General features: G+C 38.3%; 5 protein-coding genes, 3 long non-coding RNA genes and 1 pseudogene across 15 annotated transcripts; 3 read left to right on the top strand and 6 right to left on the bottom strand.

The window, feature by feature from the left end:
* Nucleotides 1-45,159: 45,159 nt before the first annotated feature.
* On the bottom strand, nt 45,160-46,541 carry LOC142608872 (uncharacterized). Its single transcript, XM_075780531.1, has 2 exons — nt 46,141-46,541; nt 45,160-45,583 (listed from the first exon to the last, which is right to left on the bottom strand). The coding sequence occupies exons 1-2, from the start codon at nt 46,539-46,541 to the stop codon at nt 45,160-45,162; spliced, it is 825 nt and encodes a 274-aa protein (XP_075636646.1).
* A 4,034-nt stretch (nt 46,542-50,575) lies between these two features.
* LOC142610091 (receptor-like protein kinase FERONIA) lies at nt 50,576-53,442 on the bottom strand. Its single transcript, XM_075781805.1, has one exon. It carries the CDS (start codon nt 53,241-53,243, stop codon nt 50,709-50,711), a length of 2,535 nt encoding a protein of 844 aa, XP_075637920.1. The 5' UTR covers nt 53,244-53,442; the 3' UTR covers nt 50,576-50,708.
* Nucleotides 53,443-55,948: 2,506 nt separating this feature from the next.
* Nucleotides 55,949-60,284, top strand: LOC142610038 (uncharacterized). Of its 7 annotated transcripts, none has more exons than XR_012839747.1 (7): nt 55,962-56,065; nt 56,221-56,304; nt 56,395-56,494; nt 56,614-56,693; nt 57,588-57,693; nt 58,226-58,320; nt 60,048-60,284. It is a non-coding gene; the product is annotated as an uncharacterized LOC142610038 (long non-coding RNA). The 7 variants fall into 7 exon arrangements; XR_012839749.1 differs by lacking the exon at nt 60,048-60,284 and adding an exon at nt 57,312-57,395 and having other exon boundaries at nt 58,226-58,451; XR_012839748.1 differs by lacking the exon at nt 57,588-57,693 and having other exon boundaries at nt 60,048-60,283.
* A 1,425-nt stretch (nt 60,285-61,709) lies between these two features.
* On the bottom strand, nt 61,710-65,070 carry LOC142609851 (receptor-like protein kinase FERONIA). Its single transcript, XM_075781572.1, has one exon. The coding sequence runs from the start codon at nt 64,557-64,559 to the stop codon at nt 62,061-62,063; it is 2,499 nt and encodes an 832-aa protein (XP_075637687.1). The 5' UTR covers nt 64,560-65,070; the 3' UTR covers nt 61,710-62,060.
* Nucleotides 65,071-92,614: 27,544 nt separating this feature from the next.
* LOC142611086 (uncharacterized) lies at nt 92,615-94,680 on the top strand. Of its 2 annotated transcripts, none has more exons than XR_012839950.1 (3): nt 92,615-92,749; nt 92,890-92,981; nt 94,221-94,680. It is a non-coding gene; the product is annotated as an uncharacterized LOC142611086 (long non-coding RNA). The 2 variants fall into 2 exon arrangements; XR_012839949.1 differs by having other exon boundaries at nt 92,890-93,012.
* Nucleotides 94,681-94,781: 101 nt separating this feature from the next.
* Nucleotides 94,782-95,907, top strand: LOC142608871 (uncharacterized). The gene is made up of 2 exons (XM_075780530.1): nt 94,782-95,384; nt 95,488-95,907. The coding sequence occupies exons 1-2, from the start codon at nt 94,782-94,784 to the stop codon at nt 95,905-95,907; spliced, it is 1,023 nt and encodes a 340-aa protein (XP_075636645.1).
* A 984-nt stretch (nt 95,908-96,891) lies between these two features.
* On the bottom strand, nt 96,892-99,835 carry LOC142611207 (receptor-like protein kinase FERONIA; annotated as a pseudogene).
* A 10,694-nt stretch (nt 99,836-110,529) lies between these two features.
* Nucleotides 110,530-113,498, bottom strand: LOC142609382 (uncharacterized). The gene is made up of 3 exons (XR_012839591.1): nt 113,113-113,498; nt 111,144-111,339; nt 110,530-111,060 (listed from the first exon to the last, which is right to left on the bottom strand). It is a non-coding gene; the product is annotated as an uncharacterized LOC142609382 (long non-coding RNA).
* A 7,184-nt stretch (nt 113,499-120,682) lies between these two features.
* On the bottom strand, nt 120,683-124,008 carry LOC142609467 (receptor-like protein kinase FERONIA). The gene has a single exon (XM_075781053.1). The coding sequence runs from the start codon at nt 123,351-123,353 to the stop codon at nt 120,819-120,821; it is 2,535 nt and encodes an 844-aa protein (XP_075637168.1). The 5' UTR covers nt 123,354-124,008; the 3' UTR covers nt 120,683-120,818.
* Nucleotides 124,009-137,143: the final 13,135 nt, after the last annotated feature.

Raw genomic sequence — 137,143 nt, 5'->3', positions numbered from 1 at the left:
CACAGAAGGGAAACGCGTTAAAGAGGACAATGGGTTAACGTAGTTTTACGTGTTTCGGACAGCTGCCTTAAGTGCCCTTTGTTTTTATTATTTATTATTGTAGTTTGGTCTGAGACGTGAGTTGTTTTGGCCTTAATTTGTCTCTTTTTTCTTTTTTAGATGATCGCATCATATGGTGGGATTAGCTGTATCTGGGCCGTCTATTTGAGAAGGTTAAGGTGGGTCCTAGTGCTAGAGTGTAGTGATGGATACATCACAACTCCAATATATAAGGTTTAAGCATAGCTGTGCCATGAATTAAAGTGGTCGCCGTCTTTGTGGGGACCACCGGTGTAATGACATGTGTGCATGACAACCACAGCCAAGTGGTCTTAGCGCTAGTGATGAACAGTTGAACGGGACATTCATCACATGTATGACGGCATGTTAATACAGAAAAAAAAAAAAAACGTTAATACAAAAATTGTCACTACAAATATTGTTGAGGTGTTAGGAAGGGCTCGAGCTAAGAAAGTTACCTTTAGACTTTGGGACCTCACCAGTTTGGGCCCAAGCCCCATTTGAGATGTTGGATTGGGCTCACAACCTGATCTTCATCGAATAGGGCACGCTTGGGCAAGGATGCAGTGATTGCTAATAGATTTACTGTCAGTTTGAAAATGATTTATTTTTCTGAAACTAAATTTTTTTTACTGACTTAAACTAAATTTTATTTATTGAAAAATTGAAAATACTGTAGATAAATGTAAAAGTTAATTAAAATAGTACAGTTTAACTCATAAATAGTACAAAAAAATACAGTAGGACCCATAAATAGTAGCAAAAATAATAAAATAAGTTGGCGAAAATAATTTATACTAAACGCACACTTAATATATTTCGCCCATGTCAGCAACCCAACGGAGATGTTTGGCAATTACCACCATCATCGGAATATAAACTTAATTTTGATGCAGCACTATTCTCGGGTTTAGGCAGATCAGGATATGGTGCAATAATTTGAAATGAAAAGGGGGAGGTCATGGTTCCTATGACTGCTAGTAGACCGAAGGTGAGTGCAAGTGATGAAGGTGAAATGCTTGCATGCTGAAGAGCTATTGAAATTAATGTGGATGCTGGTTTCTCAAGGCTGATAATTGAGGGTGATAACATCAATGTTATTCAAGCTATTTCTTCCTCAGTGGAAAATACTTCACTCTTTGGTAATGTTGTTGATGATATTTGTCATTTGATTCGGAAATTGCAGTGGTCTAGTGTTTGCTGTATTAGGAGGGGTGGGAATAGAGTAGCACATGCTTTGGCTCAATATGCTAGGAATACATTTGATGGGGTATGATAAAATACGAACTTCAATATCGTCCATGGAGGTTGTCCATGACAAGACCAGGAAAGCAAAGGTTACAAGAACCTCATCCATAAGAAGCTCGTCCATGCCGGAAGGTCTTACACGAAACTTTGCATGGTCAAGTTTTACAAAACCACGTCGTGTCGTCCGAGGGAACCATCAACCTCGTCCATGAGAAGGTCGTCCATAAAGGAACGACCTCCCTTAGAAGCGAGATACGCTTGATTGGAGGACCCCTGAATGAGGACCCCTGGACGAGCCCTTGACACTTAGGAAAATTCCTGAGTGCGTACAACAACTCCTTATCACACGCATAACTTCTAGTGACCATTACGTAGGAAAAATGTAACTCCTAAACAGTTGTGGAAGTTATTCCTGAACCCTCACACCTCCTTAAATGCAGGGGAGGTTACAAGTCTGAAAACTGTTTCTAGAACACTATATAAACGCTTATTCAGATTAAACAAAGATACGCTATTGACATTTCCTAAAAAGTTAGAACTCCAAAATTTGAGAAAGAAAAAATAATTTTTCCATCGGAGGGTTCTTAGCCAGCGACCTTAGTCACCTTTGATCGCTTTTCTTTCTTTTTCAGGATGTCAAGACAGCTAGTAGTTCTTTCTAATCCAAAGCATCCACCCTACTGATTTTCATCACATCATTAGTTGGCGACGTCTATGGGAATCTCATTCTTTTTGTTTAATTGTTTTCGATTCGCCTTTCCTAGACAAAAGGCTGAATGGTTCGGACAAGATCAAGGGCTACCAGCCTAGGCCACCCAGAGAGTAGGGATGCTTCTAGTAATCCTCTCCGCGATTGTTAGTCAGCGCCTGTCATGCAACCGCCTTCCGTTCAACATATACAGTCCATGGCTGCCGTTATGACGGAATTAACCCATCAGAACCAAGAGTTGAATATGGAGATTAATTTAAGGAGGCAACATCATGAAAGGTATGTGGAAGGGCAAGCCTAGAGTCAAAAGGGTAGAGGAGAAAACGTTGAGTCTGAGAATCAGTTAAGGGGTACTGCTTCAAGAAGAGTGCCACACTTGGAGAGGGAGATGGACTAGATGAGAAAAGCCATGGATGAAATGAAGGAGAACATGAGACGGGCAAACCCAGTGGATGACTTAGTTCACTGAATAGACTCCCCTTTCACGCCTTCCATCAATAGTTACCCCCTACCTCCGAGATTCAAAATGCTTTCCTTGGATTCATATGATGGAAATCGTGACTCGTGTGATCACATCGCTACCTTCAAGACCACCATGCACCTTCAAGGGGTTTTGGACGAGATTATGTGCAAAGCATTCCCTACCACACTTAAGGGACTAGCGCAGGTGTAGTTCAGCAAAACACCCCTAAACTCTGTAGGCTCATTTGAGGAGTTGAGTAAGTTGTTCGCCAATAATTTTATTGGAGGGCAACGCCACAAACGTTCCTCTTCTAGTTTGCTAACAATAGAGCAAGGGAAAAATGAGAGTTTGCGGTCCTTCATTACCTTGTTTAATAAAGAAACCTTGATGGTAGACGAAATGGATGACAAGTTGTTACTGGTCGCCTTCCATAATGGAGTCAACTCTGACTTGTTCATCCATAAGCTCTACGAGCAAGAACCACGGACTATGGTCGAGCTCATCCATTCAGCACAGAATTTCATGAATGCTGAAGACGCGATCATAGTCAAGAAAGGGAAGAGGGCAGAGCGTTCGGAAGCAGGTCACCCATGTCAACCTGATCAAGGTTCTCGTCCCAAGAAGGCTCGGACAGAAGAGAAAAGGGATAGAGATAGTAAGAAGGCGAGTTCTTCAGTGAGAAACCAACAATACACTCCCTTGAATACGCTACTAGAGCAAGTGCTTATGCAAATCAAGGACGATCCATCCTTGAAGTGGCCAGAAAAAATGAAAGGAGATCTTAACAAGTGCAATAGGAACAAGTACTGCCGCTTTCACAGAGACCATGGGTATGACACGGATGACTGTTTTGATTTGAAGTAGCAGATAGAGAATCTTATCAAGTAAGGGAAGTTGAGTAATTACCTTGGATGAGACCAGAAAGACGAGAAGCTGAAGGCCAAGATGGAAGAGTCATCACGACCCCCACTTGGAGAAATAAGAGTTATTATAGGGAGAACCTCGGCAGCTCAGTCATCTAAATCAAGGAAGACATACTTGAAGGTGGTGCAAAATGTCCAACTGTCTGGACGATTTCCTAGGACGAGGGAAGCTAACAAGCAAGCCATCACATTCACGGATGAGGATGTTGAAAGAGTTCATCACCCCCATGACGACGCGATTGTCATTACCCTGCTCATTGCCAATTATACGACTAGAAGGGTGTTGGTAGACAATGGAAGTTCGGTGGACATTGGTGGGATTTGGAGGAATGAAGGTGTAGCCTGTGGGCACCATCACATTACTAGTGGTGGTTGGAACGTATCCGCAGCAGATAACCAAAGAGGTAAACTTCTTTATTGTTGATTGTTCATCATCATATAATGCTATTATTGAAAGACCAACTTTGAATAGTTGGAAGACGATAACCTCTACCTACCATTTGTTTGTCAAATTCTAGATCAAGCACGGAGTGGGCCAAGCACAAGGAGATTAGCTAGCCACCAGAGAATGCTACTTAGCCATGTTGGTAATGGACGAGCACGTGCAGACAATGAGCATAGACGAGAGGATTACAGCGGAACCCACTGAGGTGTTAGAAGATGTCCCTTTGGACAAAGGCAACCCTGAGAAGTTCACTAGAATTGGGGCGAGCATGGAAAAAGAGACAAAGCATACTTTGGTCCAGTTTTTGAAGGAAAGTCTTGATGTCTTTGCATGGAGTCACGAGGACATGCCGGGTATTGATCCAAGTGTCATTACACATCGTCTGAATGTGTGTCCCTACTCCAAACCAGTGCGTCCCTACTCCAAACCAGTGCGTTAGAAGAAGAGAGTTTTTGCTCCTAAGTGAGACAACGCCATCAAAGAAGAAGTTCATAAGTTAATTACTGCAAATTTCATCTGAGAAGTCTATTATCTAGACTGGTTGGTGAATGTAGTTATGGTAAAGAAGGCCAATGGTAAGTGGCAGATGTGCGTGAACTTTACGGACTTAAATAAGGCCTGCCCTAAGGATAGTTATCCATTGCCACGTATTGACCAATTAGTGGACTCGACGGCAGGTCACAGACTGCTGAGTTTCATGGATGTCTTTTCAAGTTACAACCAAATAAAGATGCACAAGACAGATCAAGAGAAGACTTCCTTCATTACTAGCCAAGGGTTATTTGCTACAAGGTAATGCCTTTTGGTTTAAAGAACGCAGGGGCGACTTACCAAAGACTGGTTAACCACATGTTCTATTCTCAAATCGGAGGAAATGTGGAGGTGTATGTAGATGACATATTGGTAAAGAGTTTGGACGAGGGGAAACATCTAGACGAACTTCAAGAAACCTTTGACACACTTCGGTAGTATAACATGAAATTAAATCCAAGCAAGTGTGCTTTTGGAGTTTCGTCAGGGAAGTTTTTGGGGTTCATGGTTTCACACAGAGGAATTGAAGCAAATCTAGACAAAATCTAGGCGATACTAAATATGGAACCACCGAAGAACATCAAAGAAGTCCAATCTCTTACCGGACGAGTTGCCGCCCTTAACAGGTTTGTTTCGAAAGCTATTGACAAGTGTTTGCCATTCTTTAAAGTCTTCAGGAAGGCATTTGAGTGGATGGACGAGTGTTAGAAAGCCTTCCAAGACCTGAAGGTTTACCTCACGACAGCACCATTGCTGAGCCCATCTGTACCTGAAGAGGAATTGTACTTGTATTTGGCAGTATCCTCGCATGCTGTGAGCTCGGCATTGGTTAGAGAAGAAGGACGGGTTCAGAAACCTTTTTACTATACGAGCCGAGCACTAAGAGGAGCGGAAGGACAATATTCGATGATGGAGAAGCTAGCCTTTGCTTTGATCACAGCTTCTAGAAAGCTGAGGCATTATTTTCAAGCTCATGTTATCAACATTCTAACGGATCAACCCTTAAAGAAGGCGATGAATAAGTTGGAGGCCGCAGGACAACTAATCCAATGGGTTGTGGAGCTCAGTGAATTTGATGTCAGATTCCAGCTGAGGAGCACGATAAGGCACAGGCGTTGGAAGATTTTATTGCGGAGTTTACCCTTATCCAGGATGAGCTGGACAAAAACGTAAGAACCGAGAAGTGGGTTATCAATGTAGACGGGTCATCCACACTATATGCAGGAGGGATTGGAGTCATATTAAAATCCTCAGAGGGTGACAAATTGGAGTACACAGCCTGTTTACAATACCAAACCACTAACAACGAAGAAGAGTACGATGCTCTACTTAAAGGGCTAGAATTGGCTAAGTCTTTAGGGGCGGAATCAATAATAGTCAAAGGAGATTCTTAGCTAGTCATCAACCAGGTGAATGGAATGTGTGATGCTAAAGAAGATTGGATGAAGAAATACCTCAACAAAGTGAAGCGGCTTGTTCAAAAGTTTAAAGAAGTGAGTTTTGTTCAGCTCCCGATAGAGGAAAATATGGAAGCAGATGCCTTGGCAAGAGCAGCTTTGGCAGGAGGAGTTATGGTGGAATATGACAGAATCCAATACATGCTGAGCATAGACCTTCCAGATGTACAACAAATAGGAGGACGAGAAAATTGGATGAGTCCAATAGTAATCTATCTTAAGGATGGAAGGCTTCCAGAAGATAAGGACGAGGCTAGGAAGCTGAGGGTCAGGGCTGCCAAGTACGTCCTCATAAATGAAGTGCTATATAAGTGAGGCTTTTCTTAGCCTTATCTAAGGTGCCTGGCTTCGGACGAGTCAAACTACGTGTTGAGGAAGGTCCATGAAGGAGCATATGGGAATCACTTGGGAGCAAGATCGCTAGTTCATAAGGTCGTCTGTGCAGGTTACTACTAGCCTACAATTCAAGAAGATGCTAAGGCTTATGTCAAGGTGTGTGACTAGTGTCAGCGCTATAGCAACGTCCCTAGATAGCCATCGGAGTACCGGACCCCAATGATGGCCCCATGCCCTTTGCACAGTGGGGACTGGATATCCTAGGTCATTTCCCCCTAGAAACTAGACAAATGAATTTTTTGGTAGTAGGAATTGACTACTTTACCAAGTGGGTGGAGGCTGAACCTCTTGCAAAAATCACTCAGCAAAATGTTAAGAATTTCGTTTAGAAAAATATCCTATGCAGGTTTGGAGTACCTAGGGTACTGGTATCTGACAACGAACGACAGTTTAACAATGCACCTTTCAGGGACTTTTGTGCACAGTTTGGAATCAAGAATAACTATTCCTCACCCTTCCACCCACAGGCAACGGACAAGCAGAAGTAGCAAATTGATCTCTACTGAAAATTATCAAGACTCGGCTCAAGGGGGCAAAGGGGATATGGCCAGATGAGTTGCCAGGTGTTCTTTGGGCCTACAGGACGACTGTGAGGGCACCGACAGGAGAAACCCCCTTCAAACTGGCCTACGGAAGTAAGGCAGTCAGACCTGTAGAAGTTCATATGGCTAACCATTGAGTGATGAAGTACCAAGAGGAAGAAAATGAAGAATAACTTCGTCTTGACTTCAATTTCATTGATGAGGTAAGGATGGATGCGGAGCAAAGGACAACAAGATACAAGAATCTTATGACTAGGCAGTATGATGCTATGGTAAAACCCAGACGTTTCAACATTGGGGATCTCGTTCTTAAAATGGTGTCCTTGGCAACTGGGAACCCAGCTTATGGAAAATTAGGACCTAATTGGGAAGGACCCTATAGGGTAATCAACTGCAAAAGGCAGGGATCGTACTACTTGGAGGTTTTGGATGGACGAAAGTTAGAGCATCTCTGGAACGTGGAGCATTTGAGGAGGTACTATCAGTGATGAGCTTGGACGAAATTTTACTAAGGATGAGGTTACAGCTATGGACGAAGTTACTGCTATGGTCTACCGGTTTACTCATGTTTACTATTATGTTTTTACTACTACTATTGTGTGTTTTTAAGAATGAAAAGTGCATTAGTTCTTAAACTTTTGCACCATCTACAGACAAGTTCGTGAAAGACGAGGTTATGTGTGTAAAAGTATTCTCCTAAGTATTTCCCTAAGGCACTAGCTTCAAAGCATGTGCCATATTTGTGGACGATGTTTATATAATAATATGGTGTGGATTTCTAGTGTATTTAATGCGTGAATCTAATTTCCATAATAGTATCCACAAAAAGGTAAAAGCCTAAGACGAATGAACATCTCTGGATGCAAGGATGTAACATTTACAAGCTTTCCTTGAAATGAGGATAAAGCAAATAAAAATAAGTTAAGGCATATTCGTCTAAATAAACAGACGAGAAAACCTATGCTCGTCCAAAGAAAAGTATAAAAGAACTATAAGCATAAACACCAAGTCCACAGATGAGCGTCTAGCCAAGACGCTCTTGTGTTCTGGACGAGTGAAGCGCTATAAACGTCTAGACAAATGGTGAATACCAATTTCAGTTCAAGGATGAGGAAAAAGACTGGCAAAATCATTATTGCTACTCTTAGGACGAATTATACTCGTAAAAATTTGAATGACAAATGAGTCGTCCTTACGCAAACAAGTCGTTTAGAAGAAAAGCACGTGGACGAAACTACAACATTGTCCATAGGAAAAGCATATGGACGACCCTATAATACTTGGGAGTATGCAAACCCCATAAAAGCCAGTAACATCAAGTGTATATATATATATATATAGGTGTGTGTGTGTGTGTGTGTATATATATATATAAACTCATCCATGCAACAATATGTTCAATAAATAGACATAATAAAAATAAACATTCATCAGAAGTTTAAAAAGGGTTGATGACCACCGTCCAAAAACCCTTACAAAGTGGGCCTTAAAAGGCAATTCTTAATAGGCTCGTCCAAAGCACTCTGGATGAGCGAAATGTACTCTAATAAATCTTAAAGATGGTCTTAAAACAATGGACCAAACAAACAAAAAATATTGGAATGAGTGAAATATTAAAAGTCTCGTCTTCAAGCAGGAGGGGCGTCAACTTTGGGGTTGTCCTGGCGTGGCTGTGTAGTGGCATCGTTCTCCACATCGATACCTTCTAAACTCGTTTGGAGGAGGGAGCTTGTAGCAGCCCCACCAAGGTTCAATTTGATGGGATTGAAGTCAATTGCGAGAAATTTCTCCATGGCATCCATCCCGAAATCTTCAAACCCAGTTGCATAGTTGGTATCCATTAAATCCGTAAATTGTTTGGATGACTTAAACTTTGCAACTGCGTCTCCCTTTGCTTTTTCAAGAAGGACACTTAACTCGTCATTCTTCTTCTGAAGGAGATCAAGACGAGCGTCCTTCTCTTTGACATCAGTCTTCAACTCCTCGACATTACTTTTCAACTTCTTTGCATCTTTCTTGGCCTTGGCAGCCACCTTAGTCCACCTTTTAGACTCGTCCTTCCCCTTTTGGACCGTCCTCTCCAACAAAATCCTCGTCTTGTCTAATTGAGTTGCCTGCCTAGACGCGACGATAAACTTAGACATTGCCTGCATAAATTAAAATCTTGTTACAATATATACAAGTATTACTGGCAAGACGAGGAGTGCATATATAAAGAGTACATACCTTAAAAAGGTCATGAACTCCGAAGTGCTCAAATTCCTTTAAAGACATGTCATAACATGCCGTTTCGTCCTCGTCCGTTACAACCTTCTTAAACCTTTCCCAAGCCAAATCCTCATTCGAAAGAAGGTTTTGAGGCACTTGTTGAGAAGGTTGAGATGAGGCAAGGGCATCAACCTTGGACGGGATTTGCATAGACGGGGGATCCTTAGGTTTAGAATCAACATCCAGAACCTGGATGGAATGACCCTGGGGGACGAGGAAAGGATTGGGCTGGTCGTCCTGAGTTTGGGCGTCTTGAGGCTTGGATGACCTACGTTTAGCTTTTTTCTCCTTGCGCCTGCTTGGAAGATTCTCCAAATTGACTCTAAGTTACAGGCTCTTCCTTTTATCACTAGGGGATAGACGAGGCTAGGATTCCACCCCCTGCCCAGCTGCTTCGTCTACCACTTCCTTGCCCTTATTCTCCTTCATTGTCGTCATTCCTAAAAAGAAAGACGCCAGTCACCCAAAAAAAAAAAGGGGGATAGAAAAAGAACTTACGTCTACAAGCAGTGAGTTCATGGGTAATAGTTTTAGCGGACGGCTCTGGACCTAACCCCCAAGTGGCAAGACATTGAAGGCTCACCAAAGAATGGAAAGTCCTGTCAGTGTAAAGACGTGCCTTCTGAACTCGTTCAAGATAAAACCTGCTCAAATGAGGCCATTTAGCACCTTAAAAAAAAAAGAGAAGGGGTGATTAGACGACTACAACCAAAAGTAACAAAAAGTAAAGTGACAGCCACAGATGTACCTTCAGGACAAAGGTTCCCTAACTCTCCTGTGTATAGAGGGAATGGATCCCTGTCAACCTTAATAGGGCGTCCAGCCCAAAAGCCAGAGACGAAGAAGAACTTCGTCTTCCATTTCCTATCTGAGGTAACTAAGGACTTTATTAGCCTATAATCTCTCGCTCTGGCTGTGAACTGATAGAAGCCAAGAGATTGGTTAATCTCGGAGGGCTTATAGCAGAAGAGGAACTCGTCCACAGTAAGAGGACGATCCCCCTCAAACACCTCCCTCCATAAAACTTGCATAGCAACAATTAGCCTCCATTCATTGGGGTTAAACTGACATATACCTAAACCCAACCTAGAAAGAAACTCCTTGGCAAAGGCATTAAGGGGTAACCTCAAACCCCCAAGAGGTAAGCCTCATAAATGCCAACGCCAAAATGAGGTTGACAACACCACTCATCATGCATAGGTACCCTGGGATTCAAATTTTCAGGAATTTGGTACCAAGTATTAAGGATGCCTGATTTTCTCTCGTCTGTCTTAGAGGCGATCCCAACAGCACAACTATAAACTACCTCTTCCTTGTCTTGAGTAGAAGACGAGGGAGCACTTGTACCAGCCCTTGACTCGGGCTCAGCCCTCGTCCTAAGGCTTTCTTGAAATACCTTTAAGGGAACCCCAAGAACACTAGACGTATACTCGTCTGTAGTGTTTCCCTCACTACTGCTATTGCGATCACGACTACTACTATCACTAGACCCACTAAAACTACTAAGGTCATGATACTCGTCTATGGCTTTGTCAACACTATTGTTGGACGAAGAAAGGACTACCTCAAACATTCTTTAAAAAAGCTTAAAACCTGAGGACAAGGATGGAGAAAATACTTGGGTCTAGACGAAGAAAGACTATGGACGCAGGAAACTTCTAGACGACGCGCTAAGACGAGAGATGTCAAAGAAGAAAATTTCAGAAATACGGAGGGTAGTAGAGGAATTCCACTATTTATAGGCAACAAGCCCTAGTACTCGAAGCGACGCAACCAGCCAAAATGTGACACATGGCACGCCCCTCGAAAAACGAGTTGACATGACCAATCACCAATTAAATCATGACACATGGCATACATGACAACTAACAAAAGACACGCGTCCAAATGATGACGTCAATTTATGTACTTCCTAGACGACCTATAGACAAGGGGGCAACTGATGGGGTATGATAAAATACGAACTTCAATATTGTCCATGGAGGTCATCCAGGACAAGACCAAGAAAGCAAAGGTTACAAGAACCTCGTCCATAAGAAGCTCATCCATAAGAGGCTCTTCCATGCTGGAAGGTGCTTAGGCGAAGCTTTGCATGGTCAAGTTTTACAAAACCACGCTGTGTCGTCTAAGGGAACCATCAACCTCGTCCATGAGAAGGTCGTCCATAAAGGAATGGCCTTTCTTAGAAGCGAGATACGCTCGACTGGAGGACCCCTGGACGAGCCCTTGACACTTAGGAAAATTCCTGAGTGCTTACAACAACTCCTTATCGCACGCATAACTTCCAGTGACCGTTACGTAGGAAAAATGTAACTCCTAAACAGTTGTGGAACTTATTCCTGAACCTTCGAACCTCCTTAAATGCAAGGGAGGTTACAAGTCTGATAATTGTTTCTAAGATACTATATAAATGCTTATTCAGACCAGACAAAGGTACGTTTTTTACATTTCCTAAAAAGTTGGAACTCCAAAATTTGAGAGAGAAAAACTAACTTTTCCATTTGAGGGTTCTTGGCCAGAGACCCCGGTCACATTTGATTGCTTTTCTTTCTTTTTCAAGCCTTCAAGACAGCCGGTAGTTCTTTCTAATCCGAAGCATCCAGCTTACTGATTTTTTTCGCATCATCAACATTAGATGAGGATTTGTATTGGATGGAGGATTCTCCCCTACCAACAATAGAAGCTTTGTATCATGATTCTTTATCAATTTAAATGAGTGACCACTTTCTCTCTCTAAAAAAAAAAAACTCCACCCATGTTTAATTGCATTAAATATAATTGAACTTGTCCCCGGCCCGAGGGCTGAGACAAATCACCTTGAAACACATCCTATAAACCAAACCAGTAAAACAGATCACCTTAAAACACATCCTATAAACCAAACCCGTAAAACAACCCCATGTGTATAGGAGAACTTGTTTTTTGGGGACATGATTTATACCCAAACAATTTTTTTTGACTTATCTCCCTTCCTTACAAATACTAGCCTTTTGTCACAACAGGGAAAGGTATGAAAAAAACTCCCCACAAAAAACAGTGGCCGCGCCACATATTTGGGGAGGTTATTAAACCCCTTGACTTGGAATATATATATATATATATTACCACCCTAAAATAAAAATTTAAACCCCTTAAAAGAATCTCAATAACAAATTTGTAGAAGCACCAAATCAAAGGAGGTTCGATTTGGGCTCATAATCACAATTTATTTATATTATGGGCTTGCTATAATCCGCAATGGGAGATTTAAATAAGAAGTAAACAACCTTTTCTTGATGAAATAGTATCTAAGATTTTATTTTGTCTCACTTTTTTTATTACATTCCTTACTAGGTATCTCTCTTCTCTCCTACAATCTCGAAAAATGCCATCCCTCTTCTTCTATCCATCATTTCCTTTTTATACTCCCCCTCCTTCCCTGTTTTCATCCTTATCCATTACTTTATTTTGCCTTATTTTCTTCTCCAACATGAGCTTTAGCACGTGCTATCCAAATTTAGTTAGGCAGTCTTCTCTCCCATTAGGCTCTCTCCTTTTCTCAAGGTTATGATGAACAAAGCCTTTTAGGGCCTTTTGTCTTATTCTAATAAGTTATCTATAGCATTAAATACAAGTATGTTAGGTGGGTTGTTGTAGATCTATCAAGAAGATCTAGAAAGCATCCTCAACTGTATGCGTACATGTCGAAACTACTCCCTAGATGCTTGGAACATGTACTGACATGGGCAATATGACTGAAGTTTTTCATCTCAGATGGTTTCTGTGGTTATTTAGGAACGAATCCAAGATGGGGGATTTCGTTGGGTCAGAGTCCAAGGGTCAGGTATTTTGGAGAGGTTTTCACTAACCCCTTGATTACCTTTGGTTTGTATTCTGAGGTATGTACCCTATGGAGAGATTTTTCGTCTTGAAAGGGTATGTTTTGGGCTTGTTTTAACCTTTGGCCCAATGCTTATTTGGGCCTTACAAGCCACTTCCCCACAAAACCAATTTAACACCAACCTTTATCTTGACATTTTTAAACAAAAAGAAAAAAACTCAATAACAAACTAATTTGATCTAAAATTTGAAGGGGGGAAAAAGTCCAACCACAAAAATTAGCAATATATTGATCTTAAATCTCAAAAATAGAAAATTAAGTGAGTAGTAAAGTGTAAACACTAAAACACAATTAAGTGTGAGGTAGTGGAAGTAAGGCATGGGGCAGTAGTGAGTGAAGACATTTTTTTAAAAATGATTTTATTGTTGTGTTGAATTTTTAATAGAGTAATGTAAAAGACACAAAAAAATTCTTCCAAGTGAATTAGAAAGACCAATAAGTTTTCAAAGTTGATTTGAATTGTTAAATAAAAGAATTGAAAAGAGTAAGCACAAAAAAAATAAATAATAAATTAAATTGTTCTAAGTAATAATAATTAATGTTCACTTAGCAATAATAATTAATAACTTTATTATAATAGGGATTTCTAAGATTTAACCTTAGCAACAATGATTAATATTTTTATTATACTACGAAACAACATGTCAATAAACTTATGGTTATCTTCTCAAAAAAAAAATAAAAATTTATTGTTTATTTTTTATTCTCTTATCAGTACTATGGATAAAATTTGTTATAAGGAAATCACGTGTTTTCACAAGATTCATTGGACTTAGTTTAGGATCATGGGTTATTGCTTATGAGAAAAGATCTATCTCATTATCTTAATGATCAAGATGAAATTTAAAAAAAAAAGGTTGTGCTTGGTAAGTTGTAAAATATTTTCCGAGTGTAAAATATTTTCGATTGAAAATATTTTACGAAAAGAAAAATATTTTTAGATGATTGTTTTGGGTTCTAGAAAATACACTAGAAAAATATTTCACCTTCATGATTTGTCCACATCAATTATTATTTGAGTAAACTTAAAGGTATGAAGATTTATCCTTCTATCGCTATAGTAGTCTTCCTTTTTATCCTACAAAAATATGTTTAGTTTTTTTCTTCTTCTTTTGTTTGGTTTTGCATTTATGAATTATTTGTACTCATCTTTTTTTTCTCTCTCATAGGCTTTATCTATTTATTATTTAAGAATTACCAAATTTTGTATTTCCTCCTACAACAAGGGTTTTATCTTTTTTATTTCTAGGTTGTATTTGAGTTATGCTTATATGTGCATTATAAGATTAAATAAATTTTCTTTAATAGTTAAATTTTTATTTTAATATTTCTATTTTTTTTGTTAGTAATATTATATGTGTGCGTTACAAAAATGTCATTATAAGACAACTAATAAGTTAGAAGATAATTATGTTTATTTTTTTAACAAATGAAATATCATTGGTTAAGTTTCCATATGTTTTTAATTATTAAATTTAGGAATTTTTTCATATAAATATGTTGTGTTATTGCTTGATACTTTTAAGAACAATAATTTATATGCAATTTTTATAATTTAGATTCAAGTGATTGTTAATTTATTATTTCTTAATCAAATTATATATTTTTTTGAAAGGTAATTAAATTATACTAAAAGTTTATAACTAAAACCGTGCAATGTGTAGGCATAATACTAATATTCATAACTATCCAGCAACTCATTCCATCCTAAATAATAGACAGTTGTTTGACACCAAACATGACCATTTCCAAACACACGTCACATAAAACAGGGGCCAGCAAGTCGAAAGCCAATATTACTTTCTCAACAACATAAGTTCGCATTTTATCTCCATGTATTCAACCAAAACAAACTGAATTTTAAATGACTGCCTCTATTGTGTTAAACGAACTCACGGAAGACAGACTACAGTCATATTTATGCCAACTTCCACATTCATATTCCCAAACAAGTGCAAGTGGATAAAAAAAAGTGGAGAGGTTCATAAAGCAGTCAAAATAAACATGTTTTATTTACGACATGGTCATCATCGGCTTAAAACAGATAACGCAATTATTATAATTCAACCAGCTCCGCAACTTTCACAATTTTCAATTAAAAAACAACTAAGAACAGGAATGAAACTAGGAAAAAAAAAAAGCCCAAACCACTACCACCACCACTGGCATTATTGACATAAACCACAAAGCTCATGGAAGTGGATCCCTCTTTTTAGCTTCTTGCAATAGCCCGGGCTCTCCTCCTCTCCTCTTTCTTCTCCAATCTCTCGCGCTAACACAAACACACACAACAAATTATGCTTAATTTAAGCTACAAATGCTTTTGAATTAGGACGAAGATTAAATTTCAGAGGGTGAATGATTATAAAATTGAATTAGATCTAATTTCAAGCTGTAGGTTTTCAATGAATTTGAACAGAATTCATTGAACAGAAAATTAGGGTTTAATGAAATCGGAGCTTGTAATTTGTGGAAATTGAAGTGGAAATGCAAGGAAGAAAGAGTTTTTATTTGAATTTGAAGTAACAAATACAATGTAGATTTTTTTTTTTAAAAAAAAAAAAAAATGAAAACCTCTTTATCTTGAAGGTCAGTGATCCAGAGGTGGAATTTTTCCATGTGGGATAAGCAATAATGGACTCCAAGTAGCATTGCGCAGAAGGTCACCAATCTCACCATTTTCTTCTTCTTCTTTCTTTCAATCTATCTATCTATCTATTATCTAATCTAATCCTATATATAAAACCAGAAACTTTTTTCTACAATTAAGGCTGTCCTGCCATGCTGCAGGAAAAGAGCCCACTTATCCTTGTGACACATATACAGTTTAAAAGGCTCACAAAGATTGAAAAAAACACTGCATATAACCAACCAAAATAAAACCGTTACACAAGGTTTAGAAAAAAGAAAAACCATACTCCAATTAAGAAAACTGGAGGTTTAAAAAAAGTAGTTCCTAAATTTTAGTATCTGTTTTATTTCAAAATGTATAAATTCACACTTTTTCGTAAGCGTGACTTTTTCATAGTTCCCTGCCGCTTTTCTTTCCCATACAAACTCTTCAGTTTTTCCTTCTAATCCAAACTCTCCGAGGTGTACACATATGACAAATCTGACATTGAGGTAACTCACATTGTTAATTTTTTTTTTTTGGGGATCAATATACATATATATATATATATATCTCTTAAATTACTCAAATTTATTATTGTTTTAAAAAAGAATTTGGATTATCTTTGAAATATATCCTTTAAATTTTGTAGATACATCACTATCTTCTTCTTGTCTAAGCGGATTTATAATCCTGTAGAAGTTCTATTTTGGATTTATAATGGAATTTTGTCAGAATTTTTAAAATAATTTTCGTCAGTTTAACCCTCGACATCTTGCATAGTTATATTTTCCAACGTAAACCTCACTTCATATAATATATATTCCCCTTTTGTCCCATTTCTTCTCTGGGAAAACAGTGAGAAAAGTTTCCAAAGTAAGGTTTGCTCTTCTTCTAGAAGAATTTACTCAGGAAAGAAAGTTGCTGGATTCATAGCAAGCAAAGTTACCAAAGCAAGTTAAAAGGTCAAGATAGACAAATTGTTTTCCTTCAATTTTGATTATTTATTTATAAAGTTTCAACTTATGGCTCTGATGATTGCCCTTTTTATCATCAAAGCAAAACACCAATTGGTTTTATTTACTAATGAAATGCCTTTCTCATTAGCTATTCTTTGTTAAGACAAAATAATTAACAAAAAAGAAGTCCAAAGCCTATATCAAAAGAGAAGACTACCTCATGCACGTATAGTTGCTTCAACTACATCCTGATGATAAACATCCAACACTAATAGAATATACTGGAGAATCTCACCATCGAAGAAATTTTTTTTTAGCTTATTTATCTTTGATTTTTTATCATATCATGTTTTATATTAATAGACTTTGATAATGGTAGGTTTTAATAATTAATGAAAATTGTAATATCATACTAATAAAATTTCTTTATAATTTTTAGATACTATACATAGCTCATATATTGTGCGGGTCATACGCTAGTATATCATAAAAGTTGAATTCTATCACTGGAGTATGCATGCAATAGTGACATATGTCCATTTCTCAAAGCATGTTACGATGATACATATCACATGTGATGACTTGGACAAACAATGCCACATGGCAAACACTAATTAATACGGGTATCAACTTTATTGACTACTTATTTGTTATGTGTCAATCAAATAGGTTATATGGTCTCAATTGCATAGTCAGATCCTCTGTATGTTCTGTGAAAAAGGAAAAAAGAAAGTTATAACACTGGTATTGGCAAGGGAACGTCATTCATTCAACTTTTAGTTTCTCTCTTGATTAAAATAAAATTCTTCTCTTCCTTCTCTAATCATTAAACCCATCATTCTCTTTGGTTCAGAGAATGTTGATAGTCTATTTCCACTAGATGTCTCTAATTTATACCATCCTCCCTTAAAGAGCAGGCGTAATATTTGTTACTTGTATCGGTACCAATTAGGTGGGTCATTTATACTAGTATAACTTCTTTAAGCTTCAATAGTACCTTTAGAACGTCCTAATATCCTTAAAAATAGTTAACAGTTACAGTTTATCTGTTCAAAGGCATTGCATGCATTGAGAGGATCATCTCTTTAATATATCTCTAGTCTTGAGTTAGCTGCTGTACACATAAGCATGCACCTGTGGTATTTGTTGAACCAACTGTGACATTTAATACATAAGATGTTTATATGATGCTAATTATCCTAATAGCACTATCTATATTCAGGACTTAATCCTGCATAGCTATGGGACTGATAGCCTATTTCCAACAGTTCTCTTTAACTAGAAATTAAATTCTGAGACTGCTTTCAATTTACTTTAGCCAAAGAGATGATCCCCAATTGTAAAAATTACGCTTTGTTTTTTACACTTTTCTTCATGTAAACTATTTTTCCATTTAAACTTCCATCATTACTCTATAGCATCCCTTGATATCATAGGCCAAGAGCCTTGTAGTTTATTAGATATTCTGATTCTTCAATGGAGAGAACCTGGGTTTTAATCACCCTCTTCCCGACTTGTTGTAAGGAAAAAAAACCCTTGATATCACAGACAACTTGAATGGTAGCTGTTGAATTGACAAAAGTATTTCCAATCAATTTGCCAATAAAATCCTTTGTATCATAGAAATATTGCCTAGTATATGAAGCACCAACAGACCAAAATACATCAGAAGCTTCCATGCATCTTAACTCACCAACTCATATATATGAGGTTCACAAGCTTAATATAATCGCCTCATTGATCATACTGTAGAGACATATTGTGATGAACATGCTTTAATTTTAGTTCTTCACTAGTAAGTAACTTCTTAAAGTACGCTTTAGGGGTCAGAACAACAGGATGGGAGGCCATTCTGATCTGATTCTGTCATGAAAGATGTATATATATTGGACTCTTTGTCAAGCACAACTGGGCAAGATATTCAAACAAAAATTGTGCAGACTGTGGTATTGTTTCTTTCTCTTTTTACTCAATAATAGTTTTGATATTTGATTTTGTTAAGTTTTGTAGTTAAGATTTGCGTTGAATTTCACTTTGCTCTAGGTAACAGGTATTGATAAGTTATTGAGTGTTTGGAGAAAGACAGCTATACTAATAGTATTACAATTTCCATTGAAATCACCCACCTCGAATCCTATGCAAAATAATGCTAGGGTACTAAATTTTACTAGTACATATGGATAACTGTCGAGTGAATTTTTGAAAATTTACAATTTTAACTGTTTTTTATTTGAAGTATGATTGCAGCATGTATGTTTTTAAACACATGTATACTCATATTTTCAACACCAATTTACACTTTTTGGTAATATATTTCTTGGAAGTAAATTTTACCGCATTCACATAATTTGTTTAAACCACTTCTTTATCAACAGTGTCTGATTTTTGCAGGAGAATTGATTAGAACATTTGTGATACAACTTGGCATCAAATCTAGTGCTTTCAATGGAAAATGAACAACGTTCCAAAATTATAGAAAATGCTAGAAAAATTCCACTACATGATTATTTTTGGTCACTCAAATGACGGTGAATTGTATTAAAGGATGAATGAGATTATTTATGATTTAGTAAATTGTCTTTTTTTATTGAGAGGGAGACTGAATTTTAATCATTCATGACAGAATCATGTGTTGTGTGAACGCATGCAATGTAGTTGACAATTAGATTTGTGAAGAATTGAAAAATTAATATTTTTGCGGCGGTTTATGTGACACCATTCAGAGCAGTGGCACTGCTTGCCGGCTTGTATTGCTTTATAAAGTTAATAATTTAGGCTTCAAATACAATTTTTTCTTTCTCTTAATCTATGGTATTAATTAGTTTTAATTTTTATACTTATAGATCTTGTTCAAAAGTATAATTTTTTATTATTTAAAAAATTTTCGTTTTATATGAAAAATTAAGTGCCAAGTTGTAAGTTTTCAAAATTGAAAATTCTATTGCGTTGTCATTCAAAAATAAATTATTATGTGAAAAGCATTAACTTTGGGTATGGTCATTATAAGTCATCTAGCTGGTTGCCACAGTTGCGTATCTGACCCCAATATTAGCATTATGCTTTACTGTCAGGGAAGCATTAACTTTGGGTTTGAGTGAACGCTTCTAAATAGGCACAAAAAAAAAAAAAAAAAAAAAACATTGAAAGAATCAAAGTTTTAGTGTTTTACCGAGACCACTATTTTGAGGCCTTTAAGAGTGAGACTATCATGTATAAGAATCCTTAAGAGTTTATAAAACATATCATGTATAAGAATCCTTAAGAATTTATAAAACAACTTCATCAAGAAATATTAGAGTAAGATATATCTAAATTGCTTCTTCTCAAGTGGTCATCCACCACATCATATTATTTATGATACTGATACATATATACTTATCTTTCAAAGGGTCGAGTTGTTTGTTTTTTGTAAAATTAGTTAATTGAGCTTAATTGTTTTAGCTTTACTATCGATAATTTTTGTTGTTGGGCTAATTTTTTTGGGATGGTGTATTTTGTTTTATATTTTAGATCTATACATTTTTTCTATGGCTTTTAAAAAGAGGAAAATGCTAGAATTATAAATTTTTTAACGAATTGCTAAGGGTTTTTCTGTCATTTTTTAGGTTCTATGGGTATTTCGGTCATTTTTTAGTTTCAGTGGTATTTTGGTCATTTTTTAGGCTTCAAATCTTTTGATCATCTTTTAGGTTCTAAGAGTATTTTGATCATTTGTCAAATGTTATATTGGTACTGCTGAATGTGACAATTGAACCATCAAATGTGAGAAAAAATAAGGAAACCACCAAATGTGACAAAAGAATAGTCACATGTGATGTTGAAACTGCATAATGTGAGAATGAAATCATCAAATGTGAGAAAAAAAATAAGAGAACCACCAAATGTGACAAAAGAACTATCATATGTAATATTGGAATTGTATAATATAAGGATGAAATCATCAAATGTGATATTTTGGTAACCTAATATAGCAAGTTGCCTACTAGTGGGCACAGTACCCCTCAAAAGAAGGAGTACGGTAGAATTACCCCAAATGTACACGTCACTTACTAAGATATTGAATACCCAAAGTAAAAGAACAAAGTTTCATAAAATGCAATGAAAGTATAGCTGTATAAGTGAGATTTCAGGGTAACTATAATTAAATTAGAGAAAAGTTAACAAATGCCTTAACAACATTGGTTTATGAAATATTTTTTAAAACTTTTTATGGAAAAAGAAAAAAGAAATTATTTTTTGAAAATTATTTTTTATATTTTTCATAAAAGTGGTATCAAAACTTTCCTAAAATGATCTATTAACAAATAATCTAAGGGCATTTGTTAACCAGACTCATTAATTTATCACCTTAAACATAATGCAGAAACTAGTCGCAAACCCATGCGATGCGTGAAAATAAATAATTATTTTGTATTGTAATATATTGTATAATTTTTTCTCTAAAATTTTTTGAAGATAATTTGTTTTCCCTAAAAATTAATCAAATTTTTATTCTATCCAATTAGGTTTATTTCGGTTCAATTTGGTCCACTCGGTCAATTTCGGTCTCCTTTTAGTCCATTTTTGACTAAGTGAGCCTTAAATTGATTCTTTTTGTAGTTTTTTTTAAAAAGTTTTTTTTAAGTTTAGCTCAAATACTCTTTTTTTTTCTTATAAGGTTTGGGTTGAAAAGTACAAAATTTTATTATAATTGGACTAAACTCTTTAGTTTTGAGTTAAAAAAAACAAAGAAAATACTAAAATAGACATAAAAATATGAATTACGAGCCCTAAAAATGCAATAAAAATGATAAATATTCAATAGTCTTATTCGGTCCACATTGGTTCTATTTAGTCAATTTTGTCTAATTTGGTCCTATTTAGTCCATTTTATCCACTAAAGTTATATTTGGTCCGATTCGGTCTTATTCAATCCACTTCCATCCAATTTGGTCCATTCAGCCCACATTTGTTCTATTTGGTCCACATTGGTCCTATTTTGTCTACTTCAATCCATTCTATCCACTCTAGTCCTATTCAGTCCATTTTATCTACTTGGTTTCTATTCGGTCATATTCGATTAATTCTATCCACTTTGAGCCACTTCAATTTTATTTGGTCCATTTTTGTCCTATTTGGTCCACATTGTCCACTTCGGTTCTATTCGGTCCATTTTGTCCACCTTTGTCCTACTTAGTCTACATTGGCCCTCTTCCATCTACTTTGGTTTAGTTTTTCCTTTTTGGTTCGATTTGGTCCCATTCGATCCATTCTGTCCACGTCAGTCCTATTTGGTCCATTCATTCTTATCTGGTCCATTCGGTCCTATTCGGCCCAACTTGTTCCTATTTGGTCTATTTGGTCCAATTTGGATTACTTTGGTTGATTTTGGTCCACTTCAATCTATTTTTGTGCACTTGCATAATGGGAGAAGACATATTTGGGTTGAAAACACCTACCTAAATCCAAATTTATTAAAAATATATATAAATTTCAAACTCATAATATCCAAAATTTTAAGCATAACATTTATTATTACTGCGCTTTTGTTGAGCCACATTAATATAGCATTTTAGACCATTTCGGTACAGCTAAATTTAAGTGAAAGTCTTTCTAAACATAAAGACTATAAATATACAAATGTAATCTTTAGGACAATTATACATTTGTTTTAACGTTGTAACTTTTAAATGAATTGCAAAAGATTGATAATACATTTAAGCAAAATAAATAAATATATACATATATGTATGTATGTATGTATAATTTTTATTTAAATAAGTTATTCATTCTCTTAAAAGAGATTGTAAGGACACAATTCAAATTCCCAAATCACGACTGGGAGGAAAATGGGCTTGAAAGGCCTTTCTTCACAATGAATTTGTAGAGGGTGGGTTTGTAATTTAGATTTCAAGGATGGCTTAGACAATTACAAAAAGAACGGGCTTTGGGCCCAATGGAACAAAACAAAGAATCGTTTGCAAAGAGTAAGACTGAGAATTCCTCCTCGGACTGTTTCCGAGGATAGTTTCTAATAGTATTTCTCAAGTTTGGATACAAATATTGATTGTCATACACTTTTTCTTTCCCAAAAAGCCTCCCCTTTCTTCGTATGCCTTCCCTCCTATTTATACTCCTCCTCTTCTCTTCATCATCTTCCACTTTATGGTTGCAACCCTGATTTTTGGATACTTGTCCCATCCATTCTTCCCTAAAGCCCGCTGGAATTTGGGACCAAGTTCCAAGCTCTATGCTCAGGTCCCATCCTTCCATCTATACTGTCAGCGTATCAATTACAGAGTTTTTAATGTATGGGCGGTGGTAGCAGCTTTACTTTAGACATTCCACCGCTCTTTCTACTGTCCTCCATGTATACTGTGTATCCTCGGCGTAACATTCCGAGGACAAATCTACTCCTCGGACGGTATGGGACACTTAAATACTCCACGATCATTTTGATGTTTTCGGATTTGGGTTTCTAGCCCAAAAGACCTCGTTGGACCGTCCTTCATAAATTACTGGGCCCAATACCCCTACAATAGCCCCTCGAGATTCTTTATTTTTCTTTCACCTCGGGAGGAAAATAGGATCTCGACTTAAAAGACCTTTTTACCCTGCAGAATCCTGGAATATTACTAACGGAAATAACTTCTGAATTACCCATCGCGTGTTCCCGATGCTTCGGTATGCGAAACGCCCCCGAATTTATTATGGGCGCTTCTATGTCCCCCACGTTTCATTGATATGACACATATCCAACAGTCGAGAGCGATTCCTGTGTTAAGGCGGGAATTCGCCCGCTTCAAAACACCTTTTGACATATAAATACTAATTTTCTTCAAAATTCTTCACACTACAGAAACCTCATAACGTACCTGCCACACTTTCCATCTCCCCGTACTCTCTCTTTCTATCAAGTACTCTGTCCGAGGTGACGTGCTTCCTTCTTCTTTTTTTTAAAAAGTAAGTTCTTCAATACTCTTTCCCCTCCTTATCAGCTTTTTGTTTCTTTTGTTTCTTTTCCTTCCCGTCTTCTCTTTTTCACTGTGTCTTTCATCCTCGGCGTAGTTAGTTTTCTTCACACCCCCCCCTTTTTTCAAAAAAAAAAGAATGGGTAGATTTGCGTCCCTGGTAGATTCAAACGAAAAAATAGAGCAGTTTAAGGTTAAGTACAAAATTCCCTCGGATGTATCTATTAGGTACTGTAACGAGGAAGAGTATTATACAAAAAGAAAAACGGGGGAAGTCGTAATCCCGATGATTGCGTTCATCGAAGGGGGAATGAAAATCCCCATGGGAACCGTGACTAGGGATTATCTTAGGGCTTTTAGATTAGCTCCCACCCAGTGCGCCCCAAATGTCTTTAGGATCCTAGGTTCCATAGATGCCTTAAATGAGAAGATGAATTTAGGGCTCACTCACCACGACGTGAACTGGGTTTACAACCTCCATTACCTAAGCAAAAAAGACGAGTATTACCTAAAATCTAGATACCCAGAAGTTAGGCTAATTCAATGTCTGCCTGAATCAAATAAGGGCCTAAAAAACGACTTCCTGATCATATTAGGAAATTGGCACGACGGCCTCCCCTGTCCGACAAGGGAAGGGACTCCAGGTGAAATTTCTTTTACATACTATTATCCTCTGTCTTTTTACTTATTCTTACCCTCTTTTACTTGGATAACTCTACAGATCCACACGCCGCGGATCGTCATCCCAATCTCATTGACTTCGGACGGTTGGATAGGATCCTACAAGCTGAGGTTTTTGTGCACACTGACGGCCAACTCCAAGCAGCTCATCTGATCCTCGGCTACACTCCAATATCCAAAGCTTTTCAGGCGCCGAAGTGCGTGATCAAAGCCCACGATCCTCGTCTTCCTCGGATCAGTGTTGCTGTTGAAGGTTTCTTGCTACCGGAGGGGACTACCATTCCTCAAGGCACCTTGGTCACCCAACCAATCCAACCACCACAATTCGTTCCGGTTGGGATTCCCACAGTTCCTTTCTCCACAAAATTAACCTTTGGTGAAGCCGCGTCTTCCCACTCCACTGTAAAGGAAGAAGAAGAAGAAATAGTTGAGGTATCAGATTCCGAGGACGAGTTTGAGGTTTTTAATCAACCCTACTCTCCTGAAGATTCAACTTCCATCCTCGGCACCTCTACCCATATCTCAAAGGCTACTACTGAAGAATTTGACAATATGGGCATTCAACGAAAGATTAAGCCCAGCCTAAAGGATGTCCTTGAGGCCGCTGATAAGGCCCCTCGAGTTCAAGAACCACCAAAAGAGGTGCGTCCTCGGACTCAAGAAAAGGGTGCTGACAAAGGCCCTGAAGCTAGGCTTCCTCTTCCTCCCCCATCCTCCCAAACTCAACGCACCAACATAGTTGATCTCAAAAGAAAAAGGGATCAGCCGAAAGGAAAGGAAGTGGTGGAGGTAGGAAAGGGCTCTGTTTCCAAGGAGCCCGAGGTGGAAAAGGGTGGAAAGCAGGCCCGCACTATGCAGACTAGGTCGGAAAGAAGAACTGACCAACAGGTGGCCGTGCGCGCCCCTGTATGGCTCCCTGACATGTCTATGGACGACGAGGTCATTACCGTGGATGCGTCCATTAGAAATTCCGATGAAGGGACAGCTGCATGCGTCGCGGATGCATTGGAGCAGGCGCTGTTACTCCCCGAGGATATGGTTGAGCTGAGAAAGAAAAGGGACCACACCGTCTTCATGACTTTGAAGAAGGAGCTTGCAATGGTAAGTTTTCTTTCTCTAAAACCTTGGCTTTTGTTTTTATTTCCTATATATATATATGTCTAATTTTTATATGTTTTTTTCGTAGGCCGTTCAATCTGCCCATAGGGCAGAGGAGATTGCCATCAACTCCTACAAATCTCTGAGGGCCGAGGAAGCCAGGCGTGAAACCGCCCAAAAGATCTCGGACCTTCACAAGAAGAAACTGCAGGAGGTCACAGCAAAGTTGGCCAAGGCAGAGAGTGATAAGGCAGGCTTGGAGGCTGATCTGAAGACAACGACTAATCAAGCCGAGGATCAGCGCCTAAAGCTCCGTGAAGCCGACAACAACCTCATAGCAGCACGAAGGCTCGTAGAGGATCTCAAGAGAGATCTGAACGAGTCTGAGAAGGCCAAAGAGGAAGCCATCAAGGGCAAAGAGGAAGCCATTGAGGAGAAGAAAAAGGCCGAGAAAGCAAAAGAAGAGGCCGAGATCTCAAGGGACCAAGCCGAACAAGACGGTTATGATATAGGCGTGAAGGAGGTCACCGAAACCTTCAAGGCTCAGGTTCTCGAGGTATGTAGGCATTACTGCCTCCAAGTGTGGAATGAGGCACTTTCCCAAGCTGGGGTTGATGCCTCTTCCACTCTTTGGAAAGCAGAGAGTGTCTACTATCCTCCTGCAATTCGCGCTTCTTCCATTCCTGAAGTTGCCCAAGAAGCTGCCCAGGGATCATCTGAGGATAAGGGGGTGATTTGGTTGAGGATTCAACTCTTCCTGAAGACGCTCCTAAGCAAGCTGATCCAGTACAAGAAAAGGCGCTTGAAGACGTACAGCCCTCAAGTGACCTTCAGGAATTTTCGAAGGAGGAGTTGGGTGATCAAGCTAATCCAATACCCTTGATAGATGATCCCAAAGGCAAAGGAATTGCCGTTGAGTCCTCGGTCCAGCTTCCATCTCCTAAAGACCCCAAAGGCCCTCTGAAGATCAAGCTAAAACAATGAATGCCTGCCGCCTTCCTCCCTTTTTTTTTTTTTAATTTTTTTTAATTTTATCTCTAAGTGTAATTTCTAAATGTGATTGAAAAAGTACTTTATTTTGAATTGAATATAAGTACGAATGTTGTTTTACTTGTTTAGATGATTCTTACTTTTTGCTCTGTTTTCATCATATCATTCCATAAATACCATCTCTTTGTCTTTTACCAAAGTTATTAGCAACAATTTGAATTGAAATTGATACCCCAGGAAGGTTTAATTATGCCGGGAACTGCATTAAGTGATGCATTTTAAGTATTTGATTCTTCATTTTGGATCTCTAGTTGAACTATGTAAAAATAAGGCATATGGTCTTTTGATTTAGACATGCAAATATCTGATGTTTTTGACAAAAAAGAAAAGAAGTGTTAATTTTTCCCAAGTAAATGATCCGAGGATCCAGGCATACCAAGCTTCAGCTTGGTACTTAGATAAATAAATTCGAAATGTTAATTTTCCCAAAGTAGATGATCCGAGGACCAGACGTAACTTAGGTTCTGTTTAACACTTAGTAAAGAATATCAATTTAGACGAGGTATGTGGTCCGAGGATCCAGGCATACCAAGGTTCAGCTTGATACTTAGACGAATAAATTTAAAATGTTAATTTTTCCAAAGTAGATGATCCGAGGACCAGACGTAACTTAGGTTCTGTTTAACACTTAGTAAAGAATATCAATTTAGACGAGGTATGTGGTCCGAGGATCCAGGCATACCAAGGTTCAGCTTGATACTTAGACGAATAAATTTAAAATGTTAATTTTCCCAAAGTAGATGATCCGAGGACCAGACGTAACTTAGGTTCTGTTTAACACTTAGTAAAGAATATCAATTTAGACGAGGTATGTGGTCCGAGGATCCAGGCATACCAAGCTTCAGTTTGATACTTAGACGAATGAATTTAAAATGCTAATTTTCCCAAAGTAGATGATCCGAGGACCAGACGTAACTTAGGTTCTGTTTAACACTTAGTAAAGAATATCAATTTAGACGAGGTATGTGGTTCGAGGATCCAGGCATACCAAGCTTCAGTTTGATACTTAGACGAATGAATTTAAAATGTTAATTTTTCCAAAGTAGATGATCCGAGGACCAGACATAACTTAGGTTCTGTTTAACACTTAGTAAAGAATATCAATTTAGACGAGGTATGTGGTCCGAGGATCCAGGCATACCATGCTTCAGCTTGATATTTAGACGAACGAATTTAAAATGTTAATTTTCCCAAAGTAGATGATCCGAGGACCAGACGTAACTTAGGTTCTGTTTAACACTTAGTAAAGAATATCAATTTAGACGAGGTATGTGGTCCGAGGATCCAGGCATACCAAGCTTCAGTTTGATACTTAGACGAATGAATTTAAAATGTTAATTTTCCCAAAGTAGATGATCTGAGGACCAGACGTAACTTAGGTTCTGTTTAACACTTAGTAAAGAATATCAATTTAGACGAGGTATGTGGTCCGAGGATCCAGGCATACCAAGCTTCAGTTTGATACTTAGACGAATGAATTTAAAATGTTAATTTTCCCAAAGTAGATGATCCGAGGACCAGACATAACTTAGGTTCTGTTTAACACTTAGTAAAGAATATCAATTTAGACGAGGTATGTGGTCCGAGGATCCAGGCATACCATACTTCAGCTTGATATTTAGACGAACGAAGATAATGAATATAATGTAGTTTACGATAAAAAACGGCCGAAGTGCCTTTTATTTAGTAATAGTACCTTCGTAGATTATTTACATTCCAGGGACGTTGTACAACATGTTCGTCCAAATCTTCCAGATTGTAGGCCCCTATTCCTGCGACCGAAGTAATACGATAAGGTCCTTCCCAGTTGGGCCCCAATTTTCCCCACGCAGGATTCTTCATCGTACCCAAAACTTTCCTTAACACTAAGTCACCAGGTCCAAGAGGTCGAAGTTTCACATGAGAATCATATCCCTGCTTGAGCTTATGTTGATAATAAGCTAATTGAACCATGGCGTTTTCTCGTCGTTCCTCAACTAAGTCTAAGTTTCTCATTAATAGATCATCATTGCTATCTGAAATGAAGGAGCTTTTCTTCAGGGTTGGGAACCCAGTTTCTAATGGTATTACTGCCTCGGCTCCATAAGTCATGGCGAAAGGTGTCTCACCGGTGGATCTTCGTGGCGTAGTTCGATACGTCCACAAGACATGTGGCAGTTCTTCCACCCACCTCTCCTTGGCGTCACCCAACCTCTTTTTGAGTCCGCTCACTATTACTTTGTTGACAGCCTCGGCCTGCCCATTTCCTTGGGGATAGGCAGGAGTGGAATATCTATTCGTAATGCCCAGATCACAGCAGTATTTCCGAAAGGCCTTGCTATCAAATTGTAAACTGTTATCTGAAATGAGAGTATGAGGGATGCCGAACCTGGTAACGATATTCTTCCATACAAACTTTTTTGCCTCCACGTCTCTGATATTTGACAATGGCTCAGCTTCAACCCATTTGGTGAAATAATCTGTTCCCACGAGAAGCCACCGTCTGTTTCCTGTTGCTTTGGGGAAGGGTCAAACAATGTCCAAGCCCCATTGAGCAAAAGGCCATGAGCTAGATAGAGGATTCAGGACTCCCCCTGGTTGATGTATATTTGGAGCGAACCTTTGACATTGGTCGCACTTCTTTACATAATCTTGCGCTTCTCTCTGCATATTTGGCCACCAATAGCCCTGAGTAAGGGCTCTGTGAGCTAAAGACCTTCCCCCTGTGTGACTTACACAAATCCCTTCGTGTAACTCTTCCAAAAGTAGCTCCGTTGCCTCGGGGTGTATACATAACAAATATGGTCCGGAAAATGAACGTTTGTACAATTTCTGGTCCTCGGATAACCAAAAACGAGTGGCTTTCCTGCGAACTTTATCTACTTCAGCCTTTTCTCCAGGCAGGATGTCATTTCTGAGAAATGTTACTATTTGATCCATCCAACTAGGCCCAGTCCGAATTTGGAGCATTTGAGTGGAGTTACCGTCCGCCCCAGTGGGTTTCAACAGATCTTCAACAAGGATTATTCGTGGTAGACTTTGTGCCGAGGACGTTGCGAGCGTGGCCAATGAGTCGGCATGGGTATTGCCACATCTGGATACATGAAATAGTAAAAAAGACACAAATTTAGACTGCATATACCTGACATGGGTTAGGTATTCTCGCATTCTGGAATCCCTTGCTTCTAGTTTCCCTTCCACTTGGCCTACCACCAACAGTGAATCTGAGAACATTTGCACCGTCTTTCCTCCCATTTTATGAACCATGTTCATCCCTGTGAGGACGGCCTCATACTCTGCTTCGTTGTTGGTGGCCGAGAACCCTAGTCTCAAAGATTTCTCAAAAGTAATTCCCTCTAGAGATATCAAGACTAGCCCTATACCCGATCCCTTCTGATTTGCTGCTCCATCAACATGGACTTTCCATAATGGAGGTCCTTCACACGAAATTGTGCCTACTGATTTTTTACCCATGCCTTCTTGATAGTCTTCTAACGAAGGCTCAGCAAATTCCGCCACAAGGTCCACGATGACCTGTCCCTTTATAGAGGTGCGAGGCATATACTTGATATCGAAAGCTCCTAGGACAGTTCCCCATTTGGCAATTCTTCCCATATAATCTGCACTTCGCAGAATTGATTTAAGAGGGAGTTGTGTAAGAACAACAACTGTATGAGACTGGAAGTAATGGGGAAGTCTTCGTGTAGCATGTACCACCGCCAAGATGGCTTTCTCCAGTGGCAAATAACTCAGCTCGGCCTCATGCAGAGATTTGCTTACATAATAAACCGGTCTCTGGATGTTATTGTCATCTCGGATAAGAACCAAACTAACTGCATGGTTAGCCACCGCAATATATGCAAACAGAATTTCATCAACTTCTGGTCGAGACATAACTGGCGGTCGCGAGAGATATTCCTTTAGCTGCTGGAAAGCCACTGGGCACTCCTCGGTCCATTCAAAATCCTTCCATTTATTCAATAATTGAAAGAAAGGTCTGCATCTGTCCGCGGACCGAGATATAAATCGGTTGAGAGCAGCAGTCATACCCGTTAGTCTTTGCACTTCTTTGGGATTCCGAGGTGGGTGTAAGCTGTTTATTGCCTTAACCTGAGCAGGATTCACTTCAATTCCCCGGTGAGTCACCATATATCCTAGAAACTTGCCTGATCCCACACCAAAAGAGCATTTAGAGGCATTGAGCCGCAATTTATACTCTCTTAGCCTCTGAAAAGTGTTGCTCAGATCCTCCAGATGTGCAGAAACTTCTTTACTCTTTACCACCATGTCATCCACGTATACCTCAATAGTTTTTCCTAGCTGGGCCTCAAACATTCTCGTCATCATCCTTTGGTAGGTAGCCCCTGCGTTTTTCAAACCAAAGGGCATTACCTTATAATGATAATTTCCTGTAGGAGTGACGAATGCAGTCTTCTCCTGGTCCTTAGCGGCTAAGGGTATCTGGTGGTAACCTTGGAAAGCATCGAGAAAACTCATCCGAGGATGCCCAACAGTAGCGTCAACTAACTGGTCAATCCGAGGCATTGGGAACGAGTCCTTCGGGCAAGCTTTGTTTAAATCTGTGAAGTCTACACAAACTCTCCACTTCCCATTCTTCTTTTTCACCACCACCGTATGGGCTAACCATTCAGGATAAAACACTTCTTTGATAGCCCCTGCCTCCTTGAGTTTGAGCACTTCCTCTTTTACGGCTTCGGAATGTTCTTTGGAGCACCTCCGAGGTGGTTGCCTCCTCGGGACTACAGTTGGATTGACCTTTAAATGATGACATATGAAGTTCGGATCAACCCCAGGGGCCTCATACGCGTTCCAAGCAAATACATCCATATTTTTCTTTAAAAATAAAATCAGTTCTGCCTTCTCTTCCTGCGGCAATTGAACTCCAACCTGGAAGAACTTCTCAGGATCATTGTCTATGAGAATTTTCTCCAATTCTTCACATACCGCTTCATCTACCCCGGCTGTGGGAAGAGACTTTGATTGCTATGCCTCTCCGTTAGCCGAGGCCGAGGAGTCTGGTTCTGGTCGACGCAGAATTACAGCCGTAATACACTGTCGAGCCACAGACTGACTCCCAAGTAACTCCACCACCTGGTCTCCAGAATGAAATTTGACTTTGACATGCAAGGTTGAGGAAACAGCCCCTAATGCATGCAGCCAAGGTCTTGCCACAATAGCCGTATAGGGAGAATAAGCATCGACCACGATGAAATCTACGTCTACCACCTCCGGACCTGATTGCACAGGCAGTCTAATTTGTCCCTTCGGAACGACAGCTCTCCCTTCAAAGCTTATCAAGGGTGAGTCATATGGCATAAGATCTTCAACTCTTAACTTCAAGCCTCTAAATAGGTCAGGGTACATGATATCTGCGCCACTGCCTTGATCAACCATTACCCTCTTTACATCATAGTTCCCTATTCTGAGGGTTACCACTAAGGCATCATCATGAGGCTGGATGGTCCCCATCTTGTCCTCTTCAGAGAAACTTAGGACTGGCAGGATATTTGCCTTAATCCTCTTCGGCTGATCCCGTGAATCCTCGGCTAATGTTCGAGCTACTGACATTACCCTGAAAGGAGCTGAGCCAGTCCTACCAGGTGCTGTAAAAATGACATTGATAGTACCTAGAGGAGGTCTGGATGAAGGACCGTCGTGGTTTGCCACTCCTGATTGGTTTCCTCGCCAGTTGGGTTGGTACAGAAACTGCTTCAGCTTTCCCTCCTTAACCAATTGTTCCAAATGATTCCACAAAGTGCGACAATCCTCGGTGGTATGACCTCGCTCCTGGTGATAATGGCAATGGAGATTTTGGTTGCGTCTCAAAGGGTCCCCTGCCATTTTATTTGGCCATTTGAAAAAAGGCTCATGCCTTATTCTCTCCAACAGCTGCTGCACCGGCTCCCTGAAGACGGTGTTGACCACTTGTGGGGGTATGTGACCAGCCTGCCTGGAAAAATCCCGCGCAGGCCTATTGTTGTTGTATCTGTCCGACCTGAAATCCCTCCTTTCTTGTGGGATAACCTTCGCCTTGCCTTTTCCCTGCTGCTGATCTTCCTCAACCCTTTTGTACTCGTCGATGCGATCCATCAGTCGACGTACGCTTCTTACAGGCTTCTTCATCAAGGATTTCCTCAAGTCATGCTCCGTTGGTAGGCCGACCTTGAAGGTCCTTATTGCTACATCGTCAAAGTCTCCGTCAATTTCGTTGAACATTTCCCAATATCTGTCCGAATACGTTTTCAGGGTTTCCCCTTCCCTCATGGCCATGGATAGTAAAGAATCCAATGGACGAGGAACTCTATTGCACGTGATAAAGCGAGAACCGAATGCTCTAGTAAGCTCTTTGAAAGAATCAATAGAGCCTGCCCTTAGGCCGTCAAACCATCTCATGGCTACGGGCCCTAGGCTAGAAGGAAAAATCTTTCATAACAAAGTTTCATTCCTGGAATGCACTGCCATTCTCTGACTGAAATGGCTTACGTGCTCCACAGGATCCGTCCGACCATTGTAAAGAGTGAAGGCCGGTTGTGTGAAGCACCGAGGCAACCTTCCTTCCTCCAATCTGCGCGCGAAGGGTGACCTGGAGATTTGGTGTAACGCTCTGCCCATTGCGTCATTTCCTAAGCCCCTAGGGGGGTAGTCTCTGCCACGCCTCCCATGCAGATTGTCCTCCTCGGAGGAGACATATTCACCTGGGGGAGTTCTGGATCTCTGCCCGTAATTGTCATCCTCGGATCCTTCCGAAGAGGGGTCAGAGACCGGAGGAGTTCTCCTTCTCCTTTCGTGACGCAGTCTCCTCTTTAGGCCGTCAATCTCCTTCTGCATGGCCCTGACATGTCTCTCATAAGGATCTCTACTTCCTCCTTGCGAATGACTAGCACTTCTGATGGTGTGTGTAGTATGTACACTTCCTTCTCGGTTCTCTCCATGATCAGGATGTAAGGAGTGATCCTCACGCTGGGAGCCCACGGACTCTGCACTGCGTGGTGGTTCTGATCCTACCATGATGTCCTAAACTTCCTTAAAAACTAAATCCCCACAGACGGCGCCAATTGTAAGGACACAATTCAAATTCCCAAACCACGACTGGGAGGAAAATGGGCTTGAAAGGCCTTTCTTCACAATGAATTTGTAGAGGGTGGGTTTGTAATTTATATTTCAAGGATGGCTTAGACAATTACAAAAAGAACGGGCTTTGGGCCCAATGGAACAAAACAAAGAATCGTTTGCAAAGAGTAAGACTGAGAATTCCTCCTCGGACTGTTTCCGAGGATAGTTTCTAATAGTATTTCTCAAGTTTGGATACAAATATTGATTGTCATACACTTTTTCTTTCCCAAAAAGCCTCCCCTTTCTTCGTATGCCTTCCCTCCTATTTATACTCCTCCTATTCTCTTCATCATCTTCCACTTTATGGTTGCAACCCTGATTTTTGGATACTTGTCCCATCCATTCTTCCCTAAAGCCCGCTGGGATTTGGGACCAAGTTCCAAGCTCTATGCTCAGGTCCCATCCTTCCATCTATACTGTCAGCGTATCAATTACAGAGTTTTTAATGTATGGGCGGTGGTAGCAGCTTTACTTTAGACATTCCACCGCTCTTTCTACTGTCCTCCACGTATACTGTGTATCCTCGGCGTAACATTCCGAGGACAAATTTACTCCTCGGACGGTATGGGACACTTAAATACTCCACGATCATTTTGATGTTTTCGAATTTGGGTATCTAGCCCAAAAGACCTCGTTGGGCCGTCCTTCATAAATTACTGGGCCCAATACCCCTACAGAGATTATCATAATAATCAAAACTCATATCAAACTTATATTGGATATGTATAATTTATTATCTAAATTTTATTGTAGAGAAAGAGAGACTACTTGTGATGGGGAACTAAAACATACAACACCAAAATGTATGAACCCAAAATAGAGTTTTAAAAATCACAATGATTCATTAATATAAAGTAGGGTTGCAAGAAAGAATAAAAAATCAAGAGAAAACGAATAACCATTTTTTCAAGAGAAAATGTGAGAGAGAATAATAAAAAATTTATAGAAAATAATAGGAGAAGAAAAAAAGTAAAAATAAAAAATATAGTAATAAACACCAAATTATCTAAGTCATGTTATGTATACATTATATATTTATATACTATCTTTATAATGCAATATAATAACATTTATGAAATCAAAGAGAATAAAAAATACAACAACTTAAAAATACAAAACTTAATCACATCAACCCCAAGTAGAGTTCCAAATAATACAAAAATTCATCAACCTAAAGTAGAAATGCAAGAAAAATATAATAAAAAATCCACCAAAAATGGAAAAAAAAAATGAGGAAGAGAAAAGGAGAGAAATAATTTTTTGTGTGTGAAAAAACTATAAATAGAATGGAAAAAAGAATTGTAAATTTATAGTAAGATGAGGAAATAAGAAAAGCACAAATAAAAGAAAATAAAAGGATAGATAGTAGTGGAGAGATGAAAAGGTAAAAAGGAGGGGAGAAGTTGGAGAAAATGTAAGTGCACAATTGCACCTGGCCCCAAGAACAGTTACGGGCTCAGGCCCAATGAGCCTTAAACAATATGAATTTGTAGAGTGTGGGCTTGAAACCCAGGTTAGAAGTGTCTGAGGATTAAATGACAAGCCAAAGATTGCAAACACTTGAAAACAACAAGGAATATTGTAAATCAACCTGCTCGGACGTAAGCCGAGAGCTGTTCTTATATTATCTCTTTCTCTTTTTTCTTTTTCTTTTAGATTACAAAAAAGGGAGCCCCTTATTCCTGTTCTAGGTTGCTTCTTAAATACTCCTCTTTTTGATACTTTGTACACGTGTTGCCCCAACTCCCCCTTAGCCTAGATATTTCTTTTCTCAGTGCCTTTGAATAGTAACCAGAAGTTTCTCTTCCACTGTTCAGGTGTCACTTCCCCATTAATGCGGCCAGGGTGGTAGGTGCAGGGTCTTTAATGTGGAGGTGGCAGCCTTTATCTTTGGTATTTCTCTAACATCGGTGCTTCTAGGACATTCAAGGGTTCGCCCCCTTTAACCATTGGTCTTGACCGTATCATTCCCTAACCTTTACAATGAAGTCCCGAGTTCTCCGGTGTCCGTCCGAAGGGAAATTCACCCTCGGCTGGATCCTCGGATCCTCGGCGTATGGGCCGACCCGTAGTACTAACAAGTTCTAAACCCAAGAGCAGGTCAGCCTTCCTTAGCATGGCCTAAAGGCCCACATCCCCATCAGGGTCTTTTTACTCCCCACAGAAAATATAATAATAAGTTTGGAAATTAATAAGAAAAAAAGAATTAAAATTAAGAGAGAAAATGTTGAAAATGGGTGGATGATGTGGCTGTTGATGTGGCTCAACTAGAGTGTAACAACATAAATGCTACATTTTAACTTATACATATATATATATATATATATATATATATATATTTGCACTTACATCAATGTAAATTTTTTGAATGGGAATAAATAGAAATTAAGGTGATTTTCTAAAGTTGTAAATTAACGTTATAATTTTTAACAAGACAATTGAGTTTGGACTCCTTTAATTTCTAAAATGATTGAGATATGATTGCTTTTTTTTTTTTTTTTGTTTGTTGAGAATTGAGGTATGATTACTTAATTCTCTAAAGAAACCCTAACAACTCAACAATGAACAATCTCATGCTATTGATATTTGAAAAATAAAAGGTAAAATCATAGAAGAAGATCAAGCATTTATATCATGTTTTAGAATATTAGGTCTCATATATATAATTTTGTCAATTAAAGTCAATTTGAAGACTATCAATCTTCATCATTCATTTTCGTTATTTTGGACAATAACAAAATAGAAAAAAAAGGTAATCATTGAAAAAAGTTTGTGTTTCACTTAGATAACTAGTTTCAATTTTCTAGCATAGAAGATTCATTCTCGCTTTCTCAAATTAAGGGGAGTTCTCTCTCTCTCTTCCTCTCATGGCCAGCTTCTTGTAATTGTCGAGGTCATCAAGGTTGTGTGACCACTTTCCTCGAGTTCTGTGATTAACGTCCAACGATTACTGGCAATCGAGAGGATTAGAAATGTGATCGCCAATGTTGGGCAACCACATTATTGGGTTTATTGGTACTACACATGTCAAAAATTGTCAATGACAAGATCATTGACTCTAGGAGTGGCTATGAACATCAGAGTGAGTTGAAAACCAATTGACAACAGATTGAGATCAGGTGCAATACCTAGGATATTGCACCTAATGAAATTCTTTTGAATGGTTGAGATTGATAGTTGCAAAAAGAAACTTTCAACTTCAACCATTGATTCAAAAAGTTAAGAAACAGGTTTAAAGAAGTAAAAAGTGAAAGTTAAAAAGGTGAAAAGTGAAAAATGAAAAAAATTTGTGAGTGGAAATGGTGAATTGCACCCGGTACAATACCCTGGGTATTGCACTGGATCCTTATCCATTGACAACCATGCTGGAGGTCAGGCAATAGTTGCATTGACAATAATTGAGATCAACTCAGATATCATGTTGAATTTCAAACTCTCTGCTTATGAAGGTTTTTGATTCCCTACTATTTATTTTATTACTCTTAAATAGTCATTGTAAGGGCCAAAAGCTCTGCCAGCCTAAGCTCACTTAGAATAGTGAGCTTGTGTAGTTCAACTTAGGCCTAAATCAATAAATTTGTAAGAGAGAGAATCAAACAACAAAAGAGAGCCAAGCCCGAGCGTGAGAATAAGGGAGGAAGGCTTTGTTTTATAAAATATGTAAGTCAATGTATTAATACAAGCTTGCCCGAGGAGGCCAAAGTTACATAAAAAAAATATATTGTTCATGTTCTTCTCTCAATGTTTTTCTCTTTCTGATATTTGTGTCAGCCTCCTTCTCTTTGGAAACTTTCTTTTCCTTATATAATCTCCCCTACTTCACATCTTAACCATCCATCCCTACCTAACCAGCCTCCTCTCATGACACTTGTCTCTTTCTATATTTGAAGAAGGTGGTGGAAGGAGTCTGTTTAGCTGTGACTTGCACTGTTCAGGTCACTTCCTCATCAATACAGTTGATAAAATTGTTGCCCACCATTTAATGTGGAGGCTACAGGCTACCATAAACTAGAAACTCCCCTATAATCTTTGATGCCCTCTTATCAAATTCCTCCTCCCACTTGGAATGCCCTAAAGTCATTTTGATTCATCTCTTCCTCCTCCCGAGCAACCTTCCTCCTCAGGCCCATAGCCCGTGGCCCGTGGCCCATATTGCAACTCTTTAACTTTAGCCTCGGTCTTCGGGCACCCACAATAGCCCCCTAAAACTTTTTTAATTAACACTGAGGTAAAAGCGAAGTTTTAGTTATACAAGCCAACTATATACTTGCCATACACATTCCCACGTGATAACGTCCTTTCACTTGTCCCCAGTATGCTCCTAACGCTTCGGAATCCACAATCTCATATTTATGGCGTCAGGCGATTGCTTGTCTCCCCACATTCTACTGCTCGATCAAGATAGTACGGTCCTTATTTTCCCTCATTTATGAGCGAAAAATTTACCGCCCAATTTTTACCCCTATAAAAGGAGGATTTGGGGCTGGCTGAAGTTCATTTACACATTCTGGCAATCTAAATTGAAGCAAGCTCTTGAGGAGAATCTTGCTCTTGAGGAGAATCTTTCCCTTTGCTCGTAGGTGTGTTCCTTCTCTCATTTCTATCTTTGCACAAATCCATTCTTTTACACCATAAAACTCCATAGGTGAGTAGATACTCTAACTTAGTGGATAATCCTAAGGCTAGGGTTGTCTTTAGGGCATAGTATAGGATTCCTGACAGTGTTAAAATCCGACACTGTGAAGATGGTGAATGGCTGGTCTTAAACAGGCCTCCTGAAGCTGTGGTCATTCCTATGATTGCCTTCATCGAAGGCGGGAGGGAACTCCCCATGGGAAGGGTCACTAGGGACTACCTAACAAACTATAGGTTGACACCCACTCAATGCTCCCCAAATGTCTTTAAAGTCCTCGAGTGTATAGATGTGCTAAATAGGAAAATAGGGATCAACCTTACCTGGAATGACGTAAACTGGGTATACAATTGCCAGAAAGGGGAAAAAACTAAATATTACATCAAATGTAGAGTCCCTTTTGTTAGGTTAATCTCCTGCCTACCTAACTCAAGCAAAGGTATGGACGAAGACTTTCTCATCATCTTGAGACAATGGTATGATGGACTGCATTGTCCCACCCAAGAAGGGGAACTAGGTAGGGTTCCTGAGGATCATAAATGTACATAGGATGTTACCTAATTTTATCAATGCAAAAATTTTCTTTTCTTCCTTTTTCTTTTACTCATAATTTTTATTGTTTTTCTCGGTAGACGAATACCACACTACCCCAGCCAAGCATCTAGTGAACTTCAAGGACTTGAACCGAATCCTCTGATTAGAGAACTTCCTACACAAGGACAGTTAACTCCGAGCTGCTCACATCATTCTCGGATACAAGCCTTCCACCAAACGCTTCCAAAGCCCAAGGAACGTCATTAAAGCCAAGGATCCCTGTTTGGCTTTAATTGACATAGCCATTCCAGGCTTCCTAGTGTCAGAACCTCCTCTAGAGGGGACTCAGGACGTCTAGCTTCCAGCCCCCTTAGCTGCTAGGCTCCTTTACTCCCAAGAGCCTCCCATTCCTTCTGACGATGATGACAAGATGCATATACCCAAACCTACCTAGCCAGAAGTCACAGATAAAGACTTCGAGGTCTTCTATCAACAAGAGGACCCCGAAGATGCTTTCAGTACTTCATGCCTACGTTTGCAGCTCGCACAAGTTAGCTCCAACCAAGAGGCCACCAAAGTCTGAAAAGGCATGGGAATTGAAGAGAAAAGCCTCGATCTGCTCGCCTTGCTTATAGCCCACACTGGGGGCTCTTCCATAGCCGTGGCGGTGGTGCCCCACCACCTACTCCTGCTGCAAGACGTACATCATCCATTGATGTCGTGGACAAGGAAAGAAAAAAGGATCCAAGGAAGCAAGGGCACGGAGAGTGCTGAGGAGGGGTAGGTTACTCAGTCTTCTTACCAGCCCCCAGCTAAAGAAGCCCAGATAGGGAAGGGGCAGTCGAAGGGGTCCACATGTACTGGGACTTATAAGGAGGTTAGGGGAGACCAATCAAAGAAGGCCTTAATCTGGAGGCCCATTTTCCCCCTTAGTTCGAGCAACCCAGTACTAGAAGACGCCAACCTAAGGGACCCCAAGTAGGGTAGCTCAAGTCTAGTGGTAGAATGCCTAGAGAAGGCACTATGCCTGCCTGAAGACATGGCGGAGCTGAGATCCTTTAGAAGCGTGAAGTCTTCCTCGCTTTGAAACAAGATTTGGCCAAGGTACATAACTACTCCCCTTGGCTTACAATGTTAGGTTACATATGCGCCATATGACACTTACATGTGTTTTTTTTCTTGTAGGCTGTCCAAGCTGCCTTCTTGGCCGAGGAATAGGTGGACTATTCCTTGGATGTGGCGGGAAAGACAGAAAATAAATTAGAGATTACTGAAAAATGCCATGTTGAGGCGGACAAGAAACTTAAAGAAACTCTTGCCCAACTGAACAAGGTGGAGAAGGCTCAGAGGAATGCTGAGTCAGCCCTCAAAAGTTTTGAAAAACAAGCTGCTGAAGCCTTGGAGGCCCAGAGAAAGGTCGAGAATAAGATTGCTTAGACTGTGATGGAGTTAAAGTAAACAAAAAAGCAGTTGGAGGCTAAGGAGGTGGAGATGTCCCAAGTTGAGCAGGCAGCCTATGACGCAGGTATGACTAAGGTTGCTGAAAGCCTTACCGCCCAACTTAGGGACATCGCTTAGGCCTTCTGTCTGGAAGTGTGGGGCCAAGCCTTGAGTGCTGCTAGGATTGGCACCGAATCAGAGCTTAGGGCTCCTGATAAGGTGTACTATCCCACAGCCTTACGCTTGGCGCCTACTCCTCCCTAGCCTTTAGCAGATCCCAGTTCCGCTCCCCCCTCTTCTTCCGACCGGCCTGCCTTTACTCCTTCTATTGCCCCCACTAAAAACCAAGAGCAAGAGCAGCCCTAAAAGGCCCAAGTGGTGGACGTAGAGAAGGAGGAAACAACAGAGGTGGCCTAACTGAAGAAGAAGAAAAAAGAGAAAGAGCAGGAAAAGAAAGGGGGAAAAGGGAAAGAAGATTCAGCATAACTCTACCTTGGACCAAGAGACAGATAGTCATTTTTGTAATTAGGCTCAAATGTAATAGGCCCCCTTTTATTTTTATTGTACTTAACTTCTCAAACATTAATGAAGAAGAATTCATGACTTATCTCATACTCCTTTACCTATGTAATCTATAATTTTCAGTTTATGTCTTACGCTCTTGTACTTCCTTTATAACAACTTCATCATACTAACCTATAATTTATTCATTGAACATTTGTTTATCTTCCTATATAATTTAGAATGACTTGCAATAAAATTAATAGACTGACTCATGGAACTTAGGAGAAATTCCAACCAACTCTGACTATAAATTGGACTTGGAATCTCACAGCAAATCCATTGGTGTTGACCCTGAAACCTTAGGAAACACTCAAGGCCCCCATTCTAGCCCATACTTAGAAATTTTTCAAGTAATGTTAATTTACCCTGGGCTTGTGACCCGAGGAGCCGAATAAGGCCTAGGTTCTGTTTAACACTTAGAATATTTCGTGCAAGGTTAATTTACCCTAGTCTTGTGACTCGAGGAGCTGAACAAGGCCTATGTTCTGTTTAACACTTAGAATATTTCATGCAATGTTAATTTACCATAGGCTTGTGGCCCAAGAAGCTGAACAAGGCCTAGGATTTGTTTAACACTTATAATTTTTCATGCAATGTTCAGGGCCTAAGTTCTGTTTAACACTTAGAATTTTTCACGCAATGTTAATTTACCCTAGGCTTATGGCCTGAAGAGCCGAAAAAGGCCTAGGTTCTGTTTAACACTTAGAATTTTTCATGCAATGTTAATTTACCCTAAGCTTGTGGCCTGAGGAGCTGAACAAGGCCTAAGTTATGTTTAACACTTAAAATTTTTCATGCAATGTTAATTTGCCCTAGGCTTGTGTTCTGAGGAGCCAAACAAGACCTAGGTTCTGTTTAACACTTAGAATATTTCATGTAATGTTAATTTACCCTAGGCTTATGGCCCGAGGAGCCGAACAAGGCCTAGGTTCTGTTTAACACTTAGAATTTTTCAAAGACTGATTGCTACAGCAAATATATCCACAATGAAACGCAACTAACCAAGATACGAGTGGCAAAAAAATTCATAACATTAATAATAATAATGTCGCAGATTGTTTACATTCCAAGGACGAGGAACTACATTTTTATCCAGATCTTCTAAGTAATAAACCCCAATGCTAGTAATGGAAGTGATCCTGTATGGCCCTTTCCAGTTAGGACCCAATTTTCCCTAGGTAGGGGTCTTTGCTGTCCCTACCACTTTCCTCAAGACCAGACCCCCCAGTGCCAGAGGCCTTGACTTAATCCCCTTATCATAGCCTTGCTTAAGTTTCTGTTGGTAATGTGTCATCTTTACCATTGCCACCTCTTTTCTTTCCTTGGCCATATCCAGGCTGTTCTAGAGTAAGTAATTGTTTCCTTCAACATTGAACTGATCCGTTTTTAAAGTTGGGAATCCAGACTCAAGGGGGATTATTGCCTCTGACTCATAAGTCATTGAAAAAGGAGTCTCCCCTATTGATCTTCGAGATGTGGTACAATAGGTCCAAAATACATGGGAAAATTCATCCATCCACTTTCCTTTGGCGTTGTCCAACCTTTTCTTCAGCCCAGAGACTATAACCTTATTGGTGGCCTCGGTTTGTCTATTCCTCCAAGGATAGGCAGGTGTAAAATATCTATTCCTAATACCTAACTCCCCACAATATCTTCGAAAGGCTTTACTATCAAATTAATGACCATTATCTGAGATCAGTGTGTAAGAGACTCCAAACCTTGTGACAATATTTTTCCAGATGAACCTCTTAGCATCCATGTCCTTGATATTAGCAAGTGGCTCAGCTTCCACCCACTTGGTGAAATAGTTCATGTCGACGAGGAGCCATCTTCAGTTTCCTATAGCTCGGGAAAATGGTCTCATTATGTCTAAGCCCCACTCAGTGAACGACCAAGGACTAAATATCTGATTCAGGATTCCCCCTAGCTGATGAATATTTTGGGCATACCTCTGACATTGGTCACACTTCTTCGCATAATCCTGGGAGGTTCTTTGCATGCTAGGCCACCAGTATCCCTAGGTGAGGGCCTTATGTGCCAAAGACCTACCCCCTGTGTAACTTCAACATATGCCTTCATATAACTCTTCCAACAAAGACTTCACTGCCTTTGGATGCACGCACAATAAATATGGCCCTAAGTAAGAGCGCTTATATAGCTTCTGGTGTCTAGATAGCCAATAACGAGGGGCACTTCTACGCACCTTCTCTGCTTCACACTTGTCCTCGAGCAACAATCCCTACTTCAAAAAGGCTACTATAGGGTTCATGCAGCTCGTCCCTACATGGAGGCCATAAACCCCGACCAAGGATACCCCTGTAAGACTTGAGCTATTCATCTCCTCGACAACCACAACTTGGGGAAGACTTGACCCTGAGAAGTTACCAGTATGACCCTAGAATCTGCAAGAGAGTTCTGCCCTCTAGGGATTTGCTTCAATGTAAAACTTTTAAACTGAGGCCGAACACGCTGTACCTTAGCAAGAAACCCCTACATTCTCTCATCCTGAGCTTTAAACTCTTCATTAACCTAGCCCACCACCAACCTAGAATCATAATACAACTCTACTACATCTCCACCTAATTACTTAACAATTGCTACTCTTGCTAACAGAGCCTCGTATTCGACCTCGTTGTTAGTAGTTAGGAAACCCAATTGTAACGATTTCTCCATTACCAGCTTCTCAGGAATGATTAACACAATCCCAATCCCTGCTCCCTTTCGGTTAGATGCCACATCCATATAAACCTCCCAAGGGAGGACAACGATGGCTGATGTGACCATCATCCCCTATCCTTTTTCTTCCTTCCCTATTGTACCCTCAGTGAACTCCGCCACAAAGTCTAGCAATATTTGCCATTTTATGGCAGTTTGAGGAATGTATTTGACATTATAGGCTCCAAGCATGGTTCTCCACTTAGCAATTTTGCTTATATAGTCTGATTTCCTTAGAAGATCTTGTAAAGGGAGCTGGGTGAGCACCACTACAGTGTGAGCCTGAAAATAATAGGGGTAGCTTCCTCGTGACATGAACTACGGCTAAAAGTGCCTTCTCCAATGGTAGATAGCATGTTTCAGCCTCCTGTAAGGACTTACTGATATAGAAGACAGACCTCTAGACCCCATCCACATTTCTGACTAAGACGAGAATAATAGCATAGTTTGTGACTGCTAGGTATGCATACAACACTTCTTCCTTCTCAGACCTGGAGAGTATTGGAGGGCTTGAAAAGTACTACTTAAGATCCTCAAAAGCTGTGATACACTCCTCCATCCATCGAAAGTCCTTCCACTTGTGACGAAGCTAAAAAAAGGGATGACACCTGTTTGCTAATTGAGAGATGAACCTATTTAAGGCAGCTGTCATTCCAATCAATCTCTGCACCTCTTTGAGATTTCGAGGAGGATGTAAATTGTTAATAGCCTTAATCTGTTCGGGGTTGACCTCAATCCCACGATGAGTAATCATGTAGTCCAAGAACTTACCCGAGCTGACCCCAAAAGAACACTTAGAGGCGATTAGGCGCAACTTATGCTTTCTCAAAATCGAGAATGTCTCCTCCAAAATGGCCAAATGTTCTCCTATATGCCTGCTCTTCACCACCATGTCATCAACGTATGCCTCCACGTTCCTTCCTAACTATGACTCAAACATTTGCGTCACTATTTTCTGATACGTGGATTTTGCATTCTTGAGGTCGAAGGGCATCGCCCAATAATGATAGTTCCCATTAGGAGCACGAAAGGCCGTCTTCTCCTGATCAAGTAATGATAGGGGTATCTAATGGTAACCTTGGAAGGCATCCAAGAAACTCATTTGAAGGTGTCCCACTGTGGCATCCACCAGCTGGTCAATCTAGGGATGGGGAAGGGGTCTTTTGGACAAACTTTATTCAAATCAGTGAAGTTCACACAAACTCACCACTTCCCACTCTTTTTCTTAACCACCACAATGTTGGCCAACCATTCGGGATAGAAGATCTCCTTAATGGCTCCAGCTTGCTTCAACTTGTTCACCTCTATCCTTTTTGCCTCGACGTGATCTTTGGATGATTGCTGAGGAGGCTATTTGCGAGGCATAGCCTCGGGATTAACATTTAGTTGATGACATATAAACCCAGGATCAATCACTAGGAGATCATAGGTACTCCATGCGAAGACATCAGCGTTGGCCTCTAGAAACTTCACCAACTCTGCTTTTTCCAAGGATGGCAACTAGGATCCCACCTTGAAATATTGTTCCTGATCCTGTCCTATTATCACTCTCTCTAGATCCTCGGATGACTCTCTAGATTTCCCCGTCTGTTGCCCCCTACAGGGCCCTTTAGTTGCTATGGGACTGGATCTTTAGCCACCTTAGCAGGATCTAAGGGCTACCGCGTCATTGCTAATACCAAGCACTGCCTAGTTGTGGCATGGCTACCCACCAATTCTCCCACTCTCCCCTTGAGTGGGATACTTAACCTTGAGATGTAAGGTTGAGGATACGACACCCATAGCGTGAAGCCAAGGTCTAGCTAGGATAGCTATGTAAGGGGAAAATGCCTCCACTACAATGAAGTTAACCTGCACCTCTTCATCCCCAGCTTGTACGGGTAACCTTATCATTCCTCGAGGGACCACCATCCTACCATCAAACCCACCAATGGTGAATCATACATCTCCAAGTCCTCGGGCTTCAAATTTAACCCTCGATACAAATCGGGGTACATGATCTCTGCTCCACTTCCCTGATCAACCAACACCCTTCTTACATCATAAGCCCCAATCCTAATAGTAACCACTAGTATGTCATCATGTGGCTGGAGAGTTCCCTCCTTATCCTTCTCAGAGAAATCCAGGATAAGGGTAACCATCCCTCTAGCTCTCTTAGGAGACTGAGCATTGTATTTCAGGTCATAACCTTCACCCACAAACATAACCCGAATACCCGGGCCCCCACTGTTCCCTGGCTTGGTAAAGATTGCATTGATAGTACCCAATGCTAGTCGAGGAGCGCTATCCCGGTTAAACTCAGCCCCTAAATGACTAAATTGCTCTGCAGGTTGATGCAAAAATCAATTGAGCTTCCTCGCCTACACCAACTGGCTCAGGTGATCTCGCAGGGTTCTGCAATCCTCGGTGGTATATCCCTAGTCCTTATGGTAGTGGCAATAAAGGCTTTAGTTTCTTCTGGATGAGTCCTCGCCCATCTTATTGGGCCACTTAAAATAAGGCTCATTCTTAATTTTCTCTAGTATTTGATACACAGGCTCCTTAAACACGAAGTTGACCAATTGAACTCCCACGGAAGACAGTTGATTAGAAAACTCCCTTCGGGGGCGATTACCCTGATATCCCTGCCCTCCCCCCCCCCTCGAGAGTCCCTCCTATCTGAGATCATTTTAGCCTTACCCTTTCCCTATATTTGGTCATTCTCCACCCGCTTATACTTATCTATACGCTTCATAAGTTAGCGCATGCTTAAGGCGGACTTCATCGTCAACGACTTCTTCAACTTGTGCTCGGCAGGGAGCCCAACCTTAAAAGTACTCATGGCCACATCCTCAAAGTCTCCATCAATCTCATTATATGTTTCTCAATACCTATTCGAGTAGGTCTTGAGGGTCTCTCCTTCCATCATCGCCATAAACAACAAAGAGTCTAATGGCTTAGGGACTCTGCTGCATGTTATGAACTTGACCCCAAATGCCCTCGTTAGCTCCTCAAAAGATCCTACTAATCCTTCCTCCAAGGCATCAAACCAACACATAGCCACAGGCCCAAGACTAGAGGGGAACACCTTACACATAAGGGCCTCATTGTTGGCATGGACCGCTATCTTCTGATTAAAGTGGCTGATGTGCTTCACGAGATTAGTTCTCCCATTGTAAACAACAAATGTTGGCTGAGAAAACCGGTGAGGAAGCTTGGCCCTGTTAATCCTCCTAACGAAGGGTGACTTAGAAATTTGCTGTAAGGCCTTACTCATTGCATCATTCCCCATGCCATGGTGAGAAGGCCTTCTCTCATGCTTATGACTACTCTTCTCCCTTCTATACTGGTGCAAAGAGGCTGAAAAGGACTCACTAGATGGAGTTCTAGACCTGCGATGATATGAACGGTCCCTGCTTCCCCTAAAACCATCGCTTGGTGGGAAGGATGGACTTCTCCTATCACGCTCCCTGTGCTTCAGCCTGGTACGCAAGCAATCTATTTCCTGCTGCAACTTTCGTGTCTCCTAATCACGTGAGACATGACTCCTAGTCCCTGAGTGACTCCGCTCAGTACACTCAATATGGTAAGACTCCACCATAATGCTTGGAGTATGTTGCCTATCCCTTCTTCACTCCAAGTTAACAAACTGGTTCTCCCTCTGTGAGCTAACCGATTCATCCTTATCTTGGCCCACGTTAGCCATAAACACTCAAGACAAATCCACAACACCTTGTTGTTCCCACAGATGGTGCCAATTGTAAGGATCAAAAGCTCTGCCAACCCAAGCCCACTTAGAATAGTGAGCTTGTGTAGTTCAACTTAGGCCTAAATCAATAAATTTGTAAGAGAGGGAATCAAACAACAAGAGAGAGCTAAGCCTGAGGATGAGAATAAGGGAGGAAGGCTTCATTTTATAAAATATGTAAGTCAATGTACTAATACAAGCTTGCCTGAGGAGGCCAAAGTTACATAGAAAAATATAATGTTCATGCGTCAGCCTCCTTCTCTTTGGAAACTTTCTTTTCCTCATATACTCTCCCCTACTTCACATCTTAACCATCCATCCCTACCTAACCAGCATCCTCTCATGACACTTGTCTCTTTCTACATTTGAAGAAGGTGGTGGAAGAAGTCTGTTTAGCTGTGACTTGCACTGTTCAGGTCACTTCCTTATCAATGCAGTTAATAAAGTTGTTGCCCACCATTTAGTGCGGAGGCTACAGGCTACCCTAAACTAGAAACTTCCCCTATGATCTCTGATGCCCTCTCATCAGATTCCTCCTCTCACTTGGAACGCCCTAGAGTCATTTTGATTCATCTCTTCCTCCAATTGTAAGGACCAAAAGCTCTACCAGCCTAAGCCCACTTAGAATAGTGAGCTTGTATAGTTCAACTTAGACCTAAATCAATAAATTTATAAGAGAGAGAATAAAAAAACAAGAGGGAGCTAAGCTCGAGGGTGAGAATAAAGGAGGAAGGCTTCGTTTTATAAAATATGTAAGTCAATGAATTAATACAAGCTTGCCCGAGGAGGCCAAAGTTACACAGAAAAATATATTGTTCATGTTCTTCTCTTAATGTTCTTCTTTTTCTGATATTTGTGTTAGCCTCCTTCTTTTTGGAAACTTTCTTTTCCTTATATATTCTCCCCTACTTCACATCTTAACCATCCATCCCTACCTAACCAACCTCTTCTCATGACACTTGTCTCTTTCTACATTTGAAGAAGGTGGTGGAAGGAGTCTGCTTAGCTATGACTTGCACTGTTCCGGTCACTTCCTCATCAATGCAGTTGATAAAGCTGTTGCCCACCATTTAATGCGGAGGCTATAGGCTACCCCAAGCTAGAAACTTCCCTTATGATCTCTGATGCCCTCTCATCAGATTCCTCCTCCTACTTGGAACGCCCTAGAGTCATTTTGATTCATCTCTTCCTCCTCCAGAGCAACCTTCCTCCTCGGGCCCATGGCTTGTATTGCAACTCTTCAACTTCAGCCTCAGTCCTCGAGCATTCACAATCATTAATAAAAATTACAAATATCCTTTATGAGTGACAAAATAATAAAATTAGACATTTAATCTAAACTATGCATTCCAACAAAAATCAAAATTTATACTTTTCTAGAAGATTTGGACCACAAAAGGTTCCCCCTTCCAATGACTGTCTAAACAATACATAGAAATTGGCTAAAATTTTTTTTTTTTAATAAAAAAACTCAATTGATTTTTTTATATAAAAAAACTCAATTTCATAAGTGTATATAGGCCATGTATATAGAAACATCTCAAGCTTGCATTGAGAGAGAAAAAAAAAATTTAAATGTTGAGTTGTTATCATTTGGAGCTAGGCACTTAACCTTATTAATCAATGCTAAAAGAATGATATAGACCCTGTTGGTTGATTTTAGCAAAATTAAATAAACTTAATCAACCAAATCTGATGTTCTATGAATGACATAGGCAATTTATTTATGAAGTGAAAAATCAGGATCCGGATCCTCTCCATTTCTCTTTGAAATGGAGAGTGTCCAGTTAAGGGCTGAGATTTAGCTAAAATCAATCAATGTCCTGAAATATGCCACATCATTTAAAGACATTAACCTAACATTTCAAGGAGACTTAACGGAGCCAAGGAAAACAAACGCGTTCTTTCATTTGACTCCTTGGGGGCTTTCTCATCTTATCTCAGTTTCTTTCTTCTTTCTCACTCCCAAAAAAGCCCAACCATGGCCGACTTCTCCTTGCACGCACAGCACCGCGACTGATAGTTCTTATGACCAGAATCACCCTGAAGATTTGATATCAGCTTTCTAAACCCCACCCAAAAAAAAAATCGTAGTTCAAATTTTAATATCTGATATATGGTTTTGCTCTTTCTTTTCTTGTTTTCTTTGTCAAAGAGCATCCTTTTCTTTCATTTATAGCACTAAAGATTATACCTTTCTTTGATTGAAAATTTTTCCTTTCCTTGCTTTAGATCTGTGGTAACTGTAGTAGGTGTATGAGTCTCTCTCATCTCAGTGTCTCTCTTTTTTCCCTTGGGTCTTATTTTCTTTCACTTTTGATCAGTTTGATAACTGTGTTTTCATGTTGGGTGTAAAGCTTGATAATTTTTCTTTGATTTGAAATTTGGGGTTTATGGGTATGACCCGCATGCCTGTGATTGAATAAGTGACCTGCTTATAGTTGGAGTGTGATGGGTCTCTAGGTTTTGGCATTAACTAAGAGTAAGTTCCAATTTAGTTGATTGAAACAATCATAAAATCTTCTTTTCCAAGGGGTTCGGTAAACAAAAATAAAAATTAAAGAAAAAATAAAAAAAACAGAAAGGGATGATCTTGGCAACGACAACAAGAAAAGAAAAGGAAGAAAAATACATAAATTTGATATCAAAATTTCCCCAAGAAACAGAGGTGGATGTTTGAAATACAGTTGATGCACAACTTTGTGTGAGTATGGAGAACTGGAGAAGCCGATCGGAAGGCAGTTCTGGGAAACCCAGATAGAAATCGCCGATTACGGCTACGGGCGCCGATCCTGCGACACAGACCCGAGATTCTCACTCGACGCGAATCGGATGTCGTTCGAAGCTAGTCGAATGTCTTTCGATGATTCTCGAATGTCTTTTGATGAGCCAAGAGCTTCTTGGGATGGCTATTTAATTGGTCGAACTTTTCCTAGAATGCCCACTATGGTTTCGGTTGTAGAGGATCCTCCTCTCCCTCCTCCTCCTCCAGTTCATGTTGTGAGGATCGATACTCATATTCCGGTTGAGGAACCGGGTGGTGAGGAGGAGATGATGGGGTTTTCTGTGGAGTCGGGTAGGTCAGCTCAGACGAGGACCAATGACCATCACTGGGTTTGATGGGAGGCAGAGAGAAACAGAGAGGAGAGAGTTAGAGAAGAAAACCTAGACTTTGAAACTAACGTGCCTTTTACTCAGTTAAGTTTCTATTAGTGCTTTTAAATGACATGGCAGATTTTAGGTCATAGATTTATTTTAAATCAATCTCAGCCATTAACTGGACCCTCTCCATTTCATTAGAAATGGAGAGGATCCGGATCTGAAAAATCAATGGATGAACTAGAGTTTCGAACACAAATTCCTAGAGCATCTTCATAAAAGATTAAAATATAAGCCTAGAGCATCAAAGAACTTATTTTACACTAATATCTATAAGTGAGCACAGGATCATGTTGTGTAGCTATTTTCTTACACACATTTACATCCATTATTTTACAAAAATATTTTCAATTAATGCTAAAATGTACTGTTTAAAAATAGATAATTAAAAAAAATGTCCACATTAAAACAAGAAAATGGATGTGAGAAATTAATTGCCTTTTTCTATATCCATAGGTCTAAAGTGCAATGATAACTACAAACAACAACGATTTGCCTAGAATTTCAGACTTGCTCACTTAAAAACCCAGTCCAAAGACGGCCACCATTAAGCTACAAAGACCTGTCTCCTTCAGATAACGGACCTCCACCTCCATTAAAAGTTAGAGATGCATCAAGATCTTTCTTCCATTTACAGGGTACATATGGCTCCTCCTCGATGTAGTTTCCACCAATACCTTCGTTGCTTTCCTCTGCACTCCTTTGTAGCTGCAGAGAAAACTCAAGGTTCCACAAAACTTCATCCATATATGGCCTGTCAATGCCTTGATCAGCCATGCACTTAATTGCAATACCAGTAAACTGCTTAAAGCTTTCAAGTGCAATCTTTCCCTTCAGATAAGGATCAATTATCTGATCTAGAAGACCTTTCTCATGGCACTGTGTAGCCCACTCTACCAAACTTACTTGCTCCTCTGGAAGTGTTGTGTCCAATACTGGCCGAGCACACAAGATCTCAAAAAGAACAACCCCAAATGAGTAAACATCAGATCTTTCAGTTAGTTGTTGTAGCAGGATGTACTCTGGATCCAAATATCCAAAACTACCTTTAACATCTGTGGTTGCATGTGTCTTATCCAAAGTAGGATACATTTTTGACAAGCCAAAATCAGAAACCTTGGCAACCCACTTCTCATCCAAGAGAATGTTAGTTGTCTTAACATCTCGGTGGATAATAGTGTGCTTGGCACCTGTATGGAGATAGTGTAAACCGCGAGCAGCTCCAATACATATCTCAAGCCTTTGCTTCCAAGACAATGGAGGTTTTTGGGTCTTGTATAGATGCTCACGCAGTGTACCATGAGCCATGTAGTCATAAACAAGAATCATTTCACAGTTTTCTTCAGAATAGCCAATCAAGGAAACAAGGTGGAGATGACGAAGTTTTGAAAGCATTTCAATCTCAGTTTGAAACTCATGTACTCCTTGCCCAGAGAGCAGGTTTCCACGTTTGATTGCTACTTTGGTTGCTCCATTGTCAATTTCTCCTTTGTAAACTTTACCAAAACCTCCAAACCCCAGGAGTAGAGCCTCGTCGAAGTTCTTGGTAGCAGCGTTGATCTCAGCAAAAGAGAAGTGACGACAAAGGATTCCTCGAAGTTCTGGGTGCCACGCAGAAGGAACTACCCTTGCACTTAAATCTTTTCCATGCCGATGACGAGAAACAACAATAAGAAAGTAACCAATAACAACGACTAAGACAATTCCACCACTAACACCGCCAATGATAATTGCTTTTTGATTCTTTAGTTTCCCATCACAAGAAGATGGTCTAGCGCTAGTTGGGTCAATTACATCAGGAATAGGATTCAGCCCAGCGAGATTACCATTGGAATCATTGACTTTGAATATTTCTACTCCATTCAGGATCACATCAGCAAAGGTTGGTTTTCCATCATTGTTTGGATGCAATGCAAGCCACACATCCTGTTGTGGGCTTCCATTTGGAATAAGAACCACATAATCCTTATACACTGGAACCCCATGTAGCTGACTTGCCCCCCCTGTTTCGACACTTGCCCAGGCAATAACATCCGCTCCTTTCTGAGCAGTTTGATTATATAGGAAGATATCAAACACTATTTGATTAGCCTTGGTTATACCTGTCTGAATTTCGCAGAAATGAAGCCTAACTAGGTAAGAGAACCCGGAGTCAACCGAGAAAATCCAAGTCAAATTGTAATTGAGATTGATTGGAGAATACGGCCCCATTGATCTAGCAGTGGCATAGACATCAACTGGTGCAATATAAGTAGGCATGCTTGTAGGATATTGGATTGTCATGTTTTCAGCGTAAGACGAAACCCCGTAGGTAGCCCCATAGAGGTATGGCGTGTCATCCTTCCAAGACCTATCAAGACCTGAATCATGGGAGGGCGGAATATGCTTTCCACCCACATTCAACCGATAAACATTCTCGAGTGCAGTGTTGTTACCAATGTAGAAAACAGAATTTTGACCCACAATCATTAGAGTTCCATCAATGGAACTATAAATATCAGGCGTTGGCACAATCTCAATCCCATTCACAAATGCATACTTCTTTGGAGCTTCGTCGGATGGAATGAAACTTATATCCAATGTTTGACCGTCAATATTGATCAAATACTCCTTAACAACAAATGCGAAATTCAGTGCTTCTGCGGTTTGTGCAGCACTAAAGTTGTTAAGGAGAGTATATGGCCCGACCGTGACAGAGAAAATGCCATCGAATACATTTAAGCCTTCGTAGGAAACAGGATAAAAGGAAAGACGGACAAATTTACGACCAGGAACAACGGGAATTTTATAGGTGAAATTTGTGTAGAAAACTCGAGCAGTCATGCAAGGGACTTGAGGGACCGAAGGTTCTTGAGTAGCAGCTTGAGATGTGGTTGATTTCCCAATAGCTGATATATACTTGGACCCAACATCTGTAGTCCACTTTCGACCATTGGTATCGCTGCTATTTGAAGCTCCCCCACAATTTAGGAGGATTTTCTCGGATTGCACATAATTATTGGCCAAATTTAAATGAATTGTAAAGGCCAAGTAAAGAATAATGGTTATAGGTATAGTCATACGACCAAATTTATGAGTGTTCCTCATCGACTCAAAAGGTCTACTTGGTTACAGTTTTCTCCTAATTTGGAAAGATCAGGAATCACCCACCAAATCAGTAAAGCCAAGAAAACGCATATGACTAAAGATATTGAGCTCCAAAGCTCAAGGTTTTACAACTATTAATACAAAGAATCGTGCTTCTTAACACCCGAATCAAGACCAGAACAAAGATATTGACGCAAGAAATTTTTGGCTTTTGGATGAAAAATCTCGAATCAAAGACCAAAAATGAGACAATAAGATTTTGCTACCAAAACCCCAAAAGCTTAAGATCAAGACACTAAAATAGCTAAAAAGGAAGATGCTTTTTGAGCGGAAGATCTAGCATAGATTGAACAAAATTCTAAGACTGCAGAAAATGCAGGAAATAGAATACAAATTAACTTAAGCACCAAGATTGTACTAAGTAGATTTCAAGCCATTTTTGCTGAAAACAAAGATTGTTTAAGGGAAAGAAAGTTGACCTTCTTGACCAGAAGCTCAGACTCACTGAGTTGAAATTGGGTTCTGGAGCTTTGGATTTCAGGGATGGTGAAAAATTAATAGCTTACATAAAACCCGGAAACGCAGAAACAGAAATAAAAGAGGGGCTTGGTTTCTATACTCCAAGACTTAAGCTTTCTTATATATACTACTTAAAGTGATGATTAAGTTTCTTAGATGTTTCAGATTGCGCCTGGCGCTTGGGCTGCAAAATATGACCATGGACGTGGGAGTGGCTGACAGCCAATGATATGGACACGGAATAGATAGCAACCACACCCAAAAAAGAAACAAACAAACAAACGTGTAAAAAAGTCAAATAAACTAGGGAAATCATGCAAGCCATGAAAGCTTAGCCTCAACTCCATTCATTTATCACATCTTTCACATGCAAGTAGCAACTCGTAAACCATTTACTTAATTTAACAAAAAATTACTCCCATATCCTAGAATTAAAATTTGTCACATACAACTAAAACTCTATTGTTAGAATTCTACTTCTTACAACAATCCTAATCTCTTAAAACATCACCATCAGGTATGTTAAATACCAAATATTTGACATTTGACAAACCAAACACCAAAAAATCTCTTGTATGAGATATTTCAAATCTCATAATTTTTTTATTCATTTCTCTTTCATCCTTTTTGACTTTCTCTCTTCTCTCTCTTTCTTTTTCTTTTTCTTCTTTCTTTCTCCGCCACTCCATCTCTATCACTCTCTTTTCCTCTTTTCTTCTTCTTTCTCCATAAGCTTCACTTCTCTTTTATTTCTTCTTTCTTTCTCCACCACTCCATCTCTATTAATGAAATTTCATTTGAGTTTGGCTATCAAAAAAAAAAAGTTGTATATATATATAAAATTAAATTTAAAAAAAAAAAAACATGACACATAACATACTACAATATATTAGCGAAGAATAAAGTAAGTGAGACGTATGATTGTGGTCTTTATTGTGAACAATTCAACACCCAAAAAAACAAAAGAAAAGTCATATCCTTCCAAATGCCTCTCTTACGTCTTAATTTCCACCACGCGGAAATCAAACTCGCCTAATTTTGCATGCATCCCAAAAACAAACCTGGCGCACTGGCCTAGAATCATCCCTCCCTCCTTATCCTTTTGTATTAGGTGTTTCTGGACCACACAAGATTTATTTCAAGTCAGCAAGCCTATAGCATCATATCATATCATGATTATCTAACTAATTCTCCATTTATTAACCCAATAATTTCTTCGTAGAAACAGCTTCCTCCTATGAGAGGTACCAAAATAAAAAGTAAATGCATGATGTGTAATTTCAGATTAATAGATGTTCTTAGAGCATTTGTTAATAAACTATTTTTAGAAAAGTTTTCATATCACTTTTATGAAAAATATAAAAAGTTATCAAGAAAATAGTTTTTTTTCTTTTTCTAAGAGTTTCTAAAATTAATTTCTGAACGACTAAATCAATGCCCTATAACATCCGTTAAGTTAAATATTAACTTTTTCATTATTATTCATAGAATTATAAACGCGGGCTTTAAACCAACAAAATGAATAGGGAAAGAGTGGATTGAAAAACCTAGTGCATCCACATTGGTGGAGCTGTAACTTTAGCAATATGGCTCCACCAATGTGGATGCTCTAACTTTAGCAATATGGTTCTAAGTTTTATAAAACACCCGATATCAGTCGTTTTATTTTAACTTTCAACACAATAAAATAATATAAACAATACAATAAAATAATATATTTTTTATTACATATGAGCTATAGTGTGAACACGTGAATGAGCTATAGTGCAGTGTGAACATGTGAATAATAATACAAAACAATATTGTGAACATGTGAATAATACAAAACAAAAGTAGTTGTACACTGTAAATGTGGCTCCACAAATTTAGACATAATTTTGTATTTGGTGGTGCTAAAATAACAATACCACTTTTTCTATTTTAGCACCACCAATAATAGCTAACTTTGGGCTTACATCATCTTTACCTAATGGGTCTCGCACCAAAATAACATGACTAAATATTAACCAATTGGGCCTACATCATCTATGCAGCCCAACCTTACCAGAAACTCGACCCCGACAACCAGACAAGACAAGAAGATAGAACAAAACGACTTGTCGTTGCTAATCAACCGTCAAAAACTCGCCGTTTATGCAAGTTTTACTTTTACTTTCACCTCAAAAACACCGAATTGCTAACCAACTTTACCATATCAAACTTCGAACTTCTAACCCCAAAGTGAGATAGTTCACAGTTAGACAGAAGCTCTGAAATTACAGTCAATCAAAACCAACAAGAAATTGAAGGATGATATATCAGATGTAAGTTTCTTTTTCTTGATTTCTAGATATTATTAATTTATTATTACTCATTTCCTTTGACCTTTGTGTTACTTTAAGCTTCAGCTACTTCTGGGTGGTAATAGATTACTACTTGCTGCTTAAAGTTATTGTCTTGTGCTAACCCTTGATTTCAGCAAAGAAGAAGAAAAAGAAAAAAGGTCTGGGTTTTGCCGATGATTCTGTGGATCAGTTGACTGAGAAAACTGAAAACTTGGGAGGTACACATGAACTCAGCAAAACAATTGGTATTTACCTTTTCCTCTTACGTTTAGCCTTAAAGGCTGTGCAAATACTTGTTACTTGTGTAGTTGTGTTGCTGTCATTTGGAGACTTTTTTGGCTTGTTCACTTGCAGTATCTGATGAAGAAGTTCTCAATAATGAAAATGACTCTTGGGAGGATATCGATGGTAATATTTTCCTTTCTTGTGTTTTTCCATTGGTTAAAAATGGTAATTACTTATATTGCAATGGAATAAGTATACTTGCATCTAGTTATACTTATATCATCATATTTCAAACCACATAGGCATGGATGAAGAAGGGGAAGGGATTGTCTTAATGCGGTATTCCTGGGAAAGAACTGATCGAGATTATGAATGTGAAGAGGTATGTACTACCGCTCATTCAATTTTTATGATTGATAGGGATGCTGTGCATTGAAATAGACGTTAAAATGGAAAATGAAGTATTATTGATTCTTTTATAACAGATTACCAGTGGTGGAGAAGCCTCTAACCACTCATTCCTTGTATCTAGGACACTATAGATAGCAGGGCCTTATGGCCTGTTTGGGAGTTTAAAGGGGGAGGAGAGTAGAGGAGGGTAGAGGGGAGGGGAGTAGTAGGGAGGAGAGTAGAGGAGAATGATTACCCTCTACCTTGTTTGGATGTTTTTATAATTAGTAAGGGGGAAGGGAGTAATTAGCCATTCCCCTTGTTTTTAACATTGTAATTTTATAAATATAATACAGGTAAATTAGGTAATTTACTTTATCAATAATTTTATGTGCTCTACTCTCCCTCCAAATCTCTCCAATTTGGGGGAATTAAAAATGAGGGGGTTGGAGGTAGTTGAAATCCCTTGAAACCCCTCCCCCTCATTCCTTAAAAAACTCCCAAACAAGGCAATTGAATTACTCCCCTTCCCTCTACTCTACTCCTCCTCCTTTTTTAAACATCCAAACAGGCCATTAGTCATTTCCGTCACTTGAAAATGTTTTGACAGTTGGAGCAGAAAACTGCCTTGATGCACAGACAACCTTCTAAGATGCCTTTAGGAAATTGGGTGGGTGCCTTCTAGTATATGCAGGTGAAGGTCTTGTGGTATAAGTTACAAAGCATAACTTCTCTTTTTATCATCTTTTGGGCATTTGGTTTTAGAAGTGCTTGAAAATCTAGCATAATGAGCTGTTAGTATGACTTCTATATGTAGCAAATTCTTTTGGACTTGTTTATATTGAGCTATATGTTCTAACACAACTCTCATTTTCTTTGCTTTTAGTGTATTGACATGTGACAAAAGATGATTAATGGGACTGCCATTGGGTCTTCGCATATTTTCACACTTCTGTTTTGTTTCCGTGGCTGAGTACCCTCTCTTGTCTCATGTGCGTATTATCAATAAAATAAGAAACCAATACCTTTTATGATTTTGGTGGATTATATGTTTCTTTTGTCATTTTGGGAGTCTTGTTGGCTGTGTTCCGTTTGTCTTCTCAAGAAAGCTTTTATGGATCTTTTTCTTTTTTTTTTTCTTTTTTTTCTTTTTTTGGGTAGGGGGGGGGGGTGGATATTCTTAATCTTGTTGTGATGGATTACAATGTCCATGCTTCTACGAGAATGCACAAAGAAGACTGATTGTAAATTTTATTGATCACTGCAAAACGTATGCTAATTTTTTGTGGGTTTGAACTTTTATAACCTTTCCTTACACATGTAGTATTGTAGACAACCAGTTTAAGACATGTGATATGCTGCCTTTTTTTTGTCTATGGCAATATGAATTAGGAAGTGTTTGCTTCAAGTTTTCAGAGGAATCAAATACTTATTACAACTTTGTTATTTTTGTCTTGTTAAGCTGTTAAATCAGAATATATGGTTACCTATTATGCCATATTGAGTGTAGTTGTAACATTTCAGGATGCATAGGCAGCAAGAGCATGTCATGACGTTCTTACTGGCTGAAAGGGGGACAAGTGGATCTTTGGATGGACAACAGCGGTTGGTCGTTAAGGGTATACTTGCTCCTAAAAACTTTGAAGGGATTCTGCAAAGATTCATAAGTACATTTATTTTAGTTTTGTGATATACCTACTTCTTACTTTAGTCTATCTCTAATATCATAGCAGATGACACGTCATAAGTAGTCATGAGTCTAAAGTTACCTATTTTCGTTAAGGACAAAACTTAGGTACAATACCTTAGGTGTTGTTCTTTAGATTCCCCTCTTAAGATTCATCTATGTAGCTACTTAACTTAAAAATACACTAGGTTCCCATGAGAAAAAATCCATATGCTAGAATCTTAAAAGGAGAACCTAGGGAACAACACCTAATTACTGTACCTAAGTTTTGTCTTTTCATTAATTAGCTTCTCCCATTTGTATTCTTTTTATACATCATCATCAAACGCTAAAACTCTGTTATCATCTTCAAACGCTAGAACTCTAGCTTTATTCAATTAATTCTCTTTATTGCAACTACTTTACAACTAAAGCTCGATAGTTAGAACTCTACCTCCTACAACAATCCTAATACCTTTAAACAATAGTGAACAATGAACTTCCTTTACCGCTGTTGTAGATGCATGACAATTATGGTGATTATAGTCTGAATAAAATCATATGTTATAATTTTAGTTTTCTATTTAATGTTCCATCATTCTCTCTCTTTCTCTCTCTCTCTAATAATAATAATAATATATAAAAAAAATTGACACATATCATATTACAATTTTTATTATGGGACATAACATGTTACAAGCAGTGAAGTCTAAGATACAATTCTTCTAATGGATAAACAATGTTTGTTCGTCTTAGTCCCAATGATGAACAATTGAACACCCTTTCTTTTCTGGTTGTCATAATTGTCTGTCCAATCCTTCTTTTTCTAAAAAATAAAAAATAAAAAGTCCAATACTTCCAAATGCCCATGTCATGTCTTCCCACCGACATTGAAATCAAAATTGCCTTATTCTGTATGCATCCCAAAAACAAACCATTGATAAAGTCTTTTGGGCCCGTTTGGCAAAAGACTTGTTTGGTAATGTTGTTCTAGTAACATTGTTTATATTTTTTGGAAATACGTGTATGTAAAAAAGTGTATGAAAATACGTATAATGTTGTTTAAAAACTAAAAACTATTATTTAAGTGCATATACCAAATGGGCCTGTACACCTACCCTTGACATGATTTTTTAAAGTTGGCAAGCCTTGGATATAGTAATTATCTAGGAAGTTCTCCATATATTAACCCATTAGGTACTTCTTTTTTCTGAATGATTAGATGCTTAATGCAAAACAGCTTCCTTCTTTTGAAAATAAAAATAAAAAGGGAATTTCCTAGTATGTTTTGACCAAATAAAAAGCAAATTCATGATGCGTAATTTGTTTCATTCAAAAAGACCAAAGAGAAAATGCACTTTACTTTTTGTTTTTACCGCCAAATAAAATCACGTCCAGGAGAGCCTTCTAAAACATATTGATGCCATGTTTGCTAGTCCCTGAACTTCTTGGAGCACCAGTTGAGGAGCAACTTGGATGTGAATATGCTTAATCATCTTTTTTAATGTCGCAATATCATCCATGATGGGGACGTTCTCCATGCTAGTCAAGTGATGTGTCTGAATTAGCTTCACTCCTTGATTTGATTTTAGAAAAAGGATTACCTCCCTGAAACCTTGCATCCACGCCTCATATAATGCTTATCTGGTTGTAGATAATAGGTTGTTCTCATCATTGCAGGAATGCCATGAATAACAACCTTTATGAACGGACTGGCCTAAACGATTTTTGATCACAAAGGCACCTCCATTCGAATTAGCTTTGCACGAACGGTTTTTTATGTCAACTATTATTATTGCTTGCTAATTCTGATTTTGGCATGGAATCTAGTTTCCAACTGTTACGGCAGTTGTTGAACCAATTTAGATACAATCATCTAAATCTATTTTCCATTTTGTCAGGAGGTTTCTAGTGCTTGAAATGGCTTGTTGAACATAAACAGTTTTATTTTCAAATATAACCTTATTTCTGTTGGTCCAAATCACCCAAAGAGTGACACTAATATCTGTAAGAATGTTATCTTCCTGTCCATTGACTCAAATCACCCAAAGGGAAAATGCACTCTACTGATGTACTTGAGGTTAGTTCACTTTATTTTCCTAAATATTTTTTAATGTCCATGGCTTGTGTCCAGTACAAATATTAGCCTTTCCATTAAAATTCATCGAATTTTTTATTTGGGTTTATACATGTGTACAACAGGTGTGACATAATTTGGGAATCCTAAGGCCTTAAAAGCAACAAAATAAATAGAGAAAGAGTGAATTAAACAAGTGCTAACTTTGGGCTTACATCTCTAATGGGCCTAGTACCAAAAGAAATGAATTGGGCCTCCTTATTTTTGCAGCCCAATACTAAGAGAAACAAACACCGTGGTTCCAGATCAAGATTGAGGGTCTGTCTGGATACTGCTTATTACTGAAAACACTGAACAAAATAATTTTTAAATGTATAAATAGTGCCATGAAACCCAGTTTTAAAGTTGTTTTTGTTGAAAAAAATAGTTTGCAGGTCCTATAAATAGTGCACGGGATCCACTAAAAAAAGCACCTCTAGAAAACGCAAAACGCGCTTCCCAAATGGAGGCTGAGTTTGGTAAGCAAGGATGCCAAGAAATTCAAGGTTGTTGCCAAGTTGGAATTGACATTGGCTTTTTAAGATGAAATAATATTTCAAACCAATGAAGTCCACTCTAAAATGATTACTTTTTATCATCAAGCAAAAACTCCAATTGATTTTTGGGGTACGTAGGGATTGAACTCAGATATTTTATTCGACAATAGTCAATAAAAAACTTTACTAGTTGAGTTAACATTCTTCCTAAGCAATTAAAGAAAACTAGAATCATTAACTCAACATTTCAAAAAATTCTGATTTATAATTAAAATTGGAAATTGGAAAACCACAAGGTGAATTCCTCTCTCAAGTTATACGAAAGTAAGGGTCATAAGTATGGTTATTAAGAAACTCAAAGGTAGATTTGTTTATTTATTTACATATTTAACTTAGTTGCTACTGTTTAGTTTAGTTTAGTTTCTTTTCTTTTTCTTTTTTCCTAAAAGAATACTACTGCAGGACCAATTAAACAATTCGATATTCGAATTGGAATTCTTAAGGTAATTCTAAGCTTGAAGACAATTGGACTATGAATTAATACAAAGACTAAGATATATAAAATTTTTTTTGTATTTATAAATGGAAAATTCTTAGTTAATATTGTACATGTAATCTTACATTTTAAACACGCAAAGTGGTAAACATTATACACATTTGCAAAAAGTATACAATATTTACCATTTTTGGCAAATGCGATAACATTTACTACTTTTTGTGTGTTTACAATATAAATTTAAGGTGTAAATACAATAAACATATAAAATTCATTTATAAATATACATTATTTTTGAAACAATATATTTATGTGCAATGGTAGCTACCAACAACGGACTTGAATATTACACCCTGTGCAATTCACCCCTCACCACACACAAATTTTTTTTACAAATCTTACTTTTTTACTCTTTTTACTTTTTTTTATTCAATGATTGAAATTGAAAATTGCTTCTTCTTTTTTTCAAATCTCAATCTCAAGTCTCTACCCTTAATAGCTATTGCTCATCCACTAACAACCACTACTTGCCTAGAGTTTCGAACCTGCTTGCTTAAAAAGACCCGGTCCAAAGACGACCACCATTAAGCTTTTTGAGACATGACTTCTTGAGAAAACAGACCTCCACAACCATCAAAACTTGGAGATGCATCAAGATTTTTCTTCCATTTATGGGGTACAAATGGCTCCTCCTCGATGTGTATTCTGCCAATGCCCTCATTGCTTTCCTCTGCACTCCTTTGTAGCTGCAAAGAAAACTCAAGGTTCCACATCACTTCTTCCATAGATGGCCTATCAATGCTCTGATCAGCCACACACTTCATTGCAATCTTAGTAAACTGCTTAAAGCATTCAGGTGCAATCTTCCCCTTCAGATAAGGATCAATTATTTGATCAAGAATACGTTTCTCATGGCAATGTGCAACCCACTCTACCAAGCTCACTTGCTCCTCTGGAAGTGTTCGGTTCAATACCGGCCGAGCACATAAGATCTCAAAAAGAACAACCCCAAATGAGTAAACATCAGACTTTTCAGTTAGTTGCTGCAACAATAAGTATTCTGGATCCAAATACCCATAACTACCCTTAACAACAGTGGTTACATGTGTTTTATCCATGGTAGGACCTATTTTTGACAACCCAAAATCAGAAACCTTGGCGACCCATTTCTCATCCAAGAGAATGTTTGTTGTCTTAACATCTCGATGGATAATAGTTTGCTTAGGACCGGTGTGGAGATAGTATAAACCGCAAGCAGCTCCAATGCATATCTCAAGCCTTTGCTTCCAAGGCAATGGTGATTTTTGGGTATTGTATAGATGCTCACGCAGTGTTCCATGAGCCATGTAGTCATAAACAAGAATCATTTCACAACTGTCTTCACAATAGCCAATCAATGAAACAAGGTGCTTATGATGAACTTTTGAAAGTATTTCAATCTCAGTTTGAAACTCATGCACTCCTTGACCAGAGAGTAGGTTTCCACGCTTGATTGCTACTTGGGTTGCTCCACCATCAATTTCTCCCTTGTAAACTTTACCAAAACCTCCAACTCCAAGGAGTAAAGCCTCATCAAAGTTCTTGGTGGCAACTGTGATCTCAGCAAATGAGAAGCGGCGACAAAGGTTCTTGGTAAATCCTTGTCCAAGATCTTGGTGGCACTTAGAAGGAACTTCCCTTACACTGGATTTTTTTCCATGTTGGCAATGAGAAGCAGCAATAAGAAAGAAACCAGTAACAATGGCTAAGATGATTCCACCACAAACACCTCCAATGATAATTGCTTTGCGAATCTTTGTTTTATAATCACCTGATGATGGTATATAACTTTTGCGATTAATTTTGAATATCTCTACTCCATTCAGGATTGCATCGTAATAGGTTGGATGGGTATTTAGGTCTGGATGCAGTTCGAGCCACAAATCCTGTTGTGGGCTTCCATTTGGAACTAAAACCACATAATCCATGTACACTGGAACCCCAGTTTGCTTATCTGCTCCATTTTCATGACGTGCCAAAGCAATAACATCCACCTCTTGCTCAGCAGTTTGATTATAAAGGAAGATATCAAACACTCTTTGATTAATCTTGGTAATATTTCCCTGAATTTCACAAAAATGAAGCCTAACAAGGTAAGAGAATCCAGAATCAACTGAGAAAATCCAAGTCAAATTGTAATTGAGATTGATTTCAGCATTCGGCCCCATTGATCTAGCAGTGCTGTAGACATCAACTGGTGCAACATAAGTAGGCATGCCCGTAGGATACTGGATAGTCATGTTATCGGCAGAATATGAAACACCAAAGGCAGCCCCATAGAGGTATGGTATGTCATCGGCCCAGGACCTATAAAGACCTGTATCATGGGAGGGTGAAATATGATTTCCACCCACATTCAACCGATAAACATTCTCAAGTGCAGTGGAGTTATCAATGTAGAAAGGAGCATTCTGACCCACAATCATCAGAGTTCCATCTGTGGAACTATAAATATCAGGCATTGACACAATCTCAATCCCATTCACAAATGCGTATGCCTTCGGAGCTTTGGCAGATGGGACGAAACTTATATCCAATGTTGCACCCTCAACATTGATTGAATACTCCTTGACAAGAAATGTCAAATTCAATGCTTCTGTAGTTTGTACAGCACTGAAGTTGTTAAGAAGAGTATAAGACCCAACAGTAGCAGAGAAAACAGCATTGGACGCATCTAGACTCGCATATGAAGCAGGATAAAAGTGAAGACGAACAAATTTTCTACCAGCAACAACAGGAATACGATAGGTGAAATTTGAGTAGAAAACTCGAGCATTCATGTAAGGGACTAGGGGGACCGAAGGTTCTTGAGTAGCAGCTTGGGATATGGTGAATTTGCCACTTGCCGACAGATACTTGGACCCAATATCTGTGGTCCGCTTCCGACCATCGTAATCAGTAGCATCCAAAGGACCCCCACAATTTAGTAGGATTTTCTCAATCGGCACATAATTGGCTGCCAGATTTACATGAATGGTAAAGGCCAAGTAAAGAATAACGGATATCGGTATGGACATAAGATCGAATTTATTAGTGTTCCTCATTGATTGAAGGTTCAACTTGGTTACGGTTTTTTACAACAATAAATATAAAGAACTGAGCTTCTTAACACCAGAATCAAGACCAGAACCAAGATATACAAGCAAGAAATTTTCGGCTTTTATATGAAGAATCTCGAATCAAAGAACAAAAATGAGACAACAAGATTTTGTTACCAAAACCCCAAAAGCTTAAGATCAAGATACTAAAATAGCTAGAAAGGAAGATGTTTTTTGGGCGGAAGATCTAGCATAGATTGAACGAAATTCTAAGACTGCAGAAAATGCAAGAAATAGAATACAAATTAACTTAAGCACCAAGGTTGTACTGAGCAAATTTCAAGCCAATTACGCTGAAAACAAAAATTGTTTAAGGGAAAGAAAGTTGAGCTTCTTGACCAGAAGCTCAGACTCACTAAGTTGAAACTGGGTTCTAGAGCTTTGGGTTTTAGGGATGGTGAAAAGTAAATAGCTTACATAAAACCTAGAAAGGCAGAAACAGAAATAAAAGAGGGGCTTGGTTTCTGTACTCCAATACTTAGCTTTCTTATATATACTACTCTTAAAGTTCTTATATATACTACTTTTAAAGTGATGATTAGTTTCTTAGATGTTTCGGATTGCGTCTGGTTTGGGCTGCAAAGTATCACCTTGGAGTAGGGAGTGGTTGACAGCCAATAATATGAACTCGGAATAAATAGCAACCATGCATGCCCAAAAAAAATAAATCAAACACGTGACACGGACCCACTAAAAAAGTCACCACAACCACAAAACGATTAAAAGATGCAAGACACTCCTCTGTAGATGTAATCTCAAAACGTGGCCACAAAACGCACTATCCAAACTAAGCTCTAATCTTTCAGGACCACAGGTATGATTTATTTCAAGTCGGCAAGCCTTGTGTCATATCATATGATTCACATCATGATTATCTAGCTAATTCTCCATTTATTATCCCATTAGTTTCTTAGAATAAACAGCTTCCTTCTTTTGAGAGAGGGACCAAAATAAAAGGTAAATCCATAATGTGTAATTTGTTTCATAAAAAAGGGAGAACAATATATATAAGGAAAATACACTTAATTCGTGTACTTGACAATTAGTTCACTACTTCAATTTACATTCTTAACTTTTTTAATTAAGAGTCAGGTTAACCCTTTGGGACATTTACTAATAAACTATTTTATAAAAGTTTTGATGCAACTTTTATGACAAATATAAATTAAAATATATATATATATATATATATATATAAATAATTATTTTTTTCATTTCTTATGAAAGTTTTCTAAAAATAATTTCTAAACTAATGTCTTTAATTTAGGGTATCCATTAAATTTTCCCTTTAATGTTTTATACTATAATAAAGGTAAAAATATATTCACCTTTCCATTATTATTCATAGAATTAGAATTATAAACGTGGGCTTTAAACCAGCAAAAAGAACAGAGAAAGAATAGATTGAGCAACTATAATTCCTTACTTTGGACTTACAGCATCTTTGCCTAATGGGTCTCTCACCAACCTTAAAAGAAATCATCTATGCAGCTCAACTATAATTCCTAACATCATCTATGCAGCCCAACCTTAAAAGAAATAAACGCGGCCATTTTTTATCTCCACTCGTATCCCTCATTTCAGTTTCGGTACATCTAGGGGGTGGCAAATGAGCGGGTTGGATCATAAATGGGTTGGGTGTATAATTACCCATTTATCCATTTATGACTCGTTTGTATATAAATTAATTATCCATTACTCACCCAACCTATTTAATTAGTAACCCGTCCATTTAACCTAATATGACTCAAATATCTCTAAAACTAGTTGAATACCCTATTGACTTCCAAAACTACCAAAATACCCTTAAATACCCAAAATGACCCAAATACCCTCTACACTTTCAAAATTACCAATATACCCTTGGACATCAAAAATTACCAAAATACCCCTAGAATTATAAATCTGAGCTTTTAGAAAAACCATTGGATTGATGACATTGCCCATACCTAGTAAGACACCTGAACCTATTCCAACTGAATTAAAGATTGAACCTTCATTACTTTTTTTATTTCTTGCCTTTTCACACCATGTATAGAACTGGGTCTTATCTTATTATGCTGTGCACATTGAATTATATTTCATGTGCCTTGTAGAGAGTACTTGTATTTAAAAATAAAAATAAAAAAGATGTTCTTTGTAGAGCAAATTGCAGTTCACTTCTAAAATTATTATTAATATTATTATTGTCTGATGATTTATACTTTGCTTCTTTGTTATGTAGTTTCTGTTGGTCAAAATCTTTGAACAAGTACCTATGTCTGGGAAATCTGCTTTGCAATTTTCATTTCAACTTCTGAGTCGCACGAGGGAGAGAAAAAAATGGCATTATCAAATGTGGCACATCTCCATCTTCAAATGCATACGCATATAGCATAGTTCAACAAGTTGATAAGAGAGCTTGACTTTGCATATATTGGCCATACACACATGACACAACACATACTGTAAGGAAGGGAAACAATTTCTGAGATAAAATCAAATATAGTTTTAGTACAAACACGGCAAATGGAAGAGAAACTAATCAGCAAAGAACATAATTATAGTTTAAATACAAGAAGGCAGATGAAAACAATTTCTGAGATGGGAAATGTTGTATATATGGTGAGGGATAAAATCAAGCTGTTCCCTTGAGTTTCTTTGAAATGCCAGCAATATACTTTCCCTGGTGGAAAGCTAAGTCCAACACTAGCTCAGAATGCTGTCTTGATCCATCCCCGGCATAAGTTCCTGCACCATATGGGGAGCCACCTCTCACCTTCTCCATCTCAAACATGCCAGCTCCATATTTGTCCTTTTGCTTATTTGTGTGGATAAAGTTTTGGAAATGAAGAGGCCATGGCTGTGAGTTTCACATATATTAATTTTTAAGTATTGCTAATATGTACCAATCACAATTGACGATATCAACAGTTGTGTAAAAATTTTGTAAAAATACCTCTTAACTAAGAAGTTAAAATATTGTTGTCCACTTGTCCTATTGCTTTTTTATTGGAAAACTATGCAGCTTGACAGCCATTACTTGTTCACCATATGGACGATATGCTCGTCAAGAGCAAAGAATATGTTTCTTTGAAATGCCAAGCTGTTCAAAGAATATGCTCGTCAAGCTGTTCAAAGAATATGTTTCTTTGAAATGCCAGCAATATACTTTCCCTGGTGGAAAGCTAAGTCCAACACTAGCTCAGAATGCTGTCTTGATCCATCCCCGGCATAAGTTCCTGCACCATATGGGGAGCCACCTCTCACCTTCTCCATCTCAAACATGCCAGCTCAAAATTTGTCCTTTTGCTTATTTGTGTGGATAAAGTTTTGGAAATGAAGAGGCCATGGCTGTGAGTTTCACATATATTAATTTTTAAGTATTGCTAATATGTACCAATCACAATTGACGATATCAACAGTTGTGTAAAAATTTTGTGAAAATACCTCTTAACTAAGAAGTTAAAATATTGTTGTCCACTTGTCCTATTGCTTTTTATTGGAAAACTATGCAGCTTGACAGCCATTACCTGTTCACCATATGGACGATATGCTCGTCAAGAGCAAAGAAGAGTTGACTCACCTGGACGACCTGGGAGAGACATTTGATACCCTCCGAAAATACCAGATGAAGCTGAATCCTAGTAAGTGTGTGTTCGGGGTGGCTTCAGGAAAGTTCTTAGGATTCATGGTATCCCGAAGGGGAATAGAAGCAAATCCGGAGAAGGTGCAAGCAATACTCAGCATGGCATCACCCAAGACCGTCAAAGAAGTCCAAAAGCTCACGAGAAGGATAGCTGCACTCAATAGGTTCGTCTCTAAAGCAACGGACAAATGTCTTCCATTTTTCAAAACGTTGAAGCAAGCTTTCTCCTGGACTGACGAATGTGAGGCAGCCTTTCAAGAGCTCAAGCGTTACCTCGGTAGCCCGCCCATCTTGAGTCCCTCAAAAGCAGGGGAAAACCTTTATTTATACCTGGCAGCATCAGCCATGGCCGTCAGTGCGGCCTTAGTTCGAGAGGAAGATAAGAAGCAGCTTCCAGTTTACTATGTCAGTCAAGCCTTCCAGGGAGCAGAGGCCAGGTATCCCAGGATTGAGAAGATCGTGTTCGCCCTAATAATGGCTTCATGAAAGTTACGACCGTACTTCGAAGCACACCCTATCCTTGTAAGGATGGACCAACCTATCAGAAAATCCATGAATAAGCCTGAAGCAGCTGGGAGAATGGTCCAGTGGGCAATCGAACTTAGCCAGTTCGACATCGAATACCATCCTAGAACGGCCATCAAGGCGCAAGCTCTAGCAGACTTCATCGCCGAGTTCACCCTTCCAGAAGATGATAACGGCAAAGAGGAGGTGGAACAGTGGACGATTCAAATTGACGGATCATCAGCCCAAAAGAGGGGAGGAGTAGAGGTCATTATAAACACACCCGATGGAGAAAAACTCCAATATGGAGTCTAATTTAAATTCCCGGCGACCAACAACGAGGCTGAGTACGAAGGCATACTGACGGGACTAAGACTCGGCAAAGCCCTTGGGATTAAGAACCTGCTTATTCAGAGCGACTCGAAGCTGGCAATAGGGCAGATCAGGGAAGAGTATGAGGCGAAAGAAGAGAGGATGCAGAAGTACCTCAAGCTGATTAAACATTTAGCCTGTGGGTTCGATAAGTTGGATTTCGTTTGGATCCCGAGAAACCATAATGCGGCGGCAGATGAGGTTGCCAAAATGGCCTCCTCTGAAGAAGAACCAACGAACAGTGAAATTCTCATGGAGATTCAGAAACACCCCAGCATCGAAGAAGTCCCGGTATTCTCCATCCAGAGCATAGGTGGTTGGATGGAATCGATCGTCTCATATCTTCAAGACGGGCATCTCCCTCGTGATTCAGTGGAAGCTAGGAAGATTAAAGCAAGAACAGCTAGGTTTACAATTTTGAATGATACCTTATACAAAAGAGGGTTCTCCCTGCCTTATCTGAAGTGTATCGACGAGGAAGAAGCCAAGTACGTCCTTCACGAAATCCACGAAGGGGTTTGTGGAGACCACGCCGGACCTAGATCCCTGGTAAGCAAAGTTGTTAGAGCAGGATATTTCTGGCCGACCATGCAGGCAAACGCTACGGAGCTCGTCAAGAGGTGCGATAAGTGCCAGAGGTCTGGGAATGTCCAGAGGCTGCCAGTAGAAAAGATGACGACGATTACCTCCCCGTGGCCATTCGCACAATGGGGGATTGATATTGTCGGCCCATTACCCCAAGGAAGAGGACATGTAAGGTTCCTGCTCATCGCTATCGACTACTTCACTAAATGGGTCGAAGCAGAAGCAATAGCAACAATCACAGAGGCGAGAATTCGTAGCTTCGTGTGGAGAAATATAATTTGCAGGTTCGGGATTCCGCGAACGATTATTTCAGATAATGGCCGACAGTTCGACAACTAGGGATTCAGAGACTTTTGCTTAGGGCTAGGTATCAGGAATAAGTTCTCGTCACCTGGACACCCACAGTCAAACGGACAAACAGAAGTAACTAATTGAACACTGCTCAGAATCATCAAAACCAGGCTAGACGAAGCTAAGGGCGCGTGGCCGGATGAATTGCCCAATGTCTTGTGGGCCTACAGAACAACAGCAAGAACCCCAACGGGAGAGACGCCTTTCAGGCTCACTTATGGCACTGAAGCGGTAATCCCAGTCGAGGTGGGTATGGCCAGCACCAGGCGAGAAGTGTTCCACAAGGAGAACAACGACGACCAACTTTGAATCAATCTGGATTGCTTAGACGAGGTAAGGGACAAGGCCTCGAACATGACGATGAAGTACCAACAAAAGATGATGGAATACTATAACAAAAGGGTCAAGCTTAGAAGACTAGGAATTGGGGACCTCGTCCTACGCAAGGTGACTACTGCAACTAAAAACTCTGCCCACGGGAAGCTCGGTCCCATGTGGGAAGGACCTTACAGAGTCGTGCACTACTCCTGGCAAGGTAGCTATCATTTGGAGACCCTAGACGGACAAAAGCTCCCGCGACCCTGGAACATAGAACACTTGAAGAAATACCACCAGCAGATGTAAATCAAGAATATACCAATTCCTCAAAATTAATGAAATAATGGTTCAAATAATGTGTTCAGACAGGTACCGTCAGTAGAAAGTCCCGGAGACCCGCTACCAAAAAAAAAAAAAAAATTTGCCTAAGTAATAAGATTCCGCATGGACGGATGTACATTACTGATGAAGGAAAAAACAAAAAAAAATTTCCTAAAAAATAAGATTCTGCATGGACGGATGTACATTACTGACGAAGGCAAAACAAAAAAAATTGCCTAAGTAATAAGATTTCGCATGGACGGATGTACATTACTGACAAAGGCAAAAACAAAAAAATTGCCTAAGTAATAAGATTCCGCATGGACGGATGTACATTACTGACGAAGGCAAAAATAAAAAAAAATTTCCTAAGTAATAAGATTCTGCATGGATGGATGTACATTACTGACAAAGGCAAAAACAAAAAAATTGCCTAAGTAATAAGATTCCGCATGGACGGATGTACATTACTGACGAAGGCAAAACAAAAAATGTTGCCTAAGTAATAAGATTCCGCATGGACGGATGTACATTACTGACAAAGGCAAAAAACAAAAAAATTGCCTAAGTAATAAGATTCCGCATGGACGGATGTACATTACTGACGAAGGCAAAACAAAAAATTTTGCCTAAGTAATAAGATTCCGCATGGACGGATGTACATTATTGACGAAGGCAAAACAAAAATTTTCCTAAGTAATAAGATTCCGCATGGACGGATGTGCATTACTGACGAAAGGCAAAAACAGAAGTAAAGGAAAATGCTTAAGTAATAACGTTCCAAACCAGATGAACATACATTACTGACGGAAACAAAGGAATCAACATACAGGAGAACATATGTAAGTAGATACAATAAAAACCAAAGGCCATTGTTTATACAAAAAAAAAAACCCATAAACACTGGGCTAAAAATACACATGAAAATTTTTAGATGTTCTGGAAATTGAGCCTCGAAACATATCAGGCACCTCCAAAAAAAAAAAAGAAGAGAATTTTGCTGATTAATGACAGGTTCAAACGTCCGAGGCGGCATCGTCTTCAACTGGGGCATCAAGGGCAGGGGCATCGACGATAGGAGCATCAGGAATGTCTTCAGGAGCTTCAGCTGCGGCGGCTTGGGTAGCCTCGTCAGCAGAGATCTCCCTGTCGACTTCCTCCATATCCAGCGCCTCCAAATCTACCCCGGAAGGATGCTTGATGCAATACCTCCTCAAGAGCTCGAACCCTTTAAAATACCAGCTGAAGAGCACGGAGTTGTACTCCTCGGTTTGCTGGAAGCCCTCGATGGCCCTAGAGGCAACGACCTTAATCTTTTCCTTCGCGGCTGTGAGCTGCTCGTCCTTTTCCAGAACCAGCTGCTGCTCAACCTTAAGGTCGTCACCCAGCTTCTTGATCTCTTCCTTGGATCGGTGAACATCCTCCATCGCGGCTATCAGATCCCTCTTCAGCTTCGAGTTCTCCATCTCCAGGACTTTGATCCAAGAAAGCGAGGACTCGACCTTGGCTTCCTGAGCCAGATACTCCGCCGAAAGATGAACAGTTTCCCCCAACACCTAAAAAAAAAAAAACACACGAAGGAATAAATAAAAAGGGGGGCATATATGTAGATGCGTCACGTAAAACAAACAGGTTACCTGGACGAGCTTATGGATGTGACGACCCATCAACTCATTTGGGGTCAAACCTGAGAACTCCTTTAGGTCGTCAGCAGTCACGACCCCATGAGCCCGAGCCGTCGCCAACTTCTCGTCATCCCAAATAGTGGACGAGCAAGCAGCTTCCTTCCCTTTGTTCGATGTACGAGGCCTTTTGGAAGTAGGTGTCGGGATCTCTTCAACCGAGGTGGCCGAAGAAGCCGTCCTCGTCGTCTCGGTGCCCGAAACCACGGGTGTGGCCGAAGCCGCCGGAGTAACAGAAGAGACTTTCCCTTTCACACGGACCACCTTCTTCTCGAGGTTGGATAAAGGTTCGTCTTTCTTAGACCTCATTTTCTCGTACATACCCTCGTTGAATTTCGTCGTCATCTCTGCGAAAGAGGAAAATTTTATAAGAAAAAGAGCAAGTCAAACAAGTACAGCTACAGGGTCGAGTCCAACGAGCTCAAAAGCTTACTCTTCTTCCCCTCGATATCAAGGCTCCGCAAGACGTAGGGAGACGGATTGGGGCTGAGGTTGTAAAAAGCAAGTGTCCGCGGGTCTACTAAGTCGTCCCAATTTTTGATGGTCTGGGAATACGTGATGGCCGCCTCAACGTGCTCCTTGTACCTACTTTTCAGCTTTGGCCTTCGTTTAACTGCACAAGAACGAAAGAAGTTAGTAACGATAACCTTGAGGACAACAAAAAAAAAAAAAAAAAAAAAAAAAAAAAAAAAAAAAAAGAGAAAGGAGAAAGGAGACTAACGCACCTAAGGTCGGGGTTCCCCACCGACGAAGCAACCTGGGGATCTCACCCCAGTCTTGGCTAGAGGGAGTCTCAAAGTCGTCCCCGGACACAAACACAAATCTAGACTTCCAGTACCTGAAGGACGAAGGTAAGCCCTTGACGATCCTGGTTCTTCTCTCCCAGGGTACTAGCTCATAATACCCGTACTCTTTGGACTCTTTTAGACGGTATAAATAGACGAGCTCGTTTACCTTCATCATATCCCCGTTAGCAGCCAACCATATTCACATACAGTTGACCACTATTCTCCACGAATTGGGCATAAGCTGCCCAGGGGCGATCCCCAAATATGCCAGGAGCTCCATCACAAACGGGTGGATAGGAAGCCTAAGTCCACAAGTAAAAGCGGCCTCATAGAAGCACACTTCACTTGGGAAAAACTGACAAGCCCTATCCTCGTCAGTAGGCCGACGAACACGAACCCGCTCTGGAAACTGAAACCTATCCCTAAATCGACCGACGGCATCAGAATCTAACCCGCACGGTTCCACGAGGGCATGAAAAGCCCTAACCTCTCTAAAGGTCAACACGGCTGTGTCTCCCTCCATAAGGTCGCCGCTAGACGACAACCCAGTGTTGAGGTCACTAGACCTAACTTCAGACATCGACTGCGACTCCCTCACCAAGCCTTCGAACCAATCGATCGACTCTCGGAGTAATGGAAATAAGTCACCTAAAACAACGCCTAAGCTGCTACCCTCAAAAACAAAACCCCTCAAATTGGGAAAAGCGCCTAAAGACCCCCCTAAGCGAGCAAAGAGAAAGGAAATCGAAGGACAAGCTTCCCTAACTTCTAAATTACTGACCATGAACTCCCAGGCTAACAGGAAAATACTAAAATTCCCACAAAAAAAGACGGGGAGAAACAAACAAAAACACAGAAGGAACCAGGAAACAAAAAACCAAAAATAAATCAGATATTTGCAAAAAGAAAAAAAAAAAAAAGAAGGAAGAAGAAGAAAGAGCTTACCTCAAAGAAGAGAAGCGAGAAACCCAACAGCCAAGCAAACACCAACTCAGAAAGAGGTGAAGAAATATACGAAGAGGGTGCTCAGAGGAGATGAACTGAAGTTTGAAAGAAAATGAAAGGTAAAGTACAAAGAAAGGAGTTTAAAAACTAAATGGAGGTGAAAACCGAAAATCGGCGGGAAACCCAAGGGTCAATCCCTTTCTAACCACATCACGCCACGTGGCCACAACCCACGTAACGCCGCCACCACGCATTCAATGCGGCACGGAATCCCAAAGGACAAAAAAAAAAACTGTTTGGCTTCCATGGTCGTCACTGACGACCATGAAACCCGGGGGGCATATGATGGGACTGACGAAGTTAAAACATAGACGAGGAAGCCTTCACGAACGAACATGACTAGTATCCGCGTCATCAGAGAAAGAGTTAATGCCATTCAATGCTGCCAATAAAGCCTCAACCGTTACAAGACCAGCTGGACGAACCGGTAGAAACGCATTGAAACCCATAACTCCACCAGAGACGTTATCAGGGGAGTCATTAACACCCCAACGGCTATAATCCCCAAGGGTATATAAAACCCTCGCAACACCAATACAAGGTACGGAGACAACATCGCTGCCTATACTAAGTTATTCTTGATATTTTGACTATCGCTTTCTTTCACACTGACTTTGCCATCGGAGGCGTTGTGGCAGGCACCACACCGGTGACCATTCGGATAAGTTCTTGCCCCTGTAGGTTCGTCAGAGTACTACCTAGAACCATCTGGACGAACTCCAGAGAGACAAACGAGATTCTGCTTCATCATATATAACTTGTTCAAAACTTAACGTTTTGGATTGTAGGCACTGATTCGGGATAACAATCTTATGGACCATGGTTACATATTGTTATATTTAAGGAATCACTCGAATCATCGTTATATATTGTAGACCAAATGGTCCGGTGGTTGATTTTCTTCAATAGGGGTTCTTTTGTTAAATTATTTGACAAGCCGAAAAGTGCCTGGATACTCGTGTAATACAATTGGCTAGTAAATCTTTGAGGATAATGATATTTGATAAATTTTTGGCATTTAACAGTTTGATTAAGAGATACAGTTTTTTGAAACTATTTCAGATTGTCATATATGTTGGTATATATAAATAAAGACATGCTTATTTTCATTTGGCCTTTGCTTACGAGATATTTCAATGATTATTTGCTAGATGAATTATTTATATTGATATCTAACCTTAAACTTTATAACGATGAACATGTTTGGTGGTGCTTGTTCAAAAAGATGTTCTTGGCCTTTTTATGTGCAATGGTGTATGGGCTAGATGAATAAAGGAAATTGGAAATTTTGATGGAGGCAAAATTTTTTGAATCCATTTAAATGCATTCAATTTTGGGAGTGGTTGCCATTTTTTAGTTTTTGGTTAGTCTTTACTAATTCATCAAGTGATCATCTATTTGATAATTAAAATAACATTATGAGAGCTATTATTAATAATTTCAAATGTGTGGATATAAGCCCAAGAATGAGACCAATTGCACAAGTGGAGCTGTAATTATGGGGTTTCACTCTAAGTTAGAGAGTGTACAATTCACCCCTTGGCCAAAGGTGTTATTTATTTATAAAATTTAAGATACAATTTTATGTATTGATATGGAGGACACATGATTATTGTATTTTAGCACGTATAATCTTATTTAATTACATACATGTACATATATTTTTTGGGCATGTGTGAACTTGATTGGATATTAATGTGTTTAATCCCAATATACGTTTTGTAATATCTGTTTGAATGAAATATATGTTACATGCCTTAGTTGACATATTTGAATTGTCAAAAATTTGGAATGCACAAGAGTCTGCTATGAGTGCTTGCTAAATAGCAAGGATGAGGCATTAGAGATGTTCATTCATTAAAAGAATGAAGTTGAGGAATAACTCAATGAATGCAATAAGTTCTTGATTACCATAGAACTTGTGGGGGGAAGCTATAATTTCCACCAACCATTTTTTTTTTCATTGAGATGCCTTAAAGAAAACCACTAATGCATTGTAAATTATGGAAAGAGTGATCACCTTTCTATAAATTCTTTAAATATGGGGGTGTTTGATGAAGGTGGTGATTCCTATTCCAAAAGGATAAAGAACCATTAATTGTGTTTTCATTGGGTTATGGTTATAACAGTAGTGCATTGTGTTTTCTAATTTATGAATATATTTCAAGTGTTAAACTTTCTTAAAAGAAAGTTTGAGTCTACGTTTAGTATTTCTCATGATCAAGAGTTGATGGAAGAGAGGTTGAGCCTAAGTGTAGTAAAAGGACAAATGTCATATTCGTTTGGTCTAAATTTTCTAACTTAAATGTTAGAAGATGAACTTAAAGCTTCAAAAAAGCAATATTTTGAGAGATACCTTTTTGAAAGAAAAAAAAAGATTGTCAATAGTGCAATAAATCCATCTTGGAAATCTATGCATAGTAGTTGGTAGATCTACCACTTGGGAATTTGAGACTATGCAAGACTTGTTTTAGAAGGCTACAAATAAAAGGAAGATGTGAGTTTTCTTGATACACAATAAACCAAAGGGGTTTATGGTTCTTGTACAAGGAAACAAAGTGCTTAAACTTGTTAAATCATTGTATAGATTGAAGTAAGTTTCAATCCAATGACATGAGAAATTTGACACTGAGATAATGTCAAATGAGTTTAGATTTAATGCGACTAGTGTGTGTTGTGAAATATATCACAAGAGGCTATGTCGTTGTGGGATATGCTCGTGTAAGTGTTGTAGATGTGATACAAGAAATGAAAATTTCTAATACATCTAATGGACTTGTCTTGTCTCAATCACATGAGAAATGTGACGGCAGTCTAGTGAGAACACCTTATGCAAAGAGCATATGTATTTTTGGGAAGTTAATAAATCTAAACAAAGTTATGGTAGGTCTCAACATATTTGTTAGAGACATAATACCATGAGGCAGTTGCTCTCAAATGAAAGTGATTCCAAATTATAAAACGGATTCATAATTAGTTGTTTGAGTGGAGAGCAAGTAAACTGCTCATCGAGGGGAATGGGGTTAAAGCCTATGACCTAAAGTTTCCATAACAGTAACCCCACCTAGCTGACTAGAGATCCCAAGATCTAGGTTTTCAAATGGACAACAAAATTGTGGAGACTAGTTTTTATCACTATGGAGATTACATCTCCCACCCATTCCTATGATGAAATAGTGATGCCTATAAGTGATGTTCAGGGTAAGCTTTGCTTTTAATAATTCTTATATCTTAGAAAACTAAGTGGGGTATAGCAGGATACCCTTAATAAGAGTCACCTATATGAGTGTGAAGTGGGCCGCTTCCATGAGAGTTTTTAAGGCTAAATTCTCTAAAGCACTTCATGAATTTACCAGGATATGTTCAGGGCCGAAATGAACACAACTATAAGAACGAAATATGTTCGAAAAGAAATTGTGTGAATTCTATTGTTTTGGTATACAAAAACGGCTGAACAGTTCAAGATATCATGTTCACTGGTTAGCTAGTATATCCGATAGTCTTTCACAAAGGAAAGTTCAAAGCTGCAAGCTACTTCTCCCGATACAATAACTTTTCTTCTACTCTTTGCTGTGTCTACATCATCATTTGCATTGTGTTTATCAATTTCTATTCATGTGGGGGATTGTTGGAAAAATAGCATGGAGTGAATAAGAAATTAATGTTTTCTATGTTCACTTGAAGATGTTATTAAAAGTGGTAAAAATCCTGAGTCCCACATAGAAAAGGAAAGAAATAATATATGAGTTTATATGCTCATGAGTTGGACAATGGGTTGGGCTTTTGGCATATGTGGACTGGGCCTACTTGTCCAAATAATAATATTTTATTATTTTAATTTTTTGAGTCAGTTAGTCTATGCACAACAGTTATTACTGAAACAAAGTATCTATTTAGTAACATATAATTTTTTCATAGTCCCTCATTTATAAAAACTAATTTTTGAAAAAACTTTCTTAGTGAGAATATTTTGTGCATTTCATTTTGTGTCAAAAAGAGAGAAAGAGATTGAGTAGTTCGCAAAGCACGGCCTTGTGTGCTTCATTTTCGTGCTGTAGATCATTTTATCCTAGGAGGCAGACATCCGTGAGTCTCAAAGCACTACAGTGATTGTGTAAGGAGATTGTGTCAAGCACAAGACTTGATCTGAATTATTCATCCTTCACGTATTTGGTCTGTGAGTTTTTAATTATTTGCAAATTTCTTCTTATATATATTCAGTGTTTGTTTATTGCTTTTGCCTATCACATCTATTTGTGTCATTGCTTATTCTTAGTTCTGTGTATTGTTCCTTTTGTTTTATCATAAAAGTAAATTGTTGAAATATATCCAACAATAATAAAGTGGATAGATGCCAATCACCAAACACCTAGAAAAGAAAAAGACATTAACTTAGAACTCAAAACCCAATTGAGAGAGGGGTCTTAATCTTACCTTGAAAATCTTAACAGGTCCAAAGCCACCTTCACCGAGCTTGTGAGTTGTGAAAATCTTTAGCAGCAACTAAGGTCTCTAAGGGAAATAGTTTATGTTCTTGTTGAGCTATCTTCTCCAAGTCTTTTTTATTGCTTCCCTCTAATCAAACCCAAAAAAAATCATGGCCAGCAACAATCACAGAACAATAAACCCGAAATTTCTTTTGTCTACGGAAACCCCAAACCCAAAATTTTTTTTGTCTCCAAAAACCCTAAACCCAAAATTCTCGAAAACTTTAACTTAGAAATCAACCCAAGAATTGAGTGACTTGCTTGAGAAATCTGATGCCTTCAACGACCCTCTACGCCACCATCGAAGCCCGACCTCAAATCGCTATTCAAGTACCTTCCATCTCTCTCTAGAATTTTCTTACGTTTTTTTGTTACTGAGAAAATCTGAGGGAAGTGTTTAAGGAGAGTGAGACTGAGGACCGAATGTTTTGGCTTAGAAATACTGAGGCTATATTGTTTATTTAAGTTTTAGATTTTAGAAGGGTTTATTGGGTATTTTATGGGTTTATTTAAATTTAAATTTTAGATATTTTCTTGGATTCCTTTCAGCCTTGCCACTAATCTCCTCTTCCTATGAAACAGATTCCCAAATTCAGTCTTGTTCCATGTATTGGCCTAAATAGTGAAATTAGACTGAGCTTGCATCAGAGAATCCTGGCTTGACCATGCATCACTTACCACACCCGGAAAAGAAGGGTGGGAGAGCCACATAGGTTGGAATCTAAAAGGCCTAGGGAAGTGGATGTTCTGGTTATTTTCCATACACAACTTGACCGGGCAGTGATCCAATTGAATCTTTTCTAGATGAAACATCGCAGCTTCAGGGTAAAGAGAATTCCACTCGGCATTGACAAACACCCTGTCTATTCTTTCTTGGATAAGCCAAGACAAAGGCCTACGGTTAGACCAGGTGTATCGAGGCCCCAAGAATCCAATATCAATCATCCTACAATGATCCAAACATTCTTGGAACCGCAAGGCTCTACGTAAATTAACTAATCTCCCACTAAATTTGTCTTCCCCCATTAGGACTTCATTAAAATCACCTGCGATGACCCAAGTCATGGAATGTGATTCAGCTATAGAGTTGAGGTTTTCCCATAGGAGACATCTTTCAACAAATCTGGGGTTGCCATAAACTGCTGATAGCAACCAATGGGGCTTGCTAGTGGAAGACACACTAACATGAATCTCTTATTCAGTCGAAGTTAACTCAACCACCTCCACCTAATTAGAGTCCCACAACAACCACAGACCACCCGATAAACCAATCGAGTTAGCAATGATCGCCCCATCCATATGGAGTCTATCAACAATCCTTTGGGCTCTGTCACCACATACTTTGGTTTCCATTATGATCATGATAGCAGGGGAGTGTACATGAATCATGTCATTAACAACATTACAAAAATTTGAGCTAAGAGCACCCTAACAATTCCAAATCAATGTATTCATGATTAACACAAATAAGAGAAGAAATAACCCAACAGCTTAATTGGAAGGGATAAGAAGCTCACCTCCCTGAACAGCATGCATGTCTGCCTCTGAAGGAAGCCCTTCTACTTCCATCGAAACATCCTCTTCCTCAAGATCAGTTCTATTTGACTGAGTTGACGGATTGATCCTTTTGAGACCCAACTTAGCTATACACAGAGCATCTGTCTCCATCAATGATTCTAACTGAGTTTCCTCCGGTGGTGGACAGTTGGATATATCAGCCAAATGTTTTCTTTTGAAAATTTTGTTGTGGAGAGCTTGACCCACTCCTTCATCTCGACCCATTTCAATCATCGCATCAAGCGCCATCTCTGATCCTTCGCTGCAACCACCTTCCCTTAGTTCATCAGCACCGGCTTGGAAATTCCACTCAATCGATGCTGAGTTGGCTTCCTTGGAGCTCCCAGCCTGAAACCCCCTTAAAATCCATTCCTATTGTGGAAATATCTACAAAGTTAGTGCCAAAATTCAGAGGCTTGCTTGGCCCAAATGGGTTCGAATTGACAACCTGACACTCAGCTGGTGCCTTTTGTCTCACAGCATTGTCCACCGGTCTCTGCCTGGTTCTTTCTGTATTGATGTCCGCGGCTAGGGGCCTTTCCCTTCTGAAATTTTGGCTTAAAAAAGGATTTTCACGGTTTGGGAAAAGGTTATTGTGATCTGCACGCTTATTATTTTCTTTTGTCACATCATAGCGAAGGTGAATTTCCTTGTTTAACCCCAGGTCGGACTGTGTAGGTTCATTAGTTGGGCTCAGCACGCAATTGGGTTGACTTGGGCTAGTAAAAGTTTTTCCTATTTGAGATAAGGCCCTAGTCTCTTTACTTGTATTTTTCCTAGGGTTCCTATTCCTTGCAACGAGAACCCAGGGCTCGAAATTACCACTGACAAGTTCCACATGGTCCTTCCCCAGCCCATGACTTCTTGAAGCTTCAAATTCCCCCATCGTCTTCTCCACTTGCTCCGACAGTTTAACTCTATACGGGCAACCTTCAGTTTTATGGCCAACACGTCCACACGAGAAACATAGTGCATTTATTCCTTCATACTGCACAGGCTGACATATACCACCTATCTTGATGAGTTTGATGATAGGTTTATCAAAGTTCACCTAAACACAGAGTCTCGCAAAACGTCCTCTCACCTCCGTTGCAGTTTGAGTGTCAATTCTGAGCACCGACCCTATGGCTAAGCCAATATCTCTCAAAACCGATGGTTCGTAGTACTTAATGGGCAACCCCGGAAGCATGATCCACACTGCCACAGCCGAGAGCTTTGCGGTCTCTACCCTGAAATTTGGTTCCCAGCATCTGATTGAGAGATAGTGGCCACCAATAAACCATGGACCACCTTTTAGCACTCTTGCTCGGTCTTCCGCAATGGAAAATCTAAAAAGAAAAAATTCGTTGCCAAGGTCAATGCACTCCATTTTGCCCATTGGTTTCCATAAGCTTACCAATCTTGAAATGAGAAAATGATAACCTACGGTTTTCCCAAAGACTTTAACTATTAGTGCATTAGTCCAGGCTACTCGGATTTTGCCTTTCCTATTTCTAGAAAGGTGCACCGTTGCCTCACCCGGAAGGTCTTCATTCGCTTCATCGTCTGACATTGTTTCCATCTCCATAACATTCTCGACGTCAAAAACTTTTTCAAAAACACCTGTGCACTCTCCCACTAGTTTATCTCTATAGGATCCCCCCTCCATCACCTAGATAGGGCTCTGGTTTTCTTGTCCCAAGTTGTCACGGTGATTTTCTTTTACTTTCTTAGTGCTTCTTTGCAGTACATCATCTTCTTCTTTAGACCTAACACTCGCCTCACTCATGTCTCTGGAAGAACTTTTGATTTATTTTGTATCTAGTTGTTAGGATCTCATTTTAAGGGAAAAATGTCCAAACACCCCCTGAACTTTGAATTAGTGGCCAAGACACCCCCTGCCAACAATATTTGTTGTGTGTTTGTTACAAGGTTTTAATTATGGTGTTATTGATGCAGTAGTGAATCAGTGTGAGTGTGTGGAGCTATAGAATAATATTCAGTTTTTACAAATCTCTCTCCAAAGCTCTCTGTTTATTTCTCAGTATTTTCCTTTAAACAGTTTCTCTCACTTTCTTTCACTTTCTTCATTGATCAATTATGAAATAGTGTTGCTTTGCTTCAATCTATATCTTTTCCAAAGATCAAAAGTTTACAATTTTTCCACCACAAGATTCACATGTAAATTAAAATAGAATAAATCGTTTTCACATTTCAGTGGAATATAATCCACTGACCTCTCTTTTCTAATTTCAGATGATCCTATGGAGTCTGGACTATTTGAATTGAGTAAATTAAGATGGAAACACCATGTTTTTTCACAACTTGTTAATGTGACAATTTTGACTAGTCTAACAAAACTCACGTAGACTATTATTTGGTGTCGACCTAAATTACTTTAATCGGGTCATCTCTATTAGAACCTCTAAGTGGGTCTTTGAAAATTTGGTGGTAGTGGTGTGGTCAGTGGTCTTTTAATTAGTTAATAATTCTAATAGCAAACATTATTTCCCAAAAGTTGCAGAAGCATGACAATTATGTTGGGTGCATGGAACCAGATGATGCCGAAAAAATCACCAGTAAGCTGCAAGCACTCCCGAATTGAAACAACACCTGCGAAAAGAAAAGAGAAGACCTAACAAAGAGCACCGGTGTAGTGCCGGCCAAAAACCCTCCAAAGGTCAAGTTAGAGTCTTTTCACAACCCTAGAATGCCAGAGTCGAGTTAATTATGCGTACCTTCATTTATGAGGGTTTTGGGGTATTTATATTGGTGTAGAGTATCATCCATGCCTTGGCCAAGAAACCCTTTCCTTTTAGGAATACACTTCCTCCAATTTTATATTCCTTATAGAGTTCTTTTCCATATAGGAGTCTTTTGATTATGGTTAAACGTGCAGCGCAAGAACTCCCTTCATTCACGCTTGTGTGGGGATCAAGCCAAGCCATATCAAACTTATCGCGAGACATAAGTTGATTCCGATTAGGAGTCCATGAAGCCTAATCAATACCAACGGAGACCAAATGCTACAACCGTCCACTACGCGTCGTTGTAGCTTTGACCCGTCGACCCTCCGTATGTCAACACCACTCCGTCGTGATTGATGAAGAAAGATCCATCTCATATTTGATCCTCTTCAGTTGCCCCTTCACTCCTTGGGTCTGTCGCTACAAACTAGACGGACTCATGGAGTGGCAGTCTTCCTTTCTCATGGCCACATATCGAGATAGACGGGCCAGAATGCTTTCCACAAACTCCTTCATGGACCTCCCTCATCACGTAGTCTGCTTCTGCGCGGCTGAGGCATCTTAAATATGGTCGAGAGAATCCTCTTTTGTATAGGACGTCTTTAATCAAGACGAACCGGGCAGCTTTAACCTTCAACTTCCTTGCGTCTTCTTTGTTATCGGGCAACTTGCCTTCCTTGAGATATGCCATTATGGGAGCCATCCAACAACACTCATTGCTTACCTCCTGCATGCTAATGTCATCTAATAATGATGAAAGCTGGACGAAGGACAATACCTGTTCAGGGATGATCATGGGTTCGGCCGAAGCCGCATTTGCGAGTCGGTCCGCTTCTTGGTTCTCCTCCCTTGGGATTTGAATCATTTTGAATTGGAGGTTATTCGTTCGACCCTTCACTTCCTCAAGATACCTTTTCATCCTTTCATTCTTGCAATCATAGCTCCCATTAATCTGATTGGCCACGATTTGAGAATCGAAGTAGACGACCGCACTCTTAGCTTCTGCCGCTATCGCAAGGTCCAGTCCCGCTACCAAGGCCTCGTATTTCGCTTCGTTGTTAGTAGTGGTGAAGCCCAGACGGATCATGCATTCGATCTTGTCTCCTTCCGGGGTGTGGAGTACAACTCCAATATCTCCAGCATGCTTATTGGAAGATCCGTCTATATGAACTCTCCATATGGGCGTCTCTTCTGCCCCTGCTCCTTTTCGGTAGTGAATTCAGCAATGAAATCTGCCAATATCTGTCCTTTCACTGCCGTTCACGGCTGATAGTGGATATCGAACTCGCTTAGCTCGATTTCCCATAGCGCCATCCGTCCAGCAGCTTCGGGACTGCTCATTGCTCTCTGTAAGGGTTTATTTGTTAGGACATTTATGGTATGCGCTTGCAAGTACGGTTTGAGCTTCTGAGCCGCGGTCACAAGAGCAAACGCGAGTTTTTCCATCTGAGGGTACCTCTCTTCTGCTCTCTTCAGTGCCCAACTTATAAAGTACACGGGCTTTTGTACCTTTCCTTCTTCTCTAATGAGAGCTGCACTGACTGTGGCTGAGGAGACGACAAGGTACAGGAACAATTCTTCCCCCAGCATAGATGGGCTAAGCAATGGCGGGGCAGAGAGATATATCTTCAACTCTTCAAATGACTTTTGGCACTCGTCTGTCCATTCGAATGACCTCTTCAGTGTGCGGAAGAATGGGAGACATTTGTCCGTCGCCCTTGATACGAACCTGTTCAAGGCTGCTATCTTCCCGGTCAAGCTTTGTACTTCCTTTACCGTCCTTGGAGGAGAGAGTTCCATAATCGCCTTTACTTTCTCTAGGTTGACTTCAATACCCCACTAGGATATCATAAATCCCAAGAATTTTCCTGCGGTTACTCCGAACGCGCATTTGTTTGGATTCAGCTTCATTTTGTACGTTTGAAGAGTATTGAAAGTCTCCTGGAGGTCCCTCAGGTGATCAAACACCTTTACGCTTTTTACCAACATATCATCTACGTAAACCTGCACGTTTCTGCCAATTTGGTGTGCGAACATCTTGTGCATCAATCTCTGATATGTGGCTCCTACGTTTTTAAGCCCGAAAGGCATTACCCTATAGCAAAAAAGCCCCTGACTCGTTACAAACGAGGTCTTCTCCTAATCAGTCTTATCCAATTTGATTTGGTTGTAGCCGGAAAAGGCATCCATGAAGCTCAAAAGTTCATGCCTTGCGGTGGAGTCTACCAGTGTGTCAATACGTGGGAATGGGTAACTATCCTTAGGGCAGGCCCTATTTAGATCTGTGAAGTCGACACACATTCTCCACTTCCCGTTGGCCTTCTTGACCATTACTACATTTGCCAACCAATCAGGGTAATACACCTCGCGTATGAAGTTTGCTTCTTGTGGCTTACGTACTTCTTCTGCTATGGCTCGGTCTCGTTCGGGGGCGAACACTCGTTTCTTCTGTCGGACAGGAGAGAAAGAGGGTGACACGTTCAACCTGTGGACTATGACTGTTGGATCTATTCCAGGCATATCCTCGTGACTCCATGCGAAAACATCTTGGTTTTCTTTGAGGAATAATGTGAGCGCCTGTCGGACTGTTTGGTTGGCCAGGGTGCCGATTCTGGTGGTTCGGCCGGGCCTAGAATCATCCAGTTGTACTTCTTCTAACTCCTCCACCGATTCTGCCACCGTCCTCTGTTCCTCGATGCTCATTGCTTGCAGGTGGTCATCTATTTCCATCATGGCGATGTAACATTCCCGTGCGACCACTTGATTTCCACGCAGCTCTCCAACTCCGTATTCGGTGGGGAATTTGAACATTAGATGGTAGGTAGAGGTGACAGCCTTCCATGCGTTGAGAGTGGGCCGTTCGAGAATGGCGTTATAAGCAGAAGAGCAATCAACCACAAGAAAAGCTACATCCTTGGTTATTTGCTGTGGGTAATCCCCCATCATCACAGACATCATGACAATGCCTAAAGGGTAGGCCATTTTCCCTCCGAAGCCAATAAGGGGTGCATTTGCTAGGATCAGTCGTTCTCTACCAATCCCCATTTGCTAGAACGCGGGGTAGTAGAGGATATCCGTTGAGCTTCCGTTGTCCACCAAAACTCGATGCATGTTATAGTCCCCTGCCCGTATGCTGACGACGAGCGCCTCGTCATGGGGTGGTGAAGGCGTTGCGCGTCTTCATCTGAAAACCCAATGTTGGGGCTATCTCGTCGTGTCACTTTTAGTGATGAACTTGTCGATTGGACGCTTTGAACTATCTGCAAGTAGGTCTTTCTGGCCTTTTTGGATGACCCTGCAGAAGTAGTGCCCCCTACAATCATCCGTATATCCCCTACAGGTGGTCTGGGTCGCTCGTTCTCCCGTCGGGGATTTTGTTCCTGGAGTTGATCCGTCCTCTCCTTCCTCACAAACCTCTGCAACCTTCCTTGCCTAATGAGGGCTTCAATTTGTTGCTTTAAGTCATAACAGTCCGTCATATCGTGGCCATGATCGCCATGAAAATGGCAGTATCTGTCTCTTGGCCTCTTGTTCGGATCTCTCTTTAGCTTGCTAGGAAACGTCAGGGTTTCTTCATCTTTGATCTGCATTAACACTTGGTCAATTGGGGCTGTGAGGGGGGTGAAGTTCGTGAATCTTCCCATAGGCGGTTTGGGTTGTCGATCTTCCCATTGTTCTCTAGTTCTAGCCATTTTTCGTCCCTTGTCTAGTTGTGTATCTTCCTGCCTTTCCCTCTTTCTGGGTTTCTCCTCTCGAGCCAGCAAGGCATCCTCTGCGTTCATATACTTCGTTGCCCTGTAAAACACTTCGGACATAGTCTTTGGGTCATTCTTGTACAGAGAAAACAGGAACTTACCCTTTCGCAGCCCGTTTGTGAACGCTGCTACGAGTATCTTGTCATCTGCCTCGTCTATTGAGAGGGCTTCCTTGTTAAAGCGGGCTATGTATGATCTTAAGGTCTCGTCTTCTCGTTGCCTAATGTTCAGCAGACACGCAGTAGACTTCTTATGCCGGTGACTCCCGATAAAATGTGATACAAACTGTGCGCCTAATTCCTTAAAAGTGCCGGTGGAATTAGGTGTCAGCCTACTGTACCAGTCCCTTGCAGGCCCTTTCAACATGGTGAGAAAAGCCCTACACATGATTTCATCCGGTACACCCTGAAGATGCATTAAGGTCTTGAAAGATTCCAAGTGATCCAATGGGTACTTGGATCCGTCGTAATTCTCCACCTGAGGCATGCGAAATTTTGGAGGAAGGGGGCATGAATTCACGAGCGCTATGAAAGGCGAATCTGTTCTATGGACTAGATCGTCCAGGTCGCTGGAGATTCATCCTCTGAGGGCGTTCATCATCACATCCATATGTTCCCTCATCTCCTGCATCTCGACTGCTATGTGAGTTGGTAAAGTGTCCATGATGGATGGTCGGTTGGTCTCCTGCCGCTCTGGTCTAGTCGGAGCGTCGCTACCCTCAGGCCCTTCTGCGTTCCTCTCCTCCGGACTAGCACCTTCCTGGTCTTCCTCTGGTGCGCTTGGGTGTGCATTCCTTTGCCACAGTTGTTCTTCCAAATCATGATTTTGCTTGGTTAGGCGCTCAACCGCCGCCACGAGTGTTTGGACTTGCCTCTCTAAAGCTGTGGTGTGCGGTTCGTCACCTTGATGGTTGGTTGTTTCCATCGATCGAGTGAGTACCATGCAACTTTTTGTCTCAGGAATAGAGCAAAGGCTAAATAATTCTTCCCTACAGACAGCGCCAACTGATGATGCCGAAAAAATCACCAGTAAGCTGTAAGCACTCCTGAATCGAAACAACACCTACAAAAAGAAAAGAGAAGACCTAGTAGAGAGCACCGGTGTGGTGCCAGCTAAAAACCCTCTGAAGGTCAAGTTAGAGTCTTTTCACAACCCTAGAATGCCAGAGTCGAGTTAATTATGCGTACCTTCATTTACGAGGGTTTTGGGGTATTTATATTGGTGTAGAGTATCATCCATGCCTTAGCCAAGAAACCCTTTCCTTTTAGGATAACACTTCCTCCGATTTTATATTCCTTATAGAGTTCTTTTCCATATATGAGTCTTTTGATTATGGTTAAACGTGTAGCGCAAGAACTCCCTTCATTCACGCTTGTGTGGGGATCAAGCCAAGCCATATCAAACTTATCGCGAGACACAAGTTGATTCCGATTAGGAGTCCATGAAGCCTAATCAATACCGACGGAGACCAAATGCTACAACCGACCACTACGCGTCCTTATAGCTTTGACCCGTCAACCCTCCGTATGTCAACACCGCTCCGTCGTGATTGATGAAGAAAGATCCGTCTCATATTTGATCCTCTTCAACGCCTAATATGGCCAGCCCACTTGCTTGCCACTCTTGTCAAAGCTCATTTATGAGTTTGTCTTCTCAAGCCCCACAAAATTTGCTTTTGGTTTAATGCAAAGTTGATGCAAGGCGTGTTGGACATGCTAAGGAGAAAAAGAAGAAAAGGAAGGGGTTGATGCTATTCGGCCTAAGGGAAGAAAGCTGAAGAAAGTTTTTGGTTGAAGCAAAGTCAAGGGAATAGAGCTGAAGAAAGATTTTGGTTAAAGCAAAGTCAAAGTAAGTAGGCTTGCATTTATGGTGATGTAATGTGAAGAGTGTGAAAGGAAGAAAAGAGGAAAAGATGAAGAAATATAAGGAAGGCCATTCGGCCATTTGAAGGTGTAGAGAAAAGAGAGAAGTCCTAGCAAGTGAGACTGAGGACTGCAGTCTTGAAGAACTGCGTGAGTGAGAGCAAGCAAAAGAGAGGAGAGAAATAGAGAGAGTAAGAGAAAATTGGAGAAATGCACAATGAGAAAGAGAGCAGTGAGTGAAAAGAAAAAGAGAGTTTCTTTTACACAAGTTGTATCTCTAAGTGTTGTAATCTCTATTTAATATAGTAAAATTATTCGGAGTTTGTCCCGTAGTTTTTTCCTGATGATGAACGAAAATCCACCAGTTGTCACGTGGTCCTCACCTTACTCGAAACAAAACCTGCACAACAACAGACAAGACCAACAAAGGGCACCGGTGTGGTGCCGGCCAAAAACCCTCCGAAGGTCAAGTTAGAGTCTGTTTACAACCCTAGAATACTAGAGTCGAGTTAATTATGCATACCTTGCTTTGTGAGGGTTTTGGGGTATTTATAGTAGCGTAGGGCCGAAATTCACGCCTTGGTCAAGAAGTTCTTTCCTTATAGGAGAGTAACTCGTGGATATTGCGTATCTCTTAGAGTTCTTTTCTTTATAGGAATCTTCTGGACTAAGACCAAACGTGTAGCGCAAGAACTTTTCTTATATGCACGTACATGGTGGACAAAACAAGCTATGGATGAAGGTTGGGTTACCCCTTCAGCTTTTGCTTCCTAAAGTCGTCAGCCTACTTATGTCTCCGGTAAGGTCGTCAGCCTACGCATATCTCCGGTAAGGTCGTCAGCTTAGGACATTCAGCTTTGACTCCGTCATCTTTTCTTCCTTCAGCCCAACGCCATTAGACATGAGGTGTAGCCACGGATGTCAAAATGAGACGTTTTATTGACCAGAGCTGACGAGCTTACTACTCCCGTCATCCTTCTTAAGGTATTGGTAACTTGTAAAATCACCCTCATCATTTCCCTTCAAGGAGAAAGGATTTCCACGTAAATCTTTGTGTTATTGTGTGGTTGTGCTTCCGCTGTACTTGTTGAAATTATTCACAGTTATATAAAATTTTTCCCAACAAATTATAGTGGTCGTAGTCCTAATACTAATAGTAATCAAATTGAAGTGAAGAGAAGACCCTTATTGCACGTTGTTGGACCCCAAGTCTCTCACACCATTCATTATGTCTTTTTTACTAGACTCATCCCTCCTGACTCCTTAGTTCAAACTTACTCGAGTTGTACTGAGCCTAAGTGTCATCCTACTTGTGTAACACGATATACAATGAAAATCCTAACCCTTTGTATTAAGTCATCCTTGACAGGCATGATTTATTTCAAGTCGGTGAGCCTCGGATAAAACGATAACTATCTAGGAAATTCTCCATTTATTTACGAGCTTAATACAATCTACTTCCTCCTTTTGAAAGGGGGAAAAAATAGCAATAAGCCAATAACATTTACACAGAGTGCCAAATGTACATGTGACTTATTGTAAGATTGAATACCCTAAGAAAATGAAAATAGATTGGGCAAATTGCTAGCACAAGGACCATATCCTCCTTTCGGTATCCAAGTCAATTGCCATTAGGGTCGGTTATTCTTTTTATTTTGGGTAGGAAACTTGACATAGAATAGTGGTTTGTCCTTTCACATTTATGGTAAAGTTCACTCATAAAATTCATAGTAAGAGGAGAAAACACTATTTTTTATTACGCTATAGTTTGAGAGTACTTACGAATTTTTCTCCAAAAAGTAAATAACTTTTTTTTATTTTTTGAGAAACAAAAGTAAAGAACTCTAAGGACTAACAACACTCCCTCACATCAACATTTATGGCATGTTTCAGGGGCGGAGCCAAGGGGGGGGCGAGAGGGGGCAGCTGCCCCCTGACCTGCCCCAGAATTTGTATATACTAGTTTTTTTTTTTTTTTTTTGAGAAGCTTATATAATAGTATAATAATAGAATTTGATGTTAGAAAGTTTAAATTGCCCCTACACATATCAGAAAACATGTTACTATAAGAGAAAAAAACAATCATCATACTAGTTTTCATCTTTTCTTAGTGGGCCATTTAAATAGTTAAATTCACTATTATAGAATTTATTTGCTTCTCACAAGGTCATAGTATATAATACAAATTACAAATTACAAACTGGTAATTTTTAGACATAAAAAAGGTCAATGATGAAAAAATTGAAATCACCTTCTTTTTGTGTATAGAGCATTAAAAAAATCTATTTTGTGTTCTTTCTATTCAGGATGTAAATCACAATATATGATTTAATTTTTTTTCTAATGGCCCACATGTATGAGATGATGTGCTAAGTTGAGGAATGTTGTGAAATTGCTGTGAATTTTTATTGTATCCTTGACATGACTTATATTTTCTTCTAATTTTTTACAGTTTCATACTCTTTCTATAAATCTTAATTTTAACTACTTAAACAAATAAAGAAACATATGCTTAATTCTACAAAAAAATTTTAAAAGAATGCAAGGCACTGAAACATTAATACAACTTTATAGGTATATTATTATATTCCTAACACTTCTACATTAATTTATTTTCTCAATTTATTTTAATTTCAACATTATGTATTTAGATTTTTTTTATTTACTATAATTTGATTATTTTTGTTTTCTTTATTTTAATGATACGAAATATATACACATGCATGTAGTTAATTGAGTTTATGAAGAAACATGATCATAATAATGAGTATCGAAGTGTCATTTAATCTTGCCCCCCCTAAGTTGAAATCCTGGCTCCGCCACTGGCATGTTTGGATGAAGGGAGGAATGAAGGGAAGTAGAAAAGAGTAGAATAGAGTTGACTAAAAATAAGCTAATTTGGTGCTAAATTTACTCTACTCCTCCTCCCTCTCTCCCAATTCAAACAGACCATTAATATACTTCACCCACCTTCAATTGCATTAAATATTATTGAACTTGTCCTTAGCCTGTACCAGATGCTAGTCACCTTGAAACACACATCCTATTAAAAAAAACTATAATCTACACTTTTTTAAGTGTCTTAAGCCAACCCACCCCCTTTACATTTTTTTTTTTTTTAAATTATTTCAAACTTGCCTTAAGGCTGAACGAACCAGATTGGTTCAACTTAAATTTGAACATTTAAATATTATCTAACTAAATTTTAAGTGTTAGCATGTATACTAAATTCAACAATAAATAATAAAACCTAAGCAATTTTTTTTAGAAGAATATACAATCTACACATAACCAAGCACGAAAACTAAATCATCATGAGAATTCATAATGTTCATTATTTTTCAATCCATTTAAAAAAGAAGAAATAAATAAATACGTTTTAAATTATTTCATGTCACCTTCCAAAAAATTGTTTAGAACCAAAATACCACCTCAATTGTCATTATTTTGTGTCAATAAAATTAATAATTTTGGATATTTTAGTAATTTAAATGCATAATTGAGTTAGATTTGAGTACTTAAAATATAAAATCCAACATTTGCAAAACCCTATTAGGTTTACAATTTTAAACCAAACCCTATTTAAAACATTTTAACAATATGGGTATTCTAGTTGGATTGGGTTAGAAACCCACTAAAGTTGAACGGTAAGTATATGGTAAAGAAAGAAGTTGAATGTTAGCCTTATAAGTGTATAGGCTACTTTAGGAGTTGGGCTTACACTTACAAAACTTTTATCTATTACTCTCGTTGTCCTTAATTACTTGACCAAAACACCCCCAAAAAAAAAAAAAAAAAAAATCCTCTAAAGGATTCCCTCCTTGGCTTTGTCTCACATGGCTAAACAGAGAGGTGTTGTTCTATAAGTGTCTAACCCATATTTTCCACAAAAAAAACAAAACAAAACAAAATTGGGAGTTGGGCTTACACTAATAAGGTTCTACTACTACTACGGATTGGGCCTATGACAACGTCATCTTTGCAGCCCAACTCAAAAAGAGAAGAATGCTATAGTCCAACGTCGCCGTTTTAGATATGTTTCAATTATCAAAGAAAGCCCGGTGAGTTCACTGCTCACACGTCCAAGGAACTTGAACTCCATGACCAGACAAGAAGAGAAATCGAATCAACGATATTGCTATTGTAGTGCATTACACAAGCACTGAAATGACAATCAATCACGACCCACAACAAGGTTTTCTCTTAACGCAAATGTTGTCTTAGCTGTATTAGTTTATGTTGTCCCAATTAAGATTTTCATATAAATAATTAATCCTTTAGATAACCCAATAAAAAAAAATTTCCTGTTTAATTTTTTTTTTTTTTTTTTTGCAGATTGCTTCGTTTGAAAGAAGAAAAGAAGAAGAGTCAGGATTTTCCTAATGATTCTGTGGATAAGTTGACTGAGAAAACAGAAATCTTGGGAGGTACACTTCAACTGAACACAACAATTGTTATGTACGTTTTCCCTTTATCTTAAACCTTTAAGCTGTATTCATTGTTTGTTCAATTGCTCTTTTACCTGCAAATGCAATGTAGGATGGGGTTCAGCAACATGATATCATCCAACATACCAAAATTAACTTTTGATTTGATTGATGATCATATAAAGTGGAAACTATTTTAGCCAGTTGCATCAAGCTTAAACTCCATTCTTGCATGCTTGCTCCTCCGAAAGCAGAGACACTAAAATAAGAGGGAAAAATTGATTGGTGGCATATTCGATCAAAACCAACAAAAAGAAAATCCTTTAAACTGTGTGAATTCTCGGCACTTGTGTTGTAGTCATTCGGAGACTTTTTTAGCTCATCTTGAGTAAAGAGAAGTAGAAACCTGTAAGTTCATATCTTCCTGCCTAAACAACAAACCAGACGCAAGTATACATTTTGTCCAGTAAGTTGGCATCATGCCTGTGTTGGTGCAAGCCGAAGTTCTCTCTTCCAGGTTGATTCTTGGGAGGATATTGATGGCAATATTTTCCTCTCTTCCGGGTTTCTTGTTGGTATATATAGTTGCAATTTTTATGATTGTTAATGATGCCTTGCATAAAGGTTGGATCTTGATGCGATGGTAAGTGCTCTCCACACAAGTGAAGTGCTGAAGGTTTGAGTGTGGGAATAAGGTTAGATCCAAAATTAGTAGTAAGGCTGCCTATCAACTACCTCCCCCAAATCAAACAATAAGGGCCTTGTGCGCTGAGTATGAACTTTTTGGGATGAAGTTTATTGAATTCCTTTATGACAGTTCTAGAATATAATTATGCTTTTCTACTTATTCGTTTGTTGAATACTACCAACGGTAGAAAAACCTCTAAATTTTCGTTTTGTGTTCGTTGGGCACTATGGATATCAGGGTTTCGGTCATTCCTGTCACTTGAAAATGCTTTGACACTTGGGAGTAGAAAACTTTCAGGATGCACAAACAACTTTCTGAGATGACATTATGAAATTGGGTCACTTTTAGTATATGCAGATGAAGTTCTCATGGTTTAGGATACAAAACATGACTTCTCTTTTTGTAATCTTTTGGGTGCTTGGTTTATCTATTCTTGAAAATTTAGTATAACGAACTGTTAGTAAGACTTCTATACATGGAAAATCATTTTGGAGTTGTTAGAATAAGTTGTTGTTGAAAAGAATTTTAAGCCAGATATATGCCTCCTGCAGCACCAAGCTTCCAAGTAGGAAACTAGCACCTAGTATCAGGGGAAGCTGCAGGTTAATGCAGCCCAGTGTGCCTCGCACCAGCAGGGTGCAGTCCAGCATGCACCACAGGAGCAGGGAAGGATGCAAGTGAATGCAGGACACAATGCATCACAGCATCACTGGAAGAACAGAGATGTAATCATGAGCAATGAAGACTTAGAAGACTTGATAGAGTCAATACCTTATCATGATCAGATTATACATTCTATTCAAGGGATGATGCTAAGTGGGCTGGAAGTTACAGGTTGATGTACACTTGTCATAATTAGGTGGATTTAGTTGTAACAGTTTTTTCCTGGAAATCAGGGGAGTTAGTTATTTGCTTTCTTTGCACACGATTGTATATAAAAGGATAGAGATAGTGAATTAGATGAGTCAGTTGTATTGTAATCTTTTCAATCAATAAATCCAGTTTCTATTTAGAGAGAGTCTTGAATTTTACATGGTATCAAAGCATAGATATTTTCTCTTCTAGAATCTTCCTATTACTTTAATTCTTTCTCTCAGCTTCAAGGTCCTTCAATGGCGTCCTCAGAGACTGATGCTCCCTCTAATTCTCACAACATGCAATCCACACACGCAAACACAAATTCCAATAGTGAATCCAATGCTCCTAATCCGTATTTTCTCAGTTCCAATGAGAATCCAGGAAATATTTTTGTCACCCAGCCACTGCTAGGGATGAGAAACTATCATTCTTGGTCCAGAGCAATGGTGCTTGCTCTCACTACCAAGAAGAAAATTGGCTTCATAAATGGAAAGCTTCCAATGCCAGATGTTGATTCACCTCTATATGAGGATTGGCAAAGCTGCAATACCATGGTTCTTTCATGGTTGATCAATTCTATGCATGTAGATGTCTCTAGCAGCATCATGTATTGTGAAACAGCAAAAGAGATGTGGCTTGACTTGAAGCACTTGTTTTCACAAGGAAATGGACCTAAGATCTACAACTTGCAGAGGGAAATTTCTCACATTTCTCATAATCAAATGACAGTGACTGAGTATTACACTAAGTTCAAGCGATTGTGGAATCAATTGCTGAATTTTGAGCCTTTTCTAGAATGTTCTTGCGGAGCAACGAAGATCTTGAGTGCTTCACATGATAAAGCTTATGTTATGATGGTTCTTGATAGGATTGAGTGAGAATTATGAGACTCTGAGAAGCCAAATCCTCATGTCAGATCCTTTTCCCTCAATGAGCAAAATCTATTCCTTGGTACTTCAGGAAAAATCTCACAAAAACATTGGTCATGGAGTTGCTGGATCTTCCCAATCTGATGCTATGGCTATGTTTACCAATTCTAAAGGAAATTCTAATTCCAATTGGAACAAAGGGAATGGTAAGAAAGAGAGAGCTTTTTGTACTCATTGCAACATGCAAGGGCATACAATTGAGAAGTGCTACAAGTTGCATGGGTATCCTCTTGGTTACAAGCCTAAAGGGAAGTCTGGTGCAAATGTTAGTGGAAATCAAGCATCTTGCAATTCTGTCAATGGTGCAAACAAAGCTTTGGTCACAGCAAGTCAGTGTTCTATCTCTAAGGCACAATGTGAGCAACTTCTAGCTTTTCTCAACTCAAGAAGTACCAATTTGGGAGCTGTTCTTGGAGATGCACTTCATGTTGCAAGTGTAAGTTCTTCTTGAACTTCTTCTTGTTGTTGTATATATCAAAAATTCAATGTGAAAGGGGAATGTGCTAAATTGTTTCAAATTCTCATTAATAAATAAAATTAGTAATCAAGGTTACAAAAAATCGGAGCTAGAAGGGGATATACCTTTAATCTTAGGGATATACTTTTAATTTTAAAATTATTATATCAAACTATGTTAAATTTCATTTTGCACCTTACAAATTTCAACTTATAAATTCATGATCTGACTAATCGCTTTTGTCTTCCGGTAATTACAAAGCCTACTACCTACCAAAATAATGTCATAAGTAAACATGATACTCAAGTTCTCTCTTTTCCTTAGTTTTGATGATTCCACTCATATCCTAAAGATAGGTCTCAAATGAATTGCATATGTTGGTCAATGCTTGATTTGAGTCATAATATCAGCTCTAAGTACTAAATTGTCTGGACCATGTTTTGTTGTGGTAGATGAATATGTCATATGTAATAGTTGCAATAGTCCAAATACCTCTAAAGAAAAAAAGAGAGAGAGAGAGAGAAAAAAAAAAAAAAAAAAAAAAAAAAACCCCTTATTCAGGAAATTTGTCTCAAAAAGCCTCCCCCCATGAAAAGTACGCTTTTTATAAGACAAAATTTGGGTATTCATGTTTTAATCAAATGGTCCAAGTAGACCCTAGATGTATTAGATAGTTAAGATCAAAATTTAAAATTTTCAATAGGTTTTAAATCACAATGCCCCCTCTCCCAATAAACTGGTTACACACACACACACACACGCACACACACAATTTTAGTTATTTTTTAAAACATTTTAGCTTGCAGTGGGAGAGATATGACAAATTAATTTTTTATTAGTTATAATAAGACTATTGGATCATGGGTGGATAACCAAGGGCTAAGATATTTATAATTGTTCTGCATTAACAAAATTTACATTATTTAATTATTTCAGAAATGTTACAGTGAAATGTGTGTTATTGAAATATTTTGTTCCACATAGGTAAACTAGAACGGTTATTAGGGAACAAATTTAAAACTTTGCTCACATTGCAGACATTTATTCTCATTTAGATAAAGGGTTTTACTGCTAAATGTTGATGCTCCTTTGTTTTGTTATTGGGTTTTTCTTATAGGCCTGGAGTGCAATGGTAGCTACTAACAACCACTAGTTGTCTAGAGTAAAGAGTTTCAAACTTGCTCGCTAAAAAAACCCGGTCTAAAAAGGGCCACCATTAGGCTGTTGACATGTGACTTCATGAGAAAATGGACCTCCATGACCATCAAATGCTAGGGAGGCATGGGGATCTGTCTTTGACTTATAAGGTACGAATGGTTCCTCATTGATGTGCACTTCACCAATACCCTCGTCACTCTCCTCTATATTCCCCTGTAGCGTTAAAGAAAACTCAAGGTTCGACAACACATCATCCATAAATGGCCTGTCGATGCGTTGATTAGCTACACACATCATTGCAATCTCAGCAAACCGCTTGAAGCATTCAGGTGCAATCTTCCCCTTTAGATAAGGATCAATTATCTGATCTAGAATACCTTTCTCATGGCACTGTGCAGCCTACTCTGCTAAACTCACTTGCTCCTCTGGAAGTGTTGTGTCCAATACTGGCCGAGCACACAAGATCTCAAAAAGAATGACCCCAAATGAGTAAACATCAAATTTTGTAGTTAGTTGTTGTAGCAAGAAGTACTCTAGATCCAAATATCCAAACTACCTTTAACAACTGCAGTTACTTGTGTCTTATGACTCTTATCCAAAGTAGGATACATTTTTGACAAGCCAAAATCAGAAAACTTGGCAACCCACTTCTCATCCAAGAGAATGTTAGTTGTCTTAACATCTCGGTGGATAATAGTGTGCTTGGTAATAGTGTGGAGATAGTGTAAACCGCAAGCAGCTCCAATGCATATCTTAAGCCTTCGCTTCCAGGGCAATGGCGGTTTTTGTGTCTTGTATAGATGCTCACGCAACGTTCCATGAGCCATGTAGACATAAACAAGAATCATTTCACACTTTTCTTCACAATAGCCAATAAATGAAACAAGGAGGAGATGACAAAGTTTTGAAAGCATTTCAATCTCAGTTTGAAACCCAAGTACTGCTTGCCCAGAGAGTGGGTTTCCACGCTTGATTGCTACTTTGGTTGCTCCATTGTCAATCTCTCCCTTGTAAACTTTACCAAAACCTCCAACCCCAAGGAGTTGAGCCTCTTCAAAGTTCTTAGGTAGAGTTTGGATAGTGCATCTAGCGTTCAACGTTGTGCGTCCAGCGTTTTTTGGTGGGTCCCGTGCACTGTTCATGGGACTCGAAAGTACTTTTTTTTTTCTTCAGAAAAATAACTTTAAAATTGGGTCCTACGGTACTATTTACAGATTTAAAAATTATTTTGCTACAATATTTTTAGTTTTCAGCAATGGGTATTCAAACACTCTTAGTAGCAGTGCTGATCTTAGTAAATGAGAAGTGGCGACAATGGTTCTTGGTAAATCCTCCTTGATGTTCTTTGTGCCACCAAGAAAGAACTACCCTTGCACTCAAATATTTTCCATGCCGGTGACAGGAAGAAACAATAAGAAAGAAACCCAGAACAAGTGCTAAGACAATTCCACCACCAACACATCCAATGATAATCGCTTTTTGATTCTTTGTTTTACTACCATCAGATGATGATCTAGCCCTTGTTAGATCAATCACATCTTGTTTAGGAGCAGGAATGGCCCAGCAAGATTACCATTTGTACCATTAACTTTTAATATCTCTACTCCACTCAAGGTCACATCGTAATAATCAGGCTTACCACATGGGCTTCCATTTGGAACAAGAACCATGTACTCCTTATACCCCGCAATCCCATCTTGCTCACCTGCCCAGGCAATAACATCTGCCCTTGGTCAGCAGTTTGATTGTAAAGGAAGATATCAAACACTCTTTAATTAATCTTGGTTATATTTTCCTGAATTTCACAGAAATGAAGCCTAACAAGGTAAGAGAATCTGAAATCAACTGAGAAAATTCAAGTCAAATTGTAATTGAGATTGATTTGAGGATTTGGCCCCATTGACCTAGCAGCGCCGTAGACATCAACTGGTGCAACAAAAGTAGGCATGCCCATAGGATACTGGATTGTCATGTTATCAGCAGAATATGCAACCCCAAAGGAAGCCCCATAGAGGTTTGGCAAGTTATCAGCCCAGGACCTATAAAGATCCGTATCATGGGAGGGTGGAATATCATTTCCACCCACTTTCAACCGATAAACATTCTCAAGTGCAGTGGAGTTATCAATGTAGAAAGGAGTATTTTGACCCACAATCATCAAAGTTCCAACTGCGGAACTATAAATATCAGGCATTGACACAATCTCAATGCCATTCACAAATGCATACGTCCTTGGAGCTTTATTGGATGGGATGAAACTTATATCCAATGTTGCACCCTCATCATTGATTGAATACTCCTTCACAAGAAATGCAAAATTCAATGCTTCCGGAGTTTGTGCAGCATTGAAGTTGTTAAATAGAGTATAAGGCCCAACTGTGACAGAGAAAACACCATTAGATGCATTTAAGCCCGCATAGGAAGCTGCATAAAAGTAAAGACAGACAAATTTATGACCAGCAACAACCAGAATACCATATGTGAAATTCGAGGGAAAAGCCCGAGCATTCATATAAGGGACTGAAGGGTACTGAATAGCAACTTGGGATGTGATGGATTTCTCATTTGCTGACAGATACTTAGACCCAATATACGTGGTCCATTGTCGACCATCAGTATCGGTACCTATAGGACCCCCACAACTTAGGAGGATTTTCTCAGTTGGTAAATAATTGGCAGCCAGAGTTGCATGAAATGTAAAGGCCAAGTAAAGAATAATGGGTATAGGTATAGACACAAAACCAAGATTATCAGTGTTCCTCATTGACTCAAAGTTCAAAATATTCACCAATTGGTTGAGGTTTTATAAACCAAAAAATGGATATTTAATGATTTGAAAAAATCTTGAAGCACTCACCAAATCACTCAGAGCCAAGAAAATGCAAATGATTAAAGACGTTGAGCTCCAAATGTCGGAGTTGAACAACTATTACTACAAAATCTGAGTTATAAAAACGAGAAGCCGAAACAAAGTAGAGCTTGCTTTTCTATAATCTACCTTATCTCTTTTATAGTCCAACTTAATTCTTACATTTACCGTCTACTTTGGATTAATGCAAAATGTGGTACTGTGTTTGCAACTTTGCCTACTTTCCATTGCTAGGAGCTGGCAGTGGACGACAAATTCAACGAGGAAGTGATTTGTTACAGAAATGCGTTAAAAGGAAAATCAGTCACATTTTTTCCCTCGGTTGCATTCTTTTTGGTTAGAGTCCACTGACCCCTCATGGATTCTCTTGCTAATTTCAGATGATTCTACGGACTATTTGAATTGAGTAAAGATAAATACACCAATTTTTTCACAACTTGTTAATGTGGCAATTGTGATTGGGCTAACATTTAACAAAACTCACATAGACCATTATTGTCGCCACATATATTATGCACTAATCACAACAAGATCATATAAATAGTAGTAAAAAAAATTTGGTGTCAGACCTAAATTACTTTAATTGGGTCATCTCTATTAGAACCTTAAGTGGGTCTCAGCTGATTTCTGAGATGAACACATTACATAGGTGAGTGTAGGCGTGTAGCTGTCCCTGAAAATTTGGTGGTATTGGTCTTAATTAGTTAATAATTCTAATAGTGAACATTATTTCCCAGAAGTTGCAGAAGCATGACAATTACAGTGGTCGAGTCCTAAACTCCTAATAGTAATCAAAGTGAAGTGAAGACCCTTTCCTTTCCTGGATGCCACTATAAACGCCTCTCTCACGTCTTTACACTCGTACGGAAATCAAAATGACCTTACTCTATATGCATTCCAAAAACAGACCAGTCAGATTGGTTACATTCAACAATTTTCCCAGGTACACTATTCACTAGCATGTTGTTGGACCCCAAGTCTCTCACACCAAGCATAATGTCTTTCTGACTAGACTCGTCCCTCCTCATCACTTTTGAATTCAAACTTACTTCACTTGTATTTATACTACCTGGATTTCATTGATTCTTAGTCCAGATTTACAATCACTAGGTGTTGCACTGTCATTTTGTTTGTGTAACACCTAATAGATCATGAAAATCCTAACCCTTTGTATTAATTCATCCTTGACAGGCATGCTTCTTTTTTACTAGTCGGTAAACCTTGGATAATAAGATACTAATATCTAGGAAATTCTCCATTTATTTACGAGCTTAATGAAATCAGCTTCCTCCTTTTTTTTTTTTTTTTTTTTGATAGTCAAACTCAAGAACATTTCATTAAATTGGGCAACTACCCAAACATTTTACATCAAATGCAGTTTGAAGCTCAATAACAGGGGGGTATCCTCCACCCAAATAATACATTCAGATATAAACTTGGCATTTATTGCCATCAAATGTGCGGCTTGGTTACAGTTTCTACGAACATGGGTTGATTTCCACGCAGAGAAACTTGAGGCCCAAAGTTGAGCACCTGCAATAATGTGTTGAATTGATCTTGGAGGAGAGGTATGGCCTGAAAGGGCTGCCATGACCGTCAGAGCATCTCCCTCAATAATGATGTGTCTGAGGCCGAGGTCTTTGGCCAACAATACCCCCTCTTCCACAGCCTTTGCTTCCACTTCTAATGCATCCAAGGGTTGGTCCAACTTTTTGCTCATAGCTCCCATGATCTGGCCCTTATCATTTCTGATCACAACACCAATGCCACAGCTGTTGAGCTCCTTAAAAACTGCTCCGTCGACATTAACCTTGTACCAACCAAATGTTGGGGGGGGTCCAGTAAGAACTCTTGGGAATGGTTTCCTGCCTTGTAGAGGAGTTTAAAGTACAGAATTCCTCTACAAGATTTTCTGCCTCCCTTGCAATAGCCTTTGATTCTTTGCACCTGCCCTCAAATTTGACTAAGTTCCTATTTTTCCAGATACACCAAGCCGTGGTAGCAAAACAATCCCAATCCAGCTCACTTCGGACATCCCTCAACCTCCATACCACATCAATAAAGTCACGCTGGGGGTTCTGAAATCTTGGGAGCTTGAGCCTAGTTTCCTTCCACACGTCCACCGCAAATTTGCAATCCCATAGAATATGATCCGAAGACTCAGATTTTCCACACAACGCACATTTATCCTCAATGGCCATTTTCCTAATTTTGAGGTTGTAGTTTGTAGGGAGGATGTTTTTACATGCCCTCCACAAAAAATGTTTGACTCTGTTTTGACACTGCATACCCCAAATGGACCTCCACAGCTCTCTCGACTTCCCACTGTTTGATGCACATCCCCTGTTAGCTTTGTGATTGCCTTCCATCAACCACTTGCGAGCAACATGATAAGCACTTCTCACCGTGAAGTGTCCGATCTGAGTCCAAGCCCAAATCTGCATGTCCTTCGGGAGGTAAGGGCTGATTGGGATGCTTAGAATCGCCTCTATGTCATGAGGGAGGAAAATTCTCTTCACCGTGGTGATGTCCCAGCCACCTATATTAGGGTTAATTAAGCTAGCAACCAACTCATAAGTAGTATTAGGGGGGCGAGGACTGACAATTTCGAAGGAATCGGGGGTTGGAGTCCACTTATCAGTCCAGATATTAACCTTTTTGCCATTTCCAATGTTCTAGCGCATACCTTTGCCTATCACCTCCCTTGCTGCCATCAGACTCCTCTAGGTGTATGACGGTTTGTGCCCCAGCTGAGCTTCCATAAAGTTGCTGTCTACAAAGTATTTAGCTCGAAGAACTTTATGGCTGAGAGAGTTTGGGTTTGTAATGATTCGCTAACCTTGTTTTGCTAACAATGCTAGATTAAAGGCCTTAAAGGTCCTTAAACCCCATTCCCCCCTCTGCTTTTGAAGTACACAACTTTTCCTAAGCAATCCATGCCATTTTTTTTTTCTTTATCTCTCTGACCCCACCAAAAACCACTTACCATGGCATTTATTTCTTTGCACAGAGAATCCGGAATCCAGAAACAACTCATGGTGTAAGTGGGAGTTGCTTGAGCAACAACCTTAATAAGGATTTCCCGCCTCGCTGTAGACAGGAGCTTTCCTTTCCACCCGCTATTTTTCGGCCCACTTGATCTTTTATTTTGTTAAAAGCTTTTCTTCGTCCTTTCCTTATCAAAGGAGTCAGCCCTAAGTACCTCTCGTGCTGCTGAATAATCTGTGCCCCAAACATTCCTTTTATTGCTTCCCTCGTTTCACTACCGGTGTTTTTATTGAAAAAGAGGGAAGTCTTATCTTTGTTGAGTTTCTGTCCTGAGTTCTTCTCATAATCCTCCAAAACTTGAATTACTTTAGCCCCCTCCTCCTCCGTAGCATTGCAGAAAATGATACAATCATCTACAAACAGTAGGTGAGAAATCCGAGGGGCCCTCCGACACACTAAAATACCCCGAATTCTGCCCTCACTCTCTTCCCTTCTAAACATCGCCGACAAAGCTTCTGCACAAAGAAGGAAAAGATAGGGGAAATCGAATCCCCTTGTCTAATGCCCCTTGAGGGTATTATTGTGCCCTGTGGCTCGCTGTTGATAAGGACTGAGTAGGACACTGTTGTCACGCACATCATCATCAAAGAAATCCATTTCTCATGGAAGCCCATTTTCCGCATCATCCCTTCTAAATAGGGCCATTCTACCCAGTCGTAAGCCTTGCTCATGTCCAGTTTAATGGCCATTAACCCCTTTTTTCCTTTCCTTTTCTAGTCAATGCAGTGCATAGTTTCGAATGCAACTAGGACATTGTCGGTAATCTGCCTGCCTGGCACAAAAGCACTCTGGGATTCGTTGATTACTTCCGAGAGGATCTTTTTCAACCTATTAGCCAGTACTTTTGAAACAATTTTATATACCACAATGCAGAGACTAATGAGTCTATACTCAGTTATTTTTTTAAGGCATTTCACTTTTGGGATCAGACAAATATAGGTGTCATTTTGGCCACTAGGCATGATGCCTGTTTTGAGGATCTAGATAACACAGTTAATTACACTAGGACCAACCACATCCCAATATTTCTGAAAAAAGATGGGAGACATACTGTCCGGGCCGGGTGATTTTGTGGGGTGCATTTTCTTTAGAGCGCTCCACACCTCATCCTCCTTGAACTCTTTGAGAAATAATTCATTCATCTCCTTGGATACTTGCTTGTTCACTGCACCTAGGCTGGCCTCAAAATCCTTAGGATGGTAAGAGCTAAAAATATTCGAAAAGTATGTTAGAATTATCCTTTCGACATCCTCTTGCTTATCCTTCCACCTATCCTCATCATCCCTCAACCCCCCAATCCTTTTTTTTTTTTTTTTTTGTCTCTGATTGGTCATTGCATGAAAAAATTTGTATTGCGGTCGCCGCTTTTAATCCAGAGTGCTCTCGACCTTTGCTTCCACATGATTTCCTCCCTGATGAGAGCCTCGTTAATTTCCCCCTTAAGTGCTTTGATTTCCTCTGCTATTTCATGGAGCTGATTTAAGGATTCCAATTGTTGGAGGCGCCTTTGTTTCAATTTCAGCTGACTATTAATATTACCAAAGACCCTTCAGTTCCAATTTTGGAGCTGATCTTGGCATTGCTTTATACGATCTTGAAGCTGAAACTCTGGATTCCCGTTCAACGGATCCCAAGCTGATTCTATCACCTCTTTACACCTCTCGTCCACATAGCCTCGAAGAAGAACATTTTTTTCATTGGTCTTGAAGGCTTCCTTTTCCTCAACACAAGGGACAACAAGCAATGGTCCGAAGTTGACATTGATCTGTGAAAGACCTTGGCATCGAGATATAACTCCCTCCACCTCTCATTAGCTACCATCCGATCAAGTCAAACAAGGGTTCGATGCTCCCCACCACAACCATTGCACCACGTGTACCGCTACCCCACAAAACCCAGATTGGTGAGCCCGCACTCATGGAGACAGTCCCTAAAACCATCTACTTGCCTAACATCACGCTCCAGCCAGCCTAATTTTTCATCCAAGTGGGTGATTTCATTGAAGTCCCCAAACACAATCCAAGGTAAATCACACTGCTTTCTGAGTGTGGCGAGAAGTTTCCAGGAAGTATGTCTCATACCTGTGTCGAGGTGGTCGTAGAATCCCATAGCTCACCAAGGATCTCTTTCTTCTCCCTCATAGACCACGACATCTATATGTGAGTGGGAGCAGATCTTAAACTCCACTTTCGTTCCTTCTCTCCACAGCAGAGCCAAGCTGCCGCTTCGACCATCGCATGGAACAATAATTCCTTGGGTCAGATCAAACTTACATTTGAGCCCTTTCATGTGACTTGTACTCGCCTTTGTCTCCGCTAGGAAGACAAGGGTCGGATCGGTTGCCTTCACCTCCTCGATGAGGGTACGAACCGCTGGGGTTGATCCCAATCCCTGGCAGTTCCAAGCGAGAACACTCATTAAGCTCAGCGGTGCTGCCTCGCAGCCACCACCTCTCTGCCATCCGATGAATTTTCCCTATTTGGGGTTTTTAAGACTTGAGTCTTCCCCTTTCTGCACTTCAGATCGATGATATTTGTATCTAGTTCATCAATCGGGGTTAGGCCTTTCCTTTTAAGATTAATCAGGCTCGCTTCTGCTACTATTCCCTTTTCTTTGCCTGGCCTTTCAATCCTCTTCCAGTGGCTGCTGCTTGGGATCAGCTTTACAGCAACCTAGCCCAATTCCTTGTCATAACACATTGCCATCGGGCCTACCTCATCACAGCCCATATTTTTACTTCCATTATTTTTCAGTTTTGGCACCAACTCAAAGTCAAACCTCGAACTTTCCTCCTGTTGGGTCACTTTCTCCCAAAGCATAGCATCACCTTTCTCATTCGAGCATTGCACCATGTCAGCTCCTTTCTTTCCCGAATCAATCATACTACTTTCTGGGACTTTCTTGTACAAATCAACCTTTCCATTCCCTTGATAATTCTCTAATTCACCTTCTAACTTGTCTGATTCCCCTGTCTTCTTCTTAGTGATGCTATCTCCCATGCGCTCTAGGTTTGACCTAGACTTCGCTCCAACTATCAAGGTCCTAGGCACCGCGTGGGCTACCTTCGTCGTCCACACCCCTCTGTTAGAATCCGTTGCCCTCTGTTTTCCAGCCCCTCCCGATCCCTCCGGTTTGTGGAGTCCCCGCCAGAGCTCCTTACTAGTTCAGCTTTAAGCCAAGGCCCGTATTGGAGGTCTTTAATGGCTGGGGTGACACCATCCTCCTTTTTCTCTGGACAATCCTTCAATCCATGGTCTAGCATGCCACAACAGTAGCAAAAGTTAGGCAGCCGATCATACTTGAAATTGACCCACCTTGTCGAGCCCTCCTCGATGGAGATTTTCTTTCCCCTAATGAACTTCCTTGTGACATCTATTTTTACTCAGACCCGGAGATATTTACTCCACTGAACACCGATTCCATGACATCCACGTCAAGGACCTCGCCAAGACATGCTCCAATAATCGCACCAGTCTTCCTTGTTCTGCTTTTGAGTGGCAAGTTATGAATCTGAACCCAAAATGGAGACCATTTCAATACCAATTCTTTAGGAACCTTGTCACCTTCGAATTCCTGGAAGAGCACCAAGTTTTTCTCGTAATTCCACGGACACATATCCAGAACTTTCCTTTTGTCCCTCTCATCTTCAAATTCCACTAGGAACAGCTCATCCTCTATCTTTGAGAACACCACCTTTCTATTTGGTTCCAGAGCATTCTCAAGTTCTTCCTTAGCTCGTCCAGAATAATGCATCTACAAGAAAGCACTCTCATGACCAGGTAGTATTTGCCTCTTTCTAATGTGCCTTAGTACAGCTATTTCCTAGATTTAGACTCTTATCTTCCTCCTCAGTGAACGTTAGCTTTTGCCATAAAGCTTCTAGTTCCTCTGCCATTGGTACTAGAACAAATAGGAAGAAAGGAGACAGCAAGCCCGGATAGGTCTCACCAAAGGGAGACTACGAAAACTCTCGCAAGTGAAAGACTGCGAGACTCAAACTGCTTCTACGTGCCCTTGGGCCCGAGAGCACTACCCACAACAGCTTCCTCCTTTTGAAAAGGGGTAAAAAATAGCAATAAGCCAATAACATTTACACCATGTGTCAAATGGACATGTTACTTACTAAAAGATTGAATACCCAAAGTAAAAGAACAAAGTTGCACAAAATGCAATGAAAGGATAAATGCATAAGTGACATTTCAAGGTAAGAGCATTCTCATCAAGAATGCTAAATATTTTAGCATTTACCCCTTCAAAATCCTATTTTATCAATTTTAACATACCATTTTACAATTCACCAAACATTAAACATTCTTTTTTTTTTTCAACTTCATTTAAATAATATTATTTTTATTTTACCACTTTCTCTCTCTTTCCACCACTTTCTTCTCAACGGCTAGCCACTGTTTACCACCACCACCATAAACCATCAACATTCAACAGAAAACCCAAACCCTATTGCCACCACAATCAGCATCCATCCAAAAATCAACCCCATAGCCAAAAAAAAAAAAAAAAAAAACAACAACAACAACAAAAACTAAACTAAACTAAACTTGAGAGAAAGAAGTCTCACCGTGAGAGGAAGAGAGGGAGGCGGAGGATAGAGCGGCAAACAAAACCCACAAACCCAAGACCCACGGCAGCCATGACAAGCAAAACCCATTAAACCCAAGACCCACGCCTTAGCCACAGCAATCCACCTCAATCACCACCCACCCACCTCGTTCTCAACCCCAACCAAAACCCACCACCCCGATTTCAACCCTAGCCAAAACCCACCACCTCGATCTTAACCCCAGTCAATTCAATGATCCACGAACGCAGACCCACGAACCCAAACCCATTAACCCAGACCCACAAACCCAGACCCATGAACTCAGACCCACAAACCCAGACCCACAAAATTGCCATAGCACAATTATCGACAAAGCACACTCATTGGTGAACCACATCGGCGAACCACATACAGAGAGGAGAGAAGAGAGAAGAAAGAAGTGGAGAGAGGAAAGATAAAGATATAAGAGAGAGAGCCTGAGGTGAATAAAAAAAAATTATTTTACAATTGTAGCTACAGTGCAGTCTTAAATATGAGATTGCATTGTAGCTTGAATCTTAAAAATTTAGGATTTAGCAGTTTTAATGGAGTGATGCTTTTATCTCGAAAATACTAAAAAAATAGCATTTCTAGCATTTGAGAGGTTTAATGTGAATGCACTAAACATAATTAAATTAGAGAAAATTTAACAATGCCTTAAGAACATTAGTTTATGAAATTTTTTTTTTTAAATTATAAGAAAAGAAATAAGCAATTTTTTTTTTTGAAGCTTTTTATATTTTCCTTAAAAGTTATATCAAATTTTTTCTAAAATGGTCCATTAACAAATGATCTAAGGGCATTTGTTAACCAGATTCATTAATTTATCATCTTAAACATAACGGAAAAATTAGTCACAGTCCCATATGTTGCATGGGAATAAATAATTATTTTGTATTGTAATATAATGTATAATTTTTTCTCTAAATTTTTTTGAAGATAATTTGTTTTCTCTAAAAATTAAACAATTTCTATTTGGTCCAATTAGGTCTACTTTTGTCCAATTTGGTCCACTTGGTCAATTTCGATCCCCTTTTAGTCCATTTTAGACTAATTGGGCCTTAAATTGATTCTTTTTGTTGGGTTTCTTTTTACGTTTAGCTCAAAAATTCTTTTTTTTTTTCTCTCTCTTAATTTTTGGGTTGAAAAGTATGAAATTTTATTATATTGTGGCTAAACTCTTTAGTTTTGAGTTAAAAAAATACAAGGAAAATAATCAAATAGACATTAGAAATTAAAAATATGAGCCCTAAAAATGCAATAAAAATGATAAATACTCAAAAGTCTTATTCGGTCCACATTGGTTCTATTTGGTCCATTCTGGCCTCTTTGGTCCAATTTGCTCTTACTCGGTCCTATTTAGTCCATTTTGTCCACTAAATTTCTATTTGGTCCAATTTGTTTCATTCGGTCTTATTCAGTCCACGTTGGTCCATTCGGTCCACATTGGTCCTATTCTGTCCTATTCGGTCCATTTAGTTCACTTTAGTCACATTCAGTCCATTTTGTCTACTTTGGTTCTATTTGGTTCATTCTATCTACTTTGATCCACTTAAGTCCTATTTGGGAAATTCAGTCCACTTTGGTTCACTTTCGTCCTATTTAATTCACATTGTTTTTATTCAGTCCACATTGGTCCTATTTGGTCTACTTCAGTCCAGTCTGTTCACTTTAATCTTATTCAGTCCATTTGTCCACATCAGTCCTATTTGGTCCATTTGGTACACCTTGTTCCTATTCGGTTCATTTGGTCCTATTGTACCATTTGGTCCACTTTGTTCCATTTGGTTCACTTCGGTTCATTTTTGTCCACTTCGATCTATTTTCGGGCACTTACATAATGAGAAAACAACATGTTTGGGTTGAAAGCACCTAATCTAAATCCAAATTTATTATATATATATATATATATATATATATATATATATATATATGTATATATAAATCTCAAACTTGTAACATCAAAAATCTTAAGCATAATATTTATTATTGCTATGCTTTTGTTAAGGCACATTAATATAACATTTCAATTCACTTCGATACGACTAAATTTAAGTGAAAATCTTTCTAAATGTAAAGACTAAAAATATACAAATGTAACATAGAGCTGCAAGAAAGAATAAAAAATCAAGAGAAAGAGAATAACCCATTTTTCAAGAGAGAATAATAAGAAATTTATAGAAAATAATATGAGAAGAAAAAGTGTAAAAATAAAAAATATAGTAATAAATATTAAATTAACCAAGTCATGTTATGTAATAATAAAATAACATTATATTATTATATAATATCTTTATAATGCAATATAATAACATCTATGAACACTACAAAAAAACTGGCCTACTGCGGCGAGCCAAAACCGCCACTAAAGCCCCAAAAACCGCCGCTATAGGTACATTTCACCTATTGCGGCGGGGGCTATTGCGGCGGTTCTACCCGCCAGCCTTGTCGCGACGCAGTATCTCTATTGCGTCGGTACAAAAACCCACCGCTGTAGATATGCCCTTTAGCGGCGGTTTTGGTCTATTGCGGCAAGCATAAAACCGCTGCCATACGACGTTCGAATTCGTGTCAAATGACTTTTAGTGGTGAACACACGGCGCCGCTATATGTGTGTACCTTTAGCAGCGGGCTATAAGCACTGCTATAGGGTTTCATTTAATACATAAATGTGCACCTATAGTGGTGGTCCCACCCACCGCTATATGTGCGTACCTTTAGCGGCGGGCTATAAGCGCCGCTATAGGATTTCATTTAATACATAAAATATGCACCTATTGCGGCGCTTTTTGACCGCTGCTATAGGTTTTTTTTTTTCAGTGCACTTTGCATCAGACCTGTTACAAAGAACCTATAATAATTTTAGCTCTACTATCACAATACCACAAATATATATATATATATATCTACAAAAAAAAAATTACTACAAATTATCACTAGAGAGTAGAGAGAGAAACAATAAGTCTACTTGCACAATAAAGTCCACAACTTTTTTCACAACAGTTGAGTTTGTAAGTTGTAATGTACAAATCATAATTTGCCACCTCAACCAATTGTGAATTTGGTTGTGTCTCTAGCCTTACTCGGAGCAAACTCAAGCCATATAACTATGCATGACAATAGTTGTCAATTTAAACACCATAAAAACAATAACCCAAGTAATGTTTTCAGTTGAACCATATGGAGGGTATATAACAACACAAATACATGATATTACACAATTGGAGTAAACCCAATCAAACATAATGATTCTCAACCAAACACCATAAAAACAAAGACCCAGACAACAAATCTTTCAACTGAGCCAATTTTTACAAATTGGGTGTCAACCTAATAGCCAAAAACACAAACACGCACACAGAGTAACAAAGAGAATCTAGTAAAAGACACACACCATTGCAGTACTAAGACAATTGAGAACCAAAGGCCTGTTCAGAATTGCTGTTCTAGACCAAGCTTTGCCCTCAACCCATACCTGCAGAGAGAGAAAGAGAGTTAGCGTGTGGGGGTTAAAGAAAGAGAATAGACAAAAGGGTATTCTTGAAAGTTGAAACTGACTTGGTTGTCAAGTTCATCGGTAATAGTAGTGTCCAAAAGAGAATAGAGAGATCTTGTGTGGTATTGGTTGAGGAAACGAAGATTGTGAATGTGAAGATTGTTGCGCCTCAACAACAAGGCAGCCTTAAACCTCTGCATCATTTAGCCCACCCACTCTTTCAAATGTTGCCCCAACACAACTCAAGCTCTCTACTCTCTAGTGATAATTGATAATAAAAAATTCAGAGGAAAAAATTAAAAAAATGAGAAGAAGAATAGGAGAAGAAGAAAAATGTTTATTGCTACAAAAAAACTAACACTACAAAAATTATTTGATAATTAAATATATAAGGGCAACGTGTCTCCTCATCCAAGCTCTTAGACAACCCTTAAATTCCTTACACCCACTCCCAATATACTCTTAGGTATCACAAATGAAGAATGATAAAAAAAATTAAAAAAGGAAAAGAAAGAAACCAAGCCCATAGATTTTTCACCTTCAATGAATGGTGTGTACATATAGAATATAGATTAAGTAAATATTACATACATTGGAACCTTTGGATCCTATTGTTACTGACGGAGAAAGAACTTGGTACACGTACAACTTCTACAAACTTCTACAAAAGGTCTTGACCAAACCTTAGAAAATTATTGTAATGTTTAAAGACCAAAAGGACTTTATCAAAGGAAAAGACCAAAAGGACTTTTAATTTTTTTTTTTTTTTGAAAAAAAAAAACAAAACGACTTTTATTTTAAAAAATATACTCAGAATCATAGCAAAACCCGAAACTTATACAAATAAATTCAATAAACACAGTTCAAAAACTATACAGAACCTTCTCAATCACTGCAGAAAATAATATTCAAATTCACTTTTCTGGGTTACCCAACTCAAATGCATGTCTTCATGGAATTCCATCACTCTCACGCATTAACAATCAATACAATTTAATAAAAAATTCACCCACTAATAAACAAGAAAAATAACATGGGGGTTATCTTTAGATATGAAAAAGAAAATTTTAAAAAAATAATAATAATAGCAACAACACCGAAAGTTCTCATATACGAAAAGGGTAAATCCAACCTAGTTACTAGAAATCCAAGCCAAATACTAGAAAGCCAAGCCAATCAAGTCTCAAGTGCCACATCCCTAAAGCAAAGCTAGAAAACCAAACCAGTAACGTCCCAAGTGGGACCTCCATAAATCCAAGCTAGTTTTTTTTTTTAATTAAATTGAGAAAAACCAACCTACTAGAAAGATATTCTTATGGCCAATTTCACATTTAAATAAAAAAAAAATCAAAACCCCACAATATTTCCTTCACGAACAGAAGAAGAAGGGAAAAAAACTATCTTTTGTCTAATCAATAAATAATGATCCACAATCAAACCACCACTCTCACTTGAAAACCCAAGCCCATGGATCTACAAACAATCACACCCAGTCCTTTCATCTTTCAAGACACAAAATCTCCAACCTTAACGGAAATTTAACCATAGAAACAAATTAAAGAGAAGGAACTCTTAGTCACAGATAAAATAAAATCAAATATAGAGAGAGGGAGGGAGCAAGGGGGAGAAGACTAGACTTGACGGAAAAGAAGATCGGAGTCGGTGTGCTGGGATGGTTGGTGGCTAAGGAAAAAGAAAATCCAATTACAGCTAGAGATAGGTTTATTCAATTAGGACAAGGCTTTCAACATATGGACATGTCCGTTTATGTTTCACTTTTTCAAGGCACAACCTAACCTTTTCTTTTTACAGTAAGGAAGAACCTAGTCATAGCACATATGTTATATATAAAAAAAAATCGGAATAACATAAACCAGATACAATATGAAATTCTGTAACTCCAAAAAAAAAAAAACTCCAATGCAGATAATCCGCAAAACTCTAGCCAAACCTTAAGCATCAGTGCATTACTACATTTTTTGTGAGAGTATCTTAAAAACAAAAAGAAGAAGAAGAAGACAAGTGACTGACCTGCACATCCTGAGCGTTGACGTCGAGATGATCGACAATGAGGAACCGAAACCTAGAGGAGTTGAGGTAGGTACCCGACCCAATAACCCGATTCAAAGGGAAGTCGGAGAGCTTCCACGCCAACGTGTTGAAGATCAAGCATCGGCGTCGGCTCTGGGCTTAGCTTGGCTCGTCGGCGACTGGTGGCTAGGTTGGGCGCCAGTGACTGGTGGTTGGTGGGTGGTGTGTGTGTGATTTTGCTAGTGTGTGTGATTAGAGTCTCATTGAGAAAAAAAAATGGTGAGGGCGACGGCTTTGGTGGAAGAGAAAAGAATTTGAGGAAGGGGGCGACTGGAAGAAAAGTAAAGAAATATTTATATGATGCTACTGCTAGGGTTTTAAAATCTGAAATAAGAGTTTTAAAATTTAAAATAAATTATAAACAAAGCCAAGCCTCGAACTAGTGACCAGTTGGGCCAAACACGTGCTGCACACCACTAAGCTAGTGATGCGAGTACACATTCAAGTTACATATATAAATATATATACATATATTTATTAATTATATATATAATAAATATATTTTACTATATTATAATAAATTATATTTTTTTTATTACTATTTAAATAGATATAATTAAAATATATAAATTATATCTATCTATATATATTAAGATGATTCAAAAAATTAGTTATTACTTTTTTTACCGTCAAAAATACCCCTAAATTAATTAACCAACAACTTAAAAATGGAGTTAAAATAGTAAATTGACAAAAGATAGTTAGTTATTACTTTTTTATAATAAAAAATACCCCTACCTAAAACTTAAAAATGAGGTTAAAATAGTAAATTGACAAAAATGATAAATTCCTACTTCTACGTTGAAATGTCTTCCTACTTTTAATAAATTCCTACTTCTACTCAATAGCTTAAAAAACTCCCAACGTATTTATCTTCTCCACATTTTCTAAATAGAATTTCTCATAAAAAAGAAACGTGTACAATAAAAATTTCTCACTTTTCTTCTAAAAAAAAGAACTTCCCACTACTCACGTTTGAAAGAAAATAACTACCCCTCCAATACAATAAGGAAAAACTATCCCACGTTTAAAAAAAAAAAAAATGTGTCAAACTAAACTAATTGAAAAATGAATCCTATTCTCTTTGGAAAAAAAATCCTATCTATTTTTTCAAATTGTGATGAAAGAAAAATTATAATACTAAATCCAAAACAAAAACAAAAAAAAAAGCCCCATCGCACGCGCAAAACGCGTGTGATGATGCTAGTATATTATAATAACTTATATATATTATAATAATTTATATAAATTACATTTTTTTAATTTATATAAAATATAATAATAAATTATAATAAATGATTATAGTAAATATAATTTAAAATGATTATAGTTTTGGTAATAAGGAGAGGAAAAAAAAAGCTCTTACTAGGGGTTGAACTTGGGCTGTCTGGTGGAAATGCGCGTGTCTTTGCCACTAGGAAACCAGGAACTTTCTTGAAATAATTTGTACAAATTAATATTTAATATATTTTGTGCCATTCTTAGATTTGAAATTTAACTGTTGGATTTGAAGAGTGTAATGAAAGGTTCACTCTGGTAAATTATAATCACAATTAAACGGCTGGATTTAGAGAAATGAGCAGTCAAAGTTTAGTTAAAGTTGGTCAAACCTGATCAAACTGAATAGATGGTCCCGATAACACTAGGCTTGGTGAAATTCATATTCAAATCTTGATCATTAGGATTGAAGAGTATGATGACATAATGGTGTTGGTAAAATTTGAGACCAATTGGATGGTCAGATTGAGAGAATATATATACCAATATAAGTACACAACACATGTCCATCATGTGCCATTATTAAATTTGAAATCTAATTATTGGATTTGAAGAGTGTAATGAAAGGTTCATTTTGGTAAATTATGGTCACAATCAAACGGTTGAATTTAGAAAAAGGCGCGGTCAATAACTTATTATTGAATGTTACACCAACCAATACCTTATTATTGAATTCTTATTTTGAAAATACAACCGTTAGATTACATGTTCTATATGTTTTTAACAGGCATGCCAATTTTCATGCCAATCGGATGTAATTTACCATTTGATTTCTAAACTCATCTTTTATACGTTATTGTAAACTACAAAAACTTGAATTTAAACAATTGATTGATGACATGGCTATTAATCTTTGATCACCTTGAAATTTTTTAAGCATGAAAAATATATGAAGATAATGTAATCCAATGGTAGATTTGTCAAAATTCACATCGAATTAAAAAATATAGGATTGGCTTCAAGTTACACTTGATGTAATGTTACACCAAGAAATAACTTGTTTTTTAATTCATATTTTGAAAATCTAACCATTAGATCACCTTTTCTATATGTTCTTAACATGCATGCCAATTTTCATGCTAATCGGATGTAATTTACCAATTGATTTTTAAACTCATCTTTTATGCGTTACTTTAAACTACAAAAATTTGAATTTAAACAATTGATTGATGACATGACTATTAATCTTTGATCACCTTGAAATTTTTTAAGCATGAAAAATATATGAAGATAATGTAATCCAACAGTAAATTTGTCAAAATTCACATCAAATTAAGAAATATAGGGTTGGCTTCAAGTTACACTTGATGTAACTCTAAAAAATGTTACACCAAGAAATAACTTATTTTTTAATTCATATTTTGAAAATCCAACTGTTAGATCACATTTTCTATATGTTCTTAACATGCATGTCAATTTTCATGCCAATCAGATGTAATTTACCATTTGATCTTTAAACTCATCTTTTATGCGTTACTTTAAATTACAAAAACTTGAATTTAAACAATTGATTGATGACATGGCTATTAATCTTTGATCACCTTGAAAATTTTTAAGCATGAAAAATATATGAAGATAATGTAATTTAACGGTAGATTTGTCAAAATTCACATTGAATTAAGAAATATAGGGTTGGGTTCAAGTTACACTTGATGTGACTCTAAAAAATGTTACACCAAGAAATAACTTATTGTTGAATTCATATTTTGAAAATCCAACCGTTGGATCACATTTTCTATATGTTCTTAACATACATGCCAATTTTCATACCAATCGGATGTAATTTACCATTTGATTTTTAAGCCCATCTTTTATACGTTATTTTAAACTACAAAAACTTGAATCTAAACAATTGATTGATGACATGACTATTAATCTTTGATCACCTTGAAATTTTTTAAGCATGAAAAATATATGAATATAATGTAATCTAACGGTAGATTTGTCCAAATTCACATTAAATTAAGAAATATAGGGTTGGGTTCAAGTTACATCTGATGTAATTCTAAAAAATATTACACCAACTAATATCTTATTATTGAATTCATATTTTGAAAATCCAACCGTTAGATTACATGTTTTATATGTGCTTAATGTGCATGCCAATTGGGTGTAATTTACAATTTGATCTTTAAACTCATATATTCTGCGTTATTGTAAAGTACAAAAACTTGATTTTATACAAAACCTTACTATAGCGGCGGTCACAAAAAACGCCGCAATAGATCTCATCTATAGCGGCGGGCCAAAAACGCACCGCAATAGGTAACATATAGCAGCGGTTTTTGCACCCTCCGCAATAGGCCTACTGCAATTTTAGGGTCTATTGCGGTGGGTCATTGACCCGCCTCTATATCTAAGCCGAAGGCCGCAAAAGTAGGTCTATTACGATGGATCACTGGCCCGCCGCAATAGTACGCCACAATATACTAGATCTATTGCAGCGGGTTGATGTCCCGCTGCAATAGATCTCATGTATAGCGGCAGGCCAAAAACGCACCACAATAGGCGACCTATAGCGGCAGTTTTTGAACCCGCCGCAATAGGCTCGCTGTAATAGACCAGTTTTTTTTGTAGTGGAAATCATAGAGAATAAAAAAGATAAAAACTTTTAAAAAAACAAAACAAAACAAAACTAAATCACATCAACTCAAATTAGAGTTCCATTCTAAAGACTTGATCAATTTTGGAAGTATTGGGCACTTGATCAATATAGGGCACTTGATCCATTCTAAAGACTTGGTCAAAAGTCTAGTGCTAAGAATTCCTTTTTGGAGTATAGTATCCGTAGAACAATCTTTAGTGGAGATATTCTTTTTGCTAAAGTTTTTAACATAAGGTAAGTCAACAAGAAGGGCATCAATAATATCAGGGCAATCATCATCCATCAAGACTTTGTGACAATTATCAATTTTGGATTGCAACAATTTATCAGAGAGTTGATCAGCAATTTCTTGCTCAATGAAGTTGAGATGTTTAATTTTAGCATGAATTAGATTAAAAGTATCATTACTATGAGTTTCAAATTTCGAACAGAATTTGAATTTTACCTTCTGTCCAGAAGGATCAGTAGTAATACCATCATCTTCAATAAGGAAATGATATAAAGTAGCAATAAAAGGCAGACCAAGAATCACTCTATCAGTCATATTTTTAACAAGCACAGAAAGAATCTTAAAACAAACATTTTCATGGCAAACATGAGCTTTACTCAGTTCATATTTTATTTTCATTTGAGTGCCATTAGCAGAAACCAATCTTTCAGTGGATTTTTCAAAATATTTAGAAGGGATTAATCCTTCTTGAATATAGTTAATATCAGCACCAGAATCAATCATAGCAACAATGTTGAAAGCATAATCATGTGAAACAACAATCTTGACTTTAGTAAACCATTTTGGGAGCATCATATGTTTAACAAGAGCAAGTTGATTATCAATTAAATTAATCAAAGTATTACCAGAAACATTACCAGAGGGAGGAGCCCGTTGAGTGGATTCGTCTCCATCTTCTTGCTCATCATTATCAGACTGATGCTTATCCATATTTTTATCAATTTTTAGATTTAACAATTCTTGTTTAAGATTAGCATTATCATGTTTAACAGTTTTAACATCATTTTTTAACTGGATTATTTCTTGTTTAACAGTTTTTATTTCATGTTAGAGATCATAAACAGTTAATTTTTTTGTTTTCTTTTTACTAAATCTTTCCATAGTTTCTTCAAAACTTATCGTAGATTTAGGTTTTTTAACCTTATCTTCTTTTGTTAAGTTTTTCATAAACTTGTCAAGATAATCTTTCTGTAAATTAGGGTCTCCAACTTTACTTATTAATGTCAACAGCAAGTCGTCACTTTCTTCACTATTAGTTAACACTTTAACATATTTTATCAGATTGCAACATGAATCTCTACAACCAAATTTAATATTAGGAGAATTAAAGGTATCACTGCAAGAGTGATAACTAGAATTAGATGAGGAGGAGAAATCCTCTTCAAAGGAATCAGTTGAAGTAGCAGATTCAAGAATCTGAAATAGTTCATTTTGATCATTATATTAATGTTTAACATGTTCAATTTATTCTTCAATTTACCAGGCTTTTGGTTACATTCTTTATTGAAATGGCCAAATTTGCCACAGTTAAAGTATTTACCTTTACCTGATCTTTCTTTATCATGTTTTCTAAAAGCAGACTTCTTTTTAGCATAAAAATCATTGGGTTTAACAAAGTTGATTTTGTATCTTTTATGCTTTTTATGGGAATAACTTTTGTGAACTTTATTTTATATATATATATATATATATATATATATATATATATATATATATATATATATATAAATTTGCACTTACATCAATGTAAACTTTTTGAATGGGAATAAATAGAAAATAAGGTGATTTTCTAGACCCGTCAAACATTATAATTTTTAACAAGACAATTGAATTTGGATTACTTTAATTTCTATGATGATTGAAATATGATTACTTTTCTTTTCTTTTTTTGGAGATATGATTACTTAATTCTCTAAAGAAATCCTAACAACTCAACAATGAACAATCTCATGCCATTGATATTTGAAAAATTAAAGGTAAAATCATAGAAAAAGATCAAGCATTTATATCATGTTTTAGATTAGGTATCCGTTTGGATACACGTCCGCTTCTGCGCGTTTTCAGCTTTTTCTTTTCTTTTCTTTTCTTTTCAGCCGCAGTTGTTGACCAATTCTCTCGTGAACAATGCACCCGTGCACTGTTCACGGGTCCCACAAACTTCACTTTTCAGCAATTTTTCATTAAAAATGAGTCTCACGACACTATTCACAGATTTAAAAATGATTTTGTTACAGTATTTTCAGTTTTCAACCATAAGTTCTATCCAAACGGACCTTAGGTCTCATATTTAAAATTTTTTCAATTAAAGTCAATTTGAAGACTCTGTCAATCTTCATCATTCATTTTCGTTATTTTGGACAAAAACAAAATAGAGAAAAATGGTAAGTCATTGAAAAAGTTTGTGTTTCACCTTGATAACTAGTTTCAATATTCTAGCATAGAATTTTCATTTTCGCTTTCTAAGTTTAAGGGGAGCTCTCTCTCTCTCTCTCTCTCTCTCTCTCTCTCTCTCTCTCTCTTGGTCAGCTTCTTGTGATTGTCTAGGTAATCAAGGTTGTGTGACCACTTTCCTCGGGTTCTGTGACTAATGTCCAACGATTACTGGCAATCGAGAGGATTAGAAATGTGATCGCCAATGTTGGGCAACCGCTTTATTGGGTTTATTTGGTACTACACATGTCGTCAAAAATTGTCAATGACAAGATCATTGACTCTAGGAGTGGCTGCCAACACCAGAGTGAGCTGAAAATTAACCAATTGACAACCATGCTAGAGGTCAGGCAATAGCGGCATTGGCAATAGTTGAGATCAACTCGGATATCATGTTGAATTTCAAACTCTCTGCTTATGAAGGTTTCCGATTCCCTAATATTTATTTTATTATTCTTAAATAGTCATTAATAAAAATTACAAATATCCCTTATGAGTGACAAAATAACAAAATTTGACATTTAGTCTAAACTATGCATTCCAACAAAAATAAAAATTTATACTTTTCTAGAAGATTTGGGTTCCCCCTTCCAATGACTGTCTAAACAATACATAGAAATTGGCTATGATTTTTTTTTTAAAAAAAAAAAAAAACTCAACTGATTTTTTTATATAATATAAAAAAATACTCAATTACGTAAGTGTATATAGGCCATGTATATAGAAACATCTCAGGCTTGCATTGAGAGAGAAAAAACAAATTAATTGTTGAGTTGTTATCATTTGGAGCTAGGCACTTAACCTTATTAATCAATGCTAAAAGAATGATATAGACTAATAGACCCTGTTGGTTGATTTTAGCAAAATTAAATAAACTTAATCAAATTAACCAATTATGATGTTCTATGAATGACATGGGCAATTTATTTATGAAGTGAAAAATCAATGGATGAACTAGAGTTTCGAACACAAATTGCTGGAGCATCTTCATAAGAGATTAAAATGTAAGCCTAGAGCATCAAAGAAACTTGTTTTACACTAATATCTATAAGTGAGCACATAATCATGTTGCGTAGCTATTTTCTTACACACTTTTATATCCATTATGTTACACAAATATTTTCAATTAATGCTAAAATGTACTATTAAAAAATAGATAAAAAATGTCCACATTAAAACAAGAAAATGGATGTGAGAAATTAATTGCCTTTTTCTATTTCTATAGGTCTAAAGTGCAATGATAACTACAAACAACAACGATTTGCCTAGAATTTCAAACTTGCTCACTTAAAAAAACCCGGTCCGAAGGCGGCCATCATTAAGCTACAAAGACCTGTCTCCTTCAGATAACGGACCTCCACCCCCATTAAAAGTTGAAGATGCATCAAGATCTTTCTTCCATTTACAGGGTACATATGGCTCCTCCTCGATGTAGTTTCCACCAATACCTTTGCTGCTTTCCTCTGCACTCCTTTGTAGCTGCAGCGAAAACTCAAGGTTCCACAAAACTTCATCCATATATGGCCTGTCAATGCCCTGATCAGCCATGCACTTATTTGCAATCCCAGTAAACTTCTTAAAGCTTTCAAGTGCAATCTTTCCCTTTAGATAAGGATCAATTATCTGATCTAGAATACCTTTCTCATGGCACTGTATAGCCCACTCTGCCAAACTCACTTGCTCCACTGGAAGTGTTGTGTCCAATACTGGCCGAGCACACAAGATCTCAAAAAGAACAACCCCAAATGAGTAAACATCAGATCTTTCAGTTAGTTGTTGTAGCAGGATGTACTCCGGATCCAAATATCCAAAACTACCTTTAACAACTGTGGTTACATGTGTCTTATCCAAAGTAGTATACATTTTTGACAAGCCAAAATCAGAAACCTTGGCAACCCACTTCTCATCCAAGAGAATGTTAGTTGTCTTAACATCTCGGTGGATAATAGTGTGCTTAGCACCAGTGTGGAGATAGTGTAAACCGTGAGCAGCTCCAATACATATCTCAAGCCTTTGCTTCCAAGACAATGGAGGTTTTTGGGTCTTGTATAGATGCTCACGCAGTGTACCATGAGCCATGTAGTCATAAACAAGAATCATTTCATAGTTTTCTTCACAATAGCCAATCAAGGAAACAAGGTGGAGATGACGAAGTTTTGAAAGCATTTCAATCTCAGTTTGAAACTCATGTACTCCTTGCCCAGAGAGCAGATTTCCACGTTTGATTGCTACTTTGGTTGCTCCATTGTCAATTTCTCCCTTATAAACTTTACCAAAACCTCCAAACCCCAGGAGTAGAGCCTCATCGAAGTTCTTGGTAGCAGCGTTGATCTCAGCAAAAGAGAAGTGACGACAAAGGTTTCCTCGAAGTTCTGGGTGCCACCCAGAAGGAACTACCCTTGCACTTAAATCTTTTCCATGCCGATGACGAGAAGCAACAATAAGAAAGTAACCAATAAAAATGACGAAGACAATTCCACCACTAACACCGCCAATGATAAATGCTTTTTGATTCTTTAGTTTACCATCACAAGAAGATGGTCTAGCCCTAGTTGGGTTAATTACATCAGGAATAGGATTCAGCCCAGCGAGATTACCATTGGAATCATTGACTTTGAATATTTCTACTCCATTCAGGATCACATCAGCAAAGGTTGGTTTTCCGTCATTGTTTGGATGCAATGCAAGCCACACATCCTGTTGTGGGCTTCCATTTGGAATAAGAACCACATAATCCTGATACACTGGAACCCCATGTAGCTGACTTGCCCCCCCTGTTTCGATACTTGCCCAGGCAATAACATCCGCTCCTTTCTCAGCAGTTTGATTATATAGGAAGATATCAAACACTATTTGATTAACCTTGGTTATACCTGTCTGAATTTCGCAGAAATGAAGCCTAACTAGGTAAGAGAACCCGGAGTCAACCGAGAAAATCCAAGTCAAATTGTAATTGAGATTGATTGGAGTATACGGCCCCATTGATCTAGCAGTGGCATAGACATCAACTGGTGCAATATAAGTAGGCAAGCTTGTAGGATATTGGATTGTCATGTTTTCAGCATAATACGAAACCCCGTAGGCAGCCCCATAAAGGTATGGCGTGTCATCCTTCCAAGACCTATCAAGACCTGTATCATGGGAGGGCGGAATATGATTTCCACCCACATTCAACCGATAAACATTCTCGAGTGCAGTGTTGTTACCAATGTAGAAAACAGAATTTTGACCCACAATCATTAGAGTTCGATCAATGGAACTATAAATATCAGGCGTGGACACAATCTCAATCCCATTCACAAATGCATACTTCTTTGGAGCTTTGTCGGATGGAATGAAACTTATATCCAATGCTTGACCGTCAACATTGATCAAATACTCCTTAACAAAAAATGCGAAATTCAGTGCTTCTGCGGTTTGTGCAGCACTAAAGTTGTAAAGGAGAGTATATGGCCCGACCGTGACAGAGAAAATGCCATCTAATACATTTAAGCCTGCATAGGAAACAGGATAAAAGTAAAGACGGACAAATTTACGACCAGGAACAACGGGAATTTTATAGGTGAAATTTGTGTAGAAAACCCGAGCAGTCATGCAAGGGACTTGAGGGACCGAAGGTTCTTGAGTAGCAGCTTGAGACGTGGTGGATTTCCCACTAGCTGACAGATACTTGGACCCAATATCTGTGGTCCACTTCCGACCATCAGGATCATTGCCATTTGAAGCTCCCCCACAATTTAGGAGGATTTTCTCGGTTGGCACATAATTGTTGGCCAAAATTACATGAATTGTAAAGGCCAAGTAAAGAATAATGGGCATAGGTATAGTCATACGACCAAATTTATGAGTGCTCCTCATCAACTCAAAAGGTCCGCTTGGTTACAGTTTTCTCCTAATTTGGAAAGATCATGAATCAGTAACCAAATCAATAGAGCCAAGAAAACGCATATGACTACAGAAATTGAGCTCCAAAGCTCGGGGTTTTACAGCGATTAATACAAAGAATTGAGCTTCTTAACACCTGAATCAAGACTAGAACAAAGATATACAGCATGGAATCTTAGGCTTTTGGATGAAGAATCTCGAATCAAAGACCAAAAATAAGACAATAAGATTTTGCACCGGAGTAGCTAGTAAGGAAGACAGAATACAAACTTAAGCACTAAGATTGAACTGAACAGGATTCTCAAAAAAAAAAGAAAAAAAGATTGAACTGAACAGATTTCAAGCCATTTAAGCTGAAAAGAAAAGACTCCCCTAGTTAAACTACTGGAATGAAAGTTAAACTACTGGACCAGAAGCTGAGACAGAATACAAACTACTGGAATGAAAAGACAGAATACAAACGTAAGCACTACTAAGATTGGGAGAATGAAAGTTAAACTACTGGACCAGAAGCTGAGACTGAGTTGAAATGGGATTTTAAGCTTTGGAGTTCAGGGATGGTGAAAATTGCTTGTTTAAAACCTAGAAACTGAAATACAAGCCGAGCTTGCTTTTCTGTACTCCAAGACTTAGCTTTCTTATATACACCACTTAAAAGTGATGATTAATTTCGTAGATGTTTCTGATGCCGTATGTCTTGGGCTGCAATTATCATCTTGAAATATATTATAGTCATAGATTACGACCGTGCAAAAAAAATCAAACGCGTGAACTGTAAATCAAATCAACCATGAAAAACCATGCGAGCCATTAAAGGGCTCCACCGAATTCTCACCTGCATCTTTCACTAGCAAGTCGCAACTCGTGGGCCATTCACTTATTCGATCTAAGTGGATATTATCTGTAAAACACGAAATTGGAGTTTTCCTTTTGATTCGTTTCTATTCTGTGATCACTTCCTCACTGGATCGATCTTCAACTGCTAGTTCCTGGAAAATGGCAAGTGTGCAAAGTTTCAAACACGTACAGTACCACACTACCACGTTCATCATTTTGAGATCTCAAACCTGTCTGGTATTGCATTGGAATGTGAGGAAAAGAAAGAGCTTGGGTACATGTATAAAAGTCCTGAACAAATTAAATTTGTCACAGAATTGACCAAAAAATCATTTGTAATGTGTTTTGACTTTAAAATTTTAGTAATTAAAATACAAATTAGTTTTGGTGGGTTGTGTTTGAAAAATTTTACATATTACACCAAACATCTAAAAATATTTTCATTGAAATTTTGTTACAACAAAACAAGCCAAGTGATAAAGTTCTTTTAGTGTTACTTTTAATAGAAGTTATTAAAAGTAATGAATTAACATAAATGTCCATGCTTTTTTATTTATAAAAAAAATGACAAATGCCCCTCTAATCCATTAGTATTGGCATTAGGTCTTGCAAATGGTATATGTTTGGAGGATTTTAATATCAAAGCACAAAACAAGCTCATTACTCAATCTTCCAATTGCAAAAAATTTTACAATAGTGCTAGTGTGCTACAATACACTTCTACGTTTAGACTTTACTATTCACATATTGCAAAACTAAAAATTATTATTTTATTCTGACTCTCTCTCCTATGTGTCTTGTACTCACTTCCTTTTCATTATTTTAATTATTTTTTATGAAGAGGAAGAGAGAGAAAGAGTTGGTGAAATATTTTAATGAATAGATGAGATAAATAAGAAATGGGATATTGGATATTGGATGTGTTCTAAAATGATATAATAGATAAAGCAAATTTTGAGATGGTGAAATAAGATTTTTTGGAGATACCAGATGCTAATGCTCTACTTTATAACCAAACCTCTATAGTCAGAACACTACCTCCTACAACAATCCTAATACCTTAATCCAATAATGAACAATTAAACATTCTTTACCGAAGTTGTAGATGCATATATGACAATTATAATGATTATAGTCCAAATAAAATCATACGTTCGACTTTCAGTAATCGATTTAATGTTCTACCAATACAACTTGTTACATATATATATATATATATATAATATAATTTTTATTATAAAAAAAATACTAACACAACATATTACAATTTGTGAAGTATAAAATAAAACTCTTCTAATCGATAAACAATGTTTGTTCGTGTTAGTCCCAATAGTAAGCAATTGAACACCTTTCTTTCTTGGATGTCATAAATTCATAATTGTCTGTCTAATCCCTCCTTTGAAAAAAAAAAAAAAAAAGTCCAATATTTTTAAACAACCCTGACAGGTCTTCCCACCGACATTAAAATCAAAATTGCCTTATTTTGTATGCATCCCAAAAACAAACCATTGATAATGTATACTACAGTCATCCCTCCTTAGTCCTTACCCTGTTTTTCAATAAGTATTTTGGGACTGTCTAAGTCTTGCTTACCTTTTTTTTTTTTTTTTTTTGGTGATGAGATCTTACATACCCTTGACATGATTTCTTAAAGTCGGCAAGCCTTGGATTTAGTAATTATCTAGGAAGTTCTTCATTTATAAACCCATTATATAGGAACTTCTTCTTTTTTCTGAATAATTAGAGGCTTAGTGCAAACAGCTTCCTTCTTTTGATAATAAAAATAAAAAATGAATTTCCTCATATGTTTTGACCAAATAAAAAGCAAATCCATGATATTTTATTTGTTTCATTAAAAAAAAAGAAAAAAAAAGGAAAATACAAGGGCAAAGTTTAATTATAAAATTGGTTGTAGCGTAAAACTACAACCTTACTTAATATTTTTTTAGTATAGGTGAATTTTGACAAATCCACTATTGGATTACATTTTTTTTCTTATATCCTACATGCTTTCAAATTTTCTAAAAAATTAAAAATCAAAAGTTATGTCATCAATAAATTATTTAGATTGCAAGTTTTTATAATTTAAAATTATGAATAAAATATAATCTTATAGATAATATAGTAAATAATATTTGATTGTCACAAAATTTGACATATGTATTAGGAGCGTAAAAAACTTGTAATCTAGCAATTAAATTTTCAAAATATATAATAATATTAGTGATATAAAGTAAGGTTGTTAAACTATAACTAATTTTATAACTAAATTTTATTCAAAATACAATTTACTGGTGCACATGAACGTTCACTTTATTTACATGATTTTTAAAATAAATAAAAAATTATTAATAAAGTGCAAATATTAGCCTTTCCTTGAATTACAACTCATCGAATTATATTCGTGGGTTTATACACTTTTATGACAGGTGTGACATAATTTGGGAATCCTATTAGATGTTTCAGATGTCCAATCCGCTTCTCAAAAAAAAAAAAAAAACAAAAGATGTCCAATCCTTACCGTTAAAAAAAACAAAAAACAAAATTTTCCAATCCTTCCAAAGTCCAAACGCCTCTCTTACGTCTTTCCACCACATTGAAATCAAACTAGCATGTTGTTGGACTCTGAACCCATTCATAATGGCTTTCACACTTGACCAGAGTCATCCCTCCTTGTCCATTTGTATGAAGTCTTTCTGGACCACAGGCAAGGATTTATTTCAAGTCGGCAAGCCTTGTATCATATCACATTATGATTATCTAGCTAATTCTCCATTTATTGAACCAGAGGTTTTGGGTTGGTTGGGCTAGGGTTTTAAGCCGATCGTTGGTTGAGCTTGGGTCGGTGTTTTATTCTCTATTTTGTTGGTTGGTTGAGTTTTTTTTTTTTTTTCTCTTTTGTTTAGGTTTTTAGATTTGGAATTTGTTGGAGGATCCAGTGATTGTGGCTATAGTTTGTGGTGGTTGATTTGTTGTTGGTGGTGGTTGTAGTGGTGGTTATTAGTGGCCGTTGTTGCGACAGTGGTTGTTGGTGGCCGTTGTTGCGGCAGTGGTGGTTGTGGGTTTGTTTGATTTGTGATGGGTTTTGAGGTCTGTGAATGTGATGGGTTTTGAGGTTTGTGAATGTGATGGGTTGTTGTAGATTTTTTATTTTCTGGTTGTGTTTTTTTTTTTTAAGGTAGCATTGGTGGATGTGGGTTTGTGCCAGTGGTAGCTGTCGGTGTTGTTGCGGTAATGGTTGTTAGTGATCGTTTTTGCAGTAGTGGTGGTTGTGCTATTGTTGTTGTTGTTGTTGTTGTTGATGATGATGGGGAGGAGTTAATATATTATTTTAATGTGTTGTAAATATTATTTTAATTTATAGAATTGAAGAATAAAACATGTGATGAACGAGATATTGTAAAATGATGTGGTAAAATAATAAAGTAGGCTTTTGGTGTGTCAAAATGATATTTTTTATAGAAGAGCCGATGGAAATGCTCTTACAATTTGTGAAGTATAAAATAAAATTATTCTAATCGATACACAATGTTTGTTCGTCTTAGTCCCAATAATAAGCAATTGAACACCTTTCTTTCTTTGATGTCATAAATTCATAATTGTCTGTCTAATCCTTCCTTTGAAAAAAAGGTCCAATATTTTTAAACAACCCTAACATGTCTTCCCACCGACATTGAAATCAAAATTGTCTTATTTTGTGTGCATCCCAAAAACAAACCATTGATAATGTCTTTCACACTAGAGTCATCCCTCCTTAGTCCTCACCCTGTTTTTTAATAAGTATTTTGGGACTGTCTAAGTCTTGCCTACCTTCTTTTTTTTTGGTGATGAGATTGTACATACCCTTAACATGATTTCTTAAAGTCAGCAAGCCTTGGATATAGTAATTATCTAGGAAGTTCTTCAATTATTAACCCATTATATAGGAACTTCTTTTTTCTGAATAATTAGAGGCCTTGGCTGCATTTGTTTCACTTGAAAACGCTTTTAGGAAGCTATTTTACACCCTTGTGTGTGTTTGGTACCCACGGAAAATACAGTCAAACAGAAATTCAGCAACCCGTTGACCGTAAAATAACCCACTAAAAGCGTAAAATCATTTACGCTTTGATTTTACATTCAACCATTTTCCGTACACCACACCCGAAGAGAGAGAGCTCAAGCACACTCCTCACACGGTCCAAAACCCATCTCCAAGCTCACCTCAGCCAAGCTCCGGCCAGCCCAGATCGTGTCGCCCCCACTGCCACCCCCACTACCCAAATCACGCACCGGCCAAGCTTCCTCTTTTTTTTCTCTTCTTCCTCAACTTTTCTTCTCCCTCTTGCTCAACGTTATCGATATGGCCGCCATCGACCACTAGCCCACTCCACTCCACCCCCAAACCCACCCGATCTGGCCGCCACCACCTCCATCCACTCCGATCCTCTCTTCCTTGATCTATCTCTTTTTCCCTCAATCTCTCACTCTTTCTTCCTCCTCTCAGTGAGTTTGTGAATAAAATGTTTTTATTTTGATTTTTAGTTGTGCTAAGGGTATATTTTGAAATTTTCTATTATAAAATTTGTTTGGAAGCTGAGAAAATGGTTGAGAAAATAGAAAAAACTTATAGGAAAATAGCATTTTTTGAATGTTATCAAACACCAGAAATCGTTTTTTGAACTATTTTCCATTGCAGAACCAAACACCCGGATTTCATTTTCTTTACAGGAATTCACTTTCTCCTGCATTCATTTTACACTCGGAATTCGATTTACATAGAGCCAAACGCAGCCTTAGCGCAAACAACTTCCTTCTTTTGATAATAAAAATAAAAAATGAATTTCCTCATATGTTTTGACCAAATAAAAAGCAAATCCATGATATTTTATTTGTTTCATTAAAAAAAAAAGGAAAATATAAGGACAAAGTTTAGCTACAAAATTGGTTGTAGTCTAAAACTACAACCTTACTTAATATTTTTTTATTGGAGGTGAATTTTGACAAATCCACCATTGGATTACATTTTCTTCTTATATCCTTCATACTTTCAAAATTTCTAGAAAATTATAGATCAATAGTTATGTTATCAATAAATTATTTAAATTGCAAGTTTTTGTAATTTAAAATTATGAATAAAATATAATCTTATAGATAATATAGTAAATAATATTCAATTGTCACAAAATTTGACATATGTATTAAGAGCTTAAAAAACATGAAATCTAACAGTTAAATTTTCAAAATATATATTAATATTAATGACATTGAGTTAGGTTGTAGTCTTAAGTTACAATTAATTTTGTAACTAAATTTTATCCAAAATACAATTTACTGATACACTTGAACGTTCACTTTATTTACATGATTTAAAAAAAAATGTTAATAAAGTACAAATATTAGCCTTTCCATGCATTACAAGTTACAACTCATCGAATTATATTCGCGGGTTTATACGCGTGTATGACAGGTGTGACATAATTTGAGAATCCTAGTAGATGTTTCAGATAGCGTGTAGCTTGGGCTGCAAAATCCAAAATATCACCTTCGACTTGGAGTGGCTGATACCCAATAATATGACCTCAGAATAGTCGAATAGATAGCGACAATGCCAAAAAAAAAATATCAAACACAAATAAACTTGTGTAAAAACTCTACAACTAAAGCTCTATAGTTAGAATACCTTATACCTTAATCCAATAGTGAACAATGAACATCCTTTACCGAAAGTTGCGGACAGTTTTTACTTTATATATATATAAAGTAATTAAATTTAAAATATACTAAAATATATTGGTAAAGAATAAAGTAAAAAAAAATGTGAGTGGGACAAATTATTTTTTTTTATTCATTGTAGTCTTAGTTGTGAACAATTCAACACCCATTTCTTTCCTAGATGTCATAATTGTCCAATCTTTCCCATAAAACAAAAACAAAAAACAAAATTTTCCCCATAAAACAAAAACAAAAAAACAAAATTTTCCTATCCTTCCAAAGCCCAAACGCCTCTCTTACGTCTTTCCACCACATTGAAATCAAACTAGCATGTTGTTGGACTCTGAACCCATTCATAATGGCTTTCACACTTGACTAGAGCCATCCCTCCTTGTCCATTTGTATGAAGTCTTTCTGGACCACAGGCAAGGATTTATTTCAAGTCGGCAAGCCTTGTATCATATCACATCATGATTATCTAGCTAAATCTCCATTTATTGAACCAGAGGGGTCTTAATACAAATAGCTTCCTCCTTTTTTGTGAGGGGGAGAAGAACTCATGGTTTGACCAAAATAAAAGGCAAATCCATGATGTGTAATTTGTTTCACAAAAAAGAGAGAGAAAAAAAACACTTAAAATCGTGTACTTTACTTTAATTAGTTCACTACTTCACTTTACCTTCTTAAATTATTTTTAATTTAATAGATACCCTTAAAACATTTGTTAATGAACCATTTTAGAAAATTTTCGAAACCAATTTTATGGAAAATATAAAAAGCATTATGAAAAATCAGTTTTTTTTTTTTCATTTCCTATAAAAACTTTTTAAAATAATTCATAAACTAATACTTTAGGTTTGGATTAACGGGTATCCTTAGGACTTTGTTAATTAATTATTTTAAGAATTTTTTTATACCAATTTCATGAAAAATATAAATTTTTTTTTTCATTTCCTATAAAAACTTTCTAAAAATAATTCCTAAACTAATGTCTCTAAAGAATACGTTAAATTTTCCCTTTAATGTTTTACTATAATAAAGTTGAAAATATTAACCTTTCCATTATTATTAATGGAATTAGAATTATAAACGTGGGCTTTAAACCAGCAAAAGTGAAAGAGTGGATTGAATAGCTATAGTTGCTACCTTTGGGCTTACCAAGAAAATGGGGCAAATCGACCCAATACCACCTTTTTCAAAAAAAATTAGGCAAAAAACACTGTTTCAGAAATAATTAGCGAAATACCACTTTTTCCAGTACTCGAGTTTGGTGAGCTCGAGTACTGTATTTTCTAGTTCCACCGTGGCATGCCAGCGTGGCATTTTGGATTTAAAAAATGTCACTTAGTACTCGCGTTTGGTGAACTCGAGTACTGTATAATGTGGTACCCGAGTCCACTAAACCTGGGTACCAATCTGGATTGGCCTCCATATAGTGACCGCATAATGCCATTTGATACTCGAGCTTCGTGGACTCGGGTACTGTTAACACAGTACCCGAGTCCCTGAAACTCGAGTATTAATCTTGCTTGGCCGCCATTTATTAAGTGTATCATGCCATTTGATACTCGAGCTTTGTGACGCGGGTACTGTGTTAAGAGTACCCGGGTCCATGAAGCTCAAGTATCAATCTGTGTTGGCCTTAATTTTTGGAGTGTTGTAATCATGCAGCTCGAATCTTTACGTCCATTTGATTTTTAGTGAACATTTTTTAGTGCTCTTTATTTAGGAAAGAGTTAATGAGGTGCTGCCATCTCCAGGCTCCCGGGTTTGTATGGGAAGACATCACATAATGGAGAGTGGAGAAGTGTAGGGGAAAATCTCTCCAAGCTGTGGTGTGTAAGCTAGCTTTAGGATCAATCTATGATATTTGGCATCGGAGAAATGCAATTATCCTTGGAAAAGGCATTTTGAAATATAAAGGCTCTCTCTCGAACAGAGTCATTGCAATACTTGGAGTTTCAGCTTGAAGATTTTGCAGTGCATTTTTTAAACGGGCTTTGTTTAGATTTTGGTTGCAGGTAGCGTGGTTTTACAAAGGCTACCTCTTCCTTATGTGTGTTTTTTGTCCTTTACTATGACATGCAATTGTATAGCTGCTCTTTACTAGGACTAGGAGTTCTTTTGGTCTGTGGGTTGAGATAGTAACTGTACATTATTTTTTAGTTTTTAGTAGTTTATAAATATATTTCTCATTCATCTTTTAAAAAAAAAGCATCGAAAGGAACATCTAGAATGCAAAAAGCGATTTCAAAGATAAAACTAACATATGCATGGCTGATCCACATCAAGATTATCACATATCTTGCAATCTTCTTTGTCATACAATTCCTTTTGCCTAAAATGATGTGAATATAAAAATCCATGTAAGAAAAATCACCTGTCATGGAAGATAATTGAAGTAAGAAGTGAAAGGATTCTATTAAGCTAAGAAGTGAAAGGATTCTGTTAAGCTAAAAGCTTAAAGCTAACCAAATAAGCTAAGAGACAAACGGACACTTAAGAAAAATCCATTTAGAATTCTTATGATCCATATATATTTCTAAAATAATACCAGATTCAGTGAAAAAATATTGGAACTAATGAAACTCCTCTCTTTTACTCAACAAGAAATGTTCCAAAAGTTGCTAATGTCACAACAAACCCAAATGCATTCTTCCACAAAAGAGACAAAAAATCAGAAATAATGGATATAATCTAACAAAAAGCCAAAAAAGAGGTAGAGAACGAACATACACACAAATATTGTGCAGCAAAAGGAACAAAACAAAGTCACCCAAAAAAAAACCCAAGATTTAAAGTATTCTGAATATGGTTATTACAGATAGTGCAGCAACAGCTTGACCACTGAGAAGCCGTTCTGCTTGACGCAGGACAATGCTTAATGCTTCAGGTGTAGGCAACCCTTGTGCACTGGAAGGTAATTCCACCCTTGGTAGGTCACGGGGGTTGGTCGAAGATGAATTTGGCTGATACCCTACATCATGGAGAACTGGTTAATTTTATGCAATCATTTGCAACTACAAGTTAAAAAGGTTTTGGAATCACCATTTTGAGATAGTGTCTGCTCCATGCAATTCATAAACTCAGAGAGAGTACTCAATGAATCAGGGATAGGCTGAAATGAAGGGAAAAAAAGATATATGAAAGACAATTTAATGCAAAACACATGTGAATCATCAATGTAAGAATATATAACTACCATATGAAGGGAAGGAACAGGTACTGCAGCTGCAGCCAGTGGGATTTGCACAACTTGAGGTAAAGATTGGAATGGTTGACTAGAAAATGCCTGCACATACTGTGCTTGACTTCCTATTTGGGCCTGGCCTCCAACATTACCACACATCCCTTCTGTTTCGTTTCCTTGAGGAGGCTGACTGGGAGCATTTGGCTATGGGAAAAAAATCATCTTAATATGCTTTAGGACCAGGTAAATCTATCAAAACCAGGCAGGTTAGGACCATATAAACGTGCATAATTTATCAATAAGCAAAATTTGTCAATACAATACATAGCACGTCATAGGTACCACTCAATAGTCAAATAACATATAGCATGTCATAGGTACCAGTCAATAATCAAATAACACCCAAGCACAAGCAATTTCAGTTTTTTGCTAAGGCATATACATGCATGATATAGCATGTAACATTATCAAAACAAAAATTAATCAAGTGATCCAACAACGCTTAAATAGAATAAACCCAATAAAAAGAACAAATCCATCTTACAAACACTAAACATAGAACATATTAGAGTAGGTGAATTCCTCTAACTGAAACCCCAAAACAAGCAAGCTACCTATTACTCAAACTTTTGCATATTTGGAGTCATTTCATTCCTCTGCTCCAGTCCCAACCAATGGCTCATGCCCATCCCTGATGCTAAAATTTAAAATGACAAATGCAAAAAGTTACTCATCATTCAAACCATAAATGGATCATGGGCTCCAAAGGGTTCAATCACATTTAAATATTAACATCCATTAACTTTCGAGCATATAGGGGAGGGCAATAACAGTATGTCATTTTTGCCTGTGAATGAGCATAATATTTCAGATCCACTGCTCTAAACTAAACTTCAATTGTTAGACACACTCACACACACACATCACCATTCAATATTTCTTAGCCCACTATCAGACAAACCACATGAGCACCAGGTCCTATGTGAGTAGGAATCACTTAACAATGCTTCATAATTGGGGGAAAAAAAGCATTGTGTGTGTGTGTGTGTGTGTATATATATATATATATATCAAATTACTAACCTCTGCCTCATGATTTGCTGCGCTTAAGTTCCTTGATATTCTTCACTATATAACTGATCACCTCCTTTAATGTAGCTTTCCTATCTTCTTTGAAGTTCCAAAGCTCAGGAATGATGTATCGGCCGCTTGGATTATACTCATTCATCTCTTTCAATGCTGTAACGACAGCCGCATATATCTGAACACCCCACTCCTATTAAAGATTTCGTAATTTCTCATTGTCTTCATCCAATATTTCCTGTATAAAATGAATGATTAATCTGGCAACCAATCCTTAACAGTCAAGTAAGCTGGAAAAAGAAAATTTTTTATTCTGGAACTAATGAAAGAGGAGATCCACCAAAAAAAGAAAGATGACAACCCAATATGGAGGGCTTTTATTTGTAATTTTGATGCTTAAATGAACACACTCAATATGAGAGAAAGATTGTGTATGAAATTGGAGACAGTTGGACCCATCATGAATAACTTGTAAGCAGAAAAATAGTATATTGAAAGCTAATTCCGATTCATGCCTCTTACAATAACATATGCAAATAAAATCAAAGACTATGCAAATTTGCACTAGCTCATAAAATAAATACATACATGAATACAACAAATAAATAAGGTTTAGAATATACCTGAGGATTCCCATTGACTTCAACAACTTTAAAAGGATGCCATTTTGGATTTTTCAGGTGCTCCTGCCACAAAGAGCACAGCTTTGTGGCTTGCAAATTTGCTTCCTCAATATGAAATCGCTTCTTGCATGTATCTTGAAATGCCTTGTGATTGATTTCTCCCATTCTCTTTATTCCAATATTCGTTCGAGTAGTAATCATGTCTGTCAAGCCCTAAAGTAAGGGGAAAAAAGAAAGAAGCCTAAGGTCATTTTTTCTTTTGAATATATAAGGACTTGCTTATTAATATGGAGTTGTAATAAGTGAACCCATGACTATTTCTCAATTAAAGAGCAGACTAGGATATGCAATTTAAAAAAGAGATGCAACATGTGTATTTAGAAGATTTCAAATATGATTCATTAATGTCTATCCAATTTGAGTTTTTTGTAAAATTTAAGAAGAAATCTACGATTTTCAAGCCTAAATATAATGCTAAATTGTCAAGACAGGTTATACAATACCCTGCCTAACCGTGGTGATCAGCACTGACCTATACAGGTTTGCATGGGAAGATGGTGCAACCCTGTCAGAATTGACCCTATTATTGAAGGGTAAGTCTGGCATGTAGGTTGTATGTATTTAGCCTGCCATAATCCAACCAAACCTGCCTATGTCTCATGTGGACGTTATAGAAGGAAAGAAATAGGAGGACATTTGAGGATTAAAATCAGAAGCTTTTGTTGGAAAGAAAGCTCCTAAAGTACTTGACAATGCCCCCAGAGGAAATGCTGTTCTAGGAGGAACCTTTTCTCTCTTCAGCATGCGCTGGAAAGATATATCCAGACAATCTACACTACAAATATCTTTAGTGGCAGACTACTTGGTGACAAGTAAATCTTTGATGATGCTGTTGACCAGGTAAATCTATCAAAATCAAGCACCTGAAAATACACGTGAAAAATAATAACATGTATATCATGCATTTATGGTATGAAACTAAATTAAAAATCTAATTTAATCAATTACTTTGATGTTAAACATAAATAATCTAGTGTCCTCCCCCCCACCCCCCCTCTCCTTTTTTTGAACAACTTAAATCTATTGGTGCTGCCACTTTGAATGTAAAGTTTTTAAGGAAAAAGGAACATTCCCTACCTGTACATCATCCAACAATCCATTCCCAGATTCACCACTAACCACTATCAAACTTAGCGTACCTAGTCCGCAAGACCACCACTCGTCGGGGCCTCGTTCCGCTTAGGGCATGTTATTCGGTTATGCCCCTCTTGGTCACACAACCCGTATTGCACCTTCCTCCCCCCCTCCTTCCATGGTGTGGTTCTAGGCCGTTTTCCGCCCTCGTCCATCTCATTTCTAATTCGTGTTGAGACAGGGCGACCTTTCTCTCAGATCAATTGGGGGTTAGGGAGGACCCTTCGAGTTTCTTTAGGATCCGACCATGATAATCTATCTTTCAACGCAAGGAAAACGGGAGCATAGCTCCGAAACAGTGCATCCACGCTATAGCATAGGTCAATGTACTATTCTGCACATGTCGATACCTAATACAAACTGCAATGACATGTGAACATGGTATCTTATACAATTTCCATTTCTGACATGTGCACGTTCTTTGCAGCAGATTAACTCCATGTGTGTGATCCCCATGTCCAACAGTTCCTGGATTATGCGGTGTATCTACTTGATATGATTGTTGTTGCGTGCTCAATCTCGTCACCCTGTGATACTCTGCCTTCTCCTTATTTCTCATGAAGATATCCAAGGCATATTTACACCATTTTGTTCCTGAATTCAACTGCTCTATGCTCTTATTGCGACGATCATCGAAATAAGCATTCAGTTTGAACCATGTGTATTTCACCATTGCTGTAATGGGTAGGCTAAAAGCACCCTTTAGAACACCATTGAAGCACTCGGAGACATTTGTAGTCATCGCCCCATAACGGTAACCCTCATCAAAAGTTAGAGTCCATTTCTCTTTCGGCACATCCTTCAGATATTGGTGCGCATCCTGGTTCACATTCTCAATTAAATCGAACGTGGCATTGAACTTTCGCTCCTGGGTAGCACTTGCTGACCTCCATACTAGATTCTTTAAAGTTTCATTATTCCATCTAGTGTTCACGTTACTGCATAGATGACAAAGGCAGTAACGATGTTCTGTCATGGGAGGCTGCAAATAGTCTTGATTAGTGTCTTTGAAGATAGCTTGTATCCCAGGGTGTCTGTCAGATATGACACACAGGTGTCTCCGGTTAGTAACATACCTTCTTATACAAGCCAAGAACCAACCCCAAGTCTTTGTGCTCTCGCTCTCGACAACGGCGAAGGCT

The sequence above is a fragment of the Castanea sativa genome, chromosome 9 (assembly GCF_040712315.1).
Source record: "Castanea sativa cultivar Marrone di Chiusa Pesio chromosome 9, ASM4071231v1".
NCBI classification, from domain to species: domain Eukaryota; kingdom Viridiplantae; phylum Streptophyta; class Magnoliopsida; order Fagales; family Fagaceae; genus Castanea; species Castanea sativa.
Note: the sequence above shows the minus strand (reverse complement) of the source record. Positions and strands in the feature narration are given on the sequence as shown.

Excerpts from the sequence above, each read along its gene's own strand:
- LOC142608872 (XM_075780531.1), bottom strand. The coding sequence starts at position 46,541 with ATGGGGAATGATGCAATGAGTAAGGCCTTACAGCAAATTTCTAAGTCA. Across the intron at positions 45,584-46,140 it reads CTCAAGACCTACTCGAATAG|TCATTTAGGGGCTGAGTTTA; the intron begins GTATTGAGAAAC and ends AGAGCAATTTAG.
- LOC142610091 (XM_075781805.1), bottom strand. The coding sequence starts at position 53,243 with ATGAGGAACACTCATAAATTTGGTCGTATGACTATACCTATAACCATT.
- LOC142609851 (XM_075781572.1), bottom strand. The coding sequence starts at position 64,559 with ATGAGGAACACTAATAAATTCGATCTTATGTCCATACCGATATCCGTT.
- LOC142608871 (XM_075780530.1), top strand. The coding sequence starts at position 94,782 with ATGGCGTCCTCAGAGACTGATGCTCCCTCTAATTCTCACAACATGCAA. Across the intron at positions 95,385-95,487 it reads ATAAAGCTTATGTTATGATG|GAAAAATCTCACAAAAACAT; the intron begins GTTCTTGATAGG and ends TTGGTACTTCAG.
- LOC142609467 (XM_075781053.1), bottom strand. The coding sequence starts at position 123,353 with ATGAGGAGCACTCATAAATTTGGTCGTATGACTATACCTATGCCCATT.